General features: G+C 38.0%; 13 protein-coding genes across 18 annotated transcripts; 3 read left to right on the forward strand and 10 right to left on the reverse strand.

The window, feature by feature from the left end:
- Nucleotides 1–1262: 1262 nt before the first annotated feature.
- LOC128507859 (odorant receptor 131-2-like) lies at nt 1263–2234 on the reverse strand. The gene has a single exon (XM_053478993.1). The coding sequence runs from the start codon at nt 2223–2225 to the stop codon at nt 1263–1265; it is 963 nt and encodes a 320-aa protein (XP_053334968.1). The 5' UTR covers nt 2226–2234.
- A 15977-nt stretch (nt 2235–18211) lies between these two features.
- On the reverse strand, nt 18212–19174 carry LOC128507867 (odorant receptor 131-2-like). Its single transcript, XM_053479000.1, has one exon. It carries the CDS (start codon nt 19172–19174, stop codon nt 18212–18214), a length of 963 nt encoding a protein of 320 aa, XP_053334975.1.
- A 2068-nt stretch (nt 19175–21242) lies between these two features.
- On the reverse strand, nt 21243–22211 carry LOC128507849 (odorant receptor 131-2-like). Its single transcript, XM_053478974.1, has one exon. It carries the CDS (start codon nt 22200–22202, stop codon nt 21243–21245), a length of 960 nt encoding a protein of 319 aa, XP_053334949.1. The 5' UTR covers nt 22203–22211.
- A 6172-nt stretch (nt 22212–28383) lies between these two features.
- LOC128507853 (odorant receptor 131-2-like) lies at nt 28384–29355 on the reverse strand. Its single transcript, XM_053478981.1, has one exon. It carries the CDS (start codon nt 29353–29355, stop codon nt 28384–28386), a length of 972 nt encoding a protein of 323 aa, XP_053334956.1.
- Nucleotides 29356–44765: 15410 nt separating this feature from the next.
- Nucleotides 44766–68013, forward strand: st14b (ST14 transmembrane serine protease matriptase b). The gene is made up of 19 exons (XM_053479197.1): nt 44766–45184; nt 47899–48052; nt 48143–48273; nt 48532–48602; nt 49135–49313; nt 50161–50196; nt 50278–50509; nt 50885–51036; nt 51142–51239; nt 51367–51476; nt 52617–52750; nt 52877–52981; nt 53911–54018; nt 54099–54215; nt 55423–55545; nt 56885–57062; nt 63033–63310; nt 66108–66241; nt 66331–68013. The coding sequence occupies exons 1-19, from the start codon at nt 45140–45142 to the stop codon at nt 66493–66495; spliced, it is 2550 nt and encodes an 849-aa protein (XP_053335172.1). The 5' UTR covers nt 44766–45139; the 3' UTR covers nt 66496–68013.
- Nucleotides 68014–69418: 1405 nt separating this feature from the next.
- Nucleotides 69419–88808, forward strand: nfrkb (nuclear factor related to kappaB binding protein). The gene is made up of 26 exons (XM_053478531.1): nt 69419–69539; nt 70018–70154; nt 72265–72466; nt 73286–73413; nt 73518–73689; nt 74854–74958; nt 75058–75131; nt 75386–75470; nt 75576–75750; nt 75834–75942; nt 76409–76535; nt 76707–76784; nt 77072–77151; nt 77378–77424; nt 77551–77611; nt 77754–77928; nt 79120–79226; nt 79314–79437; nt 80343–80422; nt 81922–82133; nt 82369–82648; nt 83252–83461; nt 83606–84346; nt 85420–85526; nt 88127–88262; nt 88369–88808. Exons 2-26 carry the CDS (start codon nt 70029–70031, stop codon nt 88495–88497), a joined length of 3870 nt encoding a protein of 1289 aa, XP_053334506.1. The 5' UTR covers nt 69419–69539; nt 70018–70028; the 3' UTR covers nt 88498–88808.
- An 870-nt stretch (nt 88809–89678) lies between these two features.
- Nucleotides 89679–93637, reverse strand: tmem45b (transmembrane protein 45B). 3 transcript variants are annotated; one of them, XM_053478535.1, is made up of 8 exons: nt 93548–93620; nt 93145–93273; nt 92289–92332; nt 91488–91703; nt 91183–91386; nt 90541–90725; nt 90268–90410; nt 89679–90085 (listed from the first exon to the last, which is right to left on the reverse strand). In XM_053478535.1, the coding sequence occupies exons 4-8, from the start codon at nt 91675–91677 to the stop codon at nt 89968–89970; spliced, it is 840 nt and encodes a 279-aa protein (XP_053334510.1). In that variant the 5' UTR covers nt 91678–91703; nt 92289–92332; nt 93145–93273; nt 93548–93620; the 3' UTR covers nt 89679–89967. The 3 variants fall into 3 exon arrangements, with proteins under 3 accessions (XP_053334510.1, XP_053334507.1, XP_053334509.1); XM_053478532.1 differs by lacking the exon at nt 92289–92332; XM_053478534.1 differs by lacking the exons at nt 92289–92332; nt 93145–93273 and having other exon boundaries at nt 93548–93637.
- A 4281-nt stretch (nt 93638–97918) lies between these two features.
- gng8 (guanine nucleotide binding protein (G protein), gamma 8) lies at nt 97919–100379 on the reverse strand. 2 transcript variants are annotated; one of them, XM_053479165.1, is made up of 3 exons: nt 100296–100379; nt 99425–99524; nt 97919–98091 (listed from the first exon to the last, which is right to left on the reverse strand). In XM_053479165.1, exons 2-3 carry the CDS (start codon nt 99506–99508, stop codon nt 97963–97965), a joined length of 213 nt encoding a protein of 70 aa, XP_053335140.1. In that variant the 5' UTR covers nt 99509–99524; nt 100296–100379; the 3' UTR covers nt 97919–97962. The 2 variants fall into 2 exon arrangements, with proteins under 2 accessions (XP_053335140.1, XP_053335141.1); XM_053479166.1 differs by having other exon boundaries at nt 99425–99527; nt 100296–100370.
- Nucleotides 100380–101372: 993 nt separating this feature from the next.
- Nucleotides 101373–101924, reverse strand: LOC128507976 (syncollin-like). The gene has a single exon (XM_053479164.1). The coding sequence runs from the start codon at nt 101893–101895 to the stop codon at nt 101500–101502; it is 396 nt and encodes a 131-aa protein (XP_053335139.1). The 5' UTR covers nt 101896–101924; the 3' UTR covers nt 101373–101499.
- Nucleotides 101925–105544: 3620 nt separating this feature from the next.
- Nucleotides 105545–115525, forward strand: rfc2 (replication factor C (activator 1) 2). The gene is made up of 11 exons (XM_053479162.1): nt 105545–105692; nt 105865–105934; nt 106633–106674; nt 106784–106890; nt 110288–110389; nt 110500–110600; nt 110742–110899; nt 111886–111951; nt 113003–113083; nt 114750–114863; nt 115332–115525. The coding sequence occupies exons 1-11, from the start codon at nt 105583–105585 to the stop codon at nt 115440–115442; spliced, it is 1062 nt and encodes a 353-aa protein (XP_053335137.1). The 5' UTR covers nt 105545–105582; the 3' UTR covers nt 115443–115525.
- Nucleotides 115526–122182: 6657 nt separating this feature from the next.
- On the reverse strand, nt 122183–128604 carry si:dkey-183i3.6 (LAT2 domain-containing protein). 3 transcript variants are annotated; one of them, XM_053478594.1, is made up of 13 exons: nt 128417–128602; nt 126751–126892; nt 126125–126242; nt 125891–125933; nt 125753–125796; nt 124798–124843; nt 124644–124678; nt 124507–124548; nt 124351–124381; nt 123181–123227; nt 122750–122800; nt 122559–122615; nt 122183–122467 (listed from the first exon to the last, which is right to left on the reverse strand). In XM_053478594.1, exons 3-13 carry the CDS (start codon nt 126225–126227, stop codon nt 122427–122429), a joined length of 540 nt encoding a protein of 179 aa, XP_053334569.1. In that variant the 5' UTR covers nt 126228–126242; nt 126751–126892; nt 128417–128602; the 3' UTR covers nt 122183–122426. The 3 variants fall into 3 exon arrangements, with proteins under 3 accessions (XP_053334569.1, XP_053334568.1, XP_053334567.1); XM_053478593.1 differs by having other exon boundaries at nt 126125–126248; XM_053478592.1 differs by lacking the exon at nt 126751–126892 and having other exon boundaries at nt 126125–126248; nt 128417–128604.
- Nucleotides 128605–130076: 1472 nt separating this feature from the next.
- si:dkey-183i3.5 (uncharacterized protein LOC566445 homolog) lies at nt 130077–136139 on the reverse strand. The gene is made up of 10 exons (XM_053478591.1): nt 135511–136139; nt 134796–135007; nt 134626–134686; nt 134246–134341; nt 133940–134116; nt 133479–133604; nt 132083–132196; nt 131872–131978; nt 130532–130839; nt 130077–130315 (listed from the first exon to the last, which is right to left on the reverse strand). The coding sequence occupies exons 1-10, from the start codon at nt 136060–136062 to the stop codon at nt 130296–130298; spliced, it is 1773 nt and encodes a 590-aa protein (XP_053334566.1). The 5' UTR covers nt 136063–136139; the 3' UTR covers nt 130077–130295.
- A 1286-nt stretch (nt 136140–137425) lies between these two features.
- si:dkey-183i3.9 (uncharacterized protein C11orf87 homolog) lies at nt 137426–138919 on the reverse strand. The gene has a single exon (XM_053478595.1). The coding sequence runs from the start codon at nt 138612–138614 to the stop codon at nt 138228–138230; it is 387 nt and encodes a 128-aa protein (XP_053334570.1). The 5' UTR covers nt 138615–138919; the 3' UTR covers nt 137426–138227.
- Nucleotides 138920–143248: the final 4329 nt, after the last annotated feature.

The following is a 143248-nucleotide window of genomic DNA, read 5'->3' on the forward strand; positions in this document are numbered from 1 at the left end:
CGCGCGCATTTCATATGTAGTTGTTTGAGCAGTTAGTAGTATATATGTATGTGTGAGTGTTTCATATATGTGTATGCAAGTGTTTCATATGTAGTTGTTTGAGCAGTTAGTAGTATATATGTATGTGTGAGTGTTTCATATATGTGTATGCAAGTGTTTCATATGTGTGTGCATGAGTAAAGTTTGATTTAAGCCCTATACGGCGCCTCATAGAGATGACAAAGTTGACAATATGGTAATGACCTCATACCATCGACCTATAGACATTGGAGAAGTGGTACATATGTCATATGCCCAGCTATTTAATGTTTTTCTATTTACAATATTTCCTCCACCAGAAACCATGACAAATGATGACAAGCTCATGCCATATTTCTGCCTTCTGCCATGTATTCTGTTTATTTTCCTCCATTATTGCAAGATAATTTTATCAAAGTCATTTTAACTTTTAATAACAATTTCCTATATAGTCATATATGACACTGCTTGCACATATTTTTGTTTGTTTGTATATTAATAATTATATTTTACTGTAAAATCCAATTATAGTGGGCTAGGACAGGCAAATCTTAGTAAGTGTGGGACACATATAACATCTTATTAATTGGAATGACCCTAAAATCAGTGAGTACACATGACCATCATAACATACCCCTAGTCTGATTCAGTCTGATTTAAGTAATAAAAATAATAATAAACTCCACACAATAGTGTACCTCCTACTGTATTCATACCTATGTTTGTTTGTTTTTGTTTCATGAGTACTACAGTATCTATTCTTTTTAAATAATGTATTAGTTTTCATTTATATGCATAATCCAGAGAATTTAGTTATATATTAACTACAGTGTTATTATCTTTAATTTGTGTTTATTATCTAACATATGTTTATATTTTCAATTTGTCCCAACTTAGCAATTTGGTTTTCTTCCCACACACCATAAAATAAATACTATAACCATAAAGGGGCAATATTATGTTTAAAATTATATATTTAGATTTAGCCGTTCAACAGAACACAGACATACAGAAACATGATTACTTAAACAGAGAATCTTTAAATTGTAAAAGAAGACCAGTGCGATGTAAGGGAATGCACAATATCATGCATGTAGCTTTAACTAAGCAGATGGGAGAGGAGCACCAATGGTATTTTTACAGAATTTTAAAAAGGATGCAAGGGTACAATAAGCATTTCAATAATATTTTCCACGACAAAAAATCATGACATTTAACAATTTGAAGCATTTGATATCTTTAATTTAGTGAACATTTACAGTGGGCTTGTGTTTTCCTGTGGCACAAAGAAAGTAGTACACAAATAAGGGCCGCACAGCATCATCTCTCAGTCCATAAATAAGTGGACTTAGACAGCGTGGCAAGACCAGCACAAACAAATAATTTATGTAACGTAGGTCTATATAGAGTTTAATGTTGCCAATCTTTGATGCAGCTTGCTCAATAATGCTAAAAAGATAAGAGGTGAGGCACAGACCCAGCTGAATGAGATGCAGTAGCACGGTCTTGTGAGCTTTTGTGGCAGAGTCCTTATTGCAGGAAATGGACCTAGCTGTGATAAAAATGCTGATATAAGTGAAAATGATGATCATAGAGACTGACACAAAGTAGATTATGTTAAATCCCTGATAAACATCAGTTTGCCACTGTTTGACAAAAAGAGTTTCTCTTCCACAAAATACTTGTGAGGTAAAATAGTTATAATCAATTACTATTATATAAAACACATCAATTGCAAAGTTTATGGAACCAATAAGCCAAATGATTCCAATAGCAATATGAGTCCTTCTCTGAGTGGCTATTTTAACATGTTTAAGGGGAAAGCATATGGCCACATAACGCTCTAGTGACATCACTGCCAGGTTTAATGGTGCATTACGGGAAGTTGTACCCGTAACACAAACTATAAAAGCACAAGCAGCAGTGACTAATTTGAGTAAAGACAAACTGAAGATGAGTAACAGGGAGGAAAAGAGAAGTTGAACTGAGTCATTGAGAAGCATGTGGGCAAACAGAATATAGCGTGGAGTTTCTTTAAAAACAGGCTTATTCCAAAGAGTGTAGACCATGATTATATTTAAATAGATAAAGAATATAGACAGGAATGTTGCAAAAATAATTTTGATTATTGCTCCCTCAGACAGCACAACCTGAAATATTTGTTGGGCAAATAAAATCTCACCACTGCTCTTATTTGAAACTGACATAATACAGTATAAAATATAATCACACAATATTTAGAATAATAATAATAATAATAATAATAATAATAATAATAATAATAATAAGTCACTACTATGGAAAACCACCTCCCTATAGGTCAGATTTTAAAAGACAGCAATTTTAAATTATATGCAAATTCAGCTTTGTTAAGTCTTGCACACAATCTCATTTCATACGTGAACACAGCTCTGAATATGAAGCCCAGTAAGAACAGATCTTTATAATGGACATCATGTCAGCCACAGGGAGAGATGATGACACACCTCCCAGTGGAAACAACAGAAATGACCCAATTACACATGTCTTGTATGTAACCATATACACTCATGACCACTTGCTTGGTACATCTTGCTGGTACAGGGTTGGATGGTGTTTTCCTTTAGAACTGCCTAAATTCTTCATTCCATCATGCTGGAACCATTCCTTTGAGATTTTGGTTTATTCTGACATGATAGGATTGATGCAGATATGTCGAATGCAAATCTATTATTCCATCTCATCCCAAAGGTTTTCTTTTGGATTGAGATCTGGTGACCTTACAGACCATATGAGTACAGAGAACACATTGTCATGTTCAAAGAAACACTTTGAATTGAGTTTAGCTTTGGAAAAATGTTAGTGCTTTAAATAGCATAGAAGGAGAGCATCCTAAACTATAAAAAGCTGCTAAATTTATGTATTTCTTTAATTCTCCATAGATTTATTTTTTATATTGTAGCAAAATTAACTAGAAATAAAACCACAACATGTCTCCACAACAACAACATACAGTAGTAAGGACTCATCTATTCTGCAAAATCATCAACCTGTGTATTAGATCCTATGCCGACACATTTTCTTAAGCGATAGTACCAGCAATAGTACCTGTTAAAAATAATATTTTTTTTACTCAGCAGTGGGTATGTCCCAAGATCTTTTTACTTAGCAGTTATTAAACCACTAATTAAGAAACCTAACATTGACCCCTGTTAGCTGTCCAATTATAGGCCAATATCAAACCTCCACTTTATCTCTAAAATAATGTTCAGCTATGTTCTTATCTACATAGAAAAGCATAAACTGTATCAGTCAGTATTTAGGCCTCATCACAGTACAAAGACAGCACTTGTTAAAGTAGTAAATGACCTTCTATTGGCCTCTGATCAGTGTTGCATCACTGTGCTTGTGTTACTTAAACTCAGTGCAGCTTTTGACACCATTGATCATAGTATTCTCCTTCACAGACTGAAAAATGTAGTAGGAATTAAGAGAACAACCCTCTCCTGGCTCAGATCCTATTTGACTAATTGTTATTAGTTTGTAAATTTAAATGGTGACTATTCCGCATGTTCTCAAGTGGAGTTTGGTGTTCCACAGGGTTCAGTTTTAGGCCCACTGCTTTTTTCTCTTTACATGCTTTCTCTGGATAACATGATTCGTAGAACATGGTATTAGTTTTCATTGTTATGCTGATGACACAGTTATATGTCTCAGCAAAACCAGATGGGAAAAAACAGCTTACTAAAGTTGTAAGCAATGTGTGAAGGACATAAGAGATTGTATGTTAATTAATTTCCTTCTGCTAAACCCTGACAAGGCAAAAGTTCTATCATAGGAACACATTAAGCTAGAAGCAAGCTTTATGATTACACTGTAACTTTAGATTTCCTTTCTGTTCCATCAAGTGCAACGGTAAAAGACCTGGCTGTGATTATAGATTCAAATGTTTGATCTGAGGCACATGTACTGTAGATAATAATACCAGGATAGCATTTTTTAACCTTTGAAATATTGCCAAAATAAGGAATATATTGTTACTTAACAATGCAGAAAAAACTAGTTCATGCTTTTATCACCTCTAGGTTGGACTATTGTAACACCCTTTTGTCTGGTTGTTCAACTTTGTGCATAAAAAAGCTTCAGTTAGTCCAGAATACATCATCGTTCCTTAACTAACTAGAAGCAGAAGATATGAGCACATCACACATATCTTATCTGCTCCCTGTAGAATTTCCCATTGATGTTAAAATACTACTTTTGACATATAAAGCGATAAATGGTCTCACGCTGCAGTATCTGAGTGAACTGCTAGTGTTTTACAATCTGCCATGCCTACTTCGATCAAAGGATGCAGGTTGCAGTTGCTTGTTAGTAACGTGTATTATGAAAACTACAGCTGGGGCAAAGCTTTTCTTACAAAGCCCCTTAAGTCTAGGCTACAAACCTATTTATTTAGCCAAGAATTTTTAAAAATAGATTTGCCTTAGGTAAAGGAGCAGATCTAGAGGACTCATGGACGTAGTGTATTATGTTGAACTGGTATGTTAATGCTGTCTTCCCCACTCTTATCTTTGCTTTACATCTCAGGGAGCCCTCCTGTCTGTGTTCATTCTGGCTCTCCCTTTTAGTTTTGCTGCCACAGTTAGTCCTGCCGGAGTCCCTGCTTGCACTCTGCACTATACCGTATATACATTCACCATATACATTATGTGACTGTGACCATACTGTAAGGATTTATTGAATTTTGGTAGACCCCCTTTTGTCTACATAGTGCTCAGCCTGTATTCTGCTTGTGCCGCCTGGATACAGAAACCCTTCAATGAAACACACACAAGTCAGTGCTCAGTGAGACATTCAAAGTTTATTGTGGGAGACAGGAGTATATATATATGTGCGCACACAAAGAACCAAAAAATTGGGTGGAATAGTGTTTACATCTGTTCTGGGGTGTTTATAAAAGATAAGGTGAAGAAGAACAGAAACTTGGGAGTAGCTTTGCATTTACAAGGGTTTAACAGTTTTACGACCCTTAACATAAACTACTATAAAATGTGTTTATTGAAAGTGCAGTATGTCAAGGTAAAAAAGAAAACACTGTTCTCATGCACACAGAATATCATGAAACACACTAGAAATGAAATATTTCCTACACATACCTAACTGCTATCTCTCCTTCTCTTCTGCTCTCTCCTCTTCTCTTCTCTCTCTTCTCCTATCTCTCTTTTATGTGTGGTCTGTCTGAGTCCTTGTGTCTCTCTTTCAAGCTATACATGTCATTCCTGAGCTGCCAGTGATCCAGACCCCCCTCTGCCCTATGGACCTGTACAGTATGACTTGTCCTGGTGCCCTGCTTTTGGTTAGAGATCTTGTCACTGAATGCCTTGTTTGGTCTGTCTGGGATGCGTGTGGTGACTGGGGACGATTCCACTTCACCACAAAGATGGTCCTGGCCGCAGCTGATGCTGACAGCTGCTCTCTAAGGAATTGTGACTGTAGTTGCTCGAAGGTTCAGGACTGGATTTTCCTGCAAGTCTACCTGAGCCTCCAATAACAAACTGGACTCCACAGTAACTTAAAAACATCAACTGTTATATATTGAACTGCCAGCCATCTAACACACAGTATGACTGCAGATTGTGTCCTGGAGTCCTGTTGAGTCTAGGTTCTCTCAAAGGGTTTCATTCTATTGCCATCTCAGAGAGTTTTTCCTTGTCACCATCACCGTTGCCCCCGGCTTGCTTATCAGGGACTATCTAATAATTTTGATTCACACACATTCACATTTCATATAACCTTCCATAATTTAATCCAATTTTAATTGTGACAATGACAATTGTTAAAAATGCTATACAAATAACATTTTATTGAATTGAATTAAAATTGGATGTTATCCTATGCTCATAAAGAAACAGAGATGGTCAGCAACCATACTAAGGCTCAGTAGGCTGTGACATTTAAACAATGCTTAATTCTTACTAAGGAGCCCTGAAGTGTGCCAGTAAAATATCCATGCTGAATGGAATTACAAGGACCATCTTTGTGGTGGAGTGGAACCGTCCCCATTCACCACACGCATCCCAGACAGACCAAACAAGGCATCTAGTGACAAGATCTCTAACCAGAAGCAGGGCAAGAGGACAAGTCATAGGGCATAGGGGGGTCTGGATGGATTCATGTTTTTTTTGCTGTTTACTTTAAATACTGACCCTACCATCTAAATGTGTCAGCAGAAATGAAGACTCATCAGACCAGGCAACATTTTTCCAATCTTCTATTGCCCAATTTTAGTGAGCCCATGTGAATGTTAGCCTTCGTTTTAGGTTCTTCAGCTGCCAGAAGTGGCATCCAGTGTGGTCCATTTGCTTCAAGCTTTGGTGTGTTGTGCGTTCAGAGATGCTTTTCAGCATACTTCAGTTGTAATGAGTTGTTATTTGAGTTACATTTGCCTTTTCATCATTGAGGCTTCCATTTAGCCAGTCTGGCCATTTCGGGTTTGCATTGTTACATACAGGACATTTTAGCTTTTTCAGATCATTCTTTGTAAATCCAAGAAAAAAAAAAAAAATATATATATATATATATATATATATATATATATATATATATATATATACTACAACTGCTATGCTTTGCAATGACTTCATTAGCATGTCAATCATTTTTTTAAATAGTGATTGACATGCTAATATAGTCATTGCAAAGCATAGCAGTTGTAGTACATTACTGAGTCTACTGGATAAGTGGGTTTTTATTTGATATGATCTCAAACCAAATATTTCCAGGTTTCTTTCTCCCACCCTGAAAACACTAATCAGCTGTTATAGCAGATATCCCAACTATTATATTTACAACTAAGGTGTGGACTCAAATTTACACTTTACACTCAGGATTGTAGTCAATTCAGAAATTTGATAAATTCTTGAATGAGATAAATTGAGATTAGATTTAAAAGGGCTATCTAATTCAAAAGTGTTTGCATATAAGTTATAATTAGTTCAAAAGTACATTATAATGGTTCAGTTCTTTTTATGTGCGCCTTCTTACTACTGTTATTGTGCTGCCTTCTAAGGCATCCTTTGAGTACTTTGATACTTTTACTTTGTACAGGAAGTTGTTATGGTTCACCTCCTGTTTACTTCCTTATAGCTTGTCAAGAGCACACTAGAATTCATTTGTGTGTAATCTGTATCCATCGCATGCAATCTATACTGTAATCACCACAGATGCAATGTTGTGAGTACATCATTTCATAAGTTAAATGTTAAGCTACTGTTGAAGGCACTATTTGTTTAAAAAAACATTAATATATGTTACAAAGATGATTTATTTATGATGGTTAAACACATACAAGTTATTATTAAATTTATGTTTTTCTGTGTTTCTGTTTTCACTCTGTCTCTGTAAATGAATAAAGAGAGTCACAGTAAATGGCAATAAAGAAAACTTACAACAACTCAAGCACTTATTTGAAGGAAGAGTTTAGCTAGCTGTATAGCTTCAGTTCCCACACTGTAGTGAGGAAAGTACAGTGAAAAGACAGAGAAAAGCTGGTGTTACATTTTGGTAAAATGGATGGAAGACAAAGTGACAAGGCTTCGATGGCTAATGGGAGAAGCTCCCGATCATCCATGTCTTCTGCCAGCGCAGCAAAATGTCCTGCCATTATATGCTAATATCGTCCACCATCACCATACACCAATGAATGACAAATATGACTGTGTCTATATGTGAATATGTCACACCAGCAAATAAAATGGAAAATGTAGAATCCAGTCAGCAAAGCTCTCCAAATGAGTATCATTCCACATTAAAGTTGACACAGCCTTTTTTCCTCCACCATATGTTAACAGCCTCTCATAGCACACCAACAGCCGGACTTGGAGCAGTACTTAGCACGACGAGATTTGGTCAGTTTAAGTTTACCCCAATTTGATGACAAGCCTAAACATTATCATGCCTGGCAGTCATCGAATGTTAATGAATGACAAGGACTGAACCTCGCAGCTATCGAGGAGCTTATTAGTAAAATGGCTCGGTAAAGTATCCGGTGACCATGTCAGACGTCTACGGTAGGCATACGCGACAAATCCAGCCATGGCTCTTAAAAAGGCCTGGGAACGTCTCCAAGAATGCTATGCAGCACCTAAGATAAACGTAAAGTCTCTTTTCGATCGACTGAACAGTGTCCCAAGAGTTTCAGGCAAGAAACACACAAAGGTTGGAGAACTCGCAGATTTGTTAATGGAAGGACAGTGTGCCAAGGAAGATGGATATCTCCCAGCTCTTTTCTACTTAGACACAGCATGTGACATCAAACCAATCATGGCCAAGCTACCTTATGGACTCCAAGATAAATGGGTTTCAACTGGTTCACGGTACAAGGAAGAGAACGGAGGACGGTTTTATCCATTTGCCTTTTTTTTAGCAAATTTGTAGGTTCCGAAGCACGGAGAAGAAATTACCCTAGCTTCGCCATCCCAGGTGTTAGTGGCACACCTACAAAACCTGAAAAATTCCTTCTTAAAGGCACAAGAAACCCCATTTCGGTCCATAAGACAAATGTAGCTTCAACATACTGCAGCAGCAGTCCTGTGAAAAGCTATAGTGATCCAAACAAAACATGCCTACTTCATGGCAAGCCTCACCCACTTAAACGGTGCAGAACCTTCAGAGCTAAAAGTCTAGAAGAGAGAAAAGCCTTTCTTAAAGAAAAAAGAATCTGTTTTAAATGTTACAGCTCTGTTGCTCATATGGTAAAAGACTTTTAAAATAGAACTCAGCATAACACTGCTATTCATCCCAGCCCAGCACCTCAAGTCCAAGCTGCTACAACTTCACCACATGATGGCGGGGAGGCAGAAGAGCACAGCAACGGCGAAGCAGTTGTTAATTCAAGCTGCACAGAGGTTTGTGGTGTGAGACAAGCTGGTAGGTCGTATTCCGAAATTTGCTTAGTCAAAGTCTCCCCCGATGGTCAACCAAGCAAAGCTATTAAAGCATACGCCATATTGGACGACCAAAGCAATAGGTCGCTAGTAAACGTGTTCAGACTCATGAACTTATCTGGACAAAGAGCCAAAGGGTTCGTGGTTAAGTCTCATGAAGGAGGAGTTGCTGTTCCACTTCCACCACTCATAGAGTGCGATGACATCCTTGATAATCGGTTGGAAATCCCGACACCAGATGTGACCAGAACTCATGTTGCTTGGTAGAGATATAATACGAGTGCATAAAGTGAGGGAGCAAGTTAAGGGACAGAACGAAGAATGTTGGTTCCTTCCAACATTTGGGGTGTTCCATCCTCGAAAGCCAAGGCAAATCAGAGTGGTATTCAACTCGAGCGCTAAGCGTTCTGGAGTTCTCTTTCAAAGGCTACACCCGTTGCTGCATGAAAACGCTATGGGAATATCTTTTCATGTTGCCGGTTGTGAAGCATGTGTGTACCAAACACGCCAAATTTTGGCTTATATAACCTCAGTTAGGTGACGTCATCTGATTAGACGCACCTGCAGGTTATAAATAGGAGTGAGCCGGCAACATTCCTCAGATCTTTTTCTTCACCGCATTGTGCGTGCAATGTGCGTGTGTGTCAGCAAAAGCATACTAAAAAATAAACAAGCAGAATTAAAGCTCATAAAACTCACCAGATAACATGGTGAAGTTTAGAAGTCGATGTCCCCCTCCCTGCGAAAATTTCCTTTCAGAGGGCGATATGCATATGTTCTGCTTCGAATGTTTGGGTGAGAAGCACGCTCTCGAAGGGCTTAATGGAGAGTGTGAGCACTGTGATCTTCTCCCCATGAAGCTGCTTCGCGCGCCTGACGTTTTTTAGGGAACCACAGGCATCAAGGACAAGGATCGAACATTCCTCCTTGATGCCCCTGTCTCACCTTCCGGCCTATTTGGCGACGCTGTGAATTCTGTCGCCACTAGGTTCCGAGAAGCTAAGCTGTATGAACAGGCTTTTAGGAAATTTCTCCCACGCCGTGTTTAAGAGTCGAGGCCGTCGGCCACCCAGCCTCGACCAGATCTGATTCCCGTTAGGCGAGAGGCGCAGAAGGAGAGCGTCAGCAGCCGGGCACCCCCCCCCCATAAGGACTGGTGTACACCTTGTCGCCCCTCACAGGCCGCCTCCAAAAGATCAAATCGCCGCACTGTCTTCTTTTCAAAGACTAAGTCCTGAAAGTCTACGTGTCCAGGACTGTGGGGGCGGCACGCAACGCTCTTTCCTATAAGAGCATGACCCCCCAGACACCCCCAGGGGGTCAGTGTTCAGTTTCCGCCGCCTCTGGTGTTTCGGACGACACTGACTTCCAGAGATATGTTAGTGCCTTGGTTATATCCTGATATATTCCAGGATGCCTAACTACTTAAACTCGTACCCCATTCGGAGAAACTGGCAGTGTGGAAGCTACTGCCAGGCATATCTACCTGGGTGCTAAAGACTGTAAAGAAAAGCTACAGGATTCAGTTTTCTCAACGCCCTCCGCGTTTCAACGGCTTCCGTGATACCGGAAAGGGCGAATCTGCTGAACTCCGAACTCCAGGCGTTGCTGGAGAAGGGAGCCAAAGAACAGGTTCCTCCTCCAGACAGGGAGTCAGTCTACTACAGTCGTTATTTCCTGGTTCCCAAAAAAGGCGAGGGGCTGCGTCCGTTTTTTGATCTTCGCGGCTTGAACCGCTATCTCAAAAAGTACAGATTCAAAATGTTAACCATCAAAATGATTGTCTCGCAAATCCAACCAGAAGATTGGTTTGTGATAATAGATTTAAAGGATGCATACTTTCACATAAAAGTTTTGCCACAACACAGGAAGTTCCTGAGGTTTGCTTTCAGGGGAGAAGCTTACCAGTATTGGTTCTTCTATTCGGTCTAGCTCTGTCACTTCTGTACCCTTTCTATGTGGTTTAGACCCCAGTTTCTCACCTTGGGTCCCACTCTAGGTTCGTCTTGTCGTCGCAAAATGCTAACGACAGACGCTTCCCTTATCAGCTGGAGCGCGGTGTTGGATGGCCGTCCAGCCCAAGGGCGCTGGAGAGGTCAACTTCTCGCATGGCACATCAATTGCCTTGAAATGATGGCTCTATTTTTGGCCCTACAGCACTTCCTCCAGCAGCTGAGAGCTACCATGTTTTAGTGCGGGTGGAGAACACATCGGTAGTCTCCTATATAAATCGAAAGGGCCGGACTGCACTCGCGCTGCTTGAACAAGCGAGAGCATCAGGTTTTGCTCTGGGCACTGGACAAGTTCCTGTCCCTCAGGGCGATTTACATTCCAGGGCACATGAGTGTGGGAGCAGATTTGCTTTCCAGACAAGCTGTGACACAAGAGGGAATGGAAACTCCACCCCGACGTAGTCAGCCAAATCTGGGAAAGATTCTTTACAGCAGAGGTGGACCTCTTTGCCTTCCAAGAGACAGCACAATGCTCCCTCTACTACTCTCTGACTCATCCAGCTCCCCTGGGTCTGGACGCGATGGCCCATACGTGGCCCAATGTATGCCTTTATGCATTTCCTCCAATACCTCTGCTCCCAGGAGTCCTGGCGAGGGTCAATCAACACGGTTTGCGCCTCTTACTGATAGCGCCCCGTTGGCCGGCCAGAGTATGGTTCTCGGATCTAATATCTCTCCTTGATGGCTCACCTTGGATGATTCCAGTGAGGAGGGATCTTCTGTCTCAGGCGCAGGGGACAATATTTCATCCCCGACCCGAGCTTTGGAACCTTTATGTTTGGCCCCTGAACGGGACCAACTAAGTCACGCTGGTCTCCCAGCCAGCGTAATTGACACTATTCTAGCCGCTAGAGCTCCCTCCACTAGTAAAGCTTATGCCCTCAAATTAATTATTTTCGAAAGATGGTGCATGACGAAGCAGGTAGACCCAGTCCACTCCCGAATTGTTTCAGTGCTGGAGTTCCTGCAAGATAAGTTGTCCTCGGGCTTGTGCCCTAGTACCCCCAGGACGTACGTGGCCGCTATTTCAGCCTGCCACGTTCCAGGGGGTTACTATGGGGAAAACACCCTATAGTTGCCCGTTTTATTCGTAGAGCTAAAGGTCTAATTGACACTCCTTTCGAACTATATATTCATATATATATATATATATATATATATATATATATATATATATGGGTTTGTGTGTGTGTGTATAATGGAGGCCAGCTCTATTCAGGGGCAAGAGGGGGCAGCGCAGTAACAAGAAGTACAAGAAGGTAACATTTTGGTCTGTATCCACACTCAGCAGTCACAAAGTGGAAAGACTTTGAAGCAGTTTATATATTAATCTGAGCTTGAACTTATCAACATTGTTTCATTCAGATTCCGCTTTAGTGTGTTTCTTAATCTTTTCCCACATTTTTGTGTCAATCAAACACATCTTATATATATATATATTGTGGCGTGGGCGGGGCGGCGGCTGACGACCAGCATGCCTTGCGGGGATGTCGGTGTGTTCACCATGATGGGGAAAGGTGTTTGGGTTAGTGACTTTGGCCCTGTTGTGTGTGTGTTGAGGTGTGTAACGTGTGAAATGTGCTCTAGTTCAGGCTGACGCTGAATTAGAGGTAGGCTCCTGAGTGAAGGTGCTGCTCATGCCATACCGGCTGTATGCTAAATAAAGTACTCCCAGCCATTGCATTGGGCAGCAAATAAGCTCGCTCGTCTCTCCAGCATTTCTTCAGGCGTAAAAACGCTACATTGGTGTCAGAAGTGGGATGGAGAGTCACGGGTTTGAGCGCACAACGGAGGACCTTCAGAAAATCCAAGCGGGCCGCCGAGTAGCGGAGCGACTACTCGCACGGAAGAAGCGCTTTCCTGACGGAGCTAGCGCGAGCACACCACGTCAGCCAACGCGGAGCGGGAAGAATAAAATCCCGGCGCTGGATCTCGGGGCGGAGGCTGGCGCAGCGCAAGCGCCGGAGCAAGCTACAGCTCCGTGCGCCGTTAGCCGGCAAAGCGACTTGCCGCTGCGCGAGGCCGAGCGCGCTGAGCCCATATCGGCGGTACATCACGGCGGAAGAGCCGAGCGACCGCCCGCAGCTCAGTGGCGCTCCGTTCGTGAACCTAGCCTGGGACAGGGCTACCCGTCGCGGCTAGGCAACGAGCAGCGCTCCGACGTTTCGCGGCGAGGCCGAGGCACGGGACAGCGTACACCAGCAGCCGCTAAACTAGCGCCGGGAGGACACTTGGGAAGCCGCGCTGGCCTTCACATTGACTGTGTGCTGGATGGCGTCTTACTGCGGGCGCTCGTGGACACCGGCTCCACTGTTTCGCTGCTGCGCTCTGGAGTACTGGGGCAAAGCAAGTGTGTTCGCCGACGGCCTGATCCTGCTTTCAGCATCTGCACCGTTGCTGGGGGCTGCGTCAAGGTACGGGCGTGTCGCACAGCGCGAGTCCAGGTGGGTGGTCGAACTTTTACACACCAGTTCTTAGTGGGGAATGTCGAGGAGGACTGCGTTTTGGGGTTGGACATTTTGGAGAGATGGGGTGCGGTGCTGAACTTGTCCAGCAGAACTCTGCGTGGTAACTTCGGGCAAAGCGCGTGGCCGGTACTGCGAGCAAGTGGAGCGCCGTCTCGATGTAGAACCCTCGACGCAGGACGTTCCCCCCGTGCAGTCCTCCAGGCTCTCCGGTGGTGATCAGCCGTCCGAGCCAGCGTGCAGCCGTCTTACTGCGTCTCCCAGAGCGTCACCCGCAGTCGCTCCGCCGGTCTCACAGCTGAACTGTGAACCGCTCATCGCCAGGCAGAAGGGCCCCACCCAGCGCTTGCGGGCACCGCTGCAAGACTTTCGGGTGGGGGCACCTATGGGGCGAATGGGCGTGGACACTCACAGCCAGGGGCGAGATTTTGCTGCTGGCGAGCAGGTGTGGGTGTGTTCCTCCGGAAGGAGAAGGAGGGGGCTCTCGGCCGGGCGTGTGTCTCACTGGGTGGGCCCCTGTGCGGTAATAGCTCGGCTCTCCGATGTCATCTACCGGGTGCGGTTGGCGGGGCGGGCATGAGTTTTGCTCCACCGGGACCATCTTGCGCCTTGCCAGCCGCACGCTGGGGAAACATTGAACTCTGTGGAGGCCGGACCGCCTCAGGACTGCGTTCGCGTTCATCCCTCACCTGCCAAAGGACGCCGGCGTTCCCAGCGCCGACCGCCTCCACGCCTCCACGCCTCCAAAACAAAGTTCGTCATGGTGACCAGGGACGGTCACAGCTCGGGTGGGGGCAGTGTGGCGTGGGCGGGGCGGCGGCTGACGACCAGCATGTCTTGCGGGGATGTCGGTGTGTTCACCATGATGGGGAAAGGTGTTTGGGTTAGTGACTTTGGCCCTGTTGTGTGTGTGTTGAGGTGTGTAACGTGTGAAATGTGCTCTAGTTCAGGCTGACGCTGAATTAGAGGTAGGCTCCTGAGTGAAGGTGCTGCTCATGCCATACCGGCTGTATGCTAAATAAAGTACTCCCAGCCATTGCATTGGGCAGCAAATAAGCTCGCTCGTCTCTCCAGCATTTCTTCAGGCGTAAAAACGCTACAATATATATATATATATATATATATATATATATATATATATATATATATATAATACTTTTCAAATAAAATCGCTATTAGTTGACCCTAAAGTGTAGTTTAGCACACAAAAAAATAAAAAGGCCTTTCTGGTAAATCAACTGCATATGTAGTTTATTTACAGTAATTCATTAAAAAAAATAATATACATTGTACAGTACAAGGTAAACACAAAAAAGATCACAAAATGAAAAAACAAACAGTGTCTACTTTATAAACAGCTTAGTATACTGTGCGTCGAGATGCTGAAATCCCTTGCATGTTGTCCCCTTCATTTTGTGCTTCCATTCCAAGTGGAGAGATATTTGACCAACAGCCTAGAACAACAGAACTGTAGGTGTGATCATAACCCCCTCTAAACGACCGTGCCATCAATCACTGACCACCTCAGAAGTTCCCTCCAATGTATGCTGTATTTTTTTTTTTGCAATGTATCCAAGTATTTCTGCAAAACTATGGCACTCTCTTGAGAGGTGGTTGGAAGTTGTTATTCATTGATTTATTTTCTACAAGGGCACTAACTACACAGACCAAAATGTTACCTTCTTGTACTCTTATAAAAATTCTAAATATAAACAAACAAAATACAGCTTTTTTTTACTTAGAGCTTATTTTTTGCAACTGCTTTAGGGAAGCTGTGTATGTATGTGTGTGTGTGTGTGCGTGTGTGTGTGTGTGTATGTGTGTGTGCGCGCTGCAGCCTGTGAATGAATATGCACAGCAGAGGGACAGAAACATGAGGGAAATCTAATACCCTATTGTGCAGTGTCCCTTTTTCAGCGGATTTTTCCGCTACCACAGATCAGTTTATCAACTTGTAATATATTAATTTTAGGAATATATTAACATGTGCAGACATTTATTTGAGGGGGCGCTGCCTCTTCTTGCCCCTGAATAGAGCCGGCCTCATAGGGAACATAGGGAAAAGCAGAAGCGGAACAGTGTTGCGTATATGGCCGACTACCACAACCTCATGAATTACACCCAGGCGATCGGGTCCTCCTGCTCCTACCCAATGGCAGCTGCAAATTCCCTACTAAATGGTAGCTACAAATTCCCTACTACTAAAGTACCTTACACTCTCATCCCACGTGTTGGAACCACGAACTACTGTCTGCAGCAACCCGGTAAGCGAAAATGCATTGAATTATATCATGTCAATTTGCTCAAGCGGTGGATAGAACCACTGCCGTGTGTCTTGGCTCTTGCTACGCTCTCTCACACAGGCAAAGAACAGGTGCAGTGCAGTGCAGGGAAGATTTACTGGCAGCGCAACATCAGAAGCTAAGAGAGCTAATAAATTTATTCCAGGATGTGTTCTTCACCGACCCGGGGCTCACCCATTTGGTGCGGCATGACATAAAGACGCCACCTGGCATGACTATCTGACAAAGACCGTATCAAGTCCCAGAGGCCTGTGCCATCGAAGCAGAGGTAGAAAATATGCTTCGCAATGGCATAATAGAGGAGTCGACTAGCCCCTGGTCCAGCCCCATTGTGACTGTACTTAAGCCTGATTGGTCAATATGAGTATGCAATTATTTCCGCCGATTAAAACTAAATTTCGCAGTTTGACGCCTACCCACTACCCCGAGTGGACGATCTTATTGATCGATTAGCCAAAGCGCGTTTTATCTCTACGTTGGACCTGACCAAAGGCTACTGGCAGGTTGTCCTAACTCCGAAGGCAAAGGAAAAAACAGCATTCAGTACCGAACAAGGGCATTGGCAGTACCGAGTCATCCCGTTTGGTCTCCATGAAGTCCCGGCCATATTCCAATGCCTCATGGACATCTTGGTACTTCGCCAGCACCACCAGTATGTTCATCAGGCAGCTGGGATGAACATGTACACCACCACAGGCAGGTACTATACGAACTTAGAAAGGCTGGCTTAATGGCGAATCCAAAAAAAATGCTTCCTAAGGGCTGACCGAGGCACAGTACCTAGGGTACCGAATCAGCCATGGATTCTTAATTACAAGAAAATAAAGTGGAGGCCATACGTAAGTACCCGCATCCAACTTTTAAAAAGACAGGTACGTGCCATTTTTGGGCTAGCTAGTTATTACACGAGATTTGTGCCTAACTTCTCCTCTTTTGCAGCACCCCTTACGAATCTCTTTAGAAAAGGACGGCAAAAAAGTCAAATGGATGCAGGAGGCAGAAAGAGCATTTAAAAAGTTAAAAACCCAGATCACCAGTTCCCCCGTCCTCCAAAACCCCAACTTTAACAAGACATTCTTGGGTAACACAGATGCATCAGACTGGGGTTAGGAGCTGTCCTTTCACAGGACTTTAAAGGAGAAAAACACACCATCCTATAAGTAAGTAGAAAGGCAACACCAACAAAACAAAAATGTGCAACAATAGAGCGGAAAGAACTTGCCATTAAGTGGGCTGTAGAGGAGCTGAAATATTATCTACAGTAGCTGAAAGGGACTTTACATTATTTACAGACAACGCTCCCCCCTAATGGCTGCCAAGGGCTAAGGACACAGACACCCGCATAACACGTTGGTGACTTTTCGCTCATCGTGGGGAAAGTGCAAAAGGAACTCTGATAGCACCTTAAACAGCACATAAACACAAAAATGAGGCTTGCTAAATACCTCACACCGTAAATAACGGGAGTTCTAGTAATTTGTCCCAATTCCTTGTGAATCAATTTGCAAAATGTGTGTTTTATTAAAAAGTATTAAAAGTAATCTTTCAACCAGACTACCCATTTTTGTGTGGTAAATTCTGATACAAATTGAATTAATACCCAAGCATTCATAGATTTTGCATACTGTGTGACATAAACATAGTGCCTTGATCAGTCAGAATCTCTTTCAGGATTCTAACTCGGGGGATTATGTGGAAGACTGCCTCTGCAACCCTGCATGCTGCGAAATTGTGAAGAGGCACTGCTTCTGCATATCATATTGCGTAGTCAACTAGAACTAGCACAAAGTGATGCCCGTGATCTAATGGCCTGATTAGATTTATGCCAATTTTTTTACAAGGGATCTCAGTCAAGGGTTATGACCCTTTTAAGGTGTCCGGCGGATTTACTACCTGACATTTCCACCATATTTGTAAATTTTAATAGCTGTGGGGTAATAACCTAAATAATGGATCCTACATAATATTTAGGTATCACTGCTTATACATGACCAAAATTAGATAGAATTTGAGTTTGACACCCTTTATACACAGGCTATATTGCTCATGATAAACATCCTCTCAAAACACTTAATATGGGGTGGCATTTATAGGAGTTTAATAGTTTATAATTCCAAGAAGAGAATGGTACAGTAAGTTTTTTTTAAATCTGGGTAATCTACTGAGTTTTATTGATGTATTATAATAATAATAATAATCTATAAAATAAAGTAATTGACCTACTATCGAACTAAGTTACAGCTGTTCAGTAGAATATAGACAGAACATAAAGTAATTACTTAAACAGAGAAGTGTTTTTTATGGTAAATGAAAACCAACTGCTATTTAAGAGTCCACAGTATCATGCAGTGAATGGAACTGTAAACTGAGCAAATGGGAGAGGAGCAGTAACTGTGTTTTACAAGAAAGTGGGGTTACAAGGTATGCATAAGCAGTTCAGTGATATTTTCCAACACATTAAAATTTAAGCAAATAATTTAGTTAATTTAGTAAACTTTTACTGTAGGCTTGTGTTTTCCTGTTGCACAAAGAAAGTAGTACATGAATAAGGGCCGTAAAGAATCATCTCTCAGTCCATAAATAAGTGGACTTAGACAACGTGGCAAGACCAGGACAAACAAATAATTTAAGTAACGCAAGTCTGCAAAACGTTTACTACTGCCAACCATTGAAGCAGCTTGCTCAATAATGTTATAAAGATAAGAGGTGAGGCACAGACCCAACTGGATGAGATGCAGCAGCACGGTCTTGTGTGCTCTTATGGCAGAGTCCTTATTGCAGGAAATGGACCTTGCTGTGATCAAAATGCTGATATAAGTGAAAAGGATGATCATAGAGACTAACACAAAGAAAATTATGCCAACTTTATGATAAACATCATTTTGCCATTGTGTAACAAAAAGTGTTACTCTTTTACAAATGATTTGTGAGGATAGATAGTTAGGATCTATTACTATTATGTTAAGCATGTCAATTATAAAGTTTACAGAAGTAATAAACCAAATGATTCCTATAGCAACATAAGTCCTTCTTTGAGTGGCTATTTGAACATGTTTTAGAGGAAAGCATACGGCCAAATAACGCTCTAGTGACATCGCTGCCAGGTTTAAAGGTGCGTTACAGGATGTTGTACCTGAAACAAAAACTATGAAAGCACAAGCAGCTGTGACTAACTTCAGTAAAGACAAACTGAAGATGAGTAACAGGGAGGAAAAGAGAAGTTGAATTGAGTCATTGAGAAGCATGTGGGCAAACAGAATATAGCGTGGAGTCTCTTTAAAAACAGGCTTACTCCAAAGAGTGTAGACCATGATGATATTTAAATAGATAAAAAATAAAGACAAGAACATTGGTAAAATAATTTTGATTATTACTTCCTCAGACAGCACAACCTGAAATATTTGTTGCAAAAATAAAATCTCCCCAATGCTCTCATTAGCAACCAACATAATATAGTGCCGTAAATAATCACAAAATATTTACAGATAAACAGCAACACATGTAAGCCTCTAAACAAAAATGCCACCTTCCTACAGGTCCTGATTTTTAAAAATGATGTGCATGTACAGGTTTTTATTCTCCTGCAAAGAACCCTACTTTCATATGCAAGTTGAGCTTTGAATATAAATAACAGTTTGAATGGATCTTTATAAAGAACATCATGTGGGGCACATGGAGTGATGATGACACACCTCTCAGTAGAAACAACAAACATGACTTATTACACCTGTCTAGTATGTAACCATATAAAGGTTTGGGAAACTTCTCATATGTATATATATATTTTTTTAAATTAAAGTTTTATGCAAATGTTACTGTATAATACATATAAAAATACTTCTAAAATGATGATTGAAATATAATGGATAACAAGGAATATAACAGAAAGAATAACAGAAAGAAGTGTTTACTTGCTGTGATCTCAACCCAAATAGGCCAGGTTCCTTTATCCCACCCTGCAAACACTGATCAGGTGTTAAAACAAATATTTCAAATATGCCTGGCCTCAATTTTACCCAGGCAGCAGTACTTTGTTGTTCTCAACATTGACAAAATCTTGGTAACCTTTTGTCAGTGCTTGCAGCGTTCAGAGATAACGTGGGTTTATTAATAAAACTAAACAAACTAAAACACAAATGTGAACGTAAATCTCATGCTTTCTCTAAACAGGGTTAATCATTTTTGTTTCAGTTTTATCTTTTCTTTTCTTTTCACTTTTCTTTTCTTTTCACTTTTCCTTTTTTTAGTTTTAACTTTTTAGTCAACTCAACAGGTTTCTGGTGAAGCATAAAATAATAATAATAATAATAATAATAATAATAATAATGATGATAATAGAGTACGTCATTCAGTGTGTTTGTTTTAATTCCAAGAGTACTATCTGTAACGACGTGGGTTTTGTAAGGGGCAAAACCGCACATAGAGTGTGGGCCAAAGACAAAGAAAGAGAAACACAAAGAAAGAAAATATAACCGCGCAGAAAGTTGGGGTGGAGGCGGAGTTCTGTTTATTTTGTGTCTCCAGTTTCCTTTTGTTTCCTTTTAAGTTCCTTAATTAATAATCCCACACTATCTCCAAACAGAAAGGTCTTTCCGTGTATGCCATAAGCACTCTCACAAACTCCTATTTCACTGACCCCCTCTAAAGCCCTGCGTTAGGGCTCTCAAATAACGCATTTCAAATAATGTACTGGTTTAAATTTACATACCTAACACAGAATTTAGTCATATATTAAATACTGAGAGTTTACTTTTCAATTTATGTTTATAATCATAAATTGCTTAAAATGCTTAATAATTCATAGACTTTGCATTTTGTGTTTGACATAATTGTAGTGCCCTGATCAGTCAGAATCTTTTTCAGGCTTTCAACTTGGAAGATGATGTAAAAGAGCAGCCTCTGCAACCCAGTATGCTGAGATATTGTGAAGAGAAACTGCTTTTGGATATTGCATTGCATAGTCCATTAGAACTAGCACAAAGTGATGCTCACAGTAACAACCAAAATATAGTTATAGTTACAGTAGTTGTGAGATGAAATAGTTAAAATCAATTACTATTATATAAAACATATCAGTTTATTGAACCAATAAACCAAATTCTAATAATAATAATCATAATAATAATAATAATAATTATTATTATTATTATTATTATTATTATTATTATTATTATAATAATAAGAAAGAAGTGTATGTCATTCATTTACATGCATTACAAAATGTAGTCATATATTGAGTTTTAAAAATTTCTATTTGTGTTTATAAATTAAATTGTTTGCATTCTTTTCAAATTTGTCTTAACATAGCAGTATGGTTTTCAACCACACACCATAAAATAAAGGAATTGACCCTTGTTTTAAACTTTGTTTTGGCTGTTCAGTAGAAAATAGGCAAGATGTAATTACTTAAATAAAGTGTTTTTCCATAGTAAAAAAGATTCCACTGCTATTTGAGAGTCTTCACAGTATAATGCCAACAAACTAAAATATGATATTTAAGCAATTGATATAGTTAATTTAGTGAACATTTACTGTAGGCTTGTGTTTTCCTGTGGCACAAAGAAAGTAGTACACGAATAAGGGCCGCACAGCATCGTCTCTCAAGCCATAAATAAGTGGACTCAAACAGCGTGGCAAGAGCAGCACAAACAAATAATTTAAGTAACGTAGGTCTACAAAAAGTTTGCTGTTGCCAAGCATTGAAGCAGCTTGCTCAATACTGGCATAAAGAAAAGAGGTAAGGCACAGACCGAGCTGAATGAGATGCAGCAGCACGGTCTTGTGGGCTTTTATGGCTGAGTCCTTATTGCAGGAAATGGACCTTGCTGTGATCAAAATGCTGATATAAGTAAAAAGGATGATCATAGAGACTGACACAAAGTAGACTATGTTAAATCCCCGAAACACATCAGTTTGCCATTGTTTGATAAAAAGTGTTTCTCTTACACAAAATACATGTGAGGTGAAATATTTAGAATCTATTACTATTATATAAAACACATCAATTACATAGTTTATGGAACCAATAACCCAAATGATTCCAATAGCAACATAAGTCCTTCTCTGAGTGGCTATTTGAACATGTTTAAGGGGAAAGCATATGGCCACATAACGCTCTAGTGACATCACTGCCAGGTTTAAAGGTGCGTTACGAAAAGTTGTACCAGAAACAGAAACTATAAAAACACAAACAGCAGTGACTAACTTGAAAAAAGACAGACTGAAGACAAGTAACAAAGAGGTTAGAAGATGAATTGAGTCATTGAGAAGCATGTGGGCAAACAGAATATAGCGTGAAGTCTCTTTAAAAACAGGCTTACTCCAAAGACTGTATATCATGATGATATTTAAATAGATAAAGAATAAAGACAGGAATGTTGAAAAAATCATTTTCATTATTGCTCCCTCAGACATCACAACTTGAAATATTTGTTGTGCAAACAAAATCCCACCACTGCTCTCATTAGTAACTGACATAATACAGTATAAAATATAATCACACAATATTTACAGATATAAAGAAATAAACAAATAAGCCATCCTAAAGGAAAACCACCTCCCTACAGGTCAGTTCTTTAAACGTATATACAGAGTAAAAATACTATTTTAAATGATGCACATGTAAAGATTTATGTTCTGCGCAAAATCTCACTTTTTCATGTGAGCTCAGCTCTGAATATGATGCACCAGTGTGAATGGATCTTTATAATGGACATCATGTGGGCCACAGGGATAGATGATGACACACCTCTCTGTGGAAACAACAGAAATGACCTAAACGCACCTGTCTAGTAAGCATATAGTCTATTTATATGCAAATGTTTGTGCTTTAAAGTAAATGGGAAAAAACAGCTTGCTTGTGACTACTTAAAAATTACCCCAAATGTTACTGTATATTTAATAAACTTATACAATAAGTGGTGACTAAAATGTTAATATGGTGGATAACAATCAAATAAGGAAACTTTTTATTAACAGTCATTACATACCATAGCAGTTATAAGAAATTACAGTCTACTGGATAAGTGTTTTATAAGCGATATAATCTCAACCCAAATACTCGAGGTTCTTTTCTCCCACCCTGCAAATCATCTGTTATAGCAAATGTCATAGTTACAAAATAATACATTTAAAAAATGTTTAGCCTCAATTTTACACTTTGCACTTGACCTGAACCCCACCGGGAATCTATGAGGTATTGTCAAGAGAAGTGAGAATCACCTGACCCAAGAATGCAGACCAGATGAAGGCTGCTATCAAAGCAATGTGGTCTTCAGTAAACCTTTAGCAGTGCCACAGGCTGATTGCCTCCACACTGTCTAGCACCGATGCAGTAATTCATGCTAAAGGAGCCCCAACAAGGTATTGAGTGGAATAAAATAACACTTCTGTTTCTTTAGCTATATTATAGTACCAGCGTGTTATATACATACTGCACTGTTGCCATGAAGGGCCCAAACATATATACAGAACTCTTGTGTGCCTTAAGATGGACTGGCATTCTATCCAGGGTGTACCCCACCTTGTGTGTCTCCCGGGATAGGTTTAAATTTCCTGTATCTCAAAATATTAGAATATTTTCCAAGATCAATCAAAAACAAATTTGCCAAACAGAAATTCTGAAAGTGATGTTATTTTATGGACTCAATACCTGGTTGGGGCTCCTTTATTCAAATTCAAATTCAAATTTTATTTGTCACATACACAAACATACACAGTACGAAATGTAGTGAAATGCATTTTACGGCTGCCATTGACCCTAGAAGAGAATTAAAGTTTACAAATAAGAAATAAATATGAATAAAAGAAATACGATAGAAATTAAATAAAAATTAAATTAAACTAGGAAAAATAGAACTAAAAATAAAAATAGAAATAGAAATATGATGTGCAAAAATAGAAATCTACTGTACAAATTGAAATATACTGTGCTGTGTGTGCAAATATGCATGGAATAAAGTGACTTTGTGCAGAGGTTATTAAAGTGTCTTTGTGCACTGGTCCAGGATGTAAACGTAAAACTGTAAAATGTAGTGTAGTTGTGAAGGTAGGTGTGCAAAGTTATTAAAGTGACTTTGTGCAATGGTCCAGGATGTAAGCAAACGACATGTAGTGTATATATGAAGGAAGGTGAGCATGTAATTGTCCATAGTGTTCATGGATGTAAGAAGATTGATGGATTTGATCAATTATGAAAAAGATGAAAAGATTGTTAGTTCTGCATAGTGGTGTGGTTGTGGTTGAGAGACCTTATCGCCTGCGGGAAGAAGCATAGATTACTATGCGAGATGGCGTGGAGGTGATCAGCCTGTGTCACTGCTAGGGCTTTACCGAAGACCACATTGCTTAGATAGCAGCCTTCATCTCGTCTGCATTGTTGGGTCGGGTGATTTTTACTTCTCTTGAGCTCATTGTTGGACTCCTCAATTACCCTATGTTAAGCATTGTCTTAAGTTCATCCTGAAACACATTTTTCTTCTGCTCCTATAACCTTTATGGTCAGCTGTGTGCAGCCACACTTGGGAGGCATCTCCATATGGTGCTCTATGATGGTAAGTGACTGAAAAATTTCTCCAGCAACCTGCCCAATGTTTTTTGCTCTTGAAGAGGCACTGCTTCTGGATATCGCATGGAGTTTACGTAGTCTACTAGAACTAGCACAAAGTGATGCCCGTGTGCTGTTTGATCTAATGGCCTGATTAGAACTCAGCCTATTTTACTGGCCCCCTCTAAAGCCCTGCGTTATCATAGAGACTAACACAGAGTAGATTGTGTTAAATGCCTGAAACACATTTTTAAACACAGTTTGCCACTGTTTGACTAAAAGTGTTTCTCTTACACAAAATACTTGTTAAAATCAATTACTATTATACAAAACACATCAATTACAAAGTTTATGGAACCAATAAACCAAATGATTCCAATAGCAACATGAGGATAAGGGGAAAGCATATGGCCACATAACGCTCTAGTGACATCACTGCCAGGTTTAAAGGTGCGTTACGAAAAGTTGTACCAGAAACAGAAACTATAAAAACACAAGCAGCAGTGACTAACTTGAAAAAAGACAGACTGAAGACAAGTAACAAGGAGGTTAAAGGATGAAATCTTCCCACTGCTCTCATTAGCAACCACCATAGTACAGTATATACTGTAGTCACACAATATTTACAGATAAACAGCAACACGTGTAAGCCTCTAAAAAAATGCCACCTTCCTACAGGTCCTGATTTTTTTTAATTATGTGCATGTACAGATTTTTAATGTCCTGCACAGAACCCTACTTTTATATGCAAGCTCAGCTTTGAATATGAATAACAGTTTGAATAGATCTTTATAATAAACATCATGTGGGGCGGATGGAGTGATGATGACACACCTCTCAGTGGAAGTTTTATGCAAATGTTACTGAATAATACATATAAAAATACTTTTTAAATGATGCTTGAAATATAGAGGATAACAAGAAATAACAGAAAGCAGTGTTTACCTACTGTGATCTTAACCCAAAGGCCAGGTTCCTTTATCCCACCCTGCAAACACTAATCAGGTGTTAAAGCTAATATCTCAAATATGTCTGGCCTCAATTTTACCCAGGTAGCAGAACACTTGCAGTGTTCAGAGATCTTCTTTGTCTTTCAGCTAATCCCTTTAAGGGGTCGCCACAGCAAATCATCTGCCTCCACCAAACCCTATTCTCTGTTTCCTCCTCTAACACCAACTAACCTTATGTCCTGGTGCTTCCTAAAGGTCCACATGTCTACTCCTTTGTCTTGGGGACCTATATAGACATGCATCTAGGTGTCGTGCATTGTCCTTAATTGCCATCATGGAAGCATTGCCTAGTGACAGCATGAAAGGACGGCCATGGGCCTACCTGACTAGAGACCCGTGGCACAGCTGACCGTGGGTTTGCCTGTCGCAAGACCCACAACATTACAATTAAGACATAAAGGTGTTGAGAATCTGCGGTGGTAACATAAAAACATGCAGTTTTACTGTAATGTGGTGAGAAAGATGTTTAGCTATGCACTATTATGCTAGGCTAATCGACCTGTTGCCAGTGAATACAGTAGCATACAGAGCCATAGCAAGGTTAGAACCACAGGGATTATTGCCATAGTAAGTGCCAGAAATGTTAAAGGGCTAATATACAAAACATTTTTTAGGGCACTGTATTTTTATATCTTTATGAAGTTGTCGAATATATGTACTACGGTAGTTGGCATGTAAAACATATCATTTGACAATTTTGCTAGGTTATTTACTGTTTGAATTTCTGTGTGGTTACTTTGTATCATCTGGAGAAAAATGTGTGCTGTAAAACTGCAATATTTGTTGAACTGATTTAAGACAAATGTGGAAAATATTTGTTGTTCTCATCATTTTGCTCATTGAAAAGGAATATTTTAACATATTTTAAAGTACATTTTAATGGACAGTGCTTAAATTATTGATGTATTTACACAGACTAGAGTCACAGTTCTCCAAAGATGCTGTAATGTTGAGGATGAAGATCAGTGAGACCCAGCTTATGGTAAAAGTACTGAGCTGAATGATGATGAAGAAGATGCAAAGCCATCTGATATAAAAGACAGTCTGAGGATATTTTGTTTGTGTGCATTTATTTTTATCCACCTTGCTGAGAGAAAAGGTGTTTGTACTAGGTTTTTATTTTGTAGTTCATCATCATAATGGTTACATACATGGTCTTAGTTTGTAATCACTATCACGCTTGCAAATAAATGACTCCATCCCTCCCTCCTCCCTCGTTCCACTCGTCTTAAACAGTAGCCCGCTCCTCTCAAATAAAGGAATCAAATAAAATCTGACTCTAGATTTGTAACAAGGAACCTCTCTAATGACACTTGCTTTTGCTTTACACGCACATGAACACACACATGGTCACAAGGTTATAATAAACAGTACACGTGCACGGATGTTGACTATACGGGTGACGCAGGTGTTCTGAGACTGATCATGAGAGACGATTACCCATAATCCCGTAGCGCACGAGAGTGAAGAACGATTGGCTCAGTTGTTATCACGTGGCGCTCGGTAGACAAATTGCATGCATACTACTTATATCAAGATCTCACTCATTTAATAAGTTCCAATTTTTTAAAAATCCTGCAAAAACGCTCGCAGACCAATTTCACAGTGTTTTCTCTTCTGTGGAAAACAGGTTCAAATGGCTCTTTGTAAGGTTGCTGACGCCTGTGCCAGGCCATTAATGAAGGTGTCACACAAAGCGCACTCATCCCAACCACAGAAGGCAGCCAATGTGAGAAACTCACTTGCATAATCATAGGTGGAATGAGATCCCTAACGCAGCTTGAGGATTTGGCCAGCTCCGTCCTTCCCAGTGATGAAATGGTCAAAGACCCCTTCCGCATTTCACTGGTGAAAGACCTGTGCAGGACCTGTAAAATTCTGTGCAGCATGGAGCTTGAGCTTGGGGCTCCCACAAGGCCCTGCTACATTTATGGGCCCTACCCAAAAGTAGAGTAATGACATAGGCCATCTTGGACCGCTCAGTGGGGAAGGGCAAAGCTTGCAGCCCTAGAACTAGGGAGTATTGGGACAAGAAAGACCGGCAGGTGCCAGGGTTGCCATCATAGGATAGTAGAGCGGGTAGAAGGGGCTCATGTGGTTGAGATGGAAACGGAACTGGAGCCAAAGGGGTGACTTGGTAAATCAGCCAGCTGTGCAGAAATCCAAAGAGGTTAAACAAAGCCATAATCATTAGACAAAGCGGGAGATCAAAGCCTAGTCCACAATTCGAAAAACAAGATCCAAACTACGTGACTAGAAAGGAGAATCAAAACAGGTGAGTTCGAGATCGCCAAAAAACACAGAAAGGAAATAGAGGGAATACTGGACTTGGGAGGCACACAATAATAGCGCTTCCTCAAATGCTGAGAGAAATTATTTTTGAATAGGATGCCGGTATGCGAGAGGGGTGGTGCAGGGGTGTGGGGAAAAAGCATAACACCTCGGAAAACATAATTACGTGTGGAGAGTTATGATAAACATGAGGAAAAAAGGGAGGACAGTGGTTTAAGAAAGGATCATGAAAACGTGACAAAGGTTTGCTAGTTTCTTGGGCCAATAACTACTTATAAAAATAAAATGAAACTGAATTTAAGTCTGTACATTATTTTTTTTGCTTTTCTTCATATATGACTTTTATGATTTTATTTGAATGGTAATGCACATACATGGAAAAGCACCATACCATTTCTTAGATTGTCTTACACAACAGTTTTAATGCCTTTGAATTTTGACAATGATATTGTATACATCATAACCCATACTTATAACCTGTTAAATATATTGTATGCATAAATAAAAAATGTTATAAATGTTTTTATAAATTTATAATGTTCACATGATTCACATGTATTTGGCATAATTTAACCTAAATTGCTGCCCTTCTTTACTATTTAGGGAAATTGATACATGCCATACATGATACTCCCAGTGAGACTTGACATATTTGGAAACATGAGCATAATCTGAATATGGAACAATTTCACTTTTGATATATTAAATTAATACAGGTTCTTTACTGAATGCCTTCTTACTTCAATGCAGGCTGATGGTCATTGGATGAGTGATACACTAGCTTATAAGTTATACAACTTTGTCCTTCTATTTAAATAACATTGACTACAGGCTTTATTTTGTAAGTTCTATAACAAAAATAATATTTAAATAAAGGTCGCACCGCATCATCTCTGAGACCATAGATGAGTGGGCTCAGGCAGCGGGGCAAAATCAAAACGATGAGAAAGTTCAGATAGCGCAAGTGAATGAAAAGGGAGCTGTTGCTTCCAGTCATCATATAAAGTGTTTTTTCTATTGTGGCATATAGAAAAGAAGTGAGGCACAGGCCCAACTGAATGAGATGCAGCAGCACAGTCTTGTGAGCTTTTGTAGCAGATTCTTTATTAGAGGAAATAGACCTGGCTGTTATCATAATGCTGACATAAGTAAAAAGGATGATCACAGTGACTGACACAAAATAGAGAATAGTAAACCCTTGAGACTTATCAGCCTGCCACTTGGCCACAAAAAGTTTCTCTCTTGTGCAAAATGTGGTCTTAAGTAACTGACTTGGATCAGTAATTAAGTCAAACATGACATCTGTCATAATTTCAAGTGAACTGATGAACCAAACAATTCCAAGTGCAATGCCTGTGCTTTTCCGTGTGGCAATAGTACAATGCCTCAGAGGAAAGCAAATAGCAACGTAGCGCTCCAGTGACATCAGGGCTAGGGTCAAAGGCGCATTCTGGAAAGTACAAGTGGAGATGAAGACTAAAAGAGAGCATAGAGCTCTGGCTACATTGGCAAGTGCAAGAGACATGGCATACATTACAGTTGTGACCAGGAGGAGGATTGAATCATTGAGAAGCATGTGTGCAAACAGAATGTATCGTGGTGATTCATGAAACAGGGCTTTACTCCCTAAAGCAAAAAGCATGGTGCAGTTTATATAGACAAAAAACAGAGACATCAGGACTGCGACCACAATTTTTGTCAAAGTGGTAGCATCAAAGTCCACCTTGTAGACCTGCTCATAGGTGAATGAGAGCTTGGCATCTGTGATGTTGATTGTCGCCATAGGCTGCAGACAAGTAAAAACAAGGGTTATGAGATTTCATATTAAATCGTCCAAAAACTTAGACATACAGTACAGGTTCAACTGATCTTATATTTAACAAATATGTATGCTATATATGTAAATATGTATGTTAAAGCATTTTCAACAGGTTGTCCTTCACAACAACCTATTTACAGTATAAGCATCTTTTAGGTAAATCTACAACACTTTGTGTGTATTATTAAATAAGTAAATAACTAAATAAATAAATAGTGTTACTTATTACCCTGTTGCTCATTTAGGAGCTGATTCCAGTCACTGTCAGCAAAGAGAGCTTTTTAATATATATATATATATATATATATATATATATATATATATATATATATTTACTTTGGCTAACAGTGACTGCGATCAGCTATATATAATATGAAAATGGCCATGACTAAAATTATGTAGACATCTGACAGTCACAATAATGGGCATTAACATAGAAATAGCCTGTGTGTGTCCATTTTCCTTATAATACACTTTTGGAAATTCTATTTTCTTTATTTTGGAATATGGTTGTTTATTTAGCCATAAGAGCATTAATAAGGTTAGCACCTAATGTTGACTCAGAAGGCATGTCAACAGTACAATTCAATAATGACTGATGAGGTTAGAAAGTATAATCCTTTGATCTATATTACATATTAAAAGTAAATTACTAATTGAAAAACTTTAAAAGTTTCTTTAAATACACCATTTAATACAAGCACAAATTCACCTTTACCACCTTTGGTGTATTTGCTTTTAACATAAAAAAGAGACTCAGTGCTATTACTTTTAGCCATATTACTCATTTAAGGACTGTTATTCAGTGTAATCAACTGAGAAAGAGAGACAGAGATTATCATCTGATAATGATTATTAGAGGAATTCCTGAGTAATATTTTCCTAGATATAATGTAAAAAAAAAAAATTGTTTGTGAGATACCAACCTGGCTTTCAGGTTAAAAAACCCCCACTATCAACATCACATGTGCTCCAGCTGCATGTCTTCCACCAAATAGAAAGGAGCCTTGCATTTCTGGACTTATGTAGCATCATTAGAACCATTCATCATTCCTTGTGGGAATGCAATAAAGAAAAACAAGTGTGTGCACATGCGTATAAGTGTCATCGAGTCAAAAGCATTTTTTTTTTAGCCATTAGCCATATTTTGTGTCATTAAATATTACATGCGCTAATGAATAGTAAATAATTAAAGAAATGTAGACATTAAATGAAAGAATTTTTCTTTCAGTGAGATAATTTCTTGGGATTTTATCTAGCTTTCCATCTTATACGGGATCTGGAAAGCCATGAGGGATTTGTAAGCCTTATATTTAGTTTGACATATCTTTGTAAAAAGTTTTAATATTTTTAAGACCCAGATATGGGATTTTTTTTTGAATTTTTATGTGCTACAAGCTGTAATAATCAAAACGAAAACAAAAACGGCTTACAATGTTTAAATTACCATGGAGTGAATCCAGAATTTTTTTAATAAAAAAAAATACATTACATAAATTAAATCTGAAAAAAAATATTCTAATTATTCAAGATGCACTGGTGTGTGTGTGTGTGTGTGTGTGTGTGTGTGTGTGTGTGTGTCAGTGGTGGAATGTAACAAAGTATTTGTACTTCGTTACTGTACTTAAGTACATTTTTACGTACTGTATCTAACTTTCTTCTTCTTTGTCTTTCGGCTGGTCCCTTTCAGGGGTCGCCACAGCGAATCATCTGCCTCCATCTAACCCTATCCTCTGCATCCTCTTCTCTCACACCAACTAACTTCATGTCCTCTCTCACTGCATCCATAAATCTCCTCTTTGGTCGTCCTCTAGACCTCCTGCCTGGCAGTTCCAACCTCAGCATCCTTCTACCGATATATTCACAATCTCTCCTCTGAACATGTCCAAACCACCTCAATCTGGTCTCTCTGACTTTATCTCCAAAACATCTAACGTGGGTTGTCCCTCTGATAAACTCATTCTTAATCCTATCCATCCTTGTCACTCCCAAAGAGAACCTCAACATCTTCAGCTCTGCTACCTCCAACTCTGCCTCCTGTCTTTTCTTCAGCGCCACTGTCTCTAAGCCGTAGAGCATTGCTGGTCTCACCACTGTCCTATACACCTTTCCTTTCATTTTCGCTGATACTCTTTTATCGCACAACACACCTGACACTTTTCTCCACCCATTCCAACCTGCCTGTACCCGCCTCTTCACCTCCTTTCCACACTCTCCGTTGCTCTGGACCAATGACCCCAAGTACTTAAAATCCTGCACCTTCTTTACCTCTGCTCCCTGTAGCCTCACCGATCCTCCTGGGTCCCTCTCATTCACACACATGTATTCCGTCTTGCTGCGGCTAACCTTCATTCCTCTGCTTTCCAGAGCATACCTCCACCTCTCCAAATTTTCCTCCACCTGTTGCCTGCTCTCGCTACAGAGCACAATGTCATCTGCAAACATCATAGTCCATGGGGACTCCTGTCTTACCTCATCTGTCATCCTGTCCATCACCAGAGCAAACAAAAAGGGGCTTAGAGCCGATCCTTGATGCAGACCCACCTCCACCTTAAACTCTTCTGTCACACCTACAGCACATCTTACCACTGTCTTACAGCTCTCATACATGTCCTGCACCACTCTAACATACTTCTCTGCCACTCCAGACTTCCTCATACAATACCACAGCTCCTCTCTTGGCACCCTGTCATACGCTTTCTCTAAATCTAAAAAGACACAATGCAACTCCCTGTTACCTTCTCTGTACTTCTCCGCCAGCATCCTCAAAGCAAATACTGCATCTGATGTACTCTTTCCAGGCATAAAACCATATTGCTGCTCACAAATGCTCATCTCTGCCCTTAACCTAGCTTCCACTACTCTTTCCCACAGCTTCATTGTATGGCTCATTAGCTTTATACCTCTATAATTGCCACAGCTTTGCACATCTCCCTTGTTCTTAAAAATTGGCACCAATACACTTCTCCTCCATTCCTCTGGAATCCTCTCACTCTCCAAGATCTTGTTAAACAAACTTGTCAAAAACTCTACTGCCACCTCTCCTAAGCACTTCCATACCTCCACAGGTATGTCATCAGGACCAACAGCCTTTCCACTCTTCATCCTCTTCAACGCCCTTCTCACCTCACTTCTACCAACATTTGCTACTTCCTGTTCCACAACAGTCACCTCTTCTACTCTTTGTTCTCTTTCGTTTTCCTCATTCATCAACTCCTTAAAGTACTCCTTCCATCTTCCCATCACCCTTCTGGCATCTGTCAGTACATTTCCGTCTCTATCTTTAATCACTCTAACCTGCTGCACATCCTTCCCATCTCTATCTCTCTGCCTTGCCAACCTGTACAGATCCCCCTCTCCCTCCTTACTGTCTAGCCTAGCATACAAGTCCTCATATGCTCTTTGTTTGGCCTTTGCCACCTCTACCTTCACCTTACTCTGCATCTCCCTGTACTCCTGTCTACTCTCTTCAGTCCTCTCAGTGTCCCACTTCTTCTTAGCTAGCCTCTTTCCCTGTATACACTCCTGGACTTCCTCATTCCACCACCAAGTCTCCTTGTCCACTTTCCCCTTACCTGATGATACACCAAGTACCCTCCTACCTGTCTCCCTGATCACATTAGCTGTAGTTGTCCAGTCAACTGAAAGCACCTCCTGACCACCCATAGCCTGTCTCAACTCCTTCCTAAAGACTTCACAACATTCTTCCTTTCTCAGCTTCCACCACTTTGTCCTCTGCTCTGCCTTTGTCCTCTTCGCCTTCCTCACCACCAGGGTTATTTTACACACCACCATTCTGTGTTGTCTGGCTACACTCTCCCCTACCAACACTTTGCAGTCACTGATCTCTTTCAGGTTATAACGTCGACACAAGATGTAGTCGACCCGAGTGCTTCTGCCTCCACTCCTATATGTCACCCTATGTTCCTGCCTCTTCTGGAAGAAAGTATTTACTACTGCCATTTCCATCCTCTTTGCAAAGTCCACCACCATCTGTCCTTCTACATTCCTGTCCCGAAGACCAAACCTGCCCATCACATTTTCATCACCTCTGTTCCCTTCCCCAACATGTCCATTGAAGTCTGCACCAATCACCACTCTTTCACCTCTGGGGATGCTCTGCATCACTTCATCTAACTCAATCCAGAATTTCTCCTTCTCTTTTAACTCACATCCTACCTGTGGGGCATAACCACTAACGACACTACAACGTACTGTATCTAACTTTACTTAAGTAAAAAAAAATAATGCATACTTATACTTTTACTCAAGTAGATTTTTCAGCAATTATCTGTACTTTGTACTCCACTACATTATTAAAATGCGTGCAGCTCTGATTCTGAAAGACACCCCTGACCCCTTTTAAGCAAGTTATTGGAATTTAAAGTTTCAAAGAATGACTCCTGGCGTTTTCAATGTGTCAAGTGCCTACCTCAACGCAAAGAACTGTTGGCTTTTAAAAACTCCCCTTCAAATTTGAAGAAACATATTGTAGCATTTTTCACCGCTAAGCAGGAACTTGAAGAGGCGAGTGAGTTTCCTCACTGCCCAATGCAAATGGCTGGGAGTATTTTAATCACTTTTTTACATAAACGGCACATCCACAATCAAACAGGCACAAGACATACAATCACAAGACATACAATCACAAGACATACTTCTACCCACACACACACCTGGCCGAAGCCACTAACCCAAACAGCCTTTCCCAACAGGGTGAACACATAACAACCCCTCCCGCAAAGCATGATGGTCCCAATCGAAACCCCGCCCACGCCACACTATAGAGGTAAGACATGCAATGCTAGTTATTAATATTAAAGTTACTAACTTGCTATGACATGGTGCTATGACTGTTATAGAAAAACGGATGTCAACATAACAAAAATATCACAACTGTATAATATTTGTTTGACGTACAGTAAGTTAGTGGTAACCTAATACTCTCATGTTCTATAGGAGCATTTTGCCCTTTTGACCTTTAATTGTCTGGCCAAAATTTTTATTTGCAGGTCTTTGTTTTTAAGTTTCGTAACATCTGCCTTTACAGTATATTGACTTCACTGTTTTTCACATAGATTCTGTTTGTTTGTTTTTTGTCCTGTTAATGTTACAGTACAGTAGGTTGATCAGAGTTCTAAACAGCAATATTACTTTGCTTTTGTTTGGTGCTTATTTTTTTCTTATTCTAATGTGTTATACATTATTAGCCTAATGCTTTTGGATTTTCGTTAATCAATGAAGTATAAGCCTCAAATGCAGTTTTAGCTACGTTTTCCCCATGCAGGCCAAGGTAAAGGACTAAAGCAACTGTTGTTGAGCAGAATAAACTGGTCATACAAATTTGATTAAAGTGTTCAGAATAACACTCACCTGTGTACTTTTGAGGGTTTTTTTACTGCTCTTAATAGTATAGATATTATAAAAAATAAAATTAATTGTATGTCATAATTGGCTTAGCTTAATTATTATTTAATGAGTAATAATAAGTTAAAAACCAGATTTTTACAGTGTGTCAGTATTGCAGAGAGCTTGCACAACTACCCTTTCCAGTACACAATAGAAATTGTTTGTGATTATTACAATTGAACAGCCAGGACATTGAGACAACCGATTGTGTACTTTTACTTAAAAAAATACTTTAAAGTAAATTTAAAAGTATGTACTTAGGACTTTTACTTAAGTAAAATATTGATGTAGTAATTATACTTTTACTTAAGTACTAAACTTAAGTACTTCCTCCACCACTGGTGTGTGTGTGCGTGCATGCCTGTGTTTATGTGTGTGTAGCATTGCTAAAAGAAAGTTTTGGAAATTGCATGCATGAAAGGACTGTGGCTGGTTCTGCAGGATGTTCAGTAAAACTAAGCTGCTAATTTGCACAAATTGTACCTGAGACAATATTTTAAGCACAGGGTCATCACACCAATTATTGATCTTATTAATTACTGTTTACTGCTTTTTATAAGAGTTTTTATTGTAGAAAATTTTTTGAAGACGTTGTTGCTCTATAGCACTTACAGTACATGCATGACTTTTGCATAGTACTGTATACTGTATATGACTAAACGCTTACTATCAAGTAGGTTGATGCACTGTGTTATCTGACAACGTTTTATCAAAACCAGCATTAACCTTTTCAGCAATTTGAGCTACAGTAGCTTTTCAAATGGATCGGACTACATGGGCCAGCCTTCACTCCCCATATGCATCAGTGATCCTTGGAGTGAGCCAAAGAAGAAAACTGGGCGACCCTGTCACTAATAACAAGTTTTCTTCTTTAGACCACTTTTGGTAGGTCCTAATCAGCGCAGACAGGGAACATCCAACAAGAGCTTTAGTTTTGGAGTTGCTGTGACCCATCATATCACCCATCACAATCTGACCTTGGCACAGTAGCTACAGTTACAATATCTTGTTACAGTGGCACATGGAAGAGTGTCGGATATATTAGGCATCAATTCAACTTTTAGTCTCTAAAGTTGTAGAGAGCATAAAAAATATTTATATTTAAATAGTTATATTTTCTGAAACAAAAGATCATGACATTTTACAATTTTAAGCATTTGGTGTTTTCAATTTAGTGAACATTTACACTGGGCTTGTTTTTTTCCTGTGGCACAAAGAAAGTAGTACACAAATGAGGGATGTACAGCAGTCTATAAATCATTGGACTTTATTATGGCAAGAGCAGCACAAACAAATAATTTATGTAACACGGTCTGCAAAAAGTTCAATGTTACCACCCATTGAAGCAGCTTGCTCAATAATGTTATAAAGATAAGAGGTGAGGCACAGACCCAGCTGAATGAGATGCAGCAGCACTGTGGGCTTTCGTAAGAAATTATAGTCTACTGGACAAGTGTTTCTTATCTGATCTCAACCCAAATACGTCAGGTTTCTTTCTCCCACCCTGCAAACACTAATCAGGTGTTAAAGCAAATATCTTATATATGTCAGGACTCAATTTTACATTTTACACTTTCACTTGGATAGTAATAAATTCTGAAATTCAAAACAAATATTTGCGATGTATGTATGAGTTATAGCTCTAATTCAAAAGAAACAATACCATGTATGATAATAGGTCAGATTCAGTCCAACTCAAAATCTGATGTACTTTTCATGTGCCTTCGTATTGCTGTTATTAGACAAGTGGCAACTGCATTTTTCACCCAGTTTAAAGAATCCCCTTAGCCCTTACAAAAGCAACCATCAACATATTATTTGGAATCAACCTAAAGATCTTAAATGTGAGGCCGGTTTAACAGTAAAAGCTCCAAATGTTCCATTAGGTAAAAGATACATCTTGCTGATGCGCTTGGACACATCATCAGTGATGTAACCTGGGGTCACTGGGTGTTTCGGGTCTTTCAACATCAGACACCCTCACCCAGGCGACCCAACCAGAGTTGATCAGACTCTGGCCTGTGTTCCAGCAGCATTCATCCACGGGTCAGCCCTCTTAATCCAAAGCCATCTTGTGGCTCTTTCTGCGGCTTCTGTTGCAGACCTAATGGCTTTCCTCTTTGCCTCACTAGTGAGGCCTAGCATAGTGAGCACTTTGCAGAGGGACCGCCCTGCAAATCCTCGGCATCCCACCTCCAGGGGTTCGCAGTAGGTCTTCCAGCCTTGGCTCCTGCACTCCTCCACTAGCTCCTGGTACTTGGCACGCTTCCTCTCATTTGCCTCCTCCATGCGTTCTTCCCAGGGAACTGTGAGTTCCAGAATGATTAACTGCTTGGTGGAATCTGAAACAATGATCATATCTGGTCGGAGCCGTGTAGATGTTATCCTTGATGGGATCTTCAGCTGTTTGCCCAGATCCACTTCCAGCTGCCAGTCCGTGGCAGTGGTGAGGAGACCTAACCTGCCCCCTGCTGGGATGGTGGGCTTCTCTCCAGCTCTGTGAAACCTGATGGTCTTAGGCTTGCTGTGGCCCTTGGTGGTGTTAATGGCCTTGGCTATGCTCTCAGCAACCGCCTTTAGCACCTGGTCGTGGCGCCAGCGATAACGCCCCTCTCCAAGGGCTTTTGGGCAGCTGCTGAGGAGGTGTTCCAGGGACCCCCGTCCTGGACACTGAGTGCAGGATGGTGTCTCTGCTTTGCCCCAGACATGGAGGTTGGATGGAGTTGGTAGGACGTCATAAACAGCTTGGACTAGGAACCTGATGTTGAGGGAGTCTGCTCTCCAAATGTTGGGCCAGGTGATCTTCCGCTGAAGAACATTCTCCCATTTAGTCCATGCTCCTTGTTGCCTCATTCCCGCCACCCTGCTGGCTCGTTCTTCCTCCACACCTGCCCTCACTTCCTCCTGAATGAGGCGCTGCCGCTGTTTACCTTGGGCTTTGTCCACCCTGGTTGATGGAAAATAGCCAATTCCTGCGCGCCCTGAGGCTATGGACCCGACAAGTACCTTCTGCCTCAGTCGCGACTCGGCCACTTCCAGAGCCTCATCAGCCCTCCATTTCCGACCTGTCTTCACCTGGATGCCAGCCGATGCCACTTTTCCATCCCTGGATTCCCTGTATTGCAGGGCTTCCCGAGTCCTGGTTACCATGAACTCTTCAGTGAGTCCACTGAACGGAAGCTGCAGGATGTTACTACTGCCATACAGGGCAGCGCTGCTCAGGCTTCGGGGTAGGCCAAGCCATCTTCGCAAGTAACTGCTGATCTTTCTCTCCATGGCCTCTACAGTCGTCATGGGTACTGCGTACACTAGCAGCGGCCACAGGATGCGGGGCAGGATGGAATGTTGATAAATCCAAGCCTTGAATCTCCCTGGCAGGCCAGATCTGTCAACACATCTCAACCAGCCCCCCAGCTCCTTGCTGGTTCTCTGAATGGACGCAGTGTCCTTGAGGCTGCTATCAAAGACCTTACCTAGGCTCTTGACTGGCTGTTTCGTAATAGACGGGATGGTGGTTCCAGCCAGTGAGAAGCTGTACCTATCTGTCACCTTCCCCTTCTTGAGCACCAGAGATCTTGATTTTGCTGGTTTAAAGCTCATCCTTGCCCATGTGATGAGCTTCTCCAGCCCTTGCAGAATCCATCTGCAGCCCGGGACAGATGTAGTGGTGACAGTTAGGTCATCCATGAATGCTCTTATAGGGGGCTGGCGTACTCCAGATTTTGTCAGGGGTCCCCTACACTCCACCTCTGCTGACTTGACTATCATGTTCATGGCGAGTGCAAAAAGGATGACTGAGATCCAAATGTTCCATTAAAACATTGTGCAGTTATGTAGGAACAGGAAGGGGTCATTCCCGAACTGTTTCCACAAAGTTAGGAGCATGAAATTGTCCAAAATATTTTGCCATGCTGAAGCATTAAGACTTTCTTTCACCTCAACTAAGGGGCCGAGCCCAAACTGTGCACCAGTGCACAAAGCAAAGTCCATAAAGACATGGATGAGCAAGTTTGGTGTAGATAAACTTGACTGGCCTGAACAAAGCCCTAACCCCAACCTGACAAAACACTTTTGGGGTGAATTAGAGCGGAAACTGTGAGCCAGGCCTACTCGTTTAACATTAGTATCTGACCTCACAAATGCACTTTTGGAAGAACGGTCAAACATTCCCATAAACACACTGCTAAGCCTTGTGCAAAACATTCACAGAAGAGTTGAAGCTGTTATAGCTGCAAAGGTTGGGCCAACATCATATCAAAGTTAGGTTAGTGTTGTTAGTGTTTACTAAATGCCTGCTTACTTTAATGCAGGCTAATGGTCATCGGACGTGTGACAAAAGTAATGCACTTTTGTCCTTGCTGTCAAATAACATTAAGTTCCATAACAAAAATATTTTGTAAATAAAGGCATCATCTCTGAGACCATACTGTACATGAGTGGGATCAGGCAGTGGGGCAAAATCAGAACAATGAGAATGTTCAGATAGCTCAAGTGACTGAAAAGGGAGCTGTTGCTTCTAGTCATCATATAAAGTGTTTTTTCTATGGTGGCGTATAGAAAAGAAGTGAGGCACAGGCCCAACTGAATAAGATGTAGCTGCATCTTAATTCAGTTGGGCCTTTATTAAAGAAAACAGACCTGACTGTGATCATCATTCTGATATAAGTAAAAAGGATGATCACAGTGACTGACACAAAATAGAGAATAATAAACCTTTAAGACTTATCAGCCTGCCACTTGGCCATCAAAAGTTTCCTTCTCAGAAACAAAATGTATCGTGGTGATTTATGAAACATGACTTAAAAAGCCCCCTAAAGCAAAAAGCACTTGCAGTTTATCCAGACAAAAAAAAGGAGATATCAGAAGTAATAGCATCAAAGTCCACCTTGTAGACCTGCTTATAGGTGAATGACAGCTTGTAATCTGTGTGTGGAATAAACGCCTATGAGTTTTCTTATAAAAATTTCCCAAAAACTTGTAAACATACAGGTGATGTCCTGAACTGGTGAGTGATCACTAAATGATTACTTTTAAACCTGTTGTTCATTTAAGAGCAGACCACAATCACTGTCAGCAAAAATCATATATTGTCATCTCAGATGGGGCTAACCACTATAAAATAATAATGGCCAAAAGTATGTGGACATCTGACAGTCACACCCACAACAAGGGGCATTAACTCAGAAATAGTCCCCTATTGTTATGTATAATAACTGCCACAAATGCTCTTTTTGGAATATGGTTGTGTTCGTTTAAACATAAGAGCAAGTAAGTTTGGCCCTGATGATGAAATAGAAAGCATGCTGTGCAGTCAACATTTCAATTCACAGTTTAGTTGACTGATGAGCTATACAGAAAAAAGAAAGAAAGAAGAGATCAGTCTTATAAACTGATAGATTGTGCCTGTGTGACTTGGGGTCTGCAAGTTTAAACTCAATAATTCAGACAAAGGCAGAAAATGCATCGAAACTTTTCATCAGTGCTCGGAACTGAACCAATGTGCAAACCCTATTCAGTACACTACTATACAATTTAGGAATAACTGTAGGGTCAGAGTGTAAGGTAGACATAATTGAAAGTTCTAGCTCAAGAGCAAAACTTTTTCATCTGAAAAACCTGTAATTTACGCTAAAGGAAAAAAAAGATCAATCCACTAGTTTACCCTTCCCAATAGGCAGCAACTTTGAAAAAGCTCTAATGGATAGGTCCAAGCTCATGGGTATAGATGCATCAACAATCTCTCAAATCCCAGCACTTCCCTCGTGCCTTCATTACCACATCCATGAATTATTTATCATTAACTGTCTATCATGCGTGTTATCCTGTCATATTTATGAAAAACACTCTGTCTCCTGTGTCACGAACTAGGGTTTATTAAGACCCTAAGGACAGCAATTTTGAAACTACAGAGTAATACCTTTATCATCATTTACACATATATTTCAAATATTTAAATAGGCAAAACCAATGGAACACAATGTCCTGATTCATAAACACTAAACATAGCTAGACCCAAATTTGAAACAAATGGAGACAAAATGCCACAGAGCACCATTTTGGTAAACTTTTCTATTCTGTGCTATTCCTTTAAGTTTAATCATTTTCAAAGAGCATGATGGAACCAGTCCCCAGGGCATTGTCTTTGTCTTCCCATAGAGGAATCTTGTTTATCAGCTGGATGATGCAGGTTCCATAAATTGCTGTAAGACAGTGTATGAATAATTGATGCATTAAATATTATGCTTTGGGATGATTTTAAAAGCTCCCCGCTGTATTTCATTTACCTATGCTTGACAAACAAAAATATTTACGCTACAGAAGTGTGTCATGAGTTACCACCCAAGAGTATCAAATTGGAGATGAATGAGGAATGTCAGAGGCCTAAAATGCTGGTTCTCCTGGTCAGGAAATGGTATGAAACTGGAAACATGACAGGGCTTAGCAAGTCAGTAATGGCTTATGACCTTTAAATTTTTATTAACGTACTTATGAATGTTGTTCACTAGCTTGAATAACAAAACAGTAGTTTATTATAAGACACTCCATAATCAGAAGATCCAGAGTTTCCAAAATTATGTATAGTAACTGAGAGACCCTTATTCTGTCATGGTCTTCTCTTAATTTGTGCAAAGGGTGATATAACACATCAAATATATGAAATAGCAGAGTAGCAAGTACTCATTTTACATCAGAATTTGTAGCTCCTGTGCAAAATGCTACTGGATGTTCTAAACTGAATACTGGGAAATGTCAACACAAAATGATGATGAAATAAGAAAAGCCAGTAATTTGAGTTATCTTAAATGTTAATTATTTACTTGGTATTAGGGCTATATGCTCATTTCTTTAAAAGGGGTCATTGGGATCATGAAGGTCTGGCCCAGATAAACCTGTAGATAGTCTATAGGTGTTGTACATTAGTCTGGATTTTAGTATCTGTACTTTACCAGCTTTTTTTCTTTCACCTAATACTTTGAACTTTTGGTCAATACAGTTCAGAAGATCTGCAGAGTTTTTTGAACAGGACCTCACCTGTGAGACTCTTGCAAAAACCAAAATTAGTGGCATGTGACTAGTTTTGGAGATCACAAAAGACCTACATTATATGTACAAAAGTATTTGGCCAACCTATAGCTGCCAACTTTTCAGAAAAGCTTGGAGTGAGATAAAAGGCCTGGCTAATGAATGGCCTGTCTCCTCATAATCCACATCGTACCATTCTCATTTTTAAAGATAACTGCAATTTTGCTTGTCTGGGATGTCACTTAGATGCAAGACATTCAGAACTATTGTCAAAATAAAACAGAAAGATAGAACAGGTACTAGTCACTTTAAATATGTGTACCAAAAATCCTTTTACTATCTTTATCTTAAACTTAAACTAACATTTTGTTTAGAAGCATTGATGCAGCCACCCTCTTCTCGTGGTTGAATCAGGAAGTCAACAGCCCTCATCATGTAACAGTATACATGACCAGGGATGTTTACTTCCTGTTTACTGAATATAGTTCATTGAAACAATTATTTATTTATATATATTCTATACTGCTTATTCTGTGTACAGGGTCACAGGCCGCCCGGAGCATAACCTAGGCGACTTAGGGCACAAGGTGTGGTACACCCTGGACAGGGTGCCAGTCCATTACAGGGCACATATACACACACATGTGTACATGCGTATACACACACACTACAGGCAATTTGGCAATGCCAGTTAACCTAATCTAGACGTCTTCAGACTGTGGAAGGAAACTGGAGTACCTGAAGGAAACCAGACAAACACAGGGAAAACATGCAAATTCCATGCACACAGACTGAAGGCAGGATTTAAACCCTCAACCGTGAAGGTGCAAGGCCACAGTGCTAACCACTACACCACCGAGCTTTATAACTGATAACATTAACTGATGACTATTACTATTGTGACCAGTTGGTAAAACAAAAACAGAGTAAATAACCTTTATTGTAGATCCTTAAAGTATTTATCAGCCTTGCCCTAACCCCCCCCCCCCCCCCCCCCCCCCCTTAATATCTGCGTTTGCCTACTTTGCTGGCTTAAACAATTGCATTTTTCTGCATTTTTTATGTTAAGGCCTTACAGTTAAGTGGCTTTGTATTTAAATGATACTGTCTTTTGGGAAAACAAGTCAAAGTCAAAGAAAATCTAAAAACAGTGAAGGTGATAAGTAGCTCGGTGGTTAAGGCATTAGACTATGGCTTAGAAGATCCCAGATTCAACCCCCACAACCACCAAGTTGCCACTGGTGGGCTCTTGAGCAAGGCCCTTAACCCTCAACATGCAAGTCGCTCTGGATAAGAGTGTCTGCCAAATGCCTTACACTCTGACCCCTATGTAGGGAAGGTTCTGATATTGTTTAGAGTAAGGGAGGTTTTTTTTTATGTCCTCATGTCCTTTAGTCATGTATGGTGCAGTAGTCTCTTTCAAGCCAAAAGGAAATCTGGCAGATTAATATATATATATATATATTACTATGTTGGATTATACAACTGACATAGCATGTTTTCATGTGAGTGCTAATAAACTAGTCGGCTAATATATTAACATTTTCAAACATATTTAAACTGGAAGCGTTTCACAATTAGCAGTTTGTCTCAAAGCTCCAGCACACCCGGGCCACCTTCCAATTTGTTGTTTTTTTAACAGAGAGGGACCTGTGTGAGAGCCAGTTGGCAAAAAAAAAAAAAAAAGTGTTGAACACCGCTCTCTAGTGGTTGTAAACAATATTGAGTCTAATTTCTTATCATTTAATCTACAGTAGAACCGGTTAGACGTTCTTCAGGAGAGGGTGGTGGCGGATTAACAAAGAGACACTTTTAAATAAATAGATTCTTATTATCGATAAACACATAATTAAACTGGCACTAATATCAAATTTGCAATGCAATAACTCCTTAAAGCAATACTGAAAAAAATTTTTCACAACCCCATGCTATATCTGAAGGCAAAGATGGTAATTACAGATAATAATTTTAATAATGACCTCTTTCAGAGAGACTAAAAGTAAAGAAATGACATACATATGATGCCGGTATATATTGCACAGACCCACAAACTCTAGCCGAAGATTTATGCAAAATGCATATTTATGCACAATATAAAGTGTGTGCAACTCTCATGATCTTTGCAGAATCTGTATGCTTGTGGCTCTTTATTTTCAACTCTTTGTTACCTATAAGAAGGATATGCTGTCAAGTGACTACATATGCCCTTTTTGGTATGTTACAATTTTTAAGGGGTTTTTAAGCACATTTACTCTATGGACCAAAGTATAATTATTGAATCAAGGTGTTTCAATCAGGCCCCTTACCCATTGAAATATACAGTATTTTAATGCTTCAGCATACCAAGACATCTTGGACAATGCTATACAACAGTTTGCTATGGAACATAGATCCCTGATCTCAGCCCCATCAAGCTCCTTTGGAATGAACTAGAACGGAGATTGCAAGCCAATAAATGTGCTCACCCATCATCAGTGCCTGACCAAATAAATGCTCTACAGAATAAATGGGCATGGATTCTCACAAAAAACACTCTTGATGGCAGTCTTTCAAGAAGAGTGGATAGCAGCAAACGGTTATGGCAGCAAACAGGGGATGAACTCTATATTGAAGTATAGTGTATTTAGATACAATATCATTGTCAGGAATTTGTCATGATGCCATATTTTAGTTATTAGATTATTATTTTATTTTAAGGGCATAAATAAGAACTGTTGAAGTGTGTTTACATTTTATGGGCCCTTCTGCATGTGGCAAGTAAATATTTTAACAATGGCTATGGAAGTTAATGAAATAAATTAATAATAAAAGTGTCAATATGCAGTTTAGGGTAGAATGTGTTTTTGGGCAGGTCCTGTTGCCCCGCCTGTACACGGCTCTACAGGTTCATGTTCAGGTGAAAACAGGTACAGCAGAGCTATAACGCCTTCACCTGCTGAACGGGTTCATTACATAGCAGAAGGGAAGTACCGTAGACCTGCCTTGGAACTTGATGTTGTTTTACTCGATCTTATCATTCCTTTGGTTTTGAACCGACGGCTTTGTACTTGTAAGTAAGTCGTATTGGATTCTCATCGGGCTTCGACTTGGTTAACGCGCTGACTCCAGACACCTGTTTTCAGTAAGTCGGAGCGACGGCCCCGGGGTAAACTCAAACCGAAATTTAGCCTACTAAATAGGGCACCAAAGTAGTAGCCTACGTTGCAGGTAGTTTTAAATCTGAGGTTTCAGGTTCTGATAACACCTTGTGTTGTCTGCCTGGCCTGTATGAAATATAATACTTAAATCTAAAGTCCACCTTCATCCAGAAAATACCATGGAGTCTCTCGGGAGTGGATTGGAGGACAGCCCAAAGCTCATGGTATGTGCCTCACACTCGCACACAATTCAGTTAATATTGTAATGAAAAAAAATCGTTTCCCAGTTGTGTTGTGTGTGTGTGTGTGTATATATATATATATATATATATATATATATATATACACACACACACACACACACACACAACTGGGAAACGATTTTTTTCACACACAGCAAAAAAAGAAACGTCCTCTGACTTTGAACTGTTTTTACTTTCAGTAAACTTAATGTGTAAATATTTGTATGAACACTAAAAAAGTCAACACCATAAGACATAAACTAAAAATGTTTCACAATGTGTCCCTGAATGAAGGGAGGCTCAAAATCAAAAGTACCAGTCAGTATCTGGTGTGGCCACCAGCTGCTTGAAGTACTGCAGTGCATCTCCTCCTCATGGACTGCCTATTGCGGACAGTCTGAGCACTGATGGAGGGATTGTGTGTTCCTGGTGTGACTCCGGCAGTTGTTGTGGCCATCCTGTACATGTCACGCAGGTGTGATATTCGGATGTACCGATCCTGTGCAGGTGTTGTTACACGTGGTCTTCCACTGCGAGGATGATCAGCTGTCCTTCCTGTCTCCCTGTAGCGCTGTCTTAGGCGTCTCACGGTGCGGACATGGCAATTTATTGCCCTAGCCACATCAGCAGTCCTCATGCCTCCCTGCAGCATGCCTAATGCACGTTCACGCAGATGAGCAGGGACCCTGGGCATCTTTCTTTGGGTGTTTTTCACAGTCGGTAGACAAGTCTCTTTAGTGTCCTGCGTTTTTAGAACTGTGACCTTAAATGCCTACTTTCTGTAAGCTGTTAAGGTCTTAACGACCATTCCACAGGTGCATGTTAATTAATTGATTATGGTTAATTGAACATGCATGGAAAACATTGTTTAAACCCTTTACAATGAAGATCTGTAAAGTTATTTGGATTTTTACAACATTATTGTTGAAATACACAGTCCTGAAAAAGGGACGTTTCTTTTTTTATAAGTAATATATGTATATATGTTGTGTGTGTGTGTATATATATATATATATATATATATATATACACACACACACACACACAACATATATAAGTTTATAAGCTTTCTAGTTGTAGGCATTAACTAAGTTTTACCATTCCTTGTCAGTGGGTTACAGTAGTACTATCAAAGGCACATCTTGTATCCATATCTCTGGGGTATCTGTAATGTGTCACTGTAAAAAAAAAATAATAATAATGAACTATTATATGGTACATACTGTAATTGGACCCTGGGGACATTTCATGTATCTTAAATTAACTGTTAATTATATTATAAATATTTTATATGGCATACTCTATGTGGACTTTTACATGTAAAACATACACAATATTTCCCCTTGAGAGTGCCACCCCGGTGCACAGAAAAGATACAGTTATTACAGCTTTTTCAAAGAAATATGCTACAAAATAATTTTTTTAATTAAAACAGTAATCCTTGTTTTAAGCACCTAATGCATAATTGTGACTTTTTAACCTTTTAAAGATTTTTTTACACTTTATTCCAAGTGTTAATATTTTCATCCAGCACTGATTTAAGCTGTGAATTTTATTTCGTCAACTTATAATTTACAAAAAATAATGCAGTTTATGACCAAGCATTTGATACATGGATATTATTTCAGCATAAATACCGTATATAGCAGGTCCTGGGTGTGATTGTCAAGAACAGTTTGGTGAATCTTCTGTTCAAACATGGCTAATTCAGCTAATTTTGTTTCCATACAACAGACTGGCTTGCAAAGAATTATAGTTGCTTTGAATATAATAATTAACTAATACTGAAAATACCTTTTAGTTGTTGTCTTGCGCAGAGGAGTTAAGGCTACAGAGTAGCATAATAGCAGCAGTTCTACTACAACTACTGTACAAATCCATATTACTTAGTTAAGTAAACAGAAAATTACATCATTACAGAAGACCAACAAGATACCTCTGGTGCACAGGATAAGAATGTCCAAGAAACCCAAAGTATGGGCATTAGATCAGTGGAAAACTGATGGCAGCCGATGAGTCCAAATGTGATGAATAGACGGTTGCTGAATGTTCGGATAAAGCATGAATGAGATGGTATAATGGTGTGGGGTTACTTTGCTGATGGCATTTTGGTGACTTAGTTAAAATTTAGGGCACACTTAACCAGCATGGATACCACAGCATTTTGCAAAAACATGCCATCCCATCTGGTGGGATCATCATTTGTTTTCCAGAACAGAACAATTACTCCAAAGATACCTCTAGGTTTTGTAAAAGCTATTTGTCCAAAAAGGAGAGTGATAGAGTGCTGCGTCAGAAGACGTGGCCTCCACAAAAGGATGAGTTGGACCAGAGAGTGAAGAAAAAGCAGCCAACGAGTACTTAACACCACTGGGAACTCCTACAAGATTGTTGGAAACTCATTCCAAGTGACTGCCTCATGAGGCTGACTAAGAGAATACCAAGAGGGTGCAAAGCTATCATTAAAGTGAAAACTACTTTGAGGAATGGAAAATCTTTTCTGGGTTATTTAAGACATTTTTTTTTGACTACATAATTGTGTATTTGTTCTGTCATAAGATATATATATATATATAGATATAGATATAGATAGATAGATAGATATTTAATTTATCTATCTATCTATCTATCTATCTATCTATCTATCTATCTATCTATCTGTCTTTCTTCTTCTTTATTTTTCTTGTCTTTTGTAGGATGATGGCTTGGACCCGTCAAGGCAATTTCTCCCTGCATCTCATCCTAAGAAAAAGAAGAAGAAATTGTTAAGAGCCATCTTAATAATAATGCTAACCATACTGGCAACTGTCGTAACACTAATAGTAGGATTTAGAGTGCGGAACTTTCATTGTAAGTATTTATTTTCAACAATTAGCAGATCCAAACAAAATCACTAATTCAATTTGATGTTTCTGAAGTTGGTCTCTCTGTCTCACACAGTGAGAACAGAGGGCAAAATAAAAAAGGTCTTTGGAGGTTCTCTGATGGTTGCCAATCGGAGATTCATAAGCGCTTACGAGGACAAGAGCAGTGCTCAGTTTACTGAGCTAGCATCTCAACTCTCCAAGGAAGTGAGTGATGCATGACATTTTATCCCAATCTTTTTATTTTAACAGTTAAGCACCTACGAATCTCTGGGTATGAGGTGGACATGTTGTTTGGAGGTGTGAAAAGACATGCAAGTATGTACTGTATATGTTACAGGCTGGTATTACACTACACAGACAATAACCCAAGCTCAGCCTCGAACCAGGGTTAAATTTGTGAGGCTGTATTACTATCCACTGCATCATCATTAAGTTGCTATAAGCTATATTTGTGTTTTTCAGATAAAAAAAATTTACAGTCGTGTGCCATTACTGTCCAGGTATCATGTCAGCTCCAGTATTCAAGCCTTCAGGTATGAGAATTACAATTAAATTAAATAAAATTACAATTATTTTTAGTTCATCATACTTGTTACTTGCTACTGTACATCATAGTTATTGAGTTCATTGGTAAGTTCCTTAAATGAACAAACATCTTCTTTTATACTATATTATGAGTTTTGCCTGATGAGAATGCCTGATTCAAAGCAGATTTAAACATATCCAGTGCACAAAAAAATTGCAGTTTGTAATGTTTAAATGTGTTCCAAGATGTGATGATCATTCACAATTTTAAATTTTAGAAAGTAGTTTTTCCCCCACCTGGAAAATATTTGTCATCTTTGTCTTGCGTGTATTGTAATTGGACTGGGGGAAAAAAATGAAAAAATCAATATAACAAAAGTACAACTGATCAGTCATCTGGTACAAAAGAGCAAAAAAAAAAATGGAAAAAAGATAGCTTTACATTTTTTAGTCTTTATTAAATTAAGCAAGTTATGTTGTTCAGACACAAAATGCAAACATTGAAACTTAAAGTAACATCAATATGTTACTTTATTTTAGTGAGTTCAGTGATGACAGTGTTAAAGCCTACTACATGTCTGAGTTCAGTGTGCCAGAGGCTCAGGTATCTGCTGTGGATGAAGCCATTGAGTCCATGCATACCAATGAGCCAGGAGACACACGGAGACTGAGCCTCAAGCCGACCAAGAATCTGCTTATCTACAATGTGATGTCTGCAAGTAAGTAAGATTGGTTTGAATTATACATAATTTAGTTTTATTCTATGTGGTTTCCTGGGAAAACCCATCACATGCTCAAAACTTGACATTTTTAGTACATACATTCCTACAGACTTTCCCTGAATTAAGTCCCCTGCAAGTGTGTTGACACTGTGAGGTGAATACTTTTGTCTTTGCTATACACTGAAGACATTTATGTTTGAGATCAAAAGATGAATATGCTACAATGATAAGAATTTCTGTTTTAATTTCATAATCTTTCCTGATACAATTAGATGTGTAAGATACTGTCATTTACAGTAGAACATGGCACTTTTGGTGGTCATGTTCTAATGCTGTTCCAATACTTGGTATATTTAAGTATACCAATAATTGATAAGAGAGCATAAATATTGGAACAGATTATTCTAGTAAATGACAATTTTAGGTCTACAAATTAAAGCTTAAATTCTAATCCGTCATTTCATATTCATCTTTTTAATCTAAAATCTATATTTCTTTTAGCATATAGCAATAGCAAAAGGATTGGCCTTGTTATTCAAGTACTTAAAGTGGAGACAATCTCACCTAGAACATTGCAAAAAATGCAAGGAGAGAAAATACAATTATAGTAAATGTCATTTCTATTTTAATGAAACATTTAGTAACTAATCTATGCATAACAATGATTTGGTTTTTTTTTTAGTTTATACTGGGAAATGAATTATCACTTCTTACACATGGTCTCAGTTTTTGTTTGTTTTAACTTATAGCCATATCCAGTGGGTTTTTCCAGATCACTGCACATGTGTACAAATACATAGAGGTGTTTTTGTTTTTAATTAACTGGTTAAATCCATTGTCACAGCTGTAGATCCTCGCTTGGTTACTTCAAATCTGCAAGGTAATATACCTTATTGTTTTAAAAAACAAAATAAATAAAAAGTAATTTTCTAGTACCTACTAATGTTCTTACTCACATCAGGTCACTACAAGCAATTCCACTCTCATGCGGGTGAGGCAGGCATCATCCAGTCTCCAGGCTTTCCTAATTCTTCGAACACCGCCAACACCTACATCGAGTGGCAGCTCCGTGCTGACCCCAACCACAGAATTCAGCTGGAATTTACAGTGATAGACCTGGAGAATGACTGCCAAAATGACTTCATTAGATTGTATGATTCTCTTGTCCCTAGCGAGAATCAGGTCATGGCAGAGTAAGTAATTAATCAGCGTTCATATTAGCGATAAAAAGATATTTATAGGTACTGAATGGAAACTTTTACACTCCCCCAATTTTCTCCCAGTCGAAATGGCGTGGTTTGTAATTTAAGTACTTTTGTTGTCTTCTAAGTGAATTTTAAAGTAATTGAAGAATGGATGTGTTCCAAAAGATTAAATTTTTAGGCCAAAAAATATTAACTTAAAAAAATGTATTAATGAAAGCAAGTGGAGGGATGTATTGCAACAAAATGTTTATGTATCAGATGTTGTTTTTTTCAGTTGTTTGAATTTTGCTTATGGGTGCAGTGTCATTGCTATAATTATGTGAAACAAAGATGTTACCAATCCATACTTATGTATGCATGCAGGAAATGTGGATACTATGCCTATGAACAGGAATATAAAAAGAAGGTTTTCCTGTCGTCTGGGAATGTTATGTTAGTTACTCTGGTCACAAATGGAGAGAATCATTTCCCTGGCTTCAGTGCAAATTACTCTCAGGTGCCTGCAGAAATCAAAGGTACATTTACAAGGTGATGTTGGAGAAATAACTCTGTAGAGCCTTTGGATTATATTTTAAAGTCCTAACAATGTACAGTATAAAGACTTACATCTCATCTTTCAGGCTGTGGTGGGAAACTAACTGGGATGAATGGCACCTTTACGTCTCCAGGGTTTCCCTCAAGTTATCCTCCCCGGATCCAGTGTTTTTGGAATATTAATGTAACAAATCAAGTTCTTAAACTTTACATGCATATTGTGCTGAGTCTTTGGATAACACACAGACATAAAATAATTTTTTTTCTTTCTCAAATTTTTTCTGTTAATTCATCTGTATGCCCTCTTTCAGGTTCCTGAGGGAAAGCACATCATAATAAATTTTAAGAAGTTTGCACTAAGTGAACAAGGACTGAGCCCAAACAACTGTACCAATGATTATCTGGAGATTAATGGCAACAGGTTTGTCCTTTGAAAACATAGTTACTGTATTTTAAATAGGTTAATTAATTATTATTTATAGGTAATATTAATTATTATTATTAATGTATTAAATGAGTAAGCTTTATTAACTGCATTAGTTAACATGAACAAACCAGGAACTTCAGCATTAATGAACATAAGTAAACATTGTGGTGCCTGATGGGGTTGTGTGATGTGGCACATTGCCATTGGAAGAAGATTTGGTTATGTACCAAGAGCAGGGCATGCATTTTATGTTTATTTGAGTTTTTTTTTTTTATTCCAAAGCTGTTTGCCAACACTAGCGATTTGAATATATTTAACTAAAAACAGATTATGCATTTTATCAATCTTGTCGAAATTTTGTAAAACACATTTGTTTCATGTTATGGCTTGCACTTTAGCATTTACATTTAGGCATTTGGCGGTCGCTCTTATCCACAATAAGTGCTTTGTAGTTTCCATAGCAGTAATAACAACTGAGAAATTGCAAAATGCAAAGCCATCTGATTTGAAAGAGTTATAGCGTAAATCTAAAGCTTTTTCACTATTGCAGTGGTAGGCAAGACGGTTTAGGCTTGGGGTTACTGATCAGAAGTTTGGCAGTTCAGGCTGTTAGTTGACCATGCGCTCTGACCCCAACCCCCCAAGCTAGGATATGGGAAGAAAGAATTTGAGAGTCAACACAGTGGATCCACATATTTCAGGTGGCTGCCCATTAAGTCCAGCACTAGGAATGCATCGGGTTGTGCAACCTTTTATAGGTGGATCTATGACTGGGAATCAAACCCGGTTGATGGTAGTGGGAGTGCCACATGCTAGTCACCAGTCCACAAACTAACCTATTCCTGTTACTAATCATGAAATTTCCTTAACTGAGGTGTAAATGTTGGAATTTAATTTTCAGTTTAAGTTTTAATTTTTGACAATTATCAACCAAATTTTTTTTTTTATTTATGTGGATTTTATTTACTCACTGATTTGTTTGATTTGGGAGGCTTGATTCAGCAGTAGTGGCTCAAACAGTTAATGCTGTAGGTTACTGGGTTCCTGATTGGAAGGGCAGGGTTTCAAGCCTCAGTACTGCCAAGTTACCACTCTAGAGCCATTAAGCAATATATTTAATTTCTTGTCTTAAAGGATGTGTGGGAAAAAATTTGAAAACATACCCCTGATCATCAAGACCCATACGACAGATATCAGATTCATCTCTGACTTGTCCTTTGTAGAGGAGGGTTTCTCCGCGGGATTTGAAGCCATCTATCCCACTGATCGTATGTTCACTCCTTTTTGTAAATGTGTATTTTTGTCTGAATTATTATACACATACATATAAACATGTGAACATGCTAATGTAGTTGCATAATTGTACACATATGATTTGATTTTTTTATATGTAGGTTGTCCTGATAAATTCCACTGTGAAAACGATGCCTGCATTAATCAGAAGCTGAGATGTGATGGCTATGATGATTGTGGAGATCTGAGCGATGAGAAGAACTGTGGTCTGTTCACATTTAAAATTTTGACTAACCTAAGTGATTGTTTGAGCCCCAAAATATTAAATGCTCATGAAGTAATGTATTATTAAAAAGCTTTGAGGCTGAATTTTTCACAGTATTTTATAGGCCACAAATGCATAAATCAGCATCATATTGTTAAGTATTTTTGAAGCTTGTGATTTGTTGGTGTTCAGTGTTGGGTGTAACGCGTTACAAAGTAACATGTTAGAGTACTTGGATTACTTTTTGATGTAACGAGTAATCTAACGCTTTAGGTCCGCCATTTAAGTACAGTTATTTAGTTATTTTTCAAAAATGTAATCCATTATTCAGACAATTTAAGTAATCAATGAGCCAGACAGCAGTCATTCCCAATCTGTGATTGTGTGTGTGTGTGTGTGTGTGTGTGTGTGTAAGTCATCCTACAAGACAAGGCCCGCCCCCCACCCGATAACCACCCTCCCTTCCCCCGTTGTTATTCCTGCTGTTATACCCCTTTCTCACCTATGCGGTTTGGCAATGCGAGGACCAACGCACGGAAAGATGGAAACCTAATCACAGCGCCAAAACTCACAGTGAATCATGGTGAACCGTACTTACAGCCACCGCGAGAAACCGCGTAGATGAGATAGGGGTATTAGTAGTTAACAGATTGTGGGCCAAACTTTGCTGAGTGATGACGGTAGAATAATTATAAAGGTCTTGACTAAAACAGCATGCGTGAGGAATCACAAAGAAGTTTTCATTTTCTTCGATGGAAGAGTACTCTAATTAGTTACTTTTATCAGAAAGTAACGCTGTAAAGAAACTGATTACTTTTTAAAGACAGTAATTTTGTAACGTAATTAGTTACTTTAAAAATGAATGTCCTCCAACGCTGTTGGTGTTGCATGTCTAAATACGTCACCCAAGATCTTCTTGTATCTAAACAGCCTGTAATGAATCTTACATCAAATGTAACAATGGCTTCTGCAAGCCCAAATACTGGCTCTGTGACAGAGTGAATGACTGTGGTGACAATACAGACGAGGAGAACTGTGGTAAGAATGGAACTGAAGCATTTATTAGATATAAAGCCTTAAAGTTTGATAAGAATGTATAGAACGTGTTCCATCTGCAGCGTACTGTAATGCTGGGGAAGTCACCTGTCAAAATGGCCGCTGTATCTCTGAGCACAAAATGTGTGATGACCTTGATGACTGTGAGGATGGCACAGATGAATCCGAATGCACTAAATGTAAGCCAACCCAATACAATGTAACCAATTTGTTAATCTCTTAATTTTTTGGGGATGTGTTTACTAGGGAATTCTTAAAGGCATTTATTTGGGGGACTAGAGAACATATGATGCAGATGATAATTTTTTTCTTTTAACCATGCAAAGTGAAAAGGCAATAGAAATTAGTTTTTTGATGGAGGGCTTGTCATGGGTAGAAGAGCTCGAGGGGAGATTTGGAATAGAGCTTCTTCTTTTTAGAGAAGTCAGTGGCAGGGATTTAGGCATCTTTAATGTATGCCCTCTGGTTGGTTGTAATTAGAGCTGTTTTAGGCACACCCTACTGAAGGCAAACCCCAGGATAGTTCCAGGACCATTTGATTATGTTTCACAGTTGGCTTTGGAAGAACTATTTACCAGGACCAGCTAGAATCTGTGGCAAGGAATATAGTTTTCAGCACAACCCCCTATTTAATAAATTAATTAGTGAGGGCTCCACCTAACATTGTTTTTAATCGATTAATCTATTATTATATTGTAATATTTATTTTTAAGAGCTGCACCAAACAATTACATTTTAAGTTAATTGTTAATCTAGAAGTAATTTTCTTGTTAAATAAATAATCCTTTTTTGAGCTTGCCCATAAATAATAGCCATAAGTTTTAGGTTTAATCTTTTATCCCTTCATTTTACCATATAAATACATCAATAATATCAACTGCATTCATCTCAGACCGTTTACAATGTGCCAATGTGTTAGAAAGGAGCATGGCATCTTTTCTAGAGAATCTTGACTCATAGGTACTTAGACAAAACTCATCCTAATACACAGTTAGGCTGCTGTCTCCATGTTTTGAGGTCAGCCAAAGAGAACCGAGATGTTTTCTTTTGAGATGCTAATCACACGTATGCTGCTGTAATTTCGAAATCAAATAGTAAAACATAAATGTATTTTATTAGGTCTAGTCAATTAAAGATGCCCAAAAGGTTATTTGAGGTATGAATGTTTTTGTTGATGCCACAAAGAACTACAAAGATTGCACTATAAATGTTACAGCACTGTGGGGAAATTAATTAGTTTACCTTTTGAGGAAAAGGTAATGGCAAAATAGGTTACCTTTATTTTTAAGACAGTGTAAATGCTGTATATTGTCATGCATGTCTCACGAATTTAGTGTACATGTAAATGATAAGGAGCTGGTTTGACCTGTTGTCTGATGTGTTTAGCTACAGACCCCAACTGCTCCAAGTTTACCTTCAAGTGTAAGAACAACACGTGCATCAGCAAGCAGAACCCAGAATGTGATGGAAACAAAGATTGTGAGGATGGTTCAGATGAAGAAGGCTGTGGTAAGCTTAGTTTAATTAGTTTATTGTCAGTCTTTTCTCCCGTCGAGGGATCACAACAGCGGACCATCTGATCGCACAACAGCTTTTGCACGTGTTTTTATGCTGGATGCCCTTCCTGATGCAACCATTTAATTTTATCCGGGCATGGGACTGGCCCTGCATCCAGTGGCTGGGGTTTGGGCATTGGGTGGGAATCAAACCCAGGCCTTCCGCATGGCACTTTATTCAACTACTTTAAAACATTCACGGCTTCTCCAGTGCCAGCATTTGTGGCCAGGGGAAAAGTAATGTTATACATATATAAAATGTGTCTGGGAGGTAGGTCTGAACACATCAAAGATTTTATAATACTTAGGCAACAAATCTAATATGTCGAACAAACTCAAGATCAGTATACATTCTAGGCTCAGGCAAACTGCAAACAACATACAGTGGGGTAGGGCAAGCAAGATGAAAACAGGGAAAACCAGAAACAAGATCAGAAACAAAATGACTCAGAAACAAGCCTTGGCAATAACAGGTATCAAAACACATAACATATAATTTGCAGTATGTAATTGTGCTTAGAGTTCTTAAATACTGTGTGGAGGTAGTAGGTCCATGTACAGTACATAAACTCAGACATCTGGTGAACTTGAATGTGAGTGTGTCTGTGAACGTCATGTTCTGTTCTGGTCTTGCAGGCTGTGTTGTTTCCTGGAAACACAGATTCTCTCATTAGCATAATGTAAGGGCAAAAAATAGCAAGCCAAATACTGTAAATAAGCAGCTCCATAAACAATATGTTAATGCTTATGCAAATTCTTGCTGTGTCTGCATGGACTTTCTCTACATTCCCAAATTTCCTCCCATTTCCCATATCATGCTAATAGATGGGTTGGGTGTGCTGACACTGATGCTGGCACTAGGTATTGACTAGATATGATAATTTACTGTATCTGGTTTTATCAACATGTTGGATATAAAGTGCATATATTTCCGTTCCTTCTCTTTAATATTGACCTGATATTGTATATTTGTAGAGAAAATTATACATCATCAGTTTTATACTCATTGTTACATCTAATGTAGCAGTGACAGGTAAGGCAAGGCAAAAAAAAAAAAAAAACATACTGCGTGTATACTGGTTGCTTTACAAAGAAAGTCACCTGACTACCACTTTTGGTGGCTGTTAATGTACAAAACACTGACACTAATTAACACTGACTGAAAATTATCAATATAAATCAAGAACCCACCAGAACACAAAATCAAATATTATGAACATTGTCTATTTATAGATACTAATTTTAAATGGTACATCACTGTGTAAACTGTGTTTGCGCTGATCCCTTTACAGAATGTGGAATGAGCCCATACCAGTCCTCTATGATCGTGGGTGGTAAGGCAGCCATTGAAGGTAATTGGCCCTGGCAGGTTAGCCTTCACCTGATTGGTAGAGGTCATGTGTGTGGAGCCTCACTAATCAGCAATCTCTGGCTTGTCACTGCTGCACATTGTATACAGGAGACCAACAGGTACACTCCATGCTTTAAGTGCCGTATGGGTTAATTTGTATTTTAATATTAGATTTTTATTGTTAAGCAGCAAACTTCTTACTGTATAAAATTTGTGTCCAAATTAATATAAATAACAGAATTAAGTAAGGAAGGAATAGGGATCAGGACTGCTGTAATAGGGAAATAATGAACAGCAAATGAATTAGTGGTTTGACTGGGGTTAATGTTACCACCCTAAAATTCTTATTCTTCTCTTATTATTTTATATAATAACAGCATATCTTTTGCCAATTTCTTTCTTTGTCTTTCGGCTGTTCCCTTTTAGGAGTCTCCACAGCAAATCATCTGCCTCCATCTAACCCTATCATCTGCTTCTTCTTTCACACCAACTAACTGTATGTCCTCTCTCACTACATCCATGAATCCTCTCTTTGGTCTTCCTTTGGACCTCCTGCCTGGCAGTTCCAACCTCAGCATCCTTCTACCAATATGCTCACGATCTCTCCTCTAAACATCTCCAAACCACCTCAATCTGGCCTCTCTGACTTTATCTCCAAAAGAATCCAACATGAGTTGTCTCTCTGATTAACCTATTCTTGATTCTATCCATCCTTGTCACTCCCAAAGAGAACCTCAACATCTTCAGCTCTGCTACCTCCAGCTCTGCCTCCTGTCTTTTCTTCAGTGCCACTGTCTCTAAGCCATAGAGCATCACTGGTCTCACCACTGTCTTAAACACCTTTCCTTCCGTTCCAACATGCCTGCACACGCCTCTTCACCTCCTTTCCACACTCACCATTACTCTGGACCGTTACCTTAAGTACTTAAAGTCCTGCACCTACTTTACCTCTGCTCACTGTAGCCTTACCATTCCACTTGGGTCCCTCTCATTCACACACATGTATTTCGTCTCGCTGTGGCTAACCTTCATTCCTTTGCTTTCCAGAGCATACCACCTGTCCAAATTTTCCTCCACTTGTTCCCTGCTCTTGCTACAGAGCACAATGTCATTTGCAAACATCATAGTCCATGGAGACCCCTGTCTAACCTCATCTGTCATCCTGTCCATCACCAGAGCAAACAAAAAGGGGCTTAGAGCCAATCCTTGATATCTTGGATGCAGACCCACCTCCACCTTGAACTCTTCTGTCACACCTACAGCACATCTCACCACTGTCTTACAGCTCTTATATATGTCCAGCACCACTCTAACATATTGTACTTCTCTGCCACTCCCGACTTACTCATACAACACCACAGCTCCTCTCTCGGCACCCTGTCGTATGCTTGCTCTAAGTCTACAAAGACAATTTAACACTCTATCACCTTCTCTGTACTTCATCAGCATCCTCAAAGCGAATACTGCATCTGATGTACTTTTTCTAGGTATGAAACCACATTGCTGCTCACAAATTCTCACCTCTGTCCCTAACCTAGCTTCCACTTCTCTTTCCCAAAGCTTCATTGTCTGACTCATTAGCTTTATACTTCTGTAATTGCTACAGCTCTGTACATCTCCCTTGTTCTTAAAAGTCGGCACCAATGCACTTCTCCTCCATTCCTCTGGAATCCTCTCCTAAGCACCTCCATACCTCCACAAATATGTCATCAGTACCAACAGCCTTTCCACTCTTCTTGCTCTTCAATGCCCTCCTCACCTCACTCTTCCTCTTTATATTTACTACTTCCTGCTCCAAAACAGTTACCTCTTCTACTCTTTGTCCTCTTTCATTTTTCTTATTCATCTATCTTTAATCACTCCAACCTGCTGCACATCCTTCCCGTCTTTATCTCTCTGCCTCGCCAACCTGTACAGATTCACTGCTCCCTCCTTACTATCCAACCTAGCATAAAAGTCCTCATATGTTCTTTGTTCAGCCTTTGCCACCTCTACCTTCACCTTACGCCACATCTCCCTGTACTCCTGTGTACTACCTTCAGTCCTCTCAGTGTCCCACTTCTTTGGTGTCCTTAGCTAACCTCTTCCTCTGTATACACTCCTGTACTACCTTGTTCCACCACCAAGTCTCCTTGTTCACTTTGCACTTTCCTGATGATACACCAAGTACCCTCCTTCCTGTCTCCCTGAAAGCACCTCCTGACCACCCATAGTCTGTTTCAACTCCTCCCTGGAGACTACATAACATTCTTTGTTTTTCAACTTCCCCTCTTTGTCCTCTGCTCTGCCCTTATCTTCTTCACCTTACTCACCACCAGGGTTATTTTACACATCACCATTCTGTGTGGTCTGCCACACAGAGTGCCTACACTTCTACCACACAGCTACCAACATTGCAGTCACTGATCTCTTTCAGATTACACCGTCAACACAAGATGTAGTCCACCTGCGTGCTTCTGCCTCCGATCTTATATGTCACCCTACAGTATGTTACTACCTCTTCTGGAAAAAAGTATTCACTACTGCCATTTTCATCCTCTTTGCAAGGTCCACCACAATCTGTCCTTCTACATTCCCGTCCTGAGGACCAAACCTGCCCATCACATTTTCATCACCTCTGTTACCTTCCCTAACATGTCCATTGAAGTTTGCACCAATCACCACTCTTTCACCTCTGGGGATGCTCTGCATCACAACTCACCCCAGAATGTCTCCTTCTCTTCCAATCACATCATACCTGTGGGGCATAACCACTAACAACATTGAACATCAATCACATCTTCAATTTCCAGCTTCAGACTTATCACCCTATCTAATACTATTTTCATCTCTCCCCATTTCTTTTCTTAGTTTTCAGTAACTTTAAACCAGCAACTCATCACCATTGAGTACATTAGGTATGATAGAGACATTCTTGTTTCTATTGGTATACAATGTACTCACAATTCGACTTTTTTTAACCCTGGATCCAAGCTGGCCGAGTGAGATCCTGAGGAAAACCAAAGGACGCAGTTCTTCTCGGTTAACCACATGGACAGGACATGGGACTCGGGGAAGTCAAGGGGAGGCAGTGTGTGTTTAATGGTGAACAGCAGCTGGTGCAAAAGCGCGAGCGTTGTTCCTCTTACATGCTCCTGCACAATAAACCTGGAACTACTGTCCATCATGTGTCATCCTTTTTATCTACCTCGGGAGTTTACATCGGTCATAATCAGCACCATTTATATCCCGCCTCAAGCGGACACGGACACTGCCTTATGCGAGCTGCATGAGGCACTTACACAACACCAGACACAACACCAGGACGCTGCGCTTATTGTGGCGGGGGACTTTAATAGTGCCAACCTCAAACGCGCAGCGCCAAACTTTTATCAACACATCACCTGCCCCACCAGGGGCGAAAGGACACTAGACCACTGTTACACGACAATCAAAGACGGCTACAAGGCACAATCTCATCCACCGTTTGGGAAATCAGACCATGCCGCCATCTTCCTCATGCCAAAATACAAACAAAGGCTCAAACAGGAAGTTCCGGTTCAGAGAGAGGTCGCGCGCTGAATGGACCAATTGGTGGCCGCATTACAGGAGATTAGAGTCACAGCTTCAACAGAGTGACTCTAGGAGCCTGTAGCAGGGACTAAGAACAATAACAGACTATAAAGCACCAACAACCGGTATGACGAACGCAGACGTGACTCTGGCAGACGAGCCGCACACTTTCTATGCTCACTTTGAGGCTGCAGCTAAAGACACTAGCAATGCTAATGCTAGTGGCGCTAACGGCTGCAGACAGGAAGACAATGCCAGCACCGGAAACGGGTTCATCATCTCTGAGCATGACGAGAGGAGAGCCTTTAAAAGAGTGAACAGGACCAGACGGCAGCAGGACCAGACGGCTTCTCAGGTCGTATTCTCAGAGCCAGCGCAGACCAGCTAGCACCTGTGTTCACAGAGATATTCAACCTCTCTTTATCTTAGTCACTGATCCCTACATGCTTTAAAGAGTCCATCATTGTTCCTGTCCCAATGAAACCCCATCCTGCTTCTCTCAACGATTATCGCCCGGAACCCCTCACTTTAGTAGTGATGAAGTGCTTTGAGCGCCTGGTCAGAGACTTCATCATTTCTTCACTACCCGACACACTGGACCCTCTTCAGTTTGCATACTGCCCGAACCGTTCCACAGACGATGCAATTTCTCATCTCCTCCACACATCACCCACTCATCTGGACATTCGGAAAGGGAATTATGTTAAAATGCTCTTCATCGACTACAGCTCTGCATTTAATACCATAATTCCCTCCACACTCACCACCAAGATGACCTGGGACTCAGCTCATCTTTGTGTCATTTCCAACTTCCTAACTGGCAGACCACAGGCAGTAAGGATGGGCGGACATGTCTCAGCCTTTCTCACTCTCAGCACTGGAGCCCCCCAGGGTTGTGTTCTGAGCCCCCTGCTGTACTCATTGTACACCTGTGACTGCATAGCCACTACGAACTCCACCACCATCATTAAGTTTGCTGACGACACGTCGTGGTGGGCCTGATCTCTGACAACGACGAGACAGCCTACCTGGAGGAGGTTGAAAATCTGGAGAACTGGTGCCAGAGGAACAATCTCCTCCTGAACGTCAGCAAGACAAAGAAGTTGATAGTGGACTTTAGCACAAAGCAGGAGAGAAACTACCAGACCCCAATCATCAACGAGAGCCCACTGGAGAGAGTGGACAGCTTCCGATACCTCGGAAGGTACTGTACTGTGTACTGTCATGGTCCTGTCACATCAATACTGTAGTGAAAAAGGCCCGGCAGCGTCTCTACCACTTCAGACGCTTGAGAGACTTTAGACTGCCCTCCAAGGTGCTCAGGAACTTTTATTCTTGCACCATAGAGAGCATCCTGACAGGAAACATCTTAACCTGGTTCAGGAACAGCACCATGCAGGAGAGATGAGCTCTACAGAGGGTTGGGTCGATCGCCTGAACGCACCATCCCTGACCTGCACTCAATCTACAGCAAGAGGTGCTGGACCAAGGCAAGGAAGATCATGAAGGACCTCAGCCATCCCAACAATGGACAGTTCTCTCTGTTTGGAAAGCGTTTCAGCTCCCTGAAGGCCAACACAGAGAGACTGAGGAGGAGCTTCTTCCTGCAGGCGATACGGTCTCTCAACCAGATTAACACACAGGACTAATCTTCTCCGTGTTTTTGCAACATTGCACAAAAATGGTCACTCATGGACAATATTCATCTGTGCACATACCCCAATACACTGTAGACCGGACAACCATGGACATAGCACATTTTTCATCTATTTCACTTTTTATTTGCATTTAAAATTTATTTTGTCTTGTACAGGAAAGTTTTATATTTTGGTCTAAATTCTTATAGTTAAACTATTTATTTATTTATTGCTTCTTTTTCTATATTTCTATTATTTCTTGTCAATTGTTTTAAAAATTTTAAGGTCACAGGTGGTCGGATAAGCATTTTACTACATATCGTATTGTGTATGACTGTTATGTCTTACACAACTCTTTGCATTTATCCAGACTTGGGACTGGCCCAAGAAGACACTGGATTGCGGTTATCAGACAGGCTAACATATAAGCCTTGGGTGCCATGATTGTCACCAGTTTACTGGTATAATTAGTAGTTGATAATCAAAGTTTATATGTTAATGCTTTGTGGTGTTGGTGTTATGGTTGATCAGTGTATTAAGCTCATTTTTGTACCCACTGAAAAACTCTAAAAACAAAAACTCTCAAAAACAAAATATGAATTTACATTATAGACTCAATAAGCATTTGTTCTTTTCTCTCTTTTAAAGTTAACTTGCAAGTTTACAGTCATCAGTCCTGAAGCCTTTCTTATGTAGGATAACTTATTGACAGCTTTACCTCTGACAGTTGCCTATTGACAAAGGAGACTCCTTACAAAACTTCTTTACAATAAACATTTACTCAAAATATAAAAATTAAGGCATTTTTAAAAAGTTTTGTTGTGGTCCATCTACCACACAAGACACTTTACTATTGCTGACATTAAACAAATATTATTCTATGCTTGTGCATCTGAGCAGATATTCTGGGCCAGACGAATGGGATGTCTACCTGGGGCTGCACAGTCAGAGTGAGACCAACACTGAGAACACAGTGCATAAGCGAGTGAAACAGATCATCTGTCATCCTGACTATGACCCTGTAAGAGACAATAATGACATTGCTCTGATGGAGCTGGACAGTCCTGTGCCACTTGGCGCAAATATTTTCCCTATCTGCCTACCTGCAGCCACACGGGAGTTACCTGTGGGCCAGCCTGTGTGGATTACTGGTTGGGGCAAAATCAGAGAAGAAGGACGTAAGTATAAATAGTCAATCAAGCAAATTACTCTAAACTGACATTATGCATTTTCTGTGACACCAAGCTTTGACCACCCAACATTTAATTCTGGATTTATAATTTAGGACTAGTGTAAAATTTGAAGATTTAATTGCCCATAACATATTATGCCAGTTTTTAGACAATGACACAAATTATGTATTTTGTCACTGCACCACAATAAATAAATTTAAAAAAAAGATGAATTCAAGATGTCATTGATGTATAGCTTTTCAGCTTTAGTTCAATCGGTTTAACAAAAATATTGCATTAAATGTTTGGGAATTCTCTTTCAGACAAACATTCTCTTTCAGGTATCAGACAAACAAATTTATAAAACTAACCTAATCATAAATATTGCTAATATTTTTTCAAAACCCAAATGCAAAAGCCTTGAAGTCTGACCCTGTGAAGATCACAGATGCTGAGATTCATCCCCTTAGATTTTGGGTCATTACTTATCTGTATTGTAAAGAGCCATCCTATCAATTTTGCATTATTTTACTGAATCTAATCAGAAAGTTTAGGTCTTTACATTTCATTTTGTTATCTCTGTCAACAGTGAACCAGTGGCAGCCATACATGTGTGCCTTAACACTGCCTTCTACATGTTTGATGATGATGTCAAACTGTATGCTTTAGACCACTAGACCTCAACTCTGGTGCTGGAGAACTCCCTGCACTGCACATTTTAGTGTTTTCCCTGCTCTACAACGCCCACTTCAGAAGAGACTGTTAATTAGCTAATGTGCTGGGAGCAAATAAACTATTTTAATGTGCAAGACAAAAGGTCAGGGGGTCCTCCAGGAGCTGGGTTGGGGTCAGTTTCTTAGGAAGCTTGTATCAGAACTTGCCCTGATTTTTTTTTTTATTGTATTATTATTATTATCTAATGTTGTCCTCGTTCACTTGAATCATCATATCTTTGAAGCAAATATTCAGAGTTTTTATGGTCAGCTATCAAATTCAAATCCAGACATTTTGTCTCCTTAATTCGACATGAAATGAAAAACAGGCCACAACTAGTCATGAAACTTCTTATTAATTAAAATACTTTTAAAATTGTGAAAAGGTAGGGACTTTGTAACTAAAATAGATGTTATTCCTAAACAGTTATCTTTTTATTAAATCCCTCAAAGCTGAATTTTTTATTAAATCCCTCAAAGCTGAAGTACACTTCAATCAATCTTAATTGCTTTATTTAATTGTGGGGGTGTACAAAGGCAGAAATATGGAAATTGTGTCCTTGTCCAAATACTTATGGACCTGTATGTGCAACATGGGCAAATAAAAACCAAATTAATTTATAATGATTTAACAAGAACATTATCTACTGCATATGAAAAAAATAATTTAAAACATTAAAATCTTCAGAGCTGATTTAAAAACAGGGTGTGTAAAACAGGTTTATCAGGAATGTGCATGGTAATGAAAAAGTGGAAAGAAACCAACATTACCTTGGAACATACTGAAATGGTTGGAGGCAGTAATAAACGCAAATGTTAGACATAGAGTTGTCATGTTTAAAAAGGTATAAATTGATATCGCTTTTTTGTGGTATACTTACTATACACAAAGTCCGATCCACAGAGGCCACAACCCACAGGACCAAAAGGATCCTTTGCTAACATCTGGGTAACAGTACCACCCTGCTGGCACAAGTGAAACTCAAAACCTAAGTAGTTTTAATGGTATGGCTGATCGATGTGTGTACAGAAGGTCATTAATGAAAGGGCTGGCTGTTTACAAAGTGCTGTATTGAAGCAAATTCATGGAAAGTGAAGAGGTAGATAAGGGAAAGCTAAAGACTTAAGAAGATTGTCAAGCAAAGATCTTGGGAGAGTTTACAAGGAGTGGAGTGAGGCTGGAGTCAGTGCATTAAAAGCCAACCACAGACATCTTCAGGACGTAGTCTACAAATGTGGCATTTAAGTATCAAGCCACTCCTGAACCAGAGACAACATCAACAGTGTCTTGGCTGGGCTACAGAGAAAGGGAACTGGACCACTGCTCAGTGATCCAAAGCCCTTCTTTCAGATGAAAGTAAACTTTGCATTTGGTAGTACTTTGCATCTGTATGCAGATGCTAAATCCTACTGGAAATGAAACTAGCATGTCCATAAAGCTTGTCAGCAGACAGAAGCATGAATTGCACTAAATTGCTCATAAATTAATCTCTTGGTAGATGGCTGTGTTGATTTTTGACACAGTGGACCAACATCAGCAGATGGCATGGTACCCCAAATCTTCCTACTGTAAAAACATCAATCTGGACTTCAAGCAACTTGAATTCTATCGTTCTCCCCTTATCTCTCCAGACTCGGGGACATCTTAAAAATTACCATGCCAGTTCTTTTTTTCCTTACCCCAGGTAAGGCACTTCTGATATTGTCTCTGGTTTAGCAGTCTTGATGCTAGGAAAGCCGTTGTTGCCACATTTCCTGAAGTTGTCTTGATGCAATACTAAAAAAAATTATAGACCTTGCTGACAAGCTGCAGATCACTATAGGTTAGTGACATACCCCAGTAATCTATCCTAATCCTGATCTTATTGGTTTGTGAATTTGTATATACGATATATACACAGTATATGCAATACACTTTGGTGCTTCTTTCATGTGGTGGCCTTCCTGAGAGCCAGTTTCCAGTTGGTGCATGATGGGTTTTGCAAAAGCATGATAGGTTTTCCAATTCATGGGTCATTGCAAAACAGCGGACAGCTAAGGGGGATTGTGCCTTAAATACATTTTGTATTTTGTGTTTGCTCTTTCCTCAGCTTTAGCTACAGTGCTGCAAGAAGCAGAGGTGCGGATTATCAATGAAACAGTATGCAGTCAGCTAATAGGAAATGAGATAACCCCAGAGATGGTCTGTGCAGGAGTTCTTACAGGAGGAGCGGATGCCTGTCAGGTAGATAAAAGCTTTTTCTCATATGTATATATATATATATATATATGTGTGTACTCTTATTATAAAACCATTCCCTTTCCCATCCTCAGGGTGACTCAGGTGGACCCATGACCTTTGTAACCCAAGGAACTGGTCGCTCATTTCTGGTCGGCGTTGTAAGTTGGGGTGAAGGCTGTGGCCGAAAAGGGAAGCCTGGTATTTACACACGGGTCACTAAGTACCGCAGCTGGATCCAAAAGGAGAGTGGGGTATAAAATCTACATTTTATCGGAATTTTTATAATTCCACTCTGACTACTCCGACCATTCAAACCACTCCTAAAGCATTCTGACCAATCTTGCCAACTTCCTTTATAACTTTCTGCTCACACCTATAAAAAAAAACAGTTTTTGCAACAGCTAGAATCCAATTAATCCCAAACACACACACACACACACACGCACACACACACACACAGCTACCTCTAATTTACCCGCATGGTTTTGGGTAGTTCTCCTTTGGAGTTGTAATGATACCCAGTCAGACAGGTTCTGTTCTTTTTTTTGCATTTTAATGTATGATCTAAATGACATTAGACCAGTTTTATATTTCTGGAATCTTTAGATATTATTATTATTTACTGGAGATGGGGGAATAAATTGATTCAGTGATGTGTATTATCACTCTTTTCTGTGGCAAATCATGTATCGCCACACTGACTAAAAAGAACTATTTTTTAAATACATTTTTATTTACATGTTTTTGCATTTGAGCAGATTAAATGGTGTCGTTCCTCTATAATCCTACAATCCTAATGCAGCACAGCATCCTGTATTGTAGGAGCAAACTGCTTGTGAAGTTTGTTTGGAATTTTAAGAAAATCTAAGAAATTAATACAGAATCATGATATTTATAAAATCATGATACTTATAGAATCACAGTTCAAATTGAATCAGTACCCAGGCATCCTGATACCAGGTAGTGTTATTAGCTTATATTAATTATTTAAGGAAAGATGTGACATTTACAATGAAATGGGCATTCTAGTTTGCAACTCAAAACCAAATCACACTTTAGTCACCTGAAAATAGAGACTTGACTTGTAGCTTAATGTTTATGATTCATGCATTGACTTGGAATCATCAGCAGTACCTTTTAAAGAACATGACTATCCATGATTACCTGGACAGGATAGGTAAAAGTTACAGAAAAGTTTGCTGTTCTTTGCTGACATCATTTTTTTGTGTATTTGTTTTATTGATGATTGCAATGCCATGTTAGACCTTAATGTTCGTTCAAGTGTGTAAAAATGTGTATTTTAAAAAACAAAATACTTTTTTTATGTCTCAAGTGGCATTTGGTCAAGCTTTTCCTTTTTGGAAAGAAGTGTTAAAAGGTGTAAATATATAGTTGCAAATGGCAAATAAAGTGACCTTTTGTTTTTTGTTTTTATTTACTGTAAATAATACCATGTCTCTACACAGATAAAGTTTTTATATACTGTACTCCTCGTGTACATTGTGTTGAGTTTGGACTTGCCACAAAGACATACAGTAAGCTTAAAGATTTGACCTGGACACTGTATTTTTCTCTGTATTTATTATTTATTGTCAGGGACTGGGTTATAATTGCTTTCTATTATATTAACAATTGTATTGTGTTAACAATAGCAGAAGCATAAATTCCTGTATTTTGTCCATTTAATTTAAGTATAGTGGTATTATTTTTTCTTTTTGAAGAAAAATCAAAGAAACTGTTACAGTTTAGTAAAGTCTCCTAATTGTTTAACCTGTAATATGTTTAATGGCTTACAAATCATCACATAAACTCAAAGTGTGGTCTCTGATAGTAATCTTCTGGTAAAAAACATACTGTATGATTTGATGCCTAATGGCGATTTAACCAAGTGGAGTTCTTTAATATTTACATCAATAATTATCTTGTATTTATTTATATGACAACAATAAAACTCTTGTATTAATGCTTAGTTACTTTGGATGAAACTGTCAGATGGTTTAAAACAATACAACAATTCACAAATACACAAATACACATATACACGTACAGGTGATTCTACAGAAAAGGTGAAACTTGGATCATAAAAATCTCTTGAAATATACTTCTCGCACACCTAGAACTTCTTTAATAGCAATACTGTAACTACATTTAAACTTAATGAATCGACAAAAAGTAAAGCTTAATGCATTTTTTAAAACATAATTTTTTTTTTTTTCACTTCTCTTCCTGGTAACATCCATGACAATTTAGAGAAAAATCTTAACTATTCACACAAAAAGACTTCCATGAGTAAGAACACATGGTTTTTGGTTGTGTCAAAATCAACAAAATTTTTAGGTGTAATCAGTTTTACGTCCAATTTTTGTCAGTTATATTATAAAATAAGTAACACCAATAACAGACTTTGCCTAAAATGTAAAATGTATTTCAAATTAAAACACTCTTGTGTAAAAGTAACACCAGTGACATAATTTGCGTTGACTGATAGTTTTTACAATTATTCGTTATAATTAATTATTGTTTTATATTTCAGTGTTTTAACTTTTTTGATAGGATATTAATAATATTGTGAATCAGTTTCATTTTATATATATGTGAAAAGTAGATGGTCCCACTTCCATATACTGTATGATCAGTAACAGGACATTTCTTTGAATTTCGCCTTTAAAAAATGCTACAGTTAAAGATTGAACATTAAAGTAAGGAAAATTGAAAGTACAGTACATACTATATTTTTACTTTCCCTTATTGTTGTAGATTGACCCATACACACAGTGTAGTGACTTTGAGTGGGAAAGAAATTAATGAAATAATTGGATTTTGATTTTGATGGACCCAGCAAACCCATACTTATTAAAAGATTAATATCTCACCAAAATTATTTTATTTAATTATAAAACAGAATAATTTACTGTAAATTTGGAGTCAAGTTTAATTAGTGTAAATTATATATATATTTATGTATAGATTTTATTCTCCTGTACTTTTCACACTATTGTCTTTATTGTTAGTAACTGTTTATTGACTGTTAGTTTAGAGAATATATTTAATAATAGGTTTGTACTTGCTGTTCTTATTTTAAATGAAACAGTGTGTTAAGTTAAAAGGTATCCTTTTTTAAGGTAGCAATATTTCTAAAAAGGGGGACAAAAAAAAGTCGGAACCATTTAGAAGAAGGACCGGAAACGTTGGACGGTGTAGCGGTGTTATTGGTCCTACATAATGCTAATTCGGGATTTGGCTAACTAGATAACTAACATTATTAGATTTCGTTATTTATTTTAATTTTCCCTTATGTACGGTAAGTTTTTTTTTTTAATTGGTGTGAATATAAACTGGGGGGTTAAAATGCGGCTCAAGTTGTTATTATAGACAAAGCTAATTTAAAGAAGCTAGCAGAAAGCTAAACGAGCTGTCTAATGTTAGATGCTCATTGAACATTTTAGTAACACGCATTAGAAACACAGTTTGTGATATTAATAGTCACGTAAATGTTTAACCTAAGTGTAAAGTTGTAAAAGTTGAGCTTTTGCTTCTGTGAATGTGTTGTATGGTAGAGGTTAGCTTGCTAGCAAGCTAACAGAAATATTTGGAGAAAAAAAATGTGAACCTCGTGATAACGCTTCGCACTTACTGTGCTCTGGATGTAACTAGCAGTAGGTTAGTCCAATCTAAGCTACATAATTATGATTAATGTGAACGTGATGGTCGCATCTAAATATTTTTTAGAGTTACTTTCCTAGTGGTAATGCATCTCACAGTGTATAATTTCTTCCAAGGTATCTGAAATATGGATTCTTTAGATCACATGCTGACAGATCCCTTAGACACAGGGATGGACTACGATGGCTGTGTGATGGAGGAATGCATGTTGGGGAACTGCAGAGTTCGGATACCAGAAGATTTTCTAGAAGATGTGAGTACTAGCATTTTCCCATATATGAGACACAATAGTGGTCTGCTTTAGTACAAATTAATTCCTGTGTTCACTTATATGATCAGTGTGCCGCCTGTCATTTTTTTATGAGTGTGAATCAAAAAGTTATCCCCACTCTGGCTGTGGAATTTATTTTAATTAACCTTTTAGAAACAACAAATACATACATTTGACATCTCCTTATCTGATCTTTTTTTAATACACTTTGTCCATCTGTCAACAAGTCTTCATATTCCTCCATTAAAAATATTTTGGACTGAGCTGCGAGTCACAAATCCACCTGCTGTCGTCACTTTTTCATCAGAAGTGAATCTTTAATCTTGTAAGGCTGCTTACAGGTGACCAAACAAGTGAAAGTAGATCAGGACTATAGGGAGGGTGCTTTAAGACCCCCAAACAAGAGCTTTTGCAGAGTGTCAACAGTGTGGACAGAAGTGTGTAGATGTGCATCGTCATGCAGGATCACAACAGCCTTGGATAGCAGTCCTCTGCGTTTAATCAGACATTTAGGCTTCAGCTCTTCAAGCTCCGTTGATTGTTTAACACTTTTTCTGATGTTCCTCTACTGACCCTTGATGATCTCAGAAAACTGCAAGCATCAATTTCTCCAGCTTATGGTTGACCATTGAACTTTCTCTTTGTCGGTGGTTGAGGATGTTTCCGTTCCATATTCTGACATTTTATTATTATTATTATTATTTTTTTTTTTTTTTAAAGAACGAGTAAGAAGGCAAAACAAATGTAATTTAATCTTTATAACATCCAAGTTCTTATGTAAGGCATAAGAGAATAGCACAATCATCAAACAAAACATGACAGTAAAAATAAATTATGAAATCCCTGTTCAAATGTTACCGTCAGTTCTTAATATCATACACTGCCATCTTCAGCATTAGAGATCGCATGCAATCTTTTGTAATAATTGTGATTGAGGTCCTTAATTCTCTCATGTGGTATAACTGCCCATTCTTCTTGTCAGAATGCCAGTTCCTGTAAAATTTGTTGGTTGTTTTGCATGAACTGCACATTTAAAATCTCACCAAAGTGGCTCAATGATAATGAGGTCAGGGGACTGTGATGGCCGCTCCAGAACCTTCACCTTTTTCTACTGTAGTCATTGAAGGGTCAACTTGGCCTTGTGTTTTGGATCATTGTCATGTTGGAACATCCAAGAGCGTCCCATGTACAGCTTTAATGCTGTAGAATGTAAATTGTCTGCCAGTATTTTCTGACTCTCCTCAAGAAGTTGTGAGGCTTGTCTAGCTGTTGTCTGGCGTACTTCAAATTGGCCTTTTTGTGACATGGCCGTTTGAACAGTACTGACTGGCATTTTTAAGTGTTATGTGTTATTCACAGGTTTGGAAACTACTGAAGTAAGTGTTATGTGTTATTCACAGGTTTGGAAACTTCTCTTTAATACCTGTGGGCATTTAAACCTGTGTTTCAACCTGTGTATATATAATGTGGCTAAATATTCGAGAATATGTAAATTTTTGATCAGGGTTTTTTGGGTGATTTCAGTTATCATTAGGTTTTAAAAAGGAGTCAACAAATATGTTATTAGTAATGACCTTATATGACCACTGTCATATTTCGGCATCAGGTACACCCTCAGATCCTCAGAATTATTGCACACTGCTCTTCTTTTTTGCAAATCACACGTGGGAAATCCATCTTTACTCACACCACAGTTACAAATGAGCTGATGTAGCACATCCACACATCTGTGACTGAGGAAAAAGCGGCCATGAACGGAAAGTGCTGAAAGTGCGGCCAAAAAAAGTGTTGAAAAAAACAAAGTGCAGATCATTTTTGAATGACCTTCATACATTGCCTATAATGCTGTAATTACCTGCTAAATAACAAAGCCAATAGGATTTCACTTTTTGCATCATCTTTATCTTTATGGAACAAATGCAGCAGCCATTGAGACTGCCCTTGTCTCTCTAGAAAGAACACAGAATCCAAATTAATGCAGTCAGCATTTAGGGCCACCACTAGTTTATCAGTATTATTTTTTATAAATAAAAAAAAAATAACCCTTGTCATTGATTGGTGTGTGTTTGTTTGTTATTGCATGTCTGAGCAGCCAGAGATTTTCTTCTCTGTGATGAGTGAAAGCACTTGGTCTGAGGTTCTGACTGATTCCCAGAGACAACACCTCCGTCAGCTCCTGCCGCACTTTCCAGAGAATAACTCTTCAGAACAGGACAGGGTCATTAGTGACCTATTCAATGACCAGAACTTTTTCTTTGGAAACCCATTACATATTGCTCAGAAGCTATTTAGAGGTACTTTCTACTTTCCACTATCTAAATTATTATTATATACATCTTTTTTTTATTTAATGAATTCAAAACCTCTCATTCTAGATTCATTACAGTAGTTCATGGTAAAGGAATGCTGACCAAATATGGACTCCATAAATAAACACACTTTTTAAGAAGTTGGACATTTCATTAGGAAATATTCTAATAAGTTGAAATACTAGATTTCGATTTTCATGAGCGATAAGCTGTAATCATCAATATTAAAACAAACAAAAAAAACTTAAAGTATTACAGTTTAATGTTTATTTAATGAGGTATTTAATAATTATTTATACCACCAGCATATATTATAATATATTATAAAGTTATTTAACAAAGAATAACTTAGAATTGTTGATGCAACATAGTTTTGTATAAGATATCGATATCGAATGAGGATCCAGGGTTAGCTCTGTAACAGTCTGAATTTTTTAGCACTTTAAAGGAGCCTATGCTTTCTACAGAAACTAATAAATGCAGCTAAGTTGTTTTATGGATGACATATTTTTTTTAAACAAGGTTGCTACCTGTTTTTCACACATTCTCATTTAACTTGGATGGTTTTGGCCCCTTTACATTCAACTCTAGTGCAAATGTTTGCAAGAGTAGCTGCATGCAGAAGTCCTATTATCCTAATTGAATCATGTAGTTATAAATACTGCATTATAATTTGTAAATGCAAGTAAAATGATATCATAGAGTCCTGTTCATTTGAACTGACAGAAATCTTTGCATTTGCACATAGTGCAGATTATACAAAGAATATAAAGTTATAACATTGCTGAAAATTTTACTCTTTAGATGGCTACTTTAACCCGGAAGTTGTTAAGTATAGGCAGCTCTGTGCAAAGTCACAGAAAAAGCGTCAAATCTACTGTCTCCAGCAGTACTACCACAATTTGCTTAAGCAAATTCTTGTCTCCAGAAAGGTATGTTAAACAAGCAGACAATAGAAAAAAGATAAAATATGTTTAAGATGAATTTAATATTCCTTCTTCTATTAGGTAATGTCATTTGTTTTATTTCTGAGTAGGAGTTGTTGGATATGGCTGTTCGCAGTGGACCAGAGCTAGCATTGAAACGGCGTTACCCTCCTCCTTCTAACAGAGAGGAGCGAGAGCAGCGTGTGAGGCGCAGAGTGAACTGTATACTGCGTGAGGTGAAATCTGAGTGTGGGGACAGCAACGTGTCTTCTGATGAAGACGGTGAGTCTGATGAAAAGTAGATTATACCATGTGTTTGCCAAGAGGCTACAGGTCTTACCTAATTTGCCTTTTGGATTGTCTGGCCTGTTTGCAAACTGTTTCATAAATTTGGGACACATGCAAAACTTATTAGAAAAATCAGAACACTTATTAGAACAATTGTTAGAAGAATTAGAACACTCAGAAAATGTTAAAGGAATTAGAATACACTGAAGAATGATTGCCAGAACTAGTAAGAAGAAGCAGAACACTGATTGCAGAAGGTAGAAGAGTCAGAGCACCTGCTAGAAGAATTCAAATAAGCTTCTTCTAAGAAGCAGCAGAATACTCCTTAAAAGAATTAGAATACTGTACTTGTTAGAAGTAACAAAACAAGTTGAAAGAAGTTGAACAAGTTAAAAAGACTAGGACAGTTGAAGGAATCCGTACACTCACTCTTGTTAGAAGAATCAAGGCTCACATTGAATCTCATTAAAAGAATCAGAACATTGGAGATGGGGAATGATCGTTTTTTATTATTATTATTATTATATACACATATTACACTTATAATAGAGTTGCACCGGTTGATTTGCCAAAGACCCGAATTTTTTTTTTTTTTCAGATTGAGCAGATCACATTGGACATAACCAATTCTGTACTAAGTGCAGAAACATTTTTCTGGCATTACATTGTAAACTCCAAATTAGTCCCACACATTACACACACTTACACCAGCCTCAAAACACCACATGCATTAATTTGACTGGACAAACGCGCAGTATAAGCTGCGTGTGACTCACATTTGTTGAACATGCACTCAAGACTTGTGGTAAAATGGTTCAGTTTCTTTATAATCCTACAGGTGGTACTCTAAACTATTCGTACACTGGCATCCCCTGTTGTAGGAGTGAATTACTTGCTTGTTGGTTTAGAAATAATAATTATTGGAGAGGATATGTTTAATTTAATTTTAAGTTCAATGTAAACACTTGTATAATGTGTTCTCATGTTCAATTCAGTTATAAAGTTATGGTAATAGCTTTATAGTAATAGAACTCTTGTTAGAAAAAGTAAGTAACATTCCAAAGAATTATAACACATTGGGAGAATTAGAGCACATTAGAGAATTAGAACACTTATTATTGAGTTATAACACTAGATATTTGTTTGTCATTCTTTTAGACACGGCGTCTTGGCTGTCAGCGCCTCCTTCCCCATCATCTCCAACACAAACGGTCTCTCTCAGGGTTTTGCCCAGTCTTTCCACCCAGGACATGAAAACTATAGGTAAGTGTCTTTTATACACACCCTTCTCATATCATTGAATACAGGCAGATTGAGGGAACTTATTTATTTATTTATTTATTTACATTTTTCTCCTTACAGATAAGCCAGAGCTGGGAGAGAAGGATTTAAAAGCCATGCTGAGAAGACACAAAGAGAAGAGGAAACGACAACCGGTTAGTTTATTTAAACATTCTACATCTACATACTACATCTTCTTCATGGCAAGAACCCATAATCTGAAATGTTCTGTTAGTTAACATATGTAGTAGAATTGGACAATCTTATTTAGCAAAGCCACTGTGGAGAAAACCACCTAATTTAATACAATTCTACAAGGATCTGTATATATTTTTTTCCTCAGTGTTTGCATTCAATCAGTATCAGCACCAAAAAAGTAATCCATTTTTTCCACTTAATCATTATTTAGGATCATCCTGCCTTGATGACATCAGACTTGCACCTTGGTGACGTCATGTCGCGGGTTAATATAGGCAGAAAAGGATCCAGTATAGGTAAGATTTATGAGCAAAGTTGTTTGTATAATGTTATTTTACTAATCTCTTGAATTGTAACAATTTTCATAACGGTTATATGTGTGCTATTTGTCCTTCACGTAGCCTTAATTGACTTGGCCTTGTCTAAGAAGAAGATCAGAGAAGAGAAAAGGAGGAAAAAGATGCGACCCATTAAAACTGAATCCGATGACGGTTGTGAGGGTCAAACACCAGCAGCATCATTGTCTGCCACTGTTAGCGACAGCACACCTGTTCTCCTGCAGAGTGTTAAGGAAGAGTGAGCATGTCCCTAACACACACACACTTGCCAGAGTTTGCAGCCCAGGTTTACACACTGATTGTGTTTTCTGTTCACTACAGAGCTATGGAGGAGTCCCAGAACAGCCCTGATTTAGTGGAGGAAATAGCTATTAGCTTCTTCCATCTGCTTGAAGAAATCCTAAGACCGGACAGTCTTACATCTTCACTGGTATACTCATCGCTTTGAGCATCCACTGTTACTCTTGATAAACATGAATAAGTTTACATGGAGGAAATGTTGGGCATTGCTTTCAGGTTTGGTCTTTTGGGTATGCAGTACAAGGTGTGAATAATGGCCGTTTAATCTGTACAATATACTTTTCTGACTGCAAGCCTATTAATAATAAAAATAAATACATTTATTCTGAATCATATGTTCTCCTAGAACTTACATAAGAGTTACAAAAAGCTGTCTGGAAGTCTTAAAGTAGTTGTCCACCAAATGTACTTTGAAAAAATTAGTAAACATCCATCCAGGCAGTAGATGTTTGATCTGGTTGTCTTTTTAAAACAAAACAACTGACGGAATTTATCAGGCTCGTGATTGACTCAATATTTACAATACATGTTTAAAATAAAAAAAATAAAAAAATTACATTGCTGTGTAAAAACCATTTTGCCGTCCCATTTTGCAGATTGAGGAGAAGGTACAGCAGTGGCAGGCCTCTGCTGCTAGTGCACTCAACCCTTGGTTCTCCATGGCCCCTTGTTGGTCAGAGTTAGTAGTACCTGCGCTACAGTTCCTAGCTGGGGAGAGCAAGTGTAAGTTCACACAGCGGATTCATTTTTTAAAATTTATTTATTTGATTATTTTTTTTATGGTTCATGGTAATGAAATTGCTGCCAATAGCTTTAAGTCAAGGTGGTGTTGGTAAGATTTTTTTCTCCCTCTCTCTCTCTCTCTCTCTCTCTCTCTCTCTGGATCTGTTGCAGCTGGATCTATGGCTCTACCTAGTGGCTTCATTCCGTATGTGGAATTTATAGAGCTCACACAGCAGTGGAAATGGATTGGTAAGTTTATTTTGCTCTTTATAGTTTTTTACTATAACAACTAAAATATTGTATTGCAACATTGGCAAAAATGTCTAAATGTTTCTATGTATAGTTGTACTAATACTTTAAAACTACATTGTGCAAAAACTATGATTTTTGCGTTGAATTGTGTTATTTATTAAATAGAAGTTTGAACACTTTGAAAAAATTGTTTAATCCTTTCAATAGCATAGATCCACTTACTTTCTATTATTATTATTATTATTACCATTTTTTAATTAATTTTTTTAAACTTATCTTTTCAGGAACCACTCAGGACAGTGAAAAAGATCTCAATGCTCTTTGCATGCTTTGGCTGGAGTCAAAGGATCAAGTTGTAGTCAAGGTATCTTTGTGTATCACCAGTGCCAGAATTTATGACACTAAAATGCTATACATGTGCTTTTTCTATTGGTTGATGGTCCAGGATTCAGGGGTCTTTTTTCTTCTTTTTTTTCATTTTTAATTGTACAATGTGCAAAATTATGTTTATGTATGTTGATACATGTTGAAATGGCTCTGGGACTTCAGTATACTCCTGTGCATGATTTTATTATAATTTTTTTTAACAGCAAGAAGGGGAAGAAGCAGCAGAACTGACTCCTCCAGCTCCGAGAGTGTGAGCAAGCTTTTAGTGATGATTTTTTTTACTATTTATATGACTTGTAGATTTGTGTTAATACTAAACACTTTTTTTAGCCATTTTGTGTTGCATTTTGTAATAAGTGTTCTGTTGTTGTTCTAGATGGACTGATTATGTGGTGAGGCCCAGTACAGGAGAGGAGCGTCACGTTTTTCAAGAGCAGGTATGTACCGAGAAGTGACTTATCATTTGCTTATTCAAGGTGTGGTGCTGTAAAACGTTGACATATGTCATTATACAAATAAAACAATTGAATTGTTTGGAATGTGCCTTTTAACTCATGTTGACTGTTGATTCTGACACAGGAGCAGCGACGCTATGATCAGCCTCACAAGGCCTACACCTTCCGCATGCACGGCTTTGAGTCTGTGGTGGGGCCGGTCAAGGGAGTTTTTGATAAGGAGACTTCCCTCAACAAAGCCCGAGAGCACTCGCTGCTGCGTTCTGACCGCCCAGCTTACGTCACCATCCTCTCACTGGGTAATATGACTAAAAAACTGTGCACTCATTTTATTTATACTCATTATACCTCTTTTAAAAAACTTATTCTTTTGCACTAGTAAGCATCATATAATTACTGAATGTAATTTATATCGTCCCTTTATCTAAATAATTCTTTGTTCTTTGTCACTTTTGAGGTGATTGAATTGTGTATATGTTAGAGTTTCTTATTACTATTTAATTATTTTAAACTAGGTATCTGGGGTATCAGTTGTAAAAGTACCGTACTAATGCCTGCACAAGACCCACTAATATGCACCAGAAAATTGGTATTATTATATGAAAAACATGCGCAGATGTACACAACAGCCATTGATAAATCCTTGTCATTCCTAATTTATGCAGGTGCACAGTCAAATCATTTGTATAAGGAAAGATCGTCAAATCTTGTATGGCAAACACTTTTAGAAAAAAAATGAACATTCCAAGAAACATCTGAAGATTAATTTTATGGACAGTAAAGACACTAGCAAAAATAAAATAAATGCGCTTTATAAGTGTATATAAATTAAATGTGTGTGTATTCTATTTTCATAATTTAGAAACATGCAGTGGTATGTAAATTCATATGTTTTCCAGCTATTCCACTGATGGTTTTGGCACGGTTCCTCTGCAAAGCAGCATGAGCCAAATCTTCACAACAGGCATAATCCCAAACTAAATCTTAAAATGTTACTTTAAATTGTATTTAGGTAATCTGTCTCTTGAAATCAGTAACTATGCTTGTATAACAGACAGTACATGATTTAGAATCTTAGCATAGTCAGTCTACCTGCTATTAAACGTTTTAGTACTAGTGGTTAATAAATGACCATTGGGATCTTAAATCCTAAGTTGAGTAGCTAGTGCAGCAGTAAGGTTAAAGCTCCAAATATCCAACCAGCTGCATGTTCTAACACTGCACTAACTAGTTTTAAAAAATGCCTCTAGTGTATAATTGATGCTAGTTATAATGTGTTACTGGTAAACCTAAATATTATGATACATATGAATCATATAAACGGCTTGGAAGTATTCATATCATACTTTAGGCATATATAAATGACAAGCCTACATGTGACCTGGAACAGTAGTTGATGTTTGTTTGACGTTCGATTAGCATTTTGTTTTTCTGCAGTGTGGTCCCAGTGTTTCCTTTTTAATAATTTATGCTGACCCTTCTGTGTTCAGTGCGGGATGCAGCTGCCAGACTTCCCAATGGTGAAGGCACTCGAGCTGAGATATGCGAGCTACTTAAAGACTCCCAGTTTTTGGCTCCTGATGTCACCAGTGCACAGGTCCCAACCTCACTCCACTCTCTTCTCCATACTACTTTTTCTTGTTTGTTTCTAGTATCTAATTTTTCCAGTGTTATGCTTCATCAGGTGAATACAGTTGTTAGCGGTGCTCTCGACCGCCTGCACTATGAGAAGGACCCATGCGTGAAATACGACATTGGCCGCAAACTGTGGATCTACCTGCACCGAGACCGGAGTCAAGAGGAGTTTGGTAATCCCTGAATAACATAAGTAGCATATGCAGAAACCTGCTCTGCCATGAAAGTGTCGATGAAATGTGACAACAGGATGTCCGTTAAAAATTTAAATAGAGAAAAGGACAGTAAGCAGAGAAATGTGTGCTTCAATTATCCTGCAGACAGATTGTCAAATTTTTAACAAATAGATGTTATATAAGGAGTAAATAAAAAAGTAAGCAGTCACTCAATAGTTTAGGACTATAGTTTTGTTTTATTTGAGTCTCCAACAATGAAAGTGAACTTTATTTTAAACTTTTAACCTCGTAGCACACAGATATACCAGGGACTGAATTGTGATCATGCTATCTGATATCAGTGAGGATGGTTTCCTGTTGAGTCTGGTTTGTGAAAATGGCCATTGTTAAAAAGGCTATACAAATAAATTTTAATTGTTCGAACTGAATTAAATTGAATAAAAAAATTAAATAAGATACAGATTGTTACTAAGGTTAAGCAGTATGACAATATGATATTTACAGTATATTGTAATTAATTTTCTTTATCTAATAATTGCTGATATCGTTTCTGGCTCTGACCATCTTCACTGGTTCTAAGAATAACAAATGAATTATTAATTGAGTGTTAAAACCTGTGTTCCTCAAATTATTTAATTTAGTGTTAAAATCCTATAGCAACCTCAACATATTATTTTTTTGCATACATATCTTGTATCATATAAATGGCTTGAAAGTATTCATATCATACTTGAGGCATGCCAGAATGACAAGCCTACATGTGACCTGAAACAGAAACTGATGTTTGGTGTTCAATTAGCATTTAGTTTTTTGCAGTTTTACTGCTTTATTTCCTTTTTAGTATGTCTGGCTGTCATAGTTCATTAGCTTATTGCTGATGATGCGTTGCTGTTTCTGTACAGAAAGGATCCATCAGGCTCAAGCAGCTGCAGCCAAGGCACGGAAAGCTCTGCAGCAGAAACCCAAACCAACCCCCAAGCCCGTAAGGCCTACTAAGTCTTACACATGTCAACTGAACAAATAAGTTCAATAACCACCAGAATAACCGTAACCACTGCTAAGGACTCCACAATAGTGTGTAACAACTTAAATGTAAATTGTCTTAACTGCATGTACAGCACCCAAAAGTGAAAGTTTTCTTTGGTTGCTCTCAAGCCTTTATTACTAAGATTTTTTTTTTCTTTCATCTGCCTATGGAGCATAGGTGACACTTGGGAGATCACTATCAGTTGTTTAAGGTCATCTGTCGTCGACACACTTTTCTGCAACTCGTATCATTCATGGGAATTTGACCAAACCTTTACAGAAACTTTATTAGGAAGCATGAATATGCACAAATTATTTCATTCATAAAAAAAAAAATTTGAAATGAAATGACAATTTTTTACACATAATCGAATGGGGGGACAGTCAGATCTGCTCTGAAACCTCTAATTGGATTTTGAGCAAACTTAAACAATTGAACCACAGATGTGCATTAGTTTTTTTTTTTTACTTTTTTATATATTTTTATTATTATTTTTATATAGTATACAATATAATGTAATAATCAGAGGTTTAGTCATGTGGCTATACGGTAATACTAAAAAAAAAAAACACCTCAGAAAAAGTTGTTGTGCAATAATGTGGTTTTGATTGACTACCTTGCTGAACTTCTCCATTACCTTGCCTCCTCGGTAACCAGCAGTGCAGGATATGCTGGCTGTATTCTACAGTTCATGCAAACTAATGAATGTAGTGTCATGGACAACTGCCTTATATAGTTCATGTTTAATACTTCAGTACTTTAACAGATGTGCAAATAGATGTGCATTAGTTATTCCATTGTGTTGCCTGCCTGCAAAACATAGGTGACACATTGAATCATCTTGTGTTGGCATCTACAACTCCTCATGGGTATTTGACCAAACCTTCACAAAAATTTTATTAGAAAGCTTAGATATGCCCAACCATCTAATTTTTAGATGTAGCACATTTAGGTAACACGTCTGTTTTATTTTATTTTTTTTCCCATAGTGATCTGCCAGCTTTAATTACAAATGCATTCACCTAAAACTGTTATGAGACAGTTGAATAGTGAAATATAAAGTATGTTTTTATGAATGTTGTTTTAAACACTTTGTGCAACATGTAATTGCATAGTAGTCATACCATTTTGCCACTTATTATCTTAAATTATATAGCATATAAAAATGTGTTTTTGTGACCAGTATGTTACTGTAATTTGTAATTTTGCAAAGTATTTGATTTAAATTAATTTTTTCAGGAGTTTTCTTTTAGTGTGACAGAAGTGACAGAAGCAGCATAACGTGCATCTTGTGGACTATGGAAATGCTTGTTAAAATAAAACTCTGTGCTTTAAGATGTGCGACTTGAAAACACTTCAGCAAACACTTTCAGTGTAAAATGCCTTTTTATTATCCTCATATTTGACATATGTTGACTGAATATTTTGTATTTTGTCATATTTGCATGTGATAGAAGTCTGGAAACAAAGAAGCAGCTGTGAAGGGCAGTGCGACAGACGGCCAAAGCACAGCACCAGAAACGATTTCTATGCCTGCTGTCAGCTTACCTCAGCCCCCAAGCACACCAACGCCAAGCACCCCAGGCACACCAAAATCTCCACTACCCCCTACTGTGTCTACACCCACCAAAGCAGCCATGCCAGATTCAGTCAAAACCAGTCCTAGGTGACTAATGCTTACAAATATTTCTGATCTGATATGTGATGCATGTACTGTGCATCTATTTTATTTCAATGGGGAACTTTTTGTCTACTGCATTTGTTAAACGGTTATTATTCTGCCAAATACCTTAATTTACCACAGTTAAGATTAAACATCCGATCATTATTAGACAGTCTAATACAATTAGATTATTATGAAGTGATTGTGTGTTGATTGTAATTGTACTTGCTCTCCGCAGCGTCCTGCTGGTGTCTCCTCCCTCCATGCCACAACTGGGCACTTTGCTGTCTGCCGCTCAAGTCGCTCCTCAGTCCTCCCAGCAGGCCTCAGTGCAGCCAGCAGCTCGAGTGGTGGCTCATTCTGCTTCAACAGGGTCTTTGCCACAGGTGCGCGTAGTTACTGCTCAGCCTGGCCTTCCTGCTGCTTCTGCAGGCCAGGCAGCCACACTGATCCACCACCAGACCCCCCACCATATCAGACTGCCTGTCAGTGTGGCACACACTAAGGGCATGGCCCAGGTGAGATGAGCACTCGGGTAACTATGGTTTTGTCATGTTAGGAATGTTGAAGACACTATATATAAAATAATTTACTCATTCACATGTGCACTACCACAGATTCACGATGTAATTTGATTTAAGAAACTGGCAATTTTGTTTTGATTTGATTGTTAATATAATTTGAACGAAACTTTATTGAACTAATTAATAACAAATGTATATCTTTAAAGACTTAAATGAAAAATATTATGACTGAAAAGACTCCTGGTTAAATTCTAAATTATAAACAATACAAAACAATGATTTTTATATATATATATATATATATATATATATAATCCATATTATTATGCATAGGGCTCTAAAAATGGCTAAATTTTTTAATTGTGTGGTTTTTCTTGACACCTGTTGCAAACACAATGTGCATTATAAATGTGCAATCTAAGGAAAAATAATATAATTTAAACATGTAAAAATAGTCAGGATAGATTTTATATATGAAAGCATTTTGTAGAATTCCATTCTAAGAACAAGGTGTTAAAAGTACATTCTTTTAAAGACATACCCAATTTACTAGACTCATTGTTTTTTTTATTATATGGTCTTTTTTCATGTGAGCAGACTGTGGTAACACTGCCTTTGAGGAGCCAAACAACAGGAAGCCCTATCCAGGTGCAAGCGTCAAGAGCTCAAACTAGCATCTCTGTGCCAGGCCTGGCTTCTGCTGTTGCTGTCAGTAAAGCTCAGAGCAGTTCCCCTGGAAGCCCTGCTCCAAACGCTCCATCTCCTGCAGTGCTGCAAGGGGTCACCAGCCAGAACATTATCAAACAAGTATAAACTCAGCCTTAATTTAGCATGATCTAATTTTGTAGTATTTATTTTAGTGATGTACCTGTATGTATTTCACTGTGTTTACTTACATGTATGAGAATAATTTGGAAAACGTCTTTTGTTTCCACAAAAAAAAATCTCCAGGTTGCTATTACAGGTCAGCTGGGTGTGAAAGCCCAGAACCCAGCAGGCATTCCACTGACTGCCACCAACCTTAGAATTCAGGGTAAAGATGTTCTGCGCCTACCGCCCTCTTCAATCACCACTGACGCTAAAGGACAGACGGTGCTGCGCATCACCCCGGACATGATGGCTACTCTTAAACTCACCCCTGACATGCTGACCAGCACCAGCAACACCGCTGCTAAAGGCATATCTGCCACCCTGCACGTGTCCCCACAGCAAGTCCCTCCCACTGTTTCACCCAACCCAGTTCCTCCACCCACCGCCGAGGCTCTGACTGCCAAAGCTCCCTCTTCCCTGCCTGCACCAGGTACCGCTACACTGGTGAAGGCCACGTGTGACACAGCTATCCGTCTCATGCCAGCTTTGGCGGTCACCATGGCAGACCCCAAAGCCCGCACCTTCTCCACAGTCACCTCCTCGGACTCGAAAGCTGGTGGAACCACCATTCGCATTGTGCCCAGCCTGGGCGTGATACCACAGAAACAGGGTCAGACGGTTCCAGTCAACACCACTACAAGCGCCAAGCCTGGCACTGCTTCTTTAGGAGCTGCCACGGTTACTATAGCAACCAGTGGTGTGGCAGCAGCTAAAGGGGTGACATTGGGCACTCCTGCCATGGGCTCACCGCTTTCTCTGGGCACTGCTGCAGCCACAATGAGACAAGTGCCTGTCACTGCTACAGTGGTGGCGACACAACCAGTAAGCATTAGAATTTGTCATTTTTCTGACACTTTTATTTAAAGCAGCTTTATTTAAAGTTAGGCTCGCATAAACTTGCCAGGGTGTAAAATGATTTATTGTCATGAGAAATTATCAAAACCCATTTGTCAAGCATGGATTTGTTTTATTTTCCTGGGTTTATACTAGTCGAGACATCCTATATAATTTTCAGTGCACCGGAAAAAATACAATATCATAAAGTTTTTATTCCAGTAATTTAATTGAAAAAGTGAAACTCAGATTTTTAGATTCATTACATGTCAAGTGAAATATTTCAAGCCTGATTCTTTTATTTCAATGCTTACTCCCTACAGCTCACGAAAAAAAAAAAAAAGTATCTTAACCTACATATAATATTACTTAAATCGTGATATCTCATCATATGATGTGTGTAATGTAAATAAAATTCCCCTCTGTCCTTAGGTGAAATTAATAAGTTTGCCTTGGTAGCCTTTGTAGAACTATTTGTAGGTTTTTCAAGGCAATTGCTGCAGTGAGCCTTTGGACATAAAATAAATACCCTGTTATTAAAAACATTTAGAGAAACCTTTTGAAGAAATGTTTCATGGGGGTTTGAAATGTTACCAAGAAGATTATACTGTCCAAAGTTTGCTTAAAATTTGGCACTCGATCGGCATGGCAAATATCACTAATAAATAAGGGATGTTTAAAATCTCCAGGCACAAACTGTGTAGACTGCATGTTAGAATTGTCACATACTCATTAGTATTATATTACAATTATTCTTTAGAAATGAAAATGTGAATACATTTGGAAATACCATACTTTAATGTATTTAAACTGGGCAACGGGTGTACATTTCCAACCAGAGTCTTAGCATCTCTATATGCTGACCATTAACTTTCTAATGAAGAAATTAAAGATATATGCATCCACTCTTTCTTTCTATTTTATCCTTTTTTCTATTCAGAAACAATGTTTGCTGAAGTGATTTTACAGTGATGTTATGTGATGATTTAGCCATGCAGTTTGCAGTGTTATTATAAGCATTACATTAGTTCTTGTTACTAATTGCCTCTTTTCCTTCTCAGGGGAAGTTACCTGCAAGGATCACAGTGCCTTTGTCCGTTCTTAGTCAGCCCCTGAAGAGCAAAAGTGTGGTTACTTCGCCAATACTGAAAGGAAACATCAGTACTAAGTGAGATTTTTTTCTATTTTTTCTTAGGGTAGCATAAATAATAAAACATGCTGGGGTGTCCTGTTCATTTTGTAATACTCATACAGCATAAGAGCCATCATTTTGTATTATTTATGTTATCAGGTATAATTTTTACTGAAGACTTTCCCATGGCAGAAAATGTCATTTTAAAATTTCACACACTGAAGACTTCTTCCAAGCATGCTAAGAATACTTTTCAGCTCCTGCTGCACTATTTAGTTTGGGGGGAGTTTTGACGGATGCTCTCATCTTTGCCGTTGGGGGAAAAAAAATCTAGAGAGACAAAATGGAACCATATCCCCAAACATGTTTTTTTATATTCTGCTTACATATTCTGTTAAAATGCATATTGCTGTTTTGCTTTAGATAAAAGAAAACAAAAATATGGATTTTAGAGTTCCTTTAACTACATACTGGTCCAAAGTTGTTCTTTTTACCCAACAAATGCAAACCCAGCAGATGTGATCGACTCAACATCTTAATCTGAAATTAATGACTGTTGAGGTGTTTTGAATTCTTAGATATTAACTTACACTATCCCTACCGCAGAGAAGTAATTGTTTGTCTTGTTTTTCTTGTTTGTAAGGTTTGGTCTCGATTTCTTTCAAGGTAAATAGAGAATGTATTTAGTTGTTTAATGTGAGTAAAATAGTTTACCGGTATATGTTTGGCTTATAAAAAGTATATAGTTAACATCAGTGCATTATACAGTATTTATGTGGATGCATTTGTCAGAAATGACATTATTTTTGGTCAAAATACAAAAAAAGATTCATACTAGTTCAATATTACAGACAAAAGGAATCTGTTTTGATAAAAATATAAAAACTTTTAAACTATTTTAGTTTATTTTTCTTTCAAAATACAATAGCAATGAAACCTTAATTGTAAAGATTTTCTTTATTAGAATAAATAAAAACATTTTATATTTAAGAAAAGTATGTATTATAAAAATATGCACTTTTTGAATCTTTATGCACTTTTGAATCTATTTATAATTATATATTTATAATTGCATAATTTTGAATCTATTTATAATTCAGTGAACCATTCTTTCTCTGCAGAATAAATGTGGACCATGTTTTTGTGAAGGCAACTTTATTTGTTATTCACATCCGAGTTTCTTCCCAGTTTATAAAGTGACATCTAATCAACATAGCTGTGCAAACCTTTAATGATAACCTTTAATGATTCCCTTTAATTTATTATCTTTAAATGGCTACATTACATGTAGCATTATATTTAAACTGATCAATACACAGACATGTTTGCTTAATAAATCTAAAGCTCTTTCTATACAGTTTGCTGTTTTTTGAAAGTAAATGTAAATCACTCCTCAGTCTCACTCATATCCTGTATTCAGGGTCAGTTGGCCTAGAGAAAGACTCCCAAGTGACTTAGGGCACGAGGCAGGGTACACCCTGGACAGGGTGCCAATCTATCGCAGGGCACACACATATACATACGCTCACACTACGGGCAGTTTGGGAAAGCCAATTAGTCTAACCTGCATATCTTTGGACTGTGAGAGGAAACCGGGGTACCCGGAAGATACCCACCAAGCACGGGGAGAACATGCAAACTCCATGCACACAGAGACGCAAATCGAGCTTGGCTGGGAATCGAACCTGGACCCTGGAGGAGCAAGATGACAGTGCTAACCACTACACCACCGCCTCTCATTAGTCTTATCTGATTGAAAATATGTTTATCTGACTATGCTGTACCAGTGCTATAGCTTATCTTTGCTAGATAAGCAAAGTGCTGTGTTTTTGTTGTTTTGTTAATGAATTAATTTTGGAACGGTTGCTGTGTTTGGGTCACGTAAATTTTATTATTTTTTTTCCAGTTTAAATGAGCTTTGTACCTTACAGTGCAAATGTCTTTAGGTTTAGTTGTATTTTAATGTAGTCTTGAGGACTAGTTCTCCCTCTTTCAGTGCAGTGCATGTACCTGACCAGTTTCAGAACTGGTTTTCTGTTTGTTGAGCCACAAAAAAAAATATCTAATTTAGGTCGTGAAATGAGAAACAGGTGCAGATTTCAAGATCAGGACGATAAAAATTATACTGGTAATGCTGAATGCTGAGTACTTGGACAAGAGGGGAAATGAGGTTGCTGCTGTGGTTGTTACATAAACAACCAATTTTTAAATTGCGTCTTAAGGCACTCTGTTGCCTGTCACAGTAAAACATTTGTCACCATGTCTTTAATCTACATCATTTCATATTAAGTTATAAAGTGTGGCCTAAAACGTTTACACAGTGCTATATAAAAAACAATTAATTAAACATTAATTCTGAATAACCAAATTGTGAAGATCCAACAATAATGGTTACAATTAAGTGTCAAATGTCTCGCCTTCACAAATAACTTTAGTGTTGTTTATAATCATCACTGTTTGCTGTCACACTTTTGTGAACACAGATGCATTCATGTAGAGCAATATATAATGTATTTATATACAGAGTTTTGTAATAAACTTGTATATATAAAAATGTTGTTTATAGTTAAGATGCAGTCTGATGTTTCCATAGCTGCCTGTCAGTCTAATGTGACCTCTCTGTGTTCTGTATGCAGTATCAGTAATCTTGGCCGGAATATTATTCTGACCAGCATGCCAGCAGGCACCAAGCTCATTGCCGGGAATAAGCCTGTCAGCTTTGTTACAGCTCAGCAGCTGCAGCAGCTACAGCAACAGGGCCAGGCCACACAGGTCAGCACTTAGCAATTAACCTACACTAACCCCACAGCCACTGAACTCTCATATCAAAGAATGTATAAGGTGTTAAAATCTTTAAATGTTTTCCCCTCCTCCACAGGTTCGCATCCAGACTGTCCCAGCACAGCAACTGCAGCAGCACTCAGCATCCGGCTCGCCTAAATCTACAGTGTCCACTGTGGTGGTGTCCACTGCCCCCTCCGCAAAAACAACCCCTGACTCACAGTAATAGCACCAGAGTCTTAACCACCACCATTCTGTTTCAAACAGCTTTCAAACAGCTGAAATATTGGCATACATTTTACAAGGAGCTCTTGTTCAGCATAGTATAGAGGATGCTGCTTCAATGCTCCATGTTGAGTGAGAAAGTAAAAAACTATTACAAATAGAAGTTTACCTTGAACCATGACCCTTATAATAGAAAAGAGACCACCTGTTTTGTGAATTTGAAAGTCAAATTTTTTGTGTCTTATGTCTGTATATAGAGCCAGTTTGTGTTTCCTGTTCACCAAAAATAAATGTTGAATTTGGAGTCCATCATGTCATCTTAAATAAATATTTGTTCATGTAATCTTATATCATTAGCAATGCTAAAACTATAAAGCACTTTTTTCAGTTAGCCAATAAAATTCTGTTAATGCCATGAATTAACATCAGTTCTACCAAAAAACTTAAAAAAAAAAAAATTACTATTTCATAAATTTTGTGTGCTCACATGTTAATTACATCCTTGAGTAAGGAGTAGGTATCTAGTTTGCCACAGGTGTTGTGACCATTTTAGAAGCTTGATGAGAAATCAACCAGAAATTCAAGTTATTCCAGGCGCTGAAGACAAAGCACTTTACCACCACTTGGGGAGAAAAAGAGCTATTCACAGCTTCAGTGAAACTCACTGATGTGTTCTTGAAAAAATAAGTTTAGAACAATGGCTTGTAGCCACTGACAACAGAGCTTTTAAATTAGAATCAAAACTTTTTTTTTTCATAATACATTGTGGCTTTAACTTTTGGTGTATAGGCAAGCTTTATGATGTGTTCTTTGTTGATTATTAACATGTGTATTGGTCATATAAAATTGTATAAAGCAGTTTAATTGGATTAGATCTTTACTTCAAGTGAAGCGCTGGTGTTTTTTTTTTTTACACAGTGGTGAAAATCACAACACACCATTCTAAAATTATAATTGAGCTCTTAATAGCTTATTTGGTTGGTCACTTAAAATCAATAGGTTTAATGACCATCAATAACTTAAAAGTCAGCCTATAAATAGTTGGACCTAATGTGTTTGGTGGACGGTTCAGCAAAATAATCTTAAACAATTCATTATAGTATTTGAATGGTTGAATTATGGTCAGAAACCACTTATATATGTATGGTAAAAATAAAAGTAGATCATGAGGTGCAACGTAGGTGTGTATGGAATGCAGCAGGGTGTTTATGTCTAGATTTATCCATAGTAACTGCTTTACTCTAGTAAACATAACAACTAGGAAGAGAATGTTGTACACTAATACAAACAAAAATGCAAGAGCAAGTGAAGGTCAAAATTCCTGTTGGAGCAGGTAGTTTTGTCAGTAATTCCGAAGAAGCAGATGTGATTGGTCCGAGTACCTGTGGGAGTATAATTTAAAATCTTGCTCACACCTCTACTGGTTTTTACTGATATTACCTGAACACTACATATGCTAGTTATCAGAAGTCTATTCCTCATCTGATTCCTGGAGCAAAGCTTTCTGGGAACTAGCATCCGAGTTAGTGGTTTTCCTGAGGCCAATTTCTAAGTCCGTCCTCTGCCTTCCACTGTACCTGTTTGTGACCCTGGAAGATAAGAGGGAAAGTTTTTATTTCTTTACATCTGCGAATGAGCCTGCATAAATTAAAGTCTAAACTTTACATTCTGTAGGGTTTTCCTGGCTCTAGCACACTTGAACTACTCAGTTGACCATTAATTTTTGTTAACATGATAATGTAAGACAGATTTGAGGGTGATTTGCACTCACCACCACACAGCGCTATAGTTCACGCCCACAATAAGTAATGCTACTGCATAATGCCAACAGTAGCACATAGTAATAAACATGATGTTTCCATGGTCTTCCAGCTCCCACTCAACTCCATTTAGGGGATACAACACAAAACCAATCTAAGATAAGAAATAAGTCTTCATTCAGAGGCTTAAAAGGCACTAAAATGTGTTTTTGTTGATTAGAGTACGTCTGTTTAAGTTAACACAAATTAAATGTGAGTTAACTGTGCCTTCACACTGACTGTACCTGATAAAACCAGGTGCCTTGCTGAATAGCGAGGCTGCTCCTGAACACCTCAAGCAGAATATTATCCCGCAGGAAGACCTCAATCATAGTGCTGGCTGCACCACCAAATACAACCACTAGCAGCAACGAGTGAATGTGCTGGTCTAGAGAAGGCCGACTGTGTAAGTGGAAATAGAAAAGGAATCCTGGAAAAGAGAAGACCAGAAAAATATTACCGCTTTAATTTATAACTGATGGACAAGATACTAGATTCTAGGTCACTACACAAAGTATATTCACCACCAGTAAAACGTTTACAGTAGAATGTTATAAATGTTCATGTCAACCACATGCCCTTAATCTTCCACAAAATGGGATAGTGTATTTGATACAACACTTTGATAAAATTACTCGCATTTAAACAAGATCTGATGTATTTTTAAACTTCCCCATTTTAGTAACCATGTCACACCCTCAGAACACTCTTAGCGTTTAGAGCAGTTCCTATCTTTGCCCATTAAGCTACTTAAGCCATTGCTTTATGGAGCAGCTAGCATATTGCCGAAGAATGTGCAGCATCTAGAAAGGCAAGCAAATAAAAATAACACCAACTTATATCTGCCCAAGTGAAAGAGAGAAAGAGGCTTGCTTGACTGGCTGTACCTTCTACAAAGAGAGCGATAGAGAGGCCAAGTCGGTCAAGTCCAGCTGGGACAGGAAGTGAGGACATGGTGAGAACATCTGCAATGCCAGAGATACCAAAGAAGAGGTACATGGTGCTGTGTTGCCAGTTCATTAGTTTCACCCACCCTTCATTATAAAGGTGAGCATGAGGTCCGTCGGGTACAAACTGCTCGGCCATAATCCCTAAAACAAGAGGGATTGCCAAAACATGATCTCATTTCTTCAAAATACACACCAAACAATAAGGTCCCTAACTGGTGGTTAAGTGTAGGTCCATTGCTCACCAACAAATGCGAAAAAGATCTTTAGGCTCCCCTCAATTAGGTCTATCCTGTTAAAGAACGGAGGCAGACTTTGCCTTGTGCCATGAAGCTTCTTCTTCCAGCTGTGTCGCAGTGGATATTTCAAAGACCACCAGAAACCAAACAAGAAAAAGAAAGTGCCAGGCAGTGCATGTCCTTTAAAGTTGGCCATATTTTATTATCTGCTTCTAGTTCTTCCTGCAACATCAAATTATATAAAACATGAAGAAAGAAAATAATTTACATATGAAATTTACAAGAAGATATTTAGAAGATAGATTCAAAAATAAATTCAATAGGAAAACCATAAACATTTACATGACATTTACATCTATGGCATTTGTCAAACAGCTTTATCCACAATGACTAACACTTATCTCATTACACATTTGAGCAGTTAAAGGTTAAGGGCCTTGTTTAGGGGCCCAACAGACTTGGTGGGCTGAAGTTTGAAACGGAGACCATACTCTAAGCTACCTCTGCCTCTAAATCTGAACGTAACAGACCATTGTAGCATGGCCTAATTATTGACACAAAAAATGCAATCTGTACTTCACTTCACGTCTTAAAATCTACTGCACAAGAGTGCAAAGTCTTGGTAAAGTAAACCCGTTTACAAAACATTAAGTTTTAAAAATAAAACAAAGGCTTATTTTCAGGTTAGAAATTATGCTAATTCATGCAATCTTTTTATTACATCAAATAACAATTGAAATATTTATGGCATGTTTTTCTGCAATGATAATTTGTTATTGATATATCAACCCTATCATAAAATTTTACCTGTCAGCATGTCCTCCTTACACCTTGGGGTTAAAAGCAACAGTCTAAAATAAAAAAGCAAAGCCTCTTCTATGTCAACTTCACCCCAGTTAATTCATCTGCAAAATGCCCTGTGTTGTTGTGGCAACAATAATATTAACAATCAACCATGCACATTTAAAGAGCCAGGACACACACACCATCTTTATCTGGGCCATTTTACCTGACTTAATTTTAGAATAATCAAGGAAAAAATTGTATAATATATATATATATATATAAATTTTCTTCTTTTTTTTGGCCGTTTTATCCTATATATACACATCGGTCTAACTCACAAATAATGGACAACTTATTCACTTTTAAAAATCGCTGACACTGGAGACTCCTACCATAATTAAATAAAGACCTCCCAAAAGAACGCAACAATATGTCGATGGTTGCATGTTTTTTGTTGTTAAATTAGAAGGTTTTTTATTTATGTATTATCTTAGAGCCTATGGAGAAGTTCTGGAATTTATAGAAAAATAATGGAAACAGTTCTGAGAACAGTTCTTAAATCGCAGAACTTTTACTAAAATTACTGAATTAGGTCTAAAACTGTTCTTAGAACTGTTTCTGTTTACACATTCGTAGCTCATGTGAAAAGTTGGTTATATAATTCCAGGTGAATGATTGCTTACTATAGAAATGAGAACACAACAAGTGAACCTTTTCAGCAAAACCAGTATAATACAGCCCAAACGTCTAAATGTTTTTTGGAAGTTTTTATTATTATTATTATTATTATTATTTAATTTTTATATTGAAGGTTTGATTTTTCAACTCCATTCCATTGCACATTTCCAGATAATAACCTTAACATTCCTGGTCTTACCTGTGTACTGTACACCTGTGCACTGCCTCAACATCAGACCTCCAGCATCAGCAACATAAAACTTTCCCTCGGTTTAATTTCAGATCTGTGCTATTCGCTATAAGTTTTGTCTTTTGCAGGTTTTTCGCTCTAACACGAAAAAAAAAAAAAACAAGTTTCTCTCCCATTCCCAAAACCGACGCGACAGGTTTTCTGAAACCTAATTACTGCAGCTGCGCGCTCGCGACGCGCGTGTACAGTCCCTGACTGGTGGTTAATCAATAACTAAAGCATTTCCTTTGATTAATTGCAACCTCGTTGAATGTAGAAGGTATTTCAGCTATATTGTTTAGAAATCCTTATTTTCACAGTATTACATCTCTCGAACACCCAAACTATAGCGCGTCTTTTCAACTGTACTGACCTGAGCTTTGATCTGCGTTGACACCCCGGAGGCAAAACTGGAGCTCGCGCCTGTATGCGTGCGTGCGTGCGTGCGTCTGTGTGCGTTGAGATGGAAACACGAGTTACCTGTCTACCTGTTTATCGATCCCGCCCTCCCTGACTGCCTGCCGCAGTCTACTGCCTGTACTTCTCCAATGTGCAACAATCGCAACACATTGTTTCTTTATTCCCCAAGCAAAATCAAGAGATTAAAAAACATGTTTTTAATCTCGAGACAAACACGTGACCGTGCATTTCACTATTTAATGCTTTGAAATTCCAGTCAGAAGTCAGAAGCTTCAGTTATTTATCACATTAAACAGTAACCCAGGACTGTTGGTGCCAGTTGGGCTGGTTTCAGTACATTTACATTTCGGCATTTGGCAGACACTCTAACCAGAGCGACTAACAAATGGGGTTTCCATCATTGGATAGATCCTTACACTGGGTTACTAGGTTTTTAACTGAGTAGCATTTGTCAAACACTGTTGGGAAGAGTTTTATGGGATTAACGCACATACTGAAGAAACAGATATGTCTTAAGTCATCATCTAAAGATTGCAAGAGACACTGCTGTTAGCACATCTAGAGGAAGTTCATTCCATCACCTAGGTGCCCCAACAGAAAAGAGTCTAGATGTACGTCTTCCTTGATCTTTGAGAAATGGTGGGACCAGCCAAGCAGTGCTGGAGGACCAAAGGGAACGTGGTGCAGTGCGGGGTGTGATTTTTAGCTTTTTAGCTCTGTAGGCATGCACAAGTGGTTTTGAATTTGATGCAGGCAGCTACAGGAAGCTGATGCAGAGAGCGGAGAAGTGGGGTGGTGTGGAAGAACTTGGGAAGGTTGAAAACGAAACATGCAGCTGCATTCTGGATCAGCTGCAAAGGACGAATGATGGATGAAGCCAGTGGCTGAAAGAGTGATATGATTGTTGTCCAGGGAGATCACAAGGTCTTGGTCGGGGGATAAATCAGTTTAGAAACTGCTAGTCTTTAGCCTTTACACATAATAATGTGAAAAACCAAAAAACTTCTAGCAGTTATGAAGGTGAAAATCTCTTGATAGTAATGATTAGTGCTGATTTTTCAGAGGACAATGGTTAGCCTAGTGTGAGCTAACAGGATGGCTGTTGTATTTCAGTGGTAGATTATGACCATGCACTCTTAAGTAGTTGGAAACTTATATCAGGCAAGAATGGGACTAAATTCCTACACCAAAACTCCAAAGACCATACCTCAATGCCCAGATGTCTTTAAACTTAAAACTATTCTAAAATACTTGTATCTGCTACTATCAATTGATTCCATCTGAAAACATTAACTAGGATGTTCATGTATCTCCTAAGTTGTATACAATGTCTTATTTAGTTTTTGTGTAGGACAGCATTTATAAGTTAATAATAGAAACTCTGTAGCAGACGTTTAATATGGGCACTGTACAGCCAATCGTGTTTCATTAATATATTTTCTACACTGCTTTTCCAGGGTTGCAGGGGGCCTGGAGCCTCAGGAGACTTAGAGCACTAGGTGGGATACACCCTGGACAGGCTGCCAATTAATTGCAGGGCACACATACGCTTCAGGTAATTTGGGAACACTGATTAACCAAATCTGCATGTCTTTGGACTGTGGGAGAAAACTGGAGTACCCAGAGGAAACCCACCAAGCACAGGGCATGAAAACTCCATATACACAGACCCGAGAGATTCAAACCCTCATTCCTAGAGGTGCAAGGCCACAGTGTTAAGCACTACACCACAGTGCCGTCCCACTTATATTTGCATGGCAAAAAAGACAACTAGTTTCCTGTTACTATACATAAAAAAAGGAACATGTGAACTGATTACTACTGGTAGTATATAGTACTAATACATAAGGGGAGAAAAAAGGCTATTTTTTAAATTATTTTTTATTATAAAGTGACACTCCAGAATTAGAATTTGATATCTTTTTTTTTTTATTGTTAGGTCAAAATAGTCAATTGTAAAATTTAAATATAAAATAAAATAAAAAAATAATAAATTTACAACAAAATTTATAAACATTATACTCCTTTATTACATTTTAGTTAAAGAAATGGGTTTATATAAAATACTCTTTCTTGCTTACTCACAAATCATCTACAGTATACCGTTTTATCCTGCATACAGAGTCACAGGAAGCCTGAAGTCTAAAAAGTTGCATACTCTAAGGATTATAGCCAAGGCATCATTTTGATATGCTTACGCAATGTCACAAAATTTAATTCCATCTATAGTCACATTAATTTCTCCCCAAGATCTTGTATTAATTATTGTAGAGTTGAACTTCTGCATAAAGCCTTCTCTAACACATCCCAAAGATTCTCAATGGGGTTAAGATCTGGACTATCTGTATGTGAAACTATGTTTTATGATCCCTGAACCGCTCTTTCATAATTTGACCGGAATTAATTCTGACATTGTCATTTTGGAAGATGCCTATGCCATGAGGAAAGAAAAAAAAAACATTGATGGAAGAACCTGGCCAGTCTCAGTGGACCTTATTATTGGGGCATAAAATGTTGCTGAACCTAGACCTGTGTAACTGGAGCAACCCCAGATCATATCACTGCCTTCTCCCAAAGCTCCACAGTCCATACCATATGCTCCCTCCCAAACTGAAACCTTTTTCCGATTAGCCTCATTGATAAGTTGTTTTCTTAAGGCTACACATCACACTCATTCAGGATGTTTTTCTAACCACATTTCTTCCTTAAAGATGATGGATCAGCATTATTCTTTCAGGTTTTTATAATGCCTTTTACAGTTTTAGTCATTTCATCATTTAATCTCCTTCAGTGTTTTCTGTTCTTGATGTTGGACAATAATTTGACCCTTCTGAAACAGTGTAACATCGACCACAGTAATGTCTTCCCATACAGTAGTTTAAGAAATGAGAAACTACTCACTGCATCAGTTAGGGTTACATAATTTGCCAACTATACCATATAAACCACTGCAGTAATTTTCCAGTGAAAGGCTCATATCTATTTACTTAGATAAATCCAGGTGGTGAACCGTGTTGTTTTACACACACACACATTACATATACATACATATATATATAATGTCTTATTTTATGAAAAAATCTACAGATAGCTGAAAATGGCCAGTGTGCATGAACCTTATGAGATGTACACAGTTTATATACGGTCACTTAACTTCCAGTAATGGAACTAATTCAAGAACCAATTAATGACACTTGTTTTTCCCCTTTTTTAATTGCTAGCAATGGGAAAACGAAAAAAAATAAAAATCGACTGTACTGTCATATAATATGAAGCACACCTGCACATATAACTAGTCTTCGAAAACAAAATATGCAAATACAAATATTTTATTATCATTGCACAGAGTACAACATAGTAACATGCCAGGTGAGCTAATGTAACAGTAACAGTATACTTTTCTGTGGATCTCTTTAGTGTTTGATAACTGAATGGGTGAGGCTGTTGTATTTCAGGTTAATGTTTAAACCATCTTCAAGGAAGTTAAGAGACAAGAAGTGTCTGAATGAACAAAGACAAAGGGAACTTTGCTCCCTACCTCAAAATGCATTTTCAATTGAGCCATGAGCAAGCTTTAGTGTCACCCTAATGTGAAATGAATCTGATGATTCATCCATTAGCTCTTATCTAATCAACAGCACAGAGCACAATTTTAAACTCACATCTCCCATGTCCATCTAGACACTGAGCATGCAACAGCACTGTGACGAGCTGAAGAAGAAAAAAAAACATTTAAACCTTTTACAATATTTGTATCTGGCTCTGTCTTAGAATAAGAATTCTACAGGCTTTAGTGTTGCAAACGCGGAGGTGAAAAATACAGTAAGCACGAGGGCATCTTCAGTGTATAGTTACTTGTCATTTTAAAAGATTTTAAAGTAATTTAGAAGTCCTGCTTGGAAATTACAATGCTCAGACTAACACAACACAAGCTTTACATATGAATAATCACTTGATGTACATATGAAATGTAGTCAATATTGTGACCTTAGTATTATAAGTATTATCTGCAGCAAGCGTTTCTAGTAGTAGTTTTTGACTTAATCACATATGCAACAGATGTCACATTTGCTTGGAATTACATGTGCAAAAACATGCATGTTCATTTGTGAAAAGCTTATGTGAAATGCATGATAAAGAGATACACCAAACAAAATATATACAATAAAATGTTTCCACATTAAACAGATATACCCTATAATGATACAGTTCCACTGGGAAAATATGGAAAAGTTGCTTTAAAACAAGTTCAGTTGGAAGAAAAAAAAAAGGTTGTGACAGTGATTTAAAATAAAAAAATGTTTTAGCTGAGCTTTCATGGATTTAAATACAATTAAATGAACAGTAATTAGGTGGTTGAGTTAAAAACTACAAAATGGAACAGAAAATCTTCTTCTCTCTAAAGGGGTTTTCAGAGTTGGGTATAGGAGCGACGAGCGGATCTTCTTTTGCGTGAGATTCACAGAATGACATCAGCTCAGCGGCTGCTTTAGACACCTGAAAGAAAGAAAATGTAAACTCAGTTGAACAAATAGATTGCATGGTCCTTTTATGAGCTGTGTCTTCCATGCATCTACACTTATTAACCATCAATCAGGTACATACATAGGACATTCGGTAAAGAAAAAAAATAACATTTAAATGTAGCCAGGTTGTTTCTATATAGTATTTTAGCTCCCTTCTGTATCGCCTATTGATTACCATTCTCAGCATAGCACAGAGACTGTGGTGGTCGTAATGCTGGTGTGAATAATAATTAACGCTGCTGAAGAAAAGGAAATGCACAATTATAACAGTCTGTGCAAGGAAAGAAGATTATACTATTTCTATATACTGTTTTTTTAAATCTAACAATACTGCAGCACATTCATCCCAACACCACACACGCATATGCACACGCATCCGCACACCCCCACACATGAACTACTAACAAAAGAATATGTGGTGATCCTGTGGTGTTCTTTTCAGGGTGGAGGTGTATGAAAAATATTTACCTAGCAATAGGTTGACTTAACAAAATGGCCTTGTGTAATCACATATTGCAAAATGATGGACAAACTTCCCCTTATGATTTAAATAAAAAGTGGCATTTAAGAATGGAATTTAATAAACTATGTTTTAAGAAAAAATGGCGAACATCTGTGTAGAGAACCAGTAAGACTGCAACATTAAGGATTCTGATGGTTTTAGCCAAAAGTGTGTAACAGAGGATACCAGATACTTAGTGGATTGTGGGATGAATGTCTGAGCCTGGGACTGGGTGTGTTTTCTTTTATTATCCGACATTATCGTTATAACACAGACCATTGTTTAAAATGAAAATGTAATGCTTTTATTTTCTGATTATGTATCCTTTTGAGACATAACTCATACGCAGCCAGCTTAGTGATCAGCCTTGTATCTCCAGGTGTGCATGGAGTTTGCATGTTTTCCCCGTGCTTGGTGGGGTTCCTCCAGGTACTCCAGTTTCCTCCCACAATCAAAAGACATGCTGATTAGGCTAACTGGCAATTCGAAATTGAGTGTAAGTGTGTGTCCCTGTAATGAATTGATACCCTGTCCAGGGTTTACCCCACCCTGTGCCCTAAGTCTCCTGGGATAAACTCCAGCCCCCCCATGACCCTGAACACAGGATAAAGTGCTATAGACGGTGAGTGAGTGAATGAGTGAGTAGGTGAAAACTCTTATGCAACTACAGCAAGGTAACGCTGGGACAAAATGTATTTAAGGTATTTAAGAACCTTTAGACACAAAGACACACTTTCAAATCAGAAATCAGAATCAGGAGTAGGGAGTTGCCTAGGTGATGTCTGCAGTATTTGGATCTTACCATCATCCTGTCGATGTTAACCTCCAGTTTTAACTGTTCCACTGTCTTTCGGGCATCTGCGATCTTGGCCATGTTGTTGGACATACTGCTTATCAGACTTCTTCTTAGGTCAGAGAAATAAAACAAAATCTTTAGCTGGTTATTATTATTATTATTATTATTATTATTATTATTGTTGTTGTTGTTGTTGTTGTATTATTACTATTATTATTATTATTATTATAAAGCTAAATTATTTCATTTCCACCTGTAGCTTTCTAACTGTCTTTTTTCCCTTTCCTTGGTGAGGTGGAGGTGGAGCACCATTAATTGTTTTGTTGAGGCTGTCTGGGTCTCAGCTGGCATAGCAGGCGTGAGGCTCAGTGGGAGAAGACAGCACGAGTACAGGTATCCTCATGAGGCTGTCAATAAGCCGCTCAGCGTCCCATGTCTACCTAACCTTTTATATTAATTGTAGCTTACACTGAGAAATTGAAATATTAACACAGTATTGCTAATTGAGATTTCAGTTAGAGAAGAAAACTCATAAGTTGTACTTAATGAAAGGGATAAAAAAAATCAATTGAAATTAAACTAAAACGTAAAAATCAGATTTCATATAAGCAAATTTGTGCATCCGACTCTTTTTGTGCACCTTTCCTGTTTTGCAATTTTATTATAGATACAATTATAGCCTAAATATTCTGCATGATCATATATTTGATTATATTCAATCTGCAAAATTATTATCCTACACATTTAATTGGCATTTAACATTGCATCATTACTTTATTCTTTCTGTTTTCCAAATTAACAATTAAAATTTACATACCCACTTAAATCTTGCATATTCTGCATGGAGAAGGTTTTAAAAGTTCAATGTGAGACTTACCGGAGAGAAGCTCCAAGTTTGTCCGAGATTCTGACTGCAGAAACTGAGCTTTATTGCTGATTGTTCGAAGCTCACATTACAAACGTTACAGAAGCAAATGAGGAGACACTGAGGAGTTAAGTGGGTAGGAGGGATGGGAAAGGTTGCCTCCTCTCATAATTAGCGCTTATTCCTCCCCCCATATCGGGCTGCATAGGTGAGTCCCAGACTTCATGTGGTGTGACCTTCTATTGAGTCTATCTTTCATGGATAGGCAAAAAGAAACTAGAGCCCTGATGTTTGTTTTTTTAATTTATGGTTATCATAAGCTAATAGTATGAGGTAATGTTATTGCACAAAAAAAAAAAAAAAAAACACTGAATTATACATTTCAGTTCAACACGACTTTGGACAAATATCCGTTTCTAGATACGTAGTCTGTTGGAAACCATTTCAGTGGATGTTACTAAGAGCCAGCGGCTCGCCAGAGTCACTAGAGATACAATCTGTTTTTCTGTTCTCCACCTCCAAATATTTACCTGTTACCCAAGACTCAATAACCTAAGCGTGATTTCACTATCTCGAATATGCATGGAACATTTCTGTTCAAATAAAAATAGGAAGGAAAACATAAGGTTCGTGTTCATATTGGAGATCTAATAATGTAAGTGTTATTGGATCTAGGATTGAAACAAAACCTGTCAGAAAGCTGTTTATCAGTTAAGTGCATACACACCTTCAAAGAAATTGAGGTAAAGTCAGATCTTTCTGTCACTTGTCTCACAGTCTGTCAGCAGTTGCACTAGATTTGTGGATCTCACCACGGGGGTCTGGATTCTACCTCCAGACTTTAATGTCAGCTGCCTCATTAGCTCATTTATTGGTCTACACACAGCAAGGAGTGCGAGAGTGCACCAACTGAGCTTCGAACCTTAGACAAACCTTCAAAAAACCTGCCCATGTTTTCATACCACACATACTACAATGAGACGTTTTTTGTGATATTCGCAATATGACAGAATTTCGACAATATTTTGAGCTTATTATGAAGTTACCGCCTAGTGGATCATCCAGAAATCATTTCAAATTGCAGGAAAAAAAGATTCATTGCTTTTATTAATTGTCAAAACATTTAAGTCTGCACATTTCAAACTTGACAGATTACACAACTGGTTGATCATTGGTTGATTTTCAGTCTCTTCTCCTCTGCCTGCTTCAGCAGTATCTAGCACACGCAGTAATACGCAGAGATGTCATTTTCCCAGCTGCCAAACAAGCCCTGCTGCACGTCTTTAAGGCGGTACACGATGCCAGATGAAAACTTCTTCTTGCTTCCATTTTTCTTGACGCGAGACCACACAGTCAGACTGCACAGCTTGTTCACCACCAGAGAAGATATGCGGTTGTTCCAGCGCCATGGAATGATAGGGACATCATCATTGGGATAGGCATCGATGTACTCTCCCCCACAGCTCTGATCGTAGTAGTAGTTGCTGTCTTCATACATGCGAGCACAGACCTTGTTGCCCTCAATGTCTTTCAGGGTGTTCGGTTCCGGGCACTGAGCATTCAGGCCCAGGAAACACAGAGCACAGACAAGCAGAGCAGAAGCAACCTTCATGATTTCATGCAGTGTGTTGGCGCTGTGAATCCAGGCTTATATACACAAAGCTGTCATTCAAAACTGGCCAGTGTGTGAATATCAACAGATGAGACAGAGGTTATTCATGGGAATTTCAGCATATTGTTTAGGGAACATTTTATCTTTACAAAGTGTTTTAAGTACACAAAGGAACTGTACTGGTTATATTTATTCATACAATTAGAAAAAAAACTTTTACATCCTATATTTGCTTTTTAGACTTTTTTCAGAAGCTTGCTTGTGAATTTAAAAGGTTGATTAGCGTTAGTACAGAATTAGGAGACTGAATGCTGAAAAACAGCAGTGCATCCGTATTCACAGCACTTCACTTTATCCATGTTTTGATATTTTACAGCCTTTTTAGTTAAAATGGATTAAATTCATTGTTTTCCTGTACATGTGAAACAAGGTTGAAATCTTTTCAAATTTATTAAAAAATAAAAAGTGAAACAAATCAGATGTACAGTACAAAAGTATCCACAGCCTTTGCCATGACACTCAAAATTGAGCTCAGGTTCTTCTTCTTTCCACTGATCATCCTTGTAGATGTTTCTACAACTTAATTAGTCCACCTGTGGTAAATTCAGTTGATTGGACATGATTTGGAAAGGCACACACCTGTCTATATAGGAATTGTCTGTAGACCCCCGAGAGTGGATTGTATCGAGGCACAGATCTGGGGAAGGAAACAGATCATTTTCTGCAGCACTTGTGCATTGTGGCCCCCATAATCCATAAATGAATTTTACAGATTTATGGAAGAAGGGGGCCACTGTGCTCATTGGGACCTTCAATTTTAAGTGTCATGGCAAAGGCTGTGAATACTTATGTACATGTAATTTTTTTTCTGTTTTTTGTTTTTATCCAAATCGCAAAGATTTAAAATCACCTTCTTTCACCTTAATATTATGGGGAATTGGTGGTAGAATTTTGGTTTAAGGCTGTAACATAACCAAATGTGGAAAAAGCGATGCATTGTGAATAATTTCTGGATGCACTGTAGCTGTGAAAAAAAATTAAAAGGGAGATTATCAGTCATCATAAAATTCAGCATTGTCGATATTGAACACTCTTTTTTTTTACTGTGAAGGATAGATATGGACCATGATTGCCTTTTAGCTAATATTTAGCCTGAGTGTGTGTGAGTATTTCATCCAGTCACCTTTAGCCTTGATTACAGCACACAATGTGGTGGTCTTGTTTGAAAATTATTCCTCATGCTCCCAAAAAGAATTTTTCACACTTTAAGTCCTGGAATATGTCTGTGCCACTAGGCACATTCAGTTAACCTAGTCATTCACTGCATCCAGGTCATCAGCTGATTTCATTTAATTTCCAAATAATGTTGTTGAGCCTAGACCTGACCAACTGAAGCAACTATGAAAAATAGGTGCATCGCTTCCTGTGCTTCCCTTTATACCCTGATGCACTCATTGCTCTGAACCAGCATAAATATAAACTCATCAGACCACATGACATTTTTCTATTGCTCCAAAGTCCAATCTTTACGTTCCCTAGCAAACTTTTTTTCTGCTTACTTTTACTATCCTTTTTCCTATGGCCACACTGCTGTTTCCTCCCTCTCCTTTAAGTTGCATTGTGTGTGTACTGTATGGCAACACTCTTTACTATTAAACATAACTATGGTTTTTAACACTTCACTTTTGTAACACGCCAACTTCACCATGTGTTTAAGTGATCTTAATTAATGATTTTATTTAACCACATTTCTTTCACAAAGTTGAGTATTCAGTACTATCATTTCAGGTTTTGAAAATGTGTAAGGGGTTCTTAAGCCAGTTTCAGTAATAGCAACTCTACTTAGTTGTTGTTTTTTTATTGATGCAGCTTAATAATCCATTCAGAAATGGTGATTTTTTTTTTTTTTTTTTTTTTGGCCAGGCAGTGTACAGTAGATACACATACTGCATTTGTGGAATAGGACACTCCCATACAAGACTTCTCAATCATTCTCAATTATTATTATTATTATTACTACTACATTTAAGTAATACATTAGTAAGTACAATAGGCAAATATAAGCAAAAATCAACTAATATATATATATATATATATATATATATATATAATTTTAGTCACATAACAACCACAAACGTAAGGGGATTTTATTGGGATTTTATGTGATAGACCAACATAGACCAAAAATGGCAAATGAAGTGAAAGGAAAAAAAAATTTCTTCATAAATAAAAATCTAAAAAGTGTGGTGGACATTCGTATATGGCACCCTGTAATCTGATATTCCTAACCAAAATCCAGTGGAACAACCTGCCTAAATCACCTAATTAGTAAGAGTCCACCTCTCGGAGGTTTGTTAAAGAACACTCTCATCTCACTTACTCATCATCTATACCTCTTTATCCTGTATTCAGGGTCGCGGGCGGCCTGGAGCCTATCCCAGGAGACTCAGGCACGAGGTGGGGTACACACTGGACAGGGTGCCAATCCATCGCAGGGCACACACACATAAACATACTCAAATGCTCATTCACACACTACGGGCAATTTGGGAATGCCAATTAGCCTAACCTACATGTTTTCTGACTGTGTTAGGAAACCGGACTACCCGGAGATAACCCACCAAGCGCGGAGAGAACATGCAAACTCCATGCACATCTACCAAGACATAGCCGTGCACCCAAACTGACAGGCCGGGCAAGGACAGCATTGATCAAAGAAGCAGTCAAGAGGCCCATGGTAACTCTGAAGAAGCTGCAGAGATTCACAGCTCAGGAGGGAGAATCTGTGTACAGGACAAGAATTAGTTGTGCACAAATCTGGCCTTTCCGGAAGAGTGGCAAGAAAAAAGCCATTGTTGAAAGAAAGCCATATGAAGTCCTGTTTGCAGTTCCATATGGCTTGTCTCAAACTGCAGACAGGAATTCTTCAGGCTTTCTTCCACAGCGAATCATCTGCCTCCATCTTACCCTATCCTCTGCATCCTCTTCTCTCACACCAATTAACTTTATGTCCTCAGCAATACATCCATAAATCTCCTCTTTGGTCTTCCAATAGACCTCCTGCCTGGCAGTTTCAACCGTAGCACCTGTCTACCGATATATTCACAATCACTCCTCTAAACATGTCCAAAATTTGGCCTCTGACTTTCATTCTCACTGATGCTCTTTTATCACACAACACACAACACACTTTTATCACACAACACACTTTTATCACACACACACCTGACACTTTTCTCCACCCGTTCCAAACTGCCTGTACACGCCTCTTTACCGCCATAAAAACTGTCTTTAATTAGAATACATGGCGTTGAACGTATTCTAAACTTGCTAATAACTGATACAAAATAAGACATCTTTTTTTTAATCGACCTTAAAAAAATAATTAATCCCAAAATTCAACAGATGGCGCTGTACATTTTAATACATGCTTATGAATGTGCAATTGAAATCTACTTAATAAAAGCGATCTCACACCTTCATTCCGCCGACTTCACTGTAACACGTAAAAAACATAGTTAATTAAAAAAATTAACAGATGGCGTTGTTCCTTTTTTAATAAAATGAACAATTTTTTTTTTTTTTTAAATATCGGGAGTATTTTGCCTATTGGAGGAAATGACGTTGCGGTGACGTCGCTTCCGGTGTCGCTGTAGCGCGGGAAGGTCTGACGCTATAGGAATCATCATGGACGTGGAGATGAAAGAAGCCGATGGCGACAAAAGTCAAACAGACGCACAGAGTAATAAAAATGAAGAGGCTACAAAGTCTTCGACGGGCTCTTACGAGCTCCCATGGTAGTGTTACTTTAGATTCCAGATAAATAGTTTTATTGTGATAAATAAACGCTGCTAAACGCTAGTGTGGTTACTGTTAGCCTGCAGCTGCGGGGAGATTTCCTTCATAAACAGTAATGTAGACAGCACAGTCAGCAGCACAGCTTTATTCTAACACTGGTTTGTTATCTAGGGTTGAGAAGTACAGACCACTGAAGCTGAATGAAATAGTTGGAAATGAAGAAACTGTGAGCAGACTGGAGGTGAGTTAGAAAGCTCATGTAGCTAACGCCACCATTGCCACTTCATTTGCTCCTATACAGGAATAAAACACTGAGCATGCACTGATGGGGAAAATAATCAACAATGAGATTGTGTGATGCCACCCTGCAGAGGAACTGTCATCACTTGGAAGAGATTATTTTCCAAAAAGCACACATACTGGTGTTTTCTTCCTCTTGTATCACAGCAGTTTGACAGCTATTACATTTTTGAACATGTCAAAAATGAACGTGATGCATCGGGTTATTTATTTATTTATTTATTTGTGGTCAGTACCTGGTGCTGAAACAACTTACAGAAGAGCATAAACTAATGTGTTTGGATATCTAAAAACATTAGGAGAGATACTCCATGGAAGGTGAAAGTTACCTAATGTATTTGTTACATACGTTTAATTAAAATAAATTGATCCAGAGTGCAGATAATTTTTGACTTACCCTCATGAATCAGCAAATTGTTCATGTATGCTGTTACAAATACAGATATAATTCATGGTACTTTACAGTTATCGAAAGAGTCTTTGAGTTATTTTTCTGTTTTCTTTTAACTTTAAGCTGGTGCAGACGTTAAGTTTTAGAAATTTCTCATCTCGAATGCAGTGATGGTTACATTTTCTCTAAGAGACATTTGGGGTTAATCACTGAGCCAGCACATTTTGTTTATCTGTTGTTTTTAACAGGTGTTTGCAAGAGAGGGAAATGTTCCCAACATCATTATTGCTGTAAGTAGTAGTTAGTTTTTCAATTGTTAACTTGAATACCTCATCAAAGCAGTATATCTAATATATGATTCATCATTGATATCTGAATTATTTATTGTTGTATTTTCAGGGACCTCCTGGAACTGGAAAAACAACAAGTATTTTGTGTTTAGCAAGAGCGCTTCTGGGCCCAGCGATGAAGGACGCTGTGCTCGAGCTGAATGCCTCAAATGATCGGTAACTACAATAGAGTTCAGGCTGTTAAAAGTGTGGGGGGGGGGACTTAGTTTCAGGATGACTATTTAGGAAGCCGAAGATCTTTGCATCTCATACATGACTGGATGGATTAGATTTACCTCTAAGGTTTTTTGCAGACATGGGAGGTTATCCAAAAAAACTGTCCTCATTTAGTACAAATAGATCAGGGTCTGAAGAGACCCTTTGTGTTCTTTCTTTTCCCTCTCTTATAATTCACAGCAGTTTGCCCTCAACAGTTGATTCTTTGTTTAGGGCTGCAACTAACGATTATTTTGATAATCAATTAGTTGGGCAATTAGTTTTTTCTCTTTTTTTCTTCGATTAATCGGATAAAACCTAAACGCTTCTTTAATTTGATGTTTTGCTTATAACTATAAAAAACATAAATCAGGGTATTAATTATGTATAAAAATAAAAATGCATGCTAATAAAAAAATAAATAAAAATAAATGCTAAAGCCACAAGTTTACGAGTGTTCCGCAAGACGAGCAAAGATTTTTAATAAAAATTTAACTTGAAAAACGAGCATTTTCTTGGATTACTAACACCCAGTATCATGTTTCACGCATGCGCTTCATGTTTTGATGCCGAGCGTCACATGATCACAACTGAGCCAACAGTTTTTCTCTCTCTTGAAAATTCTCAATACAGAAGTTAAAAATCTTCTTCCTCATCTCGGTGTGTTTGTGTGTGTGTGCGCGCGTGCGCACACGAGCGTAATTAGACACTGTGCCGGCTGTGTGTGTGTGTGTGTGTGTGTGAAACCACCCATTCACAAAAACGCGCGCACAGAAATGAAGGCAAGAGACACACACACTCTCCGAACAAACTCTGTCGCAAATTTTTTCAGAGGTAAGGTGCTGAGACATTTGTTTGTTTGTTTTACTTTACAGCAGTGATTCTGTTATGTTTGCGCTCACACGAGTGTCATTAGTGATGTTTATTGCTTTTTTTTTTTTTTAGATAAAACATTGTAGCAGGAGAGAGACGTTGATTAATGACCGCTGTTTACGGAAGTGTAGTCCAGTGCGGGAGATGCATTGTGGGTAATGCAGTCCGGTGTGTGTAAACGCGAATGCAAGATCTGCTAGGATATAAAGCCTGAGTTTTGTTCTTCAGTAGTTTTTTTAGTTGGATTTAAGTGCAGGATCCACCTGAAAGTTTGTACCATAATGTACCTGACAATGCAGAAAATAAAAGAAAGGGCAGGCATCGATAAGTTTGTCCTTCTCATCATTACATGAGCATGAATTAACGGGCTGTTACGCTGTCACGAGCAACATAAAAAAAGCGGAAAAGCTTTAATAATTTAAAGGAGACCAACAGTCTTTCCGTTAATGTGTGTGTGAGTGTGTTTAAACGAGTGGAGAAAGTTTTAATGTGTAAGATGAGGAGGGGGAGACAGGAGGGGCTGAAACAAAAGTCTCCACTTTAGCGCACACACACACACACACACACACACACTGCGTGCACAAAAGGGAAACGCTAATCTGCCGGGATTTATTCTTTACTTTTTTGAAAGGTAACGTTTATATGTTTTATTTTTACTTAATATTTAGTGTTAATAATTTTTATGTATTTATTTTTTTTGGCTGTAGAACGAATAATTTAAGTTTCTATTATTTCTTATGGGAAAATTAAATTTGGTTTACAAGTGTTTTGGAATACGAGCCCACTTCCAGAACGAATTGTGCTCGTAATTCGAGGTTCCACTGTATAGAGTTTAATGATCTTTAATTTTGACATTTTAAACCTTAAATGAAATGTGTGTGTATATATATATAGTGTGTGTGTGTTTAAAAAATACACTGACATATTCAGTTGTTAAGATATAAACAACTAAAATAATGTAATTTTGTATAATAAATTATGTATGCATAAGTAAAACCACAGTAAATTACGTTTGTTACAAGTTAACTTTGTAGTGGACTATTAAAAAAAAAAAACTGTAGAAATGCAAAAAGCTAATAGTCACAAATGTACTGTTATTTGCATTCGCTGAAAACCACAACAATCAATAAATGTAATATTCTACTGTTATTCGCACCGTGTAAATTAAGCTAATCTAACGTAGCGCCATTTAACTAATCACTATTGCTCATGAGGTGATCTAGGGCGACTGTCCCGAAGTTAGCAAACAGTTTAAACAAAATCACTTAAACTATACAACTTTTACACAATGAAGAGAGACAGTTTTTACTGACCCTGCTGACGTTTCGCCATCCGTAACACCAACATGTTTTCTTTTTAAGTGTTCGTGTATGACTGTGGTACTACCATGCCATAACTACCAAGTTTGGTCTTGCATAGCGTGCAGGTTACCGTCTTTTTAAAGGCGTTTAATGTAAATTGCTCCCATACCTTAAAAGACTTGGGGCACTCGCTTTTTCCTGCAGACGCTTCTGTAACCTCCATTGCGCGAGCGGCTGTGTATCTCTGTGTATCTTTGTGTATTTGTGCATCTTGTGGTCGCTCTCCTCAGTGACGTGAGCAGCCCAACTAATCGATAACGGCATTCATTACCAATAATTATCGATTAGTTGTTGCAGCCCTATTTTTATTATGCATATGTGTCTTGCAGCAGGGTTGCATATAAAATATTCATTATTGGTTGTTGAGTGCAGTGCAGGTAAATGAAAAGCTGTTGATAAATTTTGATTATATTATATTAATAAGAGTAGAAGTCACTTGTTGAACATGGTGTCTGATATATTGGGAACCAGTGAGGATCGAATAAATAAAAAAAAATGATGTATACTATTTTTGAAAAAATGGTGTACATGTTCATTAGGAGTTTTTGCCTTTTTGATCTGCATATTTCTAGTGGGTAACCTAGTGGCATAGTGGTTAGCACTGTGGCCTCACACCTCCAGGGTTGATGGTCGATTCTCACATCGAGTAGCACTGCGTGCAGTTTGCATGTTCTCCCTGTGCTTTGTGGATTTTCTTCAGGTACTCTGGTTTCCTTTCACAGTCCAAGGTCAATTGGCATTCCCAAATTGCACATAGTGTGTGTGAGCGTGTGCGCCCTGCGATGGAGTGGCTCCCTGTCTGGGGTATACCTTGTCTCCAGGTCCCGGTGACTCTGTACACAGGACAAAGCATTATAGAAGATGGTTGATTATGGTTTCTACTGGTTCCTGACGTTTCAGACACCCTGTAGTTATTTACTGGGCCCTAACAAAATTAAGTACAGATGAAGATATTGAAGATGGTGAAAAATCGTTTTCTTTCTTTCTTTCTTTCTTTTTTTTTTTTTTAATAGCCTGCTCTGTGAATTTGCTTTCCTTTATAAAGCATGTTGACCTTTTCATGGAATTTCCTCACATGTTCTTAATGATTTATCTTGTTGTTGTTGTTTTTTTTTTTTTTTTAGAGGTATTGACGTTGTCCGAAACAAGATCAAGATGTTTGCTCAGCAAAAAGTGACTCTCCCCAAAGGACGTCACAAAATCATCATTCTGGATGAAGCTGATAGGTAAAAACTTTCTGTTGAGTGTTTAATAATTTTACAGGTTTTTCAGTTACTTAAATGTAACTAAAACTTAAAGAAACTTACACAATTGAATTTGCTGTTTTTGAAATAAGCATGACAGATGGAGCACAGCAAGCTCTGAGAAGAACAATGGAGATCTATTCTAAAACCACCAGATTTGCTTTAGCCTGCAATGCATCAGATAAAATTATAGGTAAGCGACCCTTTTTGGGATGCATTTGTAACCTGTTAATGTGTGAGCTGGCTGAACAGGAGCGGGCTTTAGAGCCAGGTCAGTGTATTGTCTTATTCCTGAAGTCCCATATTCGATTATGCAAACCTGGTGTTTCTACAGAGCCGATTCAGTCGCGCTGTGCAGTCCTGCGCTACAGTAAGCTGAGGGATGAACAGATCATGATGCGGCTGATGGAGGTGGTGGAGAAGGAGAACCTGCACACCACCAACGATGGACTAGAGGCAGTTATCTTCACCGCTCAAGGAGACATGAGACAGGTCAGTGAATTTGGCAAAGGAATTTTTTGTTAAAGGAGTAGTTTGTAGAGAAAAAAGTACATTTAGTGCACTAAAATATCATGAATCATCAAGACATGTTTTGTGTTAAAGGTTTTTCTAGTTCAAAAGCTAACATCCCAACTCATCCTCATTGTTTTAATTAAAGCCCACAGCAACACGGTTTTAAATATATAATAAATAAAAAAATAAAAAAAACCTTTGTGGTGCCTGCCATCTAATATGCATTTAATAATTGAAGATAAAAGAAACACAAACCTCTTATTACTACTTGATTGTAATTAAAGACCACAATTTTTAAGGGTGTCTCAAACTAAATAGCAATTGAAAGCATCATTTTCACAGCTACATATAAGCAAGCTGGGAACAGTGGTAGAATAGGGCTGTACTTACAACTTTAGGGCAAATTGAAACACATTTGATTGTGCACGATATCAGAATTTAAGCGTAAAAACTCTCTATTTCTCCATATATTTCTTTGCCCCATTAATGCACTTATCCCAAAGTTTCACTAGTGGTTGATTCAATGTTCTCAGTATGCTTTTACCTTGATCGAACTGTCTGTTTCACATGTGAAGCATTGACCTCCTTTTGCACCATTTGCACCAATTGACTGCGACCAAGAGTCTTATTACTGTACCTTTTTTCTCCTGTAAATGTCAATTGGTTTTACACCTTTATTCGTAAGAAATTTTATCACAAATCAAAAATTTTACCTGAAAACCCATTGTATTTTATCATTCCCATAGTTTCTCACTACCTTGTGCAATTACGCATTTATTTAAGACAGGGATGTGCTACCAAGATTAGACAGGACAGCATTAGTCTAACAATTTTCAAAGATATTTTCCATTGATTGACAAATTTTGACTTACCTCAAAAATAGCCAAATCTTTTTTGGGGGAAAAAAATCATTGTTTTAAAAGAGACCGTGTTGGTTTGTTATAATATTTAGCCTTTGTATCCAGGCATTAAACAACCTGCAGTCCACGCATTCTGGATTTGGTTTTATCAACAGTGAAAATGTGTTTAAGGTAAGCCTTCCTTTTTTCCCCCGTACATCTAGAGTAGATAATTAACTTAAACAGTTATACTAAGTGAGGCGGCACGGTGGTTTACACTGTTTCCTTGCACCTTCAGGCCTTGTTCACACGGGCGTTAAGTTTTTGGATAAACGAACGCGCTCTGAACGTCCTAGACGTTTATGTTGCATTTTGTAGTGACGCTTGATTGACTTCTACACCGGCATTCGTTTGTCTCTAACGTCAGCCTGCAGCCCAAATTGTAGTTTGTGTGTTAACCTGTGGGGGCAGTGTGTCGGAAACTGGATATGAAAGGCCGCCCCCACCGGGTTCACTCTCTGACTGCACAACGTCGGATTAAAGGAAGTTTTTTTTTTTGTGGTTTATGAAGAAATAAAAATTTCCGCCTAAGTTTTTCAACAATGCATTTTTTTATTTTGCCCTTTTCCGCATTTCCCTATGTATAGTATTTAGGATCATGGGATATATCCGGTCCTCCGAAGCGTAAAATGAACGCGCAGAAAACGAACTAGAAGCGATTTTCTTGCGTTCGTTGGGATTTGAACGCCAAGAAAAAGCTGCATGTAACGTTTTTTTTTAATGCCGTATAAGCGCGCAGCCGGACAAACGCACGTCACCAAAGCCCGTGTGAACACTCCCATTGACTCATATGTGTAGAAAACACTCGCCGCTTGATCCGCGATTACCGGACGCTACAAACACAAAAAAAACCACTCGATTTTAACGCCCGTGTGAACAAGGCCTTAAGGTCTGGGTTCGATTTTTTGAGCATGGAATTTGCATGTTTCTCCCTATACTTGGTGTGATTTTTGTATTCCGATCTTCTTTCACAGTCCCAAGACATGCAGATTACTATAATTGGCGTTTCAAAATTGCCCGTTTTGTTTGAATGAGCATTCTGTGTGTATGTGTGCCCTGTAATGGATTGGCCCCCCATCCAAGGTGTACCCTGCTTCGGTATAGACAATGAGTGAGCGAATTATACTAAGTGTGCAAATCTCATTAAATGAGTTTTTTTTTTTTTTTTGTCTCTTCTGATCAGGTATGTGATGAGCCACACCCCCTGCTGGTTAAAAGCATGCTTGAACACTGTGTCAATGCCAACATTGACGAGGCCTACAAGGTACTGGCAGTTTTTTCTGAAAAAATAAATATGTGACAGAACATAAAGTTAGGTCCATAATTATTTGAACAGCACGGCAATTAATTATTTGAACAGCACGGCAATCCACAGTGGATTGGAATTAAAACAACCAAGATGTAACTGAAGTTACTTGTAGCTATAGTTCAAAATATTGCATTAACTCTTTGGAAATTACAGACATTTTTTTATAAAATTCTTTACATTTGTACAAAATCTGATATTTAGTTGCATGAAATTAGTCTGTGGCTTTAGATAGGTGCTGTAGGTTCTCTCACAACTAAAATTAAGCATCTAAACTTGGTGTTAATGTATACTATTGAGAGATTTTACGTAACCAGATCGTTAATGACTTTTTATATTGTTGTGTATGTCTCAGAATCAAAAAGACTGCCCTGTGCTAACTTTATATATTATAAAACACTAAACTACTGTCTGCGTAAAAGACACCAGCCTGCAACTAGGCACTTAAAGTACATTTTCACAGGCTAAGTAATTGGAAAATTGACTGATAAGCAGTTTGATTGCCAGTTGTGTCATTATTACGTGACAGATTAATGAGATTAAAGGTCTGGTATTGATTTTAAGTGTTAAATTTGCAGTTGGTAGCTGTATGGGTTCAAAGAGGATTCAATGCAAGTGACAGAGGCCATCACTACGCCTTTAAAAGGAAATTCTAAAGTGGTCAAATCATCATTTACCGTGGAAGGCAATTAAAGCGGATGATTGCAGGATTCAATCCCTTGTAAAAAAAAAACTTTTACAATATTTACCTAATTAAGAACACTTTTGAAGTGGTAGGCATATCATAGTCAGAGTCTGTGATCTAAAGACGTCTTGGGTATTAATACGTAGGGTTTACCTCAAGATGCAAACCACTGATAACACTCAAGATCAGCAAGGACGGAATAAATTGTTCTTTGAACAAATGAAACAAGGTTTGTGGCAAAATTATTATAAGTCAGTATGGAGAGGGAAAGGAAGTGCACATTAAGAATAAAGAATGTTGGGGACAGCACTATTGCATGAGTCTGTATGGCTGCCAGTTGAACGGTCACTGGTGTTTATTGATGTGACTGCTGATAGAAGTAACAGCGTTATACGTTCTGCTCAGGTTCAGTCAAATTTAAAACTGATGGTTGATCACAGTTCAGATTGATAATGACACAAAACATTTCACAAAGCAAACAAAGAGCTTCTTAAAATAAAGATATAGAATGTAACAATTTAAGAACATCTGTGGTCTGACCATAGCCCAATTGAGCTGCTTGTTATTTCCTAAAGACCACATACAAGCAGCAAAAAAAGCAACTGCAGTAAAGATCTGAGAAAGCATCTTGAGTTAATGTCGATGGTGCCAGACTTCACATGGTCACAAGTATTAAAAGCAATAATTATATTTGTCATTTATAATTTTGTAACTACGCTTGAGCCTTTAAAAATGGAGGAACTTATGTTAAACCACTTGAATTAAAGCGGAAAGCCTACACTTCAGTTTAATTCAACAATTCTGTTGAGGTGCTGCACCAGTTGAGGTGCTTTACAGAGGCAAAACAACGAAGAATTGTGATGTCCAAGTAATTATTGTATTGACTGCATGCTTGAAGCCTGATGAAACATTGATCTGTTCTGTGCTCTCCTTTGTTAGATAATATCTCAGCTTTGGTCACTCGGCTACTCTCCTGAAGATATAATAGGGAACATCTTCAGGGTCTGTAAGACCTTCCAGATGCCGGAGTACTTGAAGCTCGAGTATATCAAGGTAAATCTGATATTTGTTCCTGTTTTTTTTTTTTTTGCACACAAAATTACCATCCCTTGGGAGCATTAGATCAGTGCTTCAGGTTCTCTTAAACAGGCCCTGACATAAGAAAACCATACAGTACAGCACGCGAAAAATGCTAAGGTATAACATTTGAAAGACTTTCGTAACTGAACTTTAAATACCTTTGTTATAGATCTTAAAATCAACCAGACTGCTCTTTTCACACTTGGTTTTTAGTATGCATTACTGCTGTACAATCTGCATAAACCATAGGCCATTGGCATAAGCTGTTCATTTTTGTGTATATTTGTTAAAATGTTTGTACTGCTATATAGCATCTAACTACACTGAACATGCTTATATATTCATTTTGTAATAAATTATGAATTACTTCCTGCTTGGTGTAGTAGATACTGATTTTCTAATCTACACTGCTAACTTGCTAAAATTATTTGTCTTTCTCAGGAGATTGGCTACACTCACATGAAGATAGCAGAAGGAGTAAACTCTCTGCTCCAGCTTGCAGGACTTTTAGGACGTCTCTGCAGTAAGACTGCGGCACCCGAGGCCAGCTGAAGACTGTCAGTAAAATAACATGAGTACATTTAACTGTAAATAGTTCAAAAACCTCTCAATAAAACATGTTTTTTTTTTTTTCATTTACTTGTCATGTTTTACTTTTTAACATTTATTATTACTTTTATATGTAGACTGGTTGCCCTTTAGCTTAAACAGAAAGCAGCTAAAACAGAAAAACCACACAACCACTATTGTCTGTGTTCACACTATAGTTAAAAGTCTGTTGCTTGGTAAGGACGTGTGGGCGAACTGAGGAGGCCTTGGTTTATATTAAAAAAAGATTAATAATAACATGTCTTTTTTTTAGTCTATAACAGCATATAATATGGTGTCTAAGATTTGTTTGCACAGTACTGTGTGTACATAAAAAAAATATATTTTGTATATACACACGTATATATGTGTGTATGTATGTGTTTATATAATGTGTAGGCCTCCGAGTGGCGCAGTGGTAAAGCATTGCCCTATCATCCGGAGATCGCTGGTTCGAACCCCTGGTGATGCTGTTTTCCTCTCACAGCCGGAGGCACAGAGAGAGCTGATTGGCCGAGCTCTCTCAGGGGGGAGGGATGATAGGTACCTGTGCTCCCACATTAGTTACGGCTCTACAGCCAATCAGGGGCGTCTGTGAGCTCGCGCACACGGAAGGAGCGGCTAGCGCTTTCCTCCGAGTGTGTTACTCCGCCCCTAACGGTGCGTGAGCGAGCAGTTCGAAAAGATGCGGTCGGCTCGCGTCACGTGGTTCGGAGGAAACACGGGATAGCTTTCGTCCTCCCGACTGAGTGGTTGTAGTAGCCTTGATGTGTGTGGGAGCCTCCTAGTGACGGGGTGTAATTGGCCACGACTAGATTGGGGAGAAAATCGGGGAAAAAGAATTGGACAGGACTAAATTTTTAAGTAAAATAAAAAAAAAAAAAAATATATATATATATAATGTGTGTGTGTGTATATATAAAAAAAAAAAAAATTATCCCCCTCTTACTAATGGTGTAATTAGACATGCACTGTTAGTGTAGATAGATTTGGTTACAGGACGTGTTATTGGAGTTAGAAAATCATAAAGTTTAACCATTGATTTTTCACTTGTAAAATGTTAAATGAAAAAGGATAAGCCAAATACATGTACATCAAATAAGACAAAACCAATGCTTTTTGAGACTGTAAAGGTAAGATAAATATGATGCACACTTATTAAACATGATTAGTGACTGCACAAAACTGTAAGCATTGGTGACAGTGTAATGCAAAGTCCATAAAACCTTTTTTTTTTATTCACTTGATTTAAGGGTGATTTGTCATGCATACAACTTTTAATTGTAGTCAAAACGCAGCCTACTAATATTCCCCGATATAGTAGGCCTATATGACTTGTTTTCATTTCATAACAATGGCAGTTTGTTTTTTCTTTATTTTCTAAATAGAAGTTATAAAACCAATTCATCAAAATGGTTGTCGTTCCACTCTCTCCAGAACTTTTGTTTGTTTGTTTTATCGGCATTTTTTATTTTTTTTTACTGCCTACCAGCATTATTCTAGACATGTACAACTCCAAGCAGGTTTAATGTCTTCTTGCACATGAACAAGCAAAATTTGATTTAAAAAAAAAAAAAAAATTTATCCAAGCTGTCTCTGATAAACATCCAATAGTTAGAAATCACAAGACAATCCCAAGACTTGGTAGTTAGGGCTCGCAAAATCGCTAGCCGGACGTCCTGGGGCTATTGTGTTTTCCAGTCGGGCTACCAAAATCTATCTCAGCCCTGCCCGTCGGGCTATCATGGGAAGGAAACATATATGTCAATGCTTTTGCATTCTTTCGCAAATGTAGTTGGGCAATTATGTCATTTTCGAGCACTGATGAGCCACTGTCAATATGTGAAATAATAAAATCACGTTTAAATTCGGGCTTGTTTTTTACTTTCACTTTGCGATCACGCGAACTGTACATAGAGAGCGGCAGTACTGATTGGTCAGTGACGGATTAATTGCACACCAATCCTCTAACATCGTCTTATCACTCATTAGCTTACCATTCGAACGTGACAAGTGAAATCTCCCGCCGCAAGCTCAAACATGTAATAGAGGTTGATTGCGCAGAGAAATTAAAAAAGTTACATGTGTGCGCGCAGCTTTTTGGTTTCATGGACAAAAGAATTTCTGTGGCTGGAATATGACAAGCTAAATAACAATGTTCTGCCGGGTGTGTCATGAGTTTCCACCGAATTTCTGACTCGACAAGCGCCTTTGTTACTGGGACCAATAATTTTTAGGAAAGACCCCATCAGAACCCATGAGAAATCTCTGCATCACAAGTCATGCTTTGGTGCTCAGTCTGCAGCATCCTTCCCAGAACAAACACCAATTGCAAAAAACATACAAAAAATAAATCAAGCACAATTAACACCAGAAAAAGCAGTTTAGAACAGCGTACTATGTTGCAAAGAGTAAACTACCATTGGCAAAATTTAGCAGTTTTGCAACCAACTTTAAAAGGCAACATTGAGTGGCATTTACTCATCTGTGACTTTAGTGGAAATTTTAGATTCAGAATTTGCCACAGACTGATTCATGTTCTACACAGTTCTTACAAGTTCTTAAAAATTTCTGTTTAATTAGAACCAAATATTTGAGTTTATGATTTACATTTTTATAAAGTTGTAATTTCTATTTTACCATTTTTTTTTATTGATTTTTTTGTTGTCTTTACAATATTATACATTAAAAATATATATATTTTAATTTGGGCTACTTAAATTTATTTTGGGCTACCAAAAACTGAAGAGTGCCTGCCCGAAGGGCTACCAGGGATTTTGAAATTTTGTGAGCCCTGGTAGTCATTTGTTTTCTCCACGTCACAGGACTTGAAACATGCCATCTGCCCTGTATTAGTGTTTTATAAAAAAAATTTTTTTTTCTTTCCATCCAAACTCTGTCCAAGTCAATGTGTTGGTTAATTTTAAATGTTGGTAAACTTCACTTAACTCTTAAAATTTAATATACTAGAACTGGATTCTAATTTTCACAGAACCTCCATAGTGAACAAATTATTAATGTGGAAAAAATCAAACGATATTGCTCTATGTCTAAAAGCTTTTAAGTAAGGATTTCTTTAAAAAAAAAAGAGTAAACGTTCAGTTCTTGCTCCTGCCATTTTTTTTCCTAGCCTATTTGGGGGGAAGCAGTCACCCACTGGAGCAGTGAGGAGGGATCCTTGATCTCACAGGTCACTCTGTGGTAATTTTATTTTGTATTTTATTCTAATTAACCGAATAACTTGTGACAAATGCATACTCAGTTTTCTGTTTACATCTAAAAGTTCTAAAGCAGCCTATTGACAAAACTGTCTAAAATGTATGTATAAAATATATACAGATGAAACTCGAAAAATTTATAATATTGTGCAAAAGTTCATTTATTTCAGTAATGCAACTTAAAAGGTGAAACTAATATATGACTCATTACATACAAAGCAAGATAGTTTAAACCATGATTTGTCATAATTGAGATGATTATGGCTTACAGCTCATGAAAACCCCAAATTCACAATCTCAAAAAATTTGAATATTACACGCAATCAATAAAACTAGGATTATACATAGAACATATCGGACCTCTGAAAAGCATAAGTGTGCATATGTACTCAGTACTTGGTTTGGACCCCTTTTGCAGCAATTACTGCCTCAATGCGGAGTGGCGTGGAAGCTATCAGCCTGTGGCACTGCTAAGGTGTTATGGAAGACCAAGATGCTTCAATAGCGGCCTTCAGCTCTTCTGCATTGTTCGGTCTCATGTCTCTCATCTTTCTCTTGGCAATGTCTCACAGTTTTCTGGCCAATAAAGCACAGTAATCTAACGGTCATTGAACCAGGTTTTGATGCTTTTGGCAGTGTGGGCAGGTGCCAAGTCCGGCTGGAAAATAAAGTCGGCATCCACATAAAGCTTGTTTGCGGAAGGAAGCATGAAGTGCTCCAAAATCTCCTGGTAGAGGTCTGCATTGACATGGACTTAATAAGGCACAGTGGATCTACGCCAGCAGATGACATGGCTCCCCAACTTCACACTGAACTTCAAGCATTTTGCAGTGTGTGCCTCTCCATTTTTTCCTCCATACTCTGAGTCCTTTGTTTCCAAGTGAGATGCAAAAGTTGCTCTCATCAGAAAAAAAGACTTTTGTCCACTGAGCAACAGACCAGTTCTTTTTTTTTCTTTAGCCCAGGTTAGACGCTTCTTGAAGACAAGAGGAATATGACATTTGAAGCCCATGTCCAGGATCCATCTGTGTGTGGTGGCTCTTCACTGACTCCAGCCTCAGTCCACTCCTTGTGAAAGTCCCAGTGCTTTTAAATGTCCTTTTCCTGACAATCCTCTCCAGGCTGCAGTCATCCCTGCTGCTTGTGCACCTTTTTCTTCTACAATTTTCCCTTCCACATAACTTTCTATTAATGTGCTTTGATACAGCATCTATGGAACATCCAACTTCTTTTACAACTACCTTTTGAGGCTTTCCCTCCTTATGGAGGATGTCAATGATGGTTTTCTGCACAACTGTCAGGTCAGCAGTCTTTTCCATGATTGTGCTTCCTACTGAATCAGACTGAGAGACCATTTAAAGGCTCAGGAACCCTTTGCAGGTGTTATGGCTTAATTAGCTGATTAGAGTGGGACACTTTGATCCTAGAATATTTAACCTTTTCACAGTATTGTGATTTTCTGAGATTGTGGATTTGAGGTTTTCATGAGCTGTAAGCCATAATCATCTCAATTATGACAAATTGAATGTAATGAGTCTCTCATTAGTTTCACTATTTAAGTTGCATTACTGAAATAAATGAACTTTTGCACGATATTCTAATTTTTCGAGTTACATCGAGTCTGTACATAATATATTTATATAAAAAACATAAATAGAGATGGGAGACGTTTGCAGCATAGGTCACTATATTGTGTGACTGTGTATTTCAACAATGTTGTAAAAATCCAAATAACTTTACAGATCTTCATTGTTTAATCAATGTTCAATTAACCATAATCAATTAATTAACATGCACCTGTGGAATGGTTGTTAAGACCTTAACAGCTTACAGAAAGTAGGCATTTACTCAGGCAAAAACGCAGGACACTAAAGAGACTTGTCTACCGACTGTAAAAAACACCCAAAGAAAGATGTCCAGGGTCCCTGCTCATCTGAGTGAACGTGCATTAGGCATGCTGCAGGGAGGCATGAGGACTGCTGATGTGGCTAGGGCGATAAATTGCCATGTCCGCACCGTGAGACGCCTAAGACAGCGCTACAGGGAGACAGGAAGGACAGCTGATCATCCTCACATTGGAAGACCACACCTGCGTGACAGGTACAGGATGGCCACAACAACTGCCCGAGTCACACCAGGAACACACAATCCCTCCATCAGTGCTCAGACTGTCCGCAATAGGCAGTCCATGAGGAGGAGATGCACTGCAGTACTTCAAGCAGCTGGTGGCCACACCAGATACTGACTGGTACTTTTGATTTTGAGCCTCCCTTCATTCAGGGACACATTGTGAAACATTTTTAGTTTATATCTTATGATGTTGACTCTTTTAGTGTTCATACAAATATTTACACATTAAGTTTACTGAAAGTAAAAACAGTTGAAAGTCAGAGGACGTTTCTTTTTTTGCTGAGTATATATATATATATATATATATATATATATATATATATATAGTATAATAACATTTATTCAATTGCATCTTTTAATTCTTTCAGCATTTAAACATTTATTTGTGAGGCGAGGATAAAAATTAATCATGGAAATCAAGCCCCATTCCACTGAATCATTTTAAGTGACAGATTTTTTTAGAACATCCAGAAATAATTATGAAAATAAAACCTAAGTACATCACATAATAGAAAATTTAAATAAATATTTAAAATAATATAATATACACTGCCAATCCAAAGTTTTGAACCATCTTCAAAGCAGATAAAGCAATGCTGAAGGTATCCAAAGTAGCGTGGAACCTTGGTTTTCATGAGAACAGTTTTATGGTACATGAGAGGTTTTGCAAACGCACAACAATTTGAAAATACTGTACTGTACCAATTTAGGACCACTGCCCTTTGTGTCTTGACATAACAATGGACTTTTGTTGCCAATTACCTAATGCCATATGTGTAGTTTTTTTTTTTTGGGGGGGGGGGGGTCCAAACTTGTGTCCAAACATATATTAACTGTTACTATATATGAACGGTGTTGGGGGGCGTTACTTTTTAAAGGAACTAATTACATTACAAAATTACTTTCATCAAAAAGTAAGCAGTTACATTACATTACCTTCTGATAAAAGTAACTAGTTAGAGTACTTTTCCATTGCAGAAAATAAAAAAAAAACCTTTTTGTGATTCCTCATGCATGTTGTTTGTCCCATTATCTGTTAACTACTAACAGCAGGAATAACAGAGGGGGGCGGCTTATCAGGGGCGATGGCTTGTAGGACGACCTTCTCACACAGACACACACACACACACACACACACACACACACACACACACACACACACAAACAAAATCACTAATGTCTGGCTCACGAATTACATAAATTGTCTGAATAATGAATTACTTTTTTGAAAATATAACTAAATACCTTAGCCTAAATAACTAAATAACCTAATGGATTCAATTACTCGTTATGTCAAAAAAGTAATCCAAGTAATCTACACCCAACACTGTGTATGAAATAAAAGAAGAGAAACTGAAATCAGGAAGTTTTTATTTTCATTGTAGTGAAACATACCTTACTCTAATTTAAATTCTGTAAAAGCAAATTTGCTTAGGTCTTTTTTACAGCGACATATGCTCTTAATACATGGATAATTTTACTGAAAGTTAAAATGTAATGAGTTTACAATGCATTTGTTTTGTGCTATTAAATAATGCAATTTATTCTAATAGATACTTAATCTAGCTTAAATAACTATGTCAAGCTTTATTGAAGTGTGTTAGTTGTCAGTCGTGTCTGCGTTGACGTAATCTGGCTCATCTGTTTGAAAGATGGAGGTAAATGTGAGTGTCGGTGTTCCATCAACATCAGAACTATCATTAAATAAAGGTTAAAAAGGAGAGCTTATTACCGATGTCGTCCATTTTGCTGTTGTGCAGGAATTCTGTGTTCTCGTAATCGTAACTGTCTGTTACCAGATGGGCAGGGAGAAGATTTTTTATTAGTTTCAGATAAAACAAGTTATACATACTACTTATAATGCATTACATGTGTGTGTGTGTGTGTGTGTGTGTTATAAAAATGATATACAGTAGTACTCACCTGAATCATGGTCAACAACTTCTGTTTTTAAAATATTTGCATATTCTGCATCTGTATAAAATATATAAAGTTAGTATATACGAGTGTTTTAGTACAGTAAGTCTATACTGTACATTATTAGTGGGAAATTGAACTAGCAATTATAATCTGTCCTTGTCTTTACTGACACCTGTAACATTTTTGGTAGACTCACTACCTTTACACAACCCTGAAAATTTGTACTGCAGTCTGCAGTTACAGCAGTGTGCTTAATCTTCATCTAGCTTTCAGATTCCGTGGTTTCTCGTGACATTTCACTCAACAGCGCAGGGCCAACCTAAACACTTCCTTTCTTCTTTCATTTTAGTACAATTGACATACAACACACATGACATCTCTGTACCCCTCGTACAGAGAAAATAAATGACTCTTCGCCTGGAGTTCTTACTCACCATCAGCCATGACACTGATTTGGTGTGGTGGTGTTGCTATTGGGTCTCTGAAAACAAATCAGGGTAGAAATAAAATAAATTATTCTGGAATAAAGGGACAGTTTACACAATTTACTCATTAGCTGGAAAAACTAGAACAGGTAAGACGTCCTTGATATCTAAATTTGCTTAAATTGTTACTGAAATTACATGACTGATGTGCTTAGCGTCTAAGCAAGCAGTTTAGTATTAAAGCAGACCACATACCAGAACCATAATGAGTTCACCTTTAGCTGTGTTGAATTCAATAAATCAGGTATAATTTTATATGGTTTCTGATACTAATGTGAGAATTATTAGGTATACTACAAGCTCATGTGACTACTTGTCAGACAAATTGCCTTGCAAGGGCATTTTCTTCAGAAATCACATTTTATTCAGTTTTTATACTCACTGTAATCCAAAACTGTTTTCATTTAGTTGTTTAAAAAATGAAGGGGAAAAAAGCTGGGACAGGCAGCAATGTGTGATAAAAATAAGTTTGAAAATAAAAAAAAATGTAAAAATCCTATTCTGAAAATATGATTTATTTACTTACAAATAATAATACTATGTAGTCTATTCCTCATTATATTTTGAAATGCATTTTATTTAATACAGTAAGAAATTCACATTCACACAAATACTACTAATATAAATACCTTCTTTTTTTAAGATGAACTAATATTTATCACAAATTACAAAAGATACAGTGTGGTGGGGGAATATATATATACAGTATATATACATATATAGGGTTAGGGTTAGAAAGAATTGCTTGAAATGAATAATAATCGGGCCATTAGATACATTTGGCATATATTCAGTACACTTTCCTTTGCTCCAATTTACGTTTTGGAATATTTATTTATTTAGTATTGTTATTGTTTTTTATTTATCACTGCTTTGTAAAGCTTTGGTCCATATTGCCTGCCTATTTTAGTCTGATTGTCCTTTCAATCGGTGATTTCATGTGTAATCACTGGAATCCTGTTTTGACCCATTTTTTAAAAAAGATTGCGTAGAAGCTTTTTTCCAAAACAGTGTGTTTCACACACAACCTTCCATTCACCAATACAAGATTTTACCCACCAACCTACAATAAATCCACCCCCAGTTTCCTTCTATAACAAATAAAGTTGTATGACTTACACATAAGTCGGCTCCAAACTGCCTCGAACGGCTGTTAAATCGAAATTTTAAAAAATTCAGCTGGTGATTACTTATAAAATTAGTAAATACCATCAGTAAATGTTCAGTATTATTATCACATATCACATATTACTGCCAGCAGTAATATCAACCTACATTTTGGAATGTTCTGGTAACTGCCTGGTTGTTCTTGGACACCTGATGAGAAAAAGAAGCCACAAAATCTACCACATTATTGTCCATCATTTCTGACCTTTAAACATGTCTTTTACTTCTACTGTACAGTAACTTACAGTCCAGGCGACTGTTAGATGTTGGTGCAAAGTTCCTATAAAAAAGGATAAAGTGATTTAATTACTATTTATGATTGATTTAAATAGCGCTGAAGAACTTAAAATAAAGATCAGATGATTATGAAGATAACCACAAAGGTTTGGAGATCATTACCCAGAGCTCTGACACTGACTCGTGTTCGTCTGGTTAATTTTTGTCACTGACAAGGAAAAAAATACAAATTTCAAATTTATGGACACCCAGTCACTTTACTGTTTGAGAAAATATATAATGTATCAGGGATATTTAAAAAAAAAAAAAAAAAAAAAGTGCCATATTTACATGGAAAATGTTGCTTGAGTATCTAAGATTTACTTCATAAAATTTAAAATGTGAATAATTATGAACCATGAAAGGAAATTTAGTATCACGTGTTTTGCTTGATATACATGTAACGCAGTTATTACATATAACACAGTTATCATCATTAATGTCGAGATGAGGACGAACAAAATTCAACTCAAGGGCCGAGTAACACTGGAGATTTAGGGAAATTAAAAACTTGAATTAATCAAATTAATTTCCACAGATATTTAATGCCAGTCATATTGTAACTACTTACTTTTCATTTATTATTTGGCTTGATGTTCATAATTCATAATTAATCACATTTTAGTTTTTAATAACTGAATTTTAGTTACTCAAAAAACATATTTTGTTAAAATGCTTTAGAAAATACAGTATGCTGAATTTCTGAAAACTTATCCCTGATACATTATATATACTGTAAATTATATAAAAGTTGCTTATTTTAAACTATTTAAATCCACTACTTTAAAGACTTGTATCATGTAAAAAAAAAAAATATATATTTGGGGTGAATGCAACTAAAGACTAAATCTGGGTGTTTATTTATTTATATATTAATTAGTATTATAAGAATAACTTTGCATGTTTCACACTATTTCGCCATAACGTAATCAGTAACACCAGCATTGCTACAAGCTTTACTCTGTTGACAAAAATGGCACATTAAATAAACCTCAACATCCCAATAACCAATAAACAGTAAGAATGCATAATAATAATAATAATAATAATAATAATAATAATAATAAAGACTTTTCACCTTTTTTTGAATGTGTCACAACCATCCTGCTTCCCCCTCGTTCACTGGATTAATTCCGAATAAAACAACAATAATTTTCATAATTTACTTGAGAATAAAATGCTTTTTTAATTAAAATCTAAATCTTAAACAACTTACAGAACTTGTGGAACATAGAGCTGGTTAGCCTCTTGTACAATCACTGTAAAAAAATAATGTGTTTCTCACCTTCTTTTACCAGTAATATGTGTTAATAGAGACATGAAATGATGTGTGAGTGTGAGTGCGAGTGTGTGTGTGTGTGTGTGTGTGTGTGTGTGTGTGTGTGTGTGTGTGTGTGTGTGTGTGTGTGTGTGTGTGCATGTGTGAGTGTGTGTGTGCAGTTGCACTCACTAGATTTTTTTCTACACCACATGCAGAGAGCAGAGAAGAAGACCATGGTTGAGAGGGACAGGAAGGCAAGGACAGCACCTTGCTGGCTTGTGACCTCAATCATAACTTCAAAGTAAAACTGTGACTAACAGAAATTTTACTGAGTAAACGAGTTTTCATTCTTAAAGCTATATCGTATTTTCTAGCAAAAAAATGACATTCAGAGCACCTGCCACAAATACGTTTGGAAATAATACCACAGTAAGCAGTATAGTTCCAATTACATTCAATTATCAAAGGCATAGAAGTCATGTTCAGCCATCCGAATAAAAAGGCTGTTTGGATATATTTCCTAAAAAATACACTTTTGATTAAAAACGTTCAGTTTCTTTTCTATTTTTTTCTTTCCTTTTTTAAGCAGACAAAATCTAAAAGTAGAGATTGCCGAATGTAATGTAAAATAATAAGTAAGGAACAATCTATGACAAGGCATGCTGGTGTAGGAAAATAATCAGCACCAGGATAGTGTGACGCAGCATCTGTTTCCACCAAGAAGTTGATTATTTTCCAATAACAGCAAATCCCGAAACATCTGCAGGTTATCACTTGTGTTTACCATAAATTACTATAAACAGTTGTTTACTCACCAGCCTCTCTTTCTATAAGGTAACCAAAACACAACTTGTCATGTTAATAAGAAACTAGAAAGCACGAAGGCTTTTGGTTTTCAGAATTCTGGTGGAGAGAAAACTGAAGGACAAAAAGAAATGCTGACACTGGAGACTCCTCCTGTAAATGTTAAGGACAGAAACAGAACCTGTTAAGTTACAGGAACATTTACACTTTGTTAAATAACACAACAATTTAAGTCTGTTTGTTATTAGAAGACTTGCATAAAGCAGCTCTGTAATTAAGGGTTCAAAACAAACAGACTTAAAACGTGTTATTTAACGTAGTTAAAAATGTAAATGTTCTTGTAACCTAACAAGTTCTGTTTTTGTACTTAACATTTACGGGAGGAGTTTCCAGTGTCAGCAGTTTTTTTTTTGTCCGTCAGTTTTCTCTCCATGACAAGTTGTGTTTTGCTTATCTTATAACGACTTCTAGAAAGAAAGGCTGGCTGGTAAACAACTTGTCATCTAAATAAGAAACTAGAAACCATGAAGTCTTCTGGTTTTCAGAACTTTGTTGGAGAGAAAACTGAAGGACAAAAAAAGTGCTGACACTGGAGACTCCTCCTGTAAATGTTAAGTACAGAAACAGAACTTGTTGAGTTACAGGAACATTTACACTTTGTTATATAACACCACATTTTAAATCTGTTTGTTATTAACCATTAATTACAGAACTGCCTTATGCAGGTCCCTGTGAACGTGATGTATTATAGGAACGGGAACGGATTGGAAGGAGCGCATTAATATCAACGTGTGTCTTACAGCTGACACTTTCATCAGAGCTGCTGTTTTAGAAAATAAATCAATACTTTCCAAACAAAATGATTTAATAATTCAATAGCACTGTAGCATAAGGGATTATTTTGAACATAGGTTTGGTCTAAGACTTAAATATTTGTATTTAAAGCCATTGTTTACTCTAAAATAATAAATATATATTATATATATATATATATATATATATTATATATATATATATATATATATATATATATATATATATATATATATATATATATATATATTATATAAAATAAAGCACTCATTTTATGTCTCCTTATTATTTTATATATATATATGTTACAACTCGGTTCTTTTTTTACTAGTTTCAGATTTCTAGCTTCTTATGTAAATTAGGCCCAGTGCTTATCACTTTAACATCAAAAGGACTGAACCTTATCTTCAGCTATAACGTTGTTGAGAAATGTACTCAAAAATAACTAGGATTATTGAATTTTTGGACAGAAATGTATGACACAAAAACTTTTTTTTTTTTAGTTTATGTTCCTGTAAACCACTGCACCAACAAGATGCATGTGAAATACGTCTCGACTTCTGCTTTTTAAAATAGGTTATGAAAGATCCCCTAACTTTTGGTTTCATCTGATATTAGTAATTTCCTTTGCTATTTATGTCTTTCTTGTGCAAGACATGGATAAACCTGATTAAACTCTAGATTTCTCTGCTTTTCTTGTGTAATCGCCTTCACTACTATCTCGAGAAGATTAAATTCAACTTTTTCCGAGAAGCTTATTGCTGCTGCTGTCAAAGTTTTCCTGTCACCGCTGCTACTAACATCTTTCAATAACTTAAAATAACTTTTAGTATTTATTAGCTTAAGAAGTATTTTAAAGGTTACCTCAAATAGCATGTCAGTGTGCGCCCATTTCTGCTGCAATTGCTTTCAGTCTCTATCTCTCTCTCTCTCAGCTCAGGTCTGATAAAAAAGTACAGAGCGAGAAATGCTGTTTCCTGTTTCAAACTGAACCTCACCACATCCGTGTGTTTAAGTGCCGGACACAGGTTAGGAGACCACCACAAAGCCTGTGTGCTATATCACATCTGTTTCTTGTAAGTCAATGCAGAGCTTAATATATTTTTTATGAACTAATATATATATATATATATATATATATATATATATATATATATATATATATAATAAATGATATTTTACAGTATATGAGATGTTATAAGACAAGCCTGCCATAAAGTCTATACTCACGGTTACATTTTTAGCCAATGTAGAACTTTTAAGAGTTTTGGTCACCCATTTGTCTACCTACTTACACCTTTATTTTATGTTTTATAATCCTACACAGTATGTTTTATGTTTTATAAAAATAAATTAAAAATCTTTTTATTATTATGTCAGTACAGTAAACAGTTATATAACTTTAATTTTTTTACTGCTAATTAATGATTTATTTTCTTAGGCAAAGACACAGACATGTTTTTAAGCTATTTAATAACAAGACATATATTTTTCATTGACAAAACCCTCTAAAATTAGGAAATTACCTGTATGCTTACAATAAGCGTAACGTATGAGATATTACCTTATTGTTTTTATAGTGAAATTTAAGTAAGAACTTACACACCATACGGGAGTAGATAATATTGTCTCTGTGCTCTCAGGAAAAAAACAGCACCCGCAAACACCTGCACATCACACATGAATGCGAGACTGACATGAATAAATAAAGCCTACGTGTGGTACAGTATGAAGAAGAAGAGAAACATACTAAAAGGTCACAGATAAAGACACAAGACGGAACTCCTAGAATTCTTAAGCAATACTTTTCCCTTAAGCTGGGTCATGACAGCTATTACATGTGACTCTGCTGCATGTGGCAACCTATTTACTAGCATCTCGATTTGGTTATAACTTTTTGAGACATCTGTTTTAGAATTGGAGGAATGTACATGCATACAGTAAGTGTGACACCATAGGTTTTAAGGGGGTCAAGTGTCAGTTTTCCACTGACAAAACCGATTTTATCAATGAGTTAGTTATACATGAAGGCATCAATCAGACCTGAGCTAAAGTAAAGCCTGAAAGCTTATTTATGAGACATTCAAGGTTGTTTGACTCAGCCTCCGAATTCCCTAGATCTTATTCAGATTGAGCATCCATGGGATGTCCTGGACAAACAGATCTGATTGACACCAAGACCAAAGCTTTTCTGATGGCACAAGGGGAAACCACACAATATTGGGTTCAATGTTATGGCTGATACTGTAAGTGTGCATTGTATTTAATAACCTCTCATTAGCCTTGAGCCTTGAGGTGCAAGGCAACAGTGCTACCCACAAAGTCACCGTGCCGCAATAAATTCTTATCATTAAAATTAAAATGATAAACTATTAATAAAAAGACTTTTTTCACATAAGGAAAGGTTTTTGTCTCATTTCTACACTGGTTTTAATAAAATCTCCTGGCTAATCAAAGAACAACAAAACTGTACACGTTTAAGCTCATCTCACATCGATTAAAAAAAAAAGATATTCTCAACATATTTGAATGAACACAGTTTATTTGGTCTTATCACAACATGAATAAAAAAAAATAGGAATGTTATATTAATTTGTATTTTTGTAATGTGCATCATAGAGTTGGGGAAATCTTGATGCTTGAGAGGATTTTGTGTGAAAGACATATAAAAAATATTTTAGGGGACTTTCAGGCCAATATTGTTTATTTCTTAAGTGTTTTAAGGGGCTGAATGACTGTTTCTTCAGTAAACACTGGAAGACACTGAGAAAGGAAAAAGAACATGTGATTAATAACTCCTCTCGTAACACATCAGCTTTGTTTTGATTTGATCTAAGCACCAGTTTATACAATATAATATATATTACTGTATATAATTTAAAGTAAGTTCCAGTCATTTATTTTTAATAACCCACATTTTAAATTGGAGTTTAGTAAAATTACAACAGTAATCAATAATGTGAGGGGGTAAATACTTACAAGCACTGCTGCTCAAGCTGGAGGACATGTAGCTGCTCCCACCTGCTCCAAGCCCAAGTCCTCCTCCCAATCCTACTCCGAGACCACCTCCGAAACCGCCAAGACCACCTCCGAGACCACCTCCTGAACCTAGGCCTAAACCATAACCAAGTCCACCTCCAATGCCAAGGGCAGCGCCTCCTCCGAATCCACCTCCCGCACCTCCGCCTGCTGCAAAACCCAGGGCACCTCCGCCGCCTCCTGCTGCACCTCCTCCTCCTACTACTGTCTTAGACATGTGCACTGTGATACCGCCCCCAGATTTCAGCCTAGGTCATAGCACAAAGACACACACACGTCACATTGACATTCACTGCCTGATCGCTGACATTTAAATGCGCATGGTTAAAAAATAAATGCTTCTTAAACAATAACTTCAGTATAATGTATAGCTAATGTATTCATTTATAATTATTAATCTAAACAAATAACAAATATAAGTACTTCATAAAATGATAATTGTTAAACATGTACTACATTGAAAAAAAAGATTTTTGGGGGGCTTTTCGATCTAAACAAGTGGCTAAATGGCAAAATGAGTATTAGATTTAACAAGCTGCTTGTGGAACATTTTTATTTTACACATAACAGATTTACCCCGATGTAATCACACTGCTAATATTGCAAATATTTAGAGTCTTATTAGGATCTGACAGGAAGGTAGATTTTTTTTTTCTTATTTCATTGCTGTCTGAAACTTTTTTCTTGATCTGTGGCAATAGTATTGGTTAATTAAAGGCTAAGACATGATTAGGTGCGTAATACTACTGTACATGCATATTACTCATTTACTAATTACAGCACATCTCTACGTCCAGTTGTTGTTGTTGTTGTTAGACTTTTGGCTGCTCCTGTCGAGGGGTTGAAACAGCGGACACAACTTGGCACAGGTTTTACACCAGATGCCCTTCCTGAAACAACCCTCACATGTTTATCCGGGCTTGGGACAGGCACTGCTGCCAGTGGTGGGGTTTGGGGCATTGGGTGAAAATTGATCCCAATTGACTTAAAATATTTTAACAAATTTAAGAAAATTTTAGAAAATAAATGAATGCCTACTAATCGCATAATAATAATAATAATAATAATAATAATAATAATAACTGAAAGCATGACATAGAAGACCTGGAATACAACAAACAATGGCTATGTTGAGAAAAACAGTGATTATGATACTGGAGCGCCCTAACATCTTTAACTGGGAACAGTACAGAAGTACTTTTTTAAAAAAATAAAAAAATAAAATTATTATTCCACATATTTCCAGGCCACCAGGAGAACCCTGTAGGATATCCCCTTACCTGTTCTCCTCACTGTCCAGGAGTTTTTTGTAAGCTGTGATTTCCACATCAAGAGACATTTTGCTGGCCAGAAGTTCCTGGTATTCTTGACTATAATGTGTAATTTGCTATGAAACCAAACAGAAGCAGTTATAAGTATAACGAGAAACATTTTAAAACAAACTTAGTTATGAGTTATGTGTATTTTTAGCTGCAGATAAAATTTGGGAACCTTTCTGAGGTCATCCAGCTGAGACTTGAGCGTCTGCACTTGTTCCTGGTAGGTCTCGGTGTGTGAGTTAGAGTGAGATTCAGCCTCGTCCACCTGAGATTCGAGCTGGAGGTTCTGTAAAAGAAAAAAAAAATATAATCTATATAACAAATACACACTGACATACACATTCCACAGAGCTTTATATAGAGAGTCAGGAATAATGCTTAAAAAGACGTGAATGACTTTAAATGAAGAATTCTCTTAAATACCACATGTTTAGTTCCGCTCTGTGTTGATTCTGTCTGGTCAAAAAAGTCTTTGTATTTTTTTTTTTATAACAGAAGTTCTAATATCAGTGTTAGCTGTATTTCAAATAACATAGTTTTATATGGCGGCTTAGTGGTTAGCATAGTGGTTAGCTTAGTGGTCGTCTTCCACCTTCAAGGTCTGGGTTCAATTCCCATCTTGGGTCCGAGTGCATGGTGCTCGCATGTTCACCCTGTGTTTGGTGAGTTTCCTCACACAGTCCAAAGACATGCATGTTAGGCTAATTGGTGTTCCCAAGTTGTCAATAGTGTGTGAATGAAAATTGAGTGTCGAGCTGGTGAGTTGACCCCTTAAGTAAACTGCCATAGAAATGATGGATATATCTTCAGAATGAGGAGTATCTATAGCCCAATCTGTAGCATGTGGATGGCCCCCCTAAAAAAACCAACGATATATATATATATATATATATATATATATATATATATATATATATATATATATATATATGTGTGTGTGTGTGTGTGTGTGCGTGTGTGTATTTTTTTCAGTCACATGCTATATTAACTCCAAAAAAAGCAAGCCAACAAGGAAGCCTAGGAAACTGCAGGCAAAATGCAGATTTCTACCAGACAGACATATAGACAGAAATGAGAAGGGGAAAAGGGAGATAAATAGATATTGTTTCAAATTAAGTACCATTTCCTCTCATGCTACTTCCTTGTGGCCAAAAATAACAGATTGAGTAAATCCTACATTACTTCTAAACAATCATTCTAGAAGATTGACTGTTGATTATTTTTTAATAAAAGCATGCCTTGTATCTGTATCACATGTGCAATTATCAAAGACAAGGATTTTGACACAATTTCTTGTAATGAGAAAAGAGCTAATATGCTAAAATATATAATAATGTAACATTTTGGACTAAGTCTACTTTGCTGACTAAGTTGCTGACTTTCATTAGTATAACGTATTTATGAAAGGTACAATTGTTATGTGTATGTAAAATATGTTTTGTACTTTTTCTTTTGTAAGTGTCAGGAAATTGTTAAATACACTAAATAATGTTTAGGTGGAAATGATGGTTTTAAATCAGCAAATGTTTAAATTGCACGCAAGTATATGTAAGTGAGCACACACACACCAGTGATTTGAGTCGGTCGATTTCTCTCTGCACAGAGTCAATCTGTAGTTTGTAGACTCTCAGCTCTTCTTTGACTGTAGTGAGGGACTGAATGCTGGGTTGAGATGAAACGCTCATCAAGGAGAGCTGCAGTCACAAAAACATCAGCAAAATTATACGAAGAATATTTGAATACCTAAATTGCTAAATTATTGAAATGACCTTTCATATTATATTATATTATATTATATTATATTATATTATATTATATTATATTATATTATATTATATTATATTATATTATATTATATTATATTATATTATATTGAATGTTCTTATTATAAATGTCCACTAGGGGGAGACACAGGCTGAAAATCATATAACCCATGCCAACGCCTGTAGAGGTTAATTTAAGCAGACACTGTGACTGATTTTTTTTTTTTTTAGTTTGATTAGGAAGAATCTGGAGCAAGGTCTCTTACGCTGTCCTGGACAGAATGAAGGGCATCCTGTTTGCTGCGCTGTGCTAGAGCTTCATAGTGAGCTTTAACGTCAGCGAGGGCAGAGGTCAGGTCCTGTGCCTGTGCTGTGTTATCCACAGAGATGGAGACAGCTGACTTCACACTGCCAGTAACAATGTTCCTGACCTCTTTAACTTTCTAAAAAATAAAAAACACCAAACACATCCGCACATACAGTGAGAAAGTTTTCAATACATTAGAAAACAATGTTTAAGGCATTAATATTAAAAAATTTAACTTCATTGTTAAATAAGTGTGTGTACTCACAGCATCGTACAGCTGCTTGGACAGAGCAATCTGATCTTCCAGACCACTGATACCAGTTTGCAGCTCAAAAATAGTGAGGTAAATGCTGTCCACCTCCTGTAAAAAAAAATGTACATTAAAGATGGATATAAAATGTTGTACATAAATATTTACACACACACCCTCCTTTACATTTTTTTTATTTTGAAGCTTTAGAGCTGTAGCATTATATGGACAAGATTGTTCAAGATCAAGATCAACTGTTTCAAGATTGAGCTGTTTTAAGATTATGGACTATTTTTTGCATAGATTTTTTACATATAATCTACATTTATTACATTTACTTTCCCGATAATCACAATGTAAAAAAAAAAAAAAAAAAAAAAAAAAAAAATTCCTACCTCCTTTAAAGTTCCCCACTCCAACTCCAAAGATTTGGTCTGGCCCACTTCCTCATCATATCTTAGATTTAGAGTGAGGAAATAAATATTTCACTGATCTATCTACTTTCTATACCTTTTTGATACAGAAATATATACGTCTCATTTATTGTCCAGGACACATTTCTTACCTGGCCTGCACATCGGCAATGATGCCTTTATAGTGTTCGATCTCAGCAATGATGGCCTCTTTAGTGGCTGTAAGACCGTCAATCTGGGATTTGTAGCTTCCAATAGTTGATGTGAGCAGGATGGAGGGGCTGGCAGGACCTCCCTGCTCAGGATTGGTGAACATGGCAATCTTGGCTTTCAGTATAGCATTGTGCTGCTCCAGCGACCGAGCCTGAATTACATCAGTCACAAATAACATTGAGGTTAAGGTCTCTAAAGATAATAGTAAATATCATAAATCGAGTGGCAGCAAATATCATAAATCGAGTGGCAGCTGGAATGAGCATAATGCTTCTCCTCGGGCAGATGTGTAACCATGGAATCGATTTTTTAATACATTGTATGAATACATTCTTCTTGCACTTTTTGTTTCTGTTTTTGTTTCACAATAAAACAATTGAATTTTCTTGAGGACATCAAAAGATTATTCATTTATTCATACAATGGAGACTGTTAAATTACCAACCACTGTGCTATACGTTTACGTTAAGAAACAAAAATACTATTGTGCCCCACGGTATAACAATGTACTTGGCCTCTTAGTGGTTCCACTGGGTCAAATAATGTTCTTCTAAGGTACAATTGCTATAGTACTGATGTTACCATCCTAGTCATATGTAGTTAATTCTTGAACCGAGAAAATGCACTTCAGTACTATATTGAGGGTCACCTTACCTTATCAATGAAAGATGCAAACTTGTCATTGAGGACTTGCAGCTCTTCTTTCTCCTTCATACGTGTAATCTGCACTGTGTCCATGGATGGGAGTGAGGGGTCAATGGTAGGCACTGGACTGACGCCTGCATCCACTGTGGTGGTGGAGCTCAAGAAGGATGGGTTAAAGCCATAACCTCCAACCTTGAAGACACGGCCACCCAGACGAGCTCTAAGTGGAGCCACACCAGCCCTGAAGCCTGCAGCTCTGGCACCTACAGCTCCCAGACCATAACCACTACCTAAGGCAAGTGCGCCTCCACCCAGGCCGAAACCTGCTCCACCCGCACCAGCACCTGCACCAGCTCCTAGAGCTAGACCTAGACCACCAATTCCTAGCCCCAAACCAAAACCCCCACCAGAAGCTCCTGCGCCCCTTGCCAGGCCAAGTGAACGAGACAGAACTAGGCTAGAACCTCCACCTCCTCTGGCCCCTGTGAACAGACTGTTGCTTCCATAAGTAGCTCCATATCTGACTGCCCCACCAGTTAATTTCACATTTCTGTCAGCCATATTCTCTCAGAGCTGGGGTCCAGGTCTTTGCAGAGGAGTCCTGGTGCACAGTCAGGCTGTCCCACTCTCTCTCCGGTCTTTAAATAAACCAGCCTTTATACAAGCTGCTCACGTTAGCTGCTGCTGATTTGCTGTAGCTCTGTGCCAGTCTAAGTCACATGTTTAAGCTGACTGGCAGACCAGCGTCCCCCCTAGAGGCACTGGTATGCCTCAGACATGTTAGGACTAACTCAACAACCCATGGCCTGAATAGAGTTGAGGTGCTTCTGTCTAAACTTTTTTATTGATGCTGAAAAGTGCCCTATAATACTGCCTAAATCCAAATGCAGTGAGTGACATACTCTTGAAGTCTCACCTTGGGTTTTATGACATTAATGAAACAGTAAGAATGTTGTTTGCCATGAAAGATCTCTGCTCTCATAAATCAGCTTAGGTTTGACAGTGAGAAGCAGGTGGAAATTCTATTTCAAAATATTTTTTTTTGCCCAAAGGAAAGAAAATAATATCTGCAGCACAGTCGAATGGTATGTGACATGCTGTAACAGAAAAAAATATCTCAGAGCAATATTGGATCGCAAAGCCTTGTTTACCCTGCTTTAGCCTGTTATGTAAATGGAAGGGTTTACAAGCTTTTGGGGTAATACTGCTTAGTCGTCAACCTTTAAAATCCTCCAAAAATCCTTGACTTTGATATTTGTAGTTTTTTTTTTTTTTTTTTGCTAGCTTCTTGCTTCATGCTAAAAAAAATAATACTAATATTGGCAAAGTCCCAAGGGTACTGATTTGTGGAATCATTAATGAGCTTTTCTTGGAGGCTGCAGAGGGCTGAGTGTTGCCTCTAGCCTCTCATAGTGGAAACTATCAGACACCATCCTCAAATTTCAAAAGTCACATATCAATTATGATTGCTATGCAAATTATTTAAGTGATTGAATTAATTCATAACATATTCCATTTACATTCATGGTCTTTTACAATGAAAAATGCACACAGCGTGTTAAAGTTTATTTAGGTGGACATTTAAAGCAGACATTTTGGGGGAGCTATTGAGAACTGATTATCAAGAATAATGATTGTTCGTGCCATGTTACTTTTGCTGCCTGGATTAAAATAAAAGCAGAAATTTTTGCCCATTATAAATGGCTCTAAACCTGAGATTTTACTTAGGAGGCAATTTACCTACCTAGGAGGAGGAAGGGGAAGAAACAAGGAAGAGGAGGAGGAGGAGGAGGAGAAGGAGGAGGAGAACGAAGTAGAAGAAATCAGAAGTTCCATGCCAGAGGTTTATAATAAATAATTTACCAAGTATGTAGTTTAATAAGCTTTATTTAGCATGAATAATTTGCAACTACAATAGCTAGCTTTCATTACTACACTATAAAATATTCAAAAAACAAACTAGAAAAAAAGTAAAACTTTATATTATTACTTTCAACACTTGAGTCTGTTTTCCTTTAATTTCCTTCATTTTGAGTGTGCTGCCAGGGTAAGTTATATAGTCATGTACAAATGATTTCCTATTATATAAGTTTGGTATAATTGCTGTTTATAATTGTTTCTGGCTAAGCTGACTTCTAAAATGACGTATGACAAATGAATAAGTAAACATAAATGAGTCAGATCAATCTATTATTTAACCATGATTTTCTCACTATTCTCAATCTTTAAGCACGTTCGGGCAAAAACAATTGTGTTTTTAAATTCAGTAAACATCTTAAAGCCCTTCAGTTGATTGACAAGAAGTGTTAGATTTAAAAAAACAACAACTTTATTTTGTTCATCAGGGACGCTCGAAAGCAGGAGGCAAGTCAATGTGGAGTATCATCCCATCAGCACCTTGGACAGCAGCAATCGGTAAACCTGCACCACAAGGCTGATGCTTCATTACAGTCCACAGCTGGCCTAATGTTCAACTTCTTTATATAACGTCCACACACAGTGCAGTATATATATAGATGGCTATTGAATATATTGAAAGCAGGGAAAACATATTCACATAGCCTAAACGAGTGTTTTTTAACTCCTTTTTTTCTATAGAGGAGAAGAAACCGAAATTAAAAACAAATGCAGACATGTCCCACGGTATGAGTAATACGGAGCAGCATGGGGTGTTTCACAATGCATCCAAGACATCTACAAGTCCCGCATAGTTACAGATCTCCATGTTATCGTGATACAGCTACAGATTCCAGGACTCCGGCCTCCACGGCTCCGGTGTGCGCGGATACGGCGGCGGTGTCCTGACGGCCAGGCGGAGGTGCAGTGCGTCCGGCGGCAGGACGCGCGATCACGCAGCGATCCGCTTTTCTTGCGGCCGGGACAGGGCTGAGCTGATCCCTCTCGTATTCCTCCTGAGCGCGCTGGATCTTCCGCCTCTTCATCTTGCCTTTGTGGCAGTGGTGCGTGGTGAGAGAAAGCGCCACGATGCCGACGATCGCGACGCCCAGGAGGATGAGCGCGAAGGTGGAAGAGAGCGGCGGCGGGAACGGCTCAACTTTCTCCGCGCAAGTGCCGTTAACGCAGCGCCAACTCTCTGTGCTCCTGAAACTCATCTCCACTGGACTGCAGGGATTTGATCCCACACTGTAAAAAGACGCTGGACTGGGTGTCAGTTAAGCGTCGGTTTTCTCGCCCCTAAAAAAACCAAACGGTAATGGCTGTGGTACCGGTTCCACCGACAATCCGAGCTCGCCGGACAGCTTTGGAAACTGGATAAGAGGGACTGTCCAGATGCTGATAGACGCCTTCGTTCAGTGTTAATCAATATATAGGACACGGAGGACACAAACTATATTCTGATCGTCTTATAAAAACGTTTCCGAATAAAAACGAAGCAGCAGAGTCCAGGTTCCCACAGTGTTCCAGCGGGCGGTCCTGTGCGGGCGCAGTGCTGTCCGAGTCCCCCGTTCTCTGTGTGTCTCTCTCTCTCTTACACACACACACACACACACACACTCAGACACACACACACACACGCACACCTTTGTCTTCCTATCCTTGCAAGGACCTTCATATAATAAAAAATAAGATTACAGCTACATAACAATCATATGCTACAGTAATATGTATGCTAACGTCATCTCAATAACCAAGAGAAGACAATTTGTCTTTGGGGACAACTCAAATGTCCCCATGTGGTTGGATATTTCTATCCTTACGGGGACAATTAGTTCCCACCTAGATATAAAAACATGACCACACACACACGCGCGCGCGCGCACACCTAGGAACCCAGGCACTGACGTCATCTTCACCATTCCGAAGTCTTGGTGTGATCACGGGTCAAACAGTGCACTCACTCGGGTTAGATAGTTAAAAATAATTATTTCAGCACCACAGTGAATGTTTAATGAAGGGCTTCCGTCAGTATAGAAATCCCGTATTTCGTTTATTAAGTATACAGTAAGCTAAAGAAAGCAGAGAAAGAATTTCCCGAAGCATTTAAGAATCTAAATTCTTAACAGATCAGCTGCTCCTCTGATGGACCCCCTTTGCAGAACTCTACAAGTGATTTAAGAATGCTGTTTAGGAACAAAATACAAAGTTAGAGCTGTTACATTTAAGGAACTATGATAAATCATACTCGTTTAAATAAATAAATGCATGAGTAGTATATGTGGATGACTTAAACAAACCCGAAACGAAGTTATGAAACATTTTGTTCGTGCTTTGAGCAATTTTTCAGTAGACCTCTTTAATTCAACTGATTTAAATTCAATTCAATTTTATTTGTATAGCACTTTTAACAATTGCCATTGTTGCAAAGCAGCTATACACAATCAGAAGAATTATTTAAGTTTGTACGACATGTGAACGTGTATAAATCAAAATGATAAGATTGTTCCTGATGAGCAAGCCGAGGACAACGGTGACAGTGGCAAGGAAAAACTCCCTGAGAAGGTACTAGGAAGAAACCGTGAGAAGAACGCATCCACATTTGGGTGAAACGGATAGCAGGGATTGATCTGCATCATACTGTGAAAGACTGGAAGTTCAGTATAACAGGAGATGTGTTTAAGTTAAATTGAAGTCCAGTTCATTATTGGAGGTTCAGGAAGACAGTAGGAAACTCCAGTCCTGAACTATCAAACGATTGAAGTTAACAGTCCTCAGAGAAAAGCTGTCTGCATCAGCCAAGGACAGGTGCGTCTTTGTGGAAAAGTGGAATTGCCCCAAGCACCACACGCATCCCAGGCAGACCATATGAGGCATCCATGCGACAAGATCTCCAACCAGAAGCAGGACACCAGGACGAATCAGACAGCTTCAGGGTGCAGAGGGGGTCTGAATCACTGGCAGCTCAGGGACGACATGTATAGCTCGACCGAGAGATAGGTAGAGGGAAAGATAGGTATGGTCACAGTCAAACAATGTATAATGTGAATGTATATTTAGTGCAGAGTGCAAGCAGGGACTCCAGCAGGACTAACTATGACAGCATAACTAAAGAGCCAGGAGGAAACACAGACATGAGGGCTCCCTGAGATGTAAAGCAACCAATCACTTCACTGTCAACAAACCTGAGGGATCAGTGAGAGTGGGAAGGACAGCATCTAAACATACCAGTTCACCATAATACTCTACGTCTATGAGTCTCCCAGATCTGCTCCTTTACCTAAGGCAAATCTATTTACAAAAATGCTTGGCTAAATAAATAGGTTTTTAGCCAAGTCCCAAACATTAATTGGAAGACTATTCCATAACTTTGGGGCTTTGTAAGAAAAAGCTCTACCCCCTGCTGTAGTTTCCATAAATTTGATAAATATAGTTTCCTACTTTGATTGAAGTAGGCATGGTGGATCGTAAAACACAAGCAGTTTACTCAGATACTGCGGGGCGAGACCATTTTTTGCTTTATTAGTCAATAGTAATATTTTAAAATCAATGCGAAATTTCCCAGGGAACCAATGCAGTGTGGATAAGATAGGGGTGATGTGCTCGTATCTTCTGGTTCTAGTGAGGACTCTTGCTGCTGCATTCTGGACTAATTAAAGCTTATTTATTTAGTTAAACAACCAGACAGTAAGGCGTTACAATAGTCCAACCTAGGGGTGATAAAAGCATGAACTAGTTTTTCTGCATCGTTTAGTGACAATATATTTTTTTATCTTGCTGTATTTCTGAGGTAAATTAATGCTATCCTGGTAATATTATTTACATGTGCTTCAAATGAAAGGCTATAATCACACAGGTCTTTCACTATTGCACTTGATGGAACCGAAAGGCCATTTAAAGTTACAGTGTGATCAGAAAGCTTGCTTCTAGCAGCTTGTAGTCCTATGACTAGAACTTTTGTCTTATCAGGATTAAGCAGAAGGAAGTTAATTAACATCCAATCTCTTATGTCCTGCACACATTGCTCAACTTTGGTAAGCTGTTTTTTCTTATCTGGTGCTGCTGAGACGTATAACTGTGTTATCAGCATAACAATGAAAACTTATACCATACTTACGAATTATGGTGCCCAGAGGAAGCATGTAAAGAGAAAAAAGCAGTGGGCCTAAAACTGAACCCTGTGGAACACCAAACTCCACTTTGAACATGCAGAATGGTAATCATTTAAATCTACAAACTAATAACAATCAGTTAAATAGAATCTAAGCCATTCCCTTCATTCCTACTACATTTTTTAATCTGTAAAGAAGAATGCTAGGATCAGTAGTGTCGACAGCTGCACTGAGGTCAAATAACACAAGTATAGTGACGCAACCCTGATCAGAGGCCAATAGGAGGTCATTTACTACTTTAACAAGTGCTGTCACTGTGCTGTGATGAGGCCTAAATCCTGACTGATACCGTTAGTTTATGCCATTCCTATGTAGATATGAACATAGTTGGTGTGCTACTATTTTTTTCCAGAATCTTAGAGATAAAGGGGAGGTTTAATATCGCCCTGTAATTGGACAGCTGACAAGGGTCAAGGTCAGGTTTCTTAATTAGCGGTTTAATAACTGCTAATTTAAAGGATTTGGGAACATACTCACTGCTGAAAGAGAAGTTAATTATTTTCAACAAGGGTTCTGTTATTGCTGGTACTATCTCCTTCAGAAAATGTGTCGGTATAGGATCTAATACACAGGTTGACGATTTTGAAGAAGAGATAAGTGAAATTAGTTTACTTTCACTACTGTATGTTGTTGTTGAGATTTTTGCAGTGGTCTTGTTTCTAGTTTATTTAACTACAGTAGTAACTAAAAATTTCGGATTATTTTTGTTGTTTTCAATAAGAGTGGAGATATAAAATTTTTTTTTTTTATAGTTCAGGATGTTCTCCTTTCACGCTATTTGGAATACTAGCAATTTAGTTTGACGCCATTTGCATTCTAATTCCCAAGCGGTTTGTTTTAAAGTGCGTGTGTGGTCATTATACCAAGGAGTGAATTTCTTATCTCTAATCATTTTCCTTTTAACTGGAGCTACATTATCTAAGGTATAACAAAATGTTGCCTCTAAATATTCAGTCGCCTGATTGAGTTCTGTAAAGTCAGATGGCGATCGAATCAAAGTTGATAACTCTGGGAGATTATTGATAGCTCTGTGTGGTATTTGATGTGAATGTACATTTAATGTGGTAGCGCGGCGCTGTGTATACATTATTACTATAACGCACTTTAATTGAGACAAGACAGTGATCTGAGATAGCTTCAGACTGTGGAATTGTGGTTATATTTCTTATACTTAATCTAAAGGATATTATTAAATCTAAAGTGTGACCTGCTTTATGTCCTACTACACACTGAGTTAGTCCCACTGAGTCCAGTATGGACATAACTGCTGTTCTCAGAGGGTCTTCTGCATTCTCAAAATGAATATTAAAGTCTCCAGCTATTAACACTTTGTCTACAGAGACGCAAAGTTTGAAAGGAAATCTGCAAATTCATAGAGAAATTCAGAGTACAGCCCTGGAGGTTTGTAAATGATAATTAGTGTGATCGACTGAGCTGACTTCATATTTGTAGCTATACTTTTTATGTTACTATAGAGAACTTCAAATACATTAAATTTGAGTCTGTGTTTTTGTATGATAGACAGATTATCATTGTAAATAACTGCAACGCCTCCTTTCATAACATCAAAAAACTCATTAATTTAGATGTTAGAATGTACTGTATGTCCATCAGAGTGTTCCACACAAGGGTTCCTTAACCTTTTTCTTCCGCTGCTTCTTGTGCTGGAGTCCCCTCCT

This window comes from Clarias gariepinus, chromosome 19 (assembly GCF_024256425.1).
Source record: "Clarias gariepinus isolate MV-2021 ecotype Netherlands chromosome 19, CGAR_prim_01v2, whole genome shotgun sequence".
In the NCBI taxonomy this organism is placed as follows: Eukaryota; Metazoa; Chordata; class Actinopteri; order Siluriformes; family Clariidae; genus Clarias; species Clarias gariepinus.

Excerpts from the sequence above, each read along its gene's own strand:
- LOC128507859 (XM_053478993.1), bottom strand. The coding sequence starts at position 2,225 with ATGTCAGTTTCAAATAAGAGCAGTGGTGAGATTTTATTTGCCCAACAA.
- LOC128507867 (XM_053479000.1), bottom strand. The coding sequence starts at position 19,174 with ATGTTGGTTGCTAATGAGAGCATTGGGGAGATTTTATTTTTGCAACAA.
- LOC128507849 (XM_053478974.1), bottom strand. The coding sequence starts at position 22,202 with ATGTCAGTTACTAATGAGAGCAGTGGTGGGATTTTGTTTGCACAACAA.
- LOC128507853 (XM_053478981.1), bottom strand. The coding sequence starts at position 29,355 with ATGGCGACAATCAACATCACAGATGCCAAGCTCTCATTCACCTATGAG.
- st14b (XM_053479197.1), top strand. The coding sequence starts at position 45,140 with ATGGAGTCTCTCGGGAGTGGATTGGAGGACAGCCCAAAGCTCATG. Across the intron at positions 51,037-51,141 it reads GGTGCCTGCAGAAATCAAAG|GCTGTGGTGGGAAACTAACT; the intron begins GTACATTTACAA and ends CTCATCTTTCAG. Across the intron at positions 52,751-52,876 it reads AGCCATCTATCCCACTGATC|GTTGTCCTGATAAATTCCAC; the intron begins GTATGTTCACTC and ends TTTTATATGTAG.
- nfrkb (XM_053478531.1), top strand. The coding sequence starts at position 70,029 with ATGGATTCTTTAGATCACATGCTGACAGATCCCTTAGACACAGGGATG. Across the intron at positions 75,751-75,833 it reads CTGCAGAGTGTTAAGGAAGA|AGCTATGGAGGAGTCCCAGA; the intron begins GTGAGCATGTCC and ends TGTTCACTACAG. Across the intron at positions 85,527-88,126 it reads AAAGGAAACATCAGTACTAA|TATCAGTAATCTTGGCCGGA; the intron begins GTGAGATTTTTT and ends TTCTGTATGCAG.
- tmem45b (XM_053478534.1), bottom strand. The coding sequence starts at position 91,677 with ATGGCCAACTTTAAAGGACATGCACTGCCTGGCACTTTCTTTTTCTTG. Across the intron at positions 91,387-91,487 it reads GATCTTTTTCGCATTTGTTG|GGATTATGGCCGAGCAGTTT; the intron begins GTGAGCAATGGA and ends CTCTTGTTTTAG. Across the intron at positions 90,411-90,540 it reads AAGGCACCTGGTTTTATCAG|ATTGGTTTTGTGTTGTATCC; the intron begins GTACAGTCAGTG and ends TTCTTATCTTAG.
- gng8 (XM_053479165.1), bottom strand. The coding sequence starts at position 99,508 with ATGTCCAACAACATGGCCAAGATCGCAGATGCCCGAAAGACAGTGGAA. Across the intron at positions 98,092-99,424 it reads TTAACATCGACAGGATGATG|GTGTCTAAAGCAGCCGCTGA; the intron begins GTAAGATCCAAA and ends TCTTTCTTTCAG.
- LOC128507976 (XM_053479164.1), bottom strand. The coding sequence starts at position 101,895 with ATGAAGGTTGCTTCTGCTCTGCTTGTCTGTGCTCTGTGTTTCCTGGGC.
- rfc2 (XM_053479162.1), top strand. The coding sequence starts at position 105,583 with ATGGACGTGGAGATGAAAGAAGCCGATGGCGACAAAAGTCAAACAGAC. Across the intron at positions 105,693-105,864 it reads GGCTCTTACGAGCTCCCATG|GGTTGAGAAGTACAGACCAC; the intron begins GTAGTGTTACTT and ends TTTGTTATCTAG. Across the intron at positions 110,601-110,741 it reads TGCATCAGATAAAATTATAG|AGCCGATTCAGTCGCGCTGT; the intron begins GTAAGCGACCCT and ends GTGTTTCTACAG.
- si:dkey-183i3.6 (XM_053478592.1), bottom strand. Across the intron at positions 124,679-124,797 it reads AGTCAGTGTCAGAGCTCTGG|GAACTTTGCACCAACATCTA; the intron begins GTAATGATCTCC and ends CCTTTTTTATAG. Across the intron at positions 122,616-122,749 it reads AGTTGTTGACCATGATTCAG|ACAGTTACGATTACGAGAAC; the intron begins GTGAGTACTACT and ends ATCTGGTAACAG.
- si:dkey-183i3.5 (XM_053478591.1), bottom strand. The coding sequence starts at position 136,062 with ATGGCTGACAGAAATGTGAAATTAACTGGTGGGGCAGTCAGATATGGA. Across the intron at positions 134,687-134,795 it reads ATTGCCGATGTGCAGGCCAG|ATATGATGAGGAAGTGGGCC; the intron begins GTAAGAAATGTG and ends TCTAAATCTAAG. Across the intron at positions 130,840-131,871 it reads CTGGACAGTGAGGAGAACAG|GCTGAAATCTGGGGGCGGTA; the intron begins GTAAGGGGATAT and ends GCTATGACCTAG.
- si:dkey-183i3.9 (XM_053478595.1), bottom strand. The coding sequence starts at position 138,614 with ATGAGTTTCAGGAGCACAGAGAGTTGGCGCTGCGTTAACGGCACTTGC.